Consider the following 144,179-nt stretch of genomic DNA (forward strand, 5'->3'; position numbering starts at 1 on the left):
TATGCACCATATGCTAGCAAACTGTCACTGTGACTATCATTTGTCTTAGGGGATTTTCAGCTGAAATCTTAAACTCTGTAAAAAAGTCAGATAGCCCTATCATGTCAGAGCCACAAATTATTTTTCCTTTAATAATGTTAGTATATAATCATTGTATATTGTAAATGTACATTAAGATAATCCCCAGCAGGAATGGTAGAAATATCTCTAAATACTGGACAGACAACTGTTCAAGACAAAAAAACAGGATGTCTGTCATTTCCTGAAACAGACTTTCAAAAGCAACTACTGATGAATGTGGCTTTACAGGGTTAGGGATTTCTGGGAAGTAATTGCAGAAATCACATTCACCTTATTTAAAAAGCATTGTATATTATAATACATCCATATGTACATTCCAATGAACACATCTCTGCACAAATAGGCTCACATGTGTGAGCCTTCAGAAAGCACAAACCCTTCAGAAAGTAACAAAAAGGGAAGCTACTAAGTTGGGAAGGAAACATTAAATACTAAAATGAAAGACAAGGAAACAGAAGTCAAGAGGAAGAACTCTTAGCATGCCATACAAAATATACCTCTGACCAGGAAGAATTTGACAGCATGCACACAGTGAAATATGCATCTACTCACAAGCAGCTGTTTTGGTGAAATCACATGCAGGAAGTTAACAAACAACCAAAGTGTCTTGGGCAGATCAGCACATTCTTCATGCTCAGTCTTCCATTCAGCCTCACTGAGCCATCCATGTTTCAACTAGATCCTTGCTTAATACTGTATTTTAGTTTTTAGGACAACTTTAAAGCCTTGAGAGGAGTGCCCCAGGTTCCCTTTGCCGAGTGAATACTGGTGCAGCTGCTCGATTACATCATTTTCAGAAATGATCAGCAGGAACTTTCCATGATACTTAAGGGTGTGCTCCTGCTAGTCAGCACTGCAGCCCAGAAATACAATTTCTCAATTTTATGTTAAAGAACATTTCTCTTCAAAGAATGTTTTCACTTTGGCAAGTAAAACACAGAAAAAAAATCACCCTGTTATACCCTAAGTATGTTTTACCATTAGTCTCTATTTCTATTTTAATTTCTTTAAAAGTTAGGCTCCATTTTTGTTTTCTCAGATGTTCCCATACATATCCTTAGCTTGTATCCTCTCAGCTCCCAGACACACAGAACTGTCAGCAAGCAGAATGTTACAGTAAGTGTTCAAACAAGCCTGTCGTGGAGATGTGATTGAAAAGAATGTTTGGAAAAATATCTGACCAAAAGAAGCACGGGATTATCTTAACTCATAAAAAGCATGAGACCAAAGGCTTTGCACCAAGGGACCCAAGGGTGCCTCTGGCGGGAAAACAGACCTGTAAGTAGTGAGGGCAGAACTTTTATAGAGAGAAGTTTGAGTTACTCTAACAGTAAATGAGACAGTATGTAGAAACACAGGAAACCACTTTCCCCAGATTGTATCACATTTGTCTTTCTCTTCACCATCTACACTGTAAAGCCAGATAGCTATAAAAGAAGGAGGAAAAGAGCCCATCTGGAGGAGCAAGACATCAGGGAGTCATCTTGTTAAATGTTAGAAAGTAATGATAAGAGAGCCTATAAAAGGTGAAATTTTAAAGTACTTGAAAAGGGAAAGAAAGAAAGAGGCTGATGCTATCTAAGAAAAATAACCTAGAAATTTATGTAAGAACTGGTTATAAAAACATTGGTAAAAATTCTCTGTTTCTTCTTCCTATTAAACCCAGTGCTAATTACAGCAATATTTACAACCCCAGAACGAGCACAGCCTGCCAAATCTCCCATAAAACACCCAAAGGCTCTTATGAGCAATCTCTCAAATGGAAACACTTCAGAATCAAACTCTGCAGCCTCTGCTTTTTCATCTGATCCTACAGACCAACTTGCTGGCCACTTATCATAGCTCTTGAACCACTGAATCGGAAAGTTTATAAAAACAAAAACCTGGCTAAAAAATTCAATAATAGACTGTAGAACTAGGTATAGGTTTGCAACTTGGTACCATGTTCCAGGATGTACTCCATACAAGTTATAAGAAAGTTTAAAAAAAAACCAAACAAAGTAGTCCTGGCTTTTCACTCTCAGCTTTGTTATTCACATTACTGGTCAAGGAGCCATGGTGAAGAAATGCATTTCCTGCCTGTTTAGACTGGACAGACATATGAGTATCATTTGGTCAAAGTCTCACCACATATCAGCTTGGGAACAAAAGAACAAGATTTAACAGGACAACCCAACAGTTATCCCCTTATCCTGTTATTCCAGCCAACCTTGTAATTGTCTCTTACCTAGATCTCGTTATCAATAATCCTTTTAGTGGGATCAGTTTCACTTTAAACTGCTTATTACATGGATGAAAAAGGAGCAAAAATAACTCAAGAATTATCAGAAAGCAAAAATCATTTCTAAAACCAATGTTCATATATTGATATACAGAGGATGATATTCCTTAAAATCTTCTCACCATGAAGTTAACTTTTTTCTCTAAAAATGAACAGGTTCTAGTGATTTTTTTCAAGAACGTCTTCTATTTACAATGGAAATTCACCCCCTATAGGAAATAAACTGTAACTATCAAGATAGTAGTATTTAAATTGCATCTTCTGAATTACCTGAAAGAGTAACTTGGAGCATCCCAAAGAAGAGTTGTTACAAGGAATTGTTGTTTTACCCATAAATTCGTTGGCACCATAATAACAAAAATATAATTTTGATCTCACACTAAAACTGACAAACAAAAAACTAAGGTCCAATTAAATTATTATCTTTTGTTTTAGTGGTGAGATCTCTCACTGAGTTAAGTTTCCATTTCCAGTTAAGTACCACTGGTGTTTCTTGGTACCCTGAAAAATATTGGGAAGATGTTGGCAGCAACACCTGCCTATGAACCTACCTAAAAAAAGCTCTGTTGCATGCTCCAAATCATTCATCATTAGATAATTTTTCTTCTTGAGTGGGCATTTTATGTTAGGGAAGGTTGCATTTAATAAATTTTAAATTGCTACAATGTTCTTAGTTCACCTGAAGCAAAAATAGAATCCTAACAAACTCTTAATAAGTCCACAAGCATCAGCAGATTTCCTTTCCCACCTCCACTGCCACCCTAAAACACACTCCACTGGTTTCCCTGTCCTGTCTGTCACCACTTTCACATCCTCTGTTTTTTCCCCAGACACATTTTAGTCGGTGCATTGGTGCCTTTCCTGTCAGGAGGCACTGATACACTGACAACATCATTTACATGCTTGCTATATTCTCTAGAAACAATAAAACTATGGGATTTTTTTTATTTTCTAGGAGTTGCTTTGTGTACCAAGTTTCACAACTGTCACCCAAGATTTACTTTCTCATTTAAGGTAAAAGTAAAATTGCCTTCTGAAGGAGTACTCTGCAAACTACTTCTGCTGATACACCCAGGGTGCCCATGCAAGACCTCTCATCTGAAATACTTTGTTAACCCATGCTTTCTGGCAAACAGACAAAGCTTGCAAACTGACAAGTGTCATTTTACCATCAGTCATGGGTCAGCTGATTTTATGGAGCTTGCACCACAAACCAAATGCAGAATTACATCATGTGGGTTGCAGCCCCTCAGAGATTACTCTCCACTCCATCAACTTCATTAAAAATAGACCAGATGTGTGGGATAATTCTATTTATTCTTTCCAACTTGCTATTCCATCAGGCTAAATTAAATGGGCACTGATAGAAAGAACTCTGACCACAAAGAAGAGATGAAACACTGGCTTCATGAAGAGCAGAGGATGGTGGAGCAGGCAGGGAATGAGTCACAGCTCATCCTAGATTTCCTAGATTGCCCTGCCTACTCTACATCTGGATCCCTAAGCTAACCAGAAGGGAACCTGTTCAAAGCTTTGGATCTGTGCTGTGCCCCACAGAGCTAAACAGGGTACAGAAATAAGTGTTTGCTTCTGCAGGAAAGTGGCTCTGGCTGGGATTCACAGGGATATTTCTGCTAACAAAGCGTTTTTGCCTTGCCAATTTTCATCACAGCCACGTGCCAACCTGCAAAAAGGAAAATTAAATCTGACCAATTTAATTGTTCTCCAACTGCATCCTGTTTTGACTGCTTAGATTTTCACGTATTTAGGGTGGAAGCCAGGTCCTTCAATAAATAATGACAGAAACTGCATATTTTTGCTGAGAGTTCCAGGGTCCTTGGCGATCAGCTGTGATGCCGCAATCAACACAGTGTTCATCCAATACTAATTTTTCTGCTGTCATCAAATTTTATTTTATGGCAGTTGCATTTCCCAAATTAAATATTTGGGCCACTTTCAATGCAAAATACCAGATGCACAGAGAAATAGTCTGAACTGATTTAGATGAGGAAACAAAAAAAATTGTTAATTCTATACTTAACAATGAAAACAGCTTTCATACAAAAAACTCCAGCTGCTATTGGAGTGCAGTATCGATACTGGCCAAGTGTAGAAACTACCTGGTCTTTGCAGCCACTCAGTCCTTCCAAGAGGGAAAGTGCTGCTCCTCTCAGCTGCCTTTTCTTGCTCAGCTGATTTCCATTCCAATATTCTCTTTTCCTACAGGAGAGAATTCTTTTCAGTCCCTTTAAAAATGCACTTAGGATTTCTGCTTGTGTTATCACATTATAGCTGCCCAAAGAAAGTGTAATTTAAGGAGATGTTTGCATGAAAGCAGGATTGCTGAGGGAGAGTCAACAGGGAGAGAACTCTCCAGGAACATGTGGCTGCAAGGACGTGATGATGGTCAACATTGATAGGTGATGGTTTGTTATCCAAACTGACAGGATTGCATCTGGAAGGCTGCAATGCTTAAAAACAAACAAACAAAAAAGCTAACTACCAGAAATGTTTGTTTCTTTAAAAAACTGAAAAATAGCTGCCTATGAGAAGCGTAACAACATCAACATATTCAAATGGCAATAGCACATCAATTCTTCAAGGGCCAACTCAGACCAGTTAGCCCATATGATGAAAATGGAAACATTTATTCCCATCAAGTTCAGTGCAGCAACTAATTTTAAATCCAGCTGGGCATATTTATTGAACACTGATACTGAGGCACACTGGTATAGGCAAGGCTGAGTGTGATGCCTTGGCCCAGAAAATTTCAAACTCAATAGCTGAGAGACTGGATTCAGCATTTCAGTGGCAGAAAGATGAAGCTGACACTTGAATGTGGAACCATTTTGGGTTTGACTGTCCTTATTTCAGGCCTTCCTTTTCCTGTTCTGTTAATGACTTTTATGGGAAATAAAGGTGATGAGCTTGAAGGGCTGATAACAGGGGCCTCTGGAGGAGGGGAATAAACACAAAGTCAAGAAATTACCAATCCAAATACTCTGGTACTTTTGGGAATACATAGGAGTAAGATAAACGTGGAATCCATGCTCCATTGCAGTACCAGCCAAAGACAGAGCAGAGAGGAGGGAGGGCAGTGACCCCAGAGCAGCAGCACAGCCCTGCACTGCCCCTTCTCAGCTGCAAGTTTCCTGAACAAGCTCCAGGCACTCCTCTGCCAAAGGAGCCTGATATTGTCAAACACAACAGCTTGATGAGACAAGGCCTAAAACAGACAAGAGGACGCATTTGACTACGTCTACAGAATAAATTGAGGACTTTTGAGAGGTCTTCAAGAAGCTCTCAAAGCCAACCTAGTTTAAGATGTGTTTATAATGAACACTCTATGACTTAGTAGGTACTGAAACCTAGAACCAGAACACTGTGGCCAGCAGGAAAACCATTTGAATCAGGAGAGATGTTAACTAGGAAACCCAACAGCACCACTGACTACAAGAAACCCCTAGAGAGGCAAGGGAAAGATCCTACTTCCTACAGTTGCATTTCACATCTGGGAAATGTGAATCATTACATCAACATTTAGAAAAATCCAGAAATAGCAGAAAGGAAGGAAACTTTGCATTTAAAAAAAAAAGTGAAAGACAGGAGACTGTTTCCATCTTGAACAAATGGAGAGAAAAATGTCAGCACTGTCCGCTGAGGACTGAGGATGAGGATCTGAATTCCCAACTCCAAAAATACTTCCAGGTCCTGTTCAGAAAGGGGGATGCAGGAATTTTGTGGTTGCTTGCTAAAACATCTTCTCTGTTTTGATACTCAAAACCTGCCTCTAGGACCTTCTGCAATAGCTGGGCAACAGCTTTTATTTTTTAAATATCCAAAGAAAATGTTTTCTTCTATTTGTTTTCTAGCAGGCACTTTGCTGCTGGCATTGCAACTGAGAACTGAAATTTATTTTACCATATGTTCATCTGCACTCTCACCTATTGCTTCAAATGGATTTGAGAAAATATTCAATCATTAGGTACACAGTTACCCCAGAAGAAACGGAGTATAAATGTAGGCAAGTACACTGGCAGTCTGTGAACAAAAGTTGAGGAATCCCTGAAGTTTGGTCAAATCTCTTGGTAAGATATGGCAATAATTTTGATGGTATCCCAGTCACTCACAGATTGCACAAGAAACTTGGAGAGCTGGAAAGAAAAAGGTGGCAGATGGGTTCTCTATAATTTACATACCAGTAGGTTAAAAGAACAAATATGTACATTATAAATAAATATCCACAGATGGTCTAGGGCTTCCCATGTTTATTATTTCTGGACAATTATGACAACCCTCTGGTAGCAACTAATGTATTTACCATTCTAAAAGCATTCAAGGACAGTATTCCCCAGAAACTGAATAGATGCTACTGACAATGAGAACAGTTAAAGAAAATAATGTTTAATGGTAAAAGGAGCCCAGATTATTTCCCATGTCTTGTTTTTACATTAGTTTTTAATCCTATCCACTTAAATAGCATTACCCAACTAGCAATTTGATGCAGAATGTAAGCCTGATTCTTAGTGCATATAAGCATGGATGTACATCCTTTACACAGACTAGACATACAACACACATTAAAAAAATACAGTTGCTTCATTTTTCTCTTATTTGCATAATGCTCTGAGACAGCATTCACACCAAAGTCCAGGAAATCATGCTACAATAAAATACCAAAAAAAGAAAAAGACCAACAGTTTTTCGGTGCAAACTGGTAATGTCATCTAAAAGCAAACACGAAAGACTCATCATTTACTGCCTTCTCTCTTCATTATCTCATCAAACAAAACAACAAAAACTGATAAATATGACACATAAACCAAATGAGAATAAAAAATGCTGTTCCTTTTTTTTAAGTCAAGTAAAAGCAGCAAGAATATCTTGATTTGTGGATAGCTTGAGGTTGTCCAACACTGAACTGCAGCTGAGAAACAACTATTCAGTAGCACTTGCATTGTATGCAAAGTAACCAGTAGAGTTTTATTAACTAAGACTAAATTCATCCCAACTCTCAAAATATATTGTTGCATGCCCTCAAGCCAGTTCTACAATTCCCAGCTGCTGCAGGCTCTGGGGAAGAAATCTGCCACAAATTGCTGGCTAATCTTACAAATGAATAGCTCATCTCGCTGCTGAAGAGATTATCTGCTGCCTCAGGGGCCTGCATAGTTTAAACTGCTGCAGAGACCAAGGAGATGGATTTTGATCTTACAGTGTAAGGAAAGGTAAGTGCCTCCTGGCTATACCTGAGTTCTGTGGGCTCCTCTCTTCTGCCACAGTGTGCCAGACAAGTGTCATCTGAGCAGCACCCACCCTCCTGTGCTGAAAAATGCTGCTTCAAAAACAGGAGGATGGGGGACCTGAACACCAAAGATTTCATACTTAAAAGATCACAGCTTTCCCTGCATGCAGTTATATCCAGCATCCTCCAAGCTGCAGAGAGACATGGAGCCAATCCAGGACAAGAGTCTCCACCAGGGTGTCTTCACCCAGAGCAGCTGACTCATTGCCCCACTGGGAACAGCTCTCCCACTTCCCAGCAAGTGCAGAATGCTTCCAGAGAGGAAAACAAAACTATCAGTTCAATAAGCTCCACAGGAAGCACCTTCATTTCCAGTGAAGAAAAACAGAGTGATTAGCTTGGACAGCTTCAGTTTTGGTTTTTAAAAACTGCACCTTTCCAAATGTCTCCATCCCACAGGCTGGGAGCCCACCTCCTGCAGGCAAGCTTAGCTTGCAGTTCTACTACTCACAGTCACATCAATGTGTGCCAATTACCACAGGCAACAATATAGCTCATAAAATAGGTCTTTTGCTCTCATAAGGCTGCTGTAAAGAAAACCCTCTTAGGAAAAAATGGATAAATTTGAGATTTTTATTTCTTTTAATCTGCTTTTTTAAATCTACAGGAGACTCTACAAAAATAATCCAACTGGAGCTGTAGTGACTCACCACAGGACAGAAAAGGTAAGATACTTTTCTTCAATGCCATAAAGTTTCTTGTTTCAGGTTGGAAGGAAAAGGTTATTTTTCTCTGTTGAATAAGGATACTAATAGCATGTAATTTCTCCTTCAAATTCTGTGAACAGGAACCTGTACCATCATCCTCTAAATATGCACTCCTGCTAAATGGACAATGTGCTGTGTTTTCTTACTGGTTACAATAGGATCATGACGAGAAACAAAGTGTGTAAAGCAGGAACAAAAACAAGTCCTAAAACAATGCACAAAAGTATCAGTGCTTTCCAGACTAAAATAAATGGTAGCAGATTATGGAAATCTTACATTAAACTGACTTCTTAGACTCACGATATAAATTAAAACAGTGCTATTTATCTAATTGTTTCTGACGTTTAGAATTTAACAGCAGGTCTACAGTACCTTCAAAAGTATATTTAACAATTTAGGTAAATGTAAAACAGAGTATAGTGCATGCATGTAACAATTATGCTCTCTAGGATTAGAGGCACCCTCTTAGGGGTGGTTTAATCTTCCCTTTTAGAGTTTTGGGCATTCACCTATTCCAGCTAAATATAATCTGTTTAATAAAATTCATACTCTTATGATGCCTAGGTCTATTTTCCAGAAAACAGAGAATATACTCCAAGAGAGAATAGTATAGGGAATGTATCCTTAATTGTACACATGGCTATACATCATGAAAGTGAAATCATTAGGTGAAAACTCAAGAGTTACAACAAAAACAGAGGACCATATCTTCGTGTACACAGCTAACTAACTGCACATGCACAACTGCATTAAGATATCTGAGCTACATTTTTCAGGCAACTGCCATAACCACATGTCATCCTCCCCCTCTGACCACAGTTTGATAAGCAATTATTTCTTTCAGCAGCAGTGATGCCGGCAGAAACAGCCCTTACCTCCGGCCCCCTGCCATGTGTTCCTTCCTTTCAGGCCACCTTCTCAGCCCTTGACACAGCAGCCACGCAGTCAGACAGATCGGGGTAAAAAGTTACGAATAAAAGAGAAGCAAAGGTGCTTTTGAACCCAGATGCAGTTCCCCAGGAGCCCCACACACGGTTGTGCTCATCCAGCTCAGAGGGTGGCAGGGGGCTGCTGACGCAAGCACGGTTCTCTCAGGAAACACATGCCAAATCTCTCCCTCAGGAAGCAATTGTGTTTGCACCAAAGCATCTGAAAAATCTTCCCCCCCTGTGCCCAGTCTGTTGGACCTTGGCCTGGGAATATGGATCCGGAAGGGATCCCTGGGGGTGTCCTCGTCCCCTTCCTCACAGCTGCAGACAAGAACCAGCTCAGCAAATCCCATCAGCAAGGCAGCTGCAGGTGAACGGTGCACAGCTTGAAGCTGAAGTGAATGTGCAAGCTGGGGCAAAAAGAAAGTTCCTGAGTTTTCCCCTGTTTACATATCAGCTGAATCAATTCTGATAAAGCTTTGTAAATTCAAATTACACGCTGTGCTATATTGTTTTGCATCATCACTTTCCACCTTCAGGTGAAGGCAAAAGTTAATGATTGAATTTTAAAGGCATTAATGTGGAAACCCCTTAGGGAAGCCCAGAGAAACCTTCCATTAAAATACAGCTTCTGTTACACTGCTGCAAAAAATGGAAAAGTAAACATTAAACACAATGCAACTGAAAAAAAATATAAAACAAGAACAAATTATGAGCTATGTAGCACTAAAAACAGAAATACAAAAAGACAGTAACAGCTAATGATTTGAGGTGAGCAATAACATGGCCCTAAATGAGGCATAATAGAATCACTCTGAGGAAAATGCAATCCTGTTTCACTTCATTAAGTTTTATGTTATCCTCCAATTTCCCAGCACTAACAGAAACATTTCGTCATTGCCATTGCAGGAGTGGACTTAACCAACAGACTCAGCTATCCCAACCAGCTTGTTAACTTAATGAAATCAATTCAGTCAAAATGCTACCACAAAAACCCAAATTCATCCCAAACACCTAATTAACAACTTACCTAAAACAGAACAGTTTGATACATGAGTGACAAATTATCAGAAAGTTCAAAATAAGGATAATACTCACTGTATCTTTTGGCTTCTTTTTTTCATTGAATAGATTCCCTGAATTTAGTCAGCCTGTGAACACACAATTTCCTACAAGACCACTTAGCCCGAGTCTATTACTGCACACCTGGTTGCCCTACAAGAGACAAAGAATTCTCCTGGGAATACACTATGTTAATACCCCAAAAGTAATATCCAGGCTGTTCAGGATACGGCTCGCTGCGATTAGCTGCTTCCACAGCTAACTGACCCTGCGAAGGCCAGAGGGCAGCCCTGCAGCCTGTGCCTGGGCTTTCGGAGCCCCTTGGGGAGCCGCTCACACACGCACCAACACAAACACACACAGACACACAGGCAGACACACAGACAGACACACAGACAGACACACAGACACAGAGCCGTGCGCGGGCACCCCGGGACAGCCGCGCGTCCGCACGCACGGGGACGGCGACAAGGCACAGCCCTGCCTCTCACACCTGCTCGGAGCAGGTACATTTGTTCTGCTTATGCAACATGAATAAAAGATACCTGAGCTTCCTCATGCCATCTCGCAACTTGAAACGCTGTTTATCCTCAAATGCTGTTTACCTGACCAGCATCTTACCTAACCAACCGCTTATATATGCACATATATCTATATATATGTATATGCATTCCGTCATTAAATAGTGGCGTTTACACTCATTTTTATTGATTTTTCAAGGTTTCCGCAATTCTAAGGCTCCACGACACAGGCAGGGCACGAAAGCGCCTCGGCTGCAGCCGCGCCGCCGGGGAGACGCGCTGCCCGCCCCGCTCCGCGGCCACCCTGTGTCCCCGCTGTGTGCCCGCTGTGTGCCCCGGCTGCTGGCGGGCCCGCAGCCCCCAGACCATACCTGCAGGCTGCAGCCCTCGCTGCAGCTGGGCCCGGAGGAGCCCCCGGCCGCCGTGCGCTGCCCCTGGGGGCGGTGGCTCCGCGGGCCCGGGGGCGGTGAGCCCGCCCCGCCAGCGCGGCCGTGACCGCGGGCCCGGCACGGGAGCAGGGAAGGGTCGGGCTCGGCTCGGCCCCTCCCCGGCGGGGGTGCCCCGTCCCCACCTGGCCGCTGCTTGCCCCTCCCCGCAGCGGGGCCCGGCCGAGCGCTGCCCCTCGCCCGGCTCCGCCAAGCTGTCACCCCAGTCCCTCCTTCGTGGTACCTTCACCAACACGAAAAATGCGTCTCGGCACTGCCACGGGAGCTTTCATCGCATTAGGAGGGATTTTTTTTTTTTTTTTCTTAGCATCGAGGCAAAGTCAGTACTGGTATTTGTGGGTCAGTGCTCTCAGGCTTTTCGTAAGTTATTTTAAACTGTTCCAAAGTCAGGCAACATTCAAGAGTGGAAATAACACCAGAACTTGTGCACATGGATGGTCCTCTGTCACACACACCAGCCCTTCCTGCCCATTAGGAATCATGCTGCTGTTTGGTAGTTTTTAAATTTTCAAATGCAGTTCAAAACCCCAGAGCAGGGGAAGGACTCACGCAGATTTGGACCCTAGACTCTTGGAACAAGTTTCAAATTCCAGCAGCCTTCTGTTTATCCAAGAAAGATAAACTAAGTGGCCTGCTGAATACTGCATGTGTTTTTGGGCAAGATCTGGAAAGCAGCAGGTCTTTGCTCAGAAAGGATATTAAACATCCTGTGACACTTTCCATGAGAACAAAGATCAAATGGGATCTTTTCTTACCCTTCTTGTTGCCAGACAAGAGCTGCTTGGTCTTTGTCTTTCCCCAGGACCTTTCAGTGCTGCTCTGAAGAGCAAGTGCAAAGCTGCCAGGAGAGTGCAAGCAGAGCCCTGGGAGGGTGGCAGGGAGCTGTTTGCTCTGCTGGTCTTCAGGGTAAGTTCAAGCATACATGATTTGGGTAAGCATGGCAGCTTCAGGGCAGATTATTAATTGGAAAAGACTTCCCTTTCTAGGTGACTCTAAAGCTACTCCGTGCCACTCAGCAGCACAAGAGAGCCAGGAGAGACTGATCTTTCCCCTCCTGGTGCACACTGTGGCATGAAGCTGCACACCACCCATGCACATCTTCCCTAGCCCCTGTGGCATGGGGCCCACAGCAGTCCAAGAGAAAAGGGGCAAGGTTTTCCCCACCATGCATGTGGGTGATAAAAACTTGCCCTTGAATAAAAAAAGTGCAGCTCTTACTTTCTTGTTGAGTTTTTGATTTCCCCCTGCCCCCCGCCCATCTTTTTTATGGCTCTTTAATATTTTGGAAAGATTTTTTAATCTTACCTGTGTTAAACTGTGCTTCATTTTGGAAGACTTCCTTTGCCAAAATACCCTGGTAACATAATTGCAGCAGACTTTATTTGAACTGCTTAACACTGGAAGATAAAATTCTGAACAAGAAAGTCTGGGCATTAAGCTGCTGATCAAGAGATTGGGGATCTCAGCATTGCAGTGAGCCTCCTCTGCAGGTCAGGTTGGCAGCACCTCTATGACAACTCCCCATCAGCAGTGGGAGCAACAGTGGTTATCTGTATTGGCTGCTGACATTTTGACATCTGGCTCAACAGCAGGTAATGCTTCTCTGTGCTATAGAAAGGATATTGTCAGAGCACTACACCACACTGTGCATTGGACATGCCAGGGGAACTCAAGCAGAAAAACCACTCACACTCTGCTGACCTGCCCTCAGCGCTACAACAACAACATTAAAACACTTCTGTGCTAATTAATTTTTATATAAATTCATTTTAAGCACTAAGAAGCTAGATATCACCAAATCAAAATGCATGACTTTCTTTGGTTCTTGGATCAAAACTCTGACACTAATAGAAATACCAGGGTTTGGGTTACACGCTTACACATTCATGACAGGCTTTCTTTTGTCACTCATTTTTCTTATGCAAGTTTCAGCTGCTGACACCACACAAATGACCAAGCAACACAAAAGAAGTCATGAATAATCGCCTTAATCCTTCCAAAGTTGCAGGACTATGAATGTTGCTTTCTTTAGAACTGCAATCAAGGTAGGAAAGGAGCACACACCCTCACCTGGAGTGCCTGACCAGGCAAAGAAAACACAACTGGGCAAGGCCTTGTTTTGGTTTGGTTCCTGTGCCAACAAGAGTAATTCCTTTACACTCTTACACACTTTGCCAACCACAAAAATAAAGTATAATACTAAAGAATTCAAGAGGTAAAATAGAAGTTTTTGCAGTTTGGGGAATGGTTAGGTGCCATGGAATAGGGGATGAATGGCCTTCCTACACAATGAATGTTCTTAACTTGAACCTTTATATACAAATACCTGTTGGGAACTGAAAACCTCACTACCCTCCTTCCACTGCCCTCCTCTCCCATCTCCCTGGAGCCAATCAGCCCTGCCCTTGCAGCCAGCCAGCTGTACAGGGACATGCTGCAGCAGCGTGCTCAGAGGAACATTTCCAGATCTGGTCACTAACATTTGGATCTACAACCTTTGGCATTCTATAGCATTCAAAGGAACCCAGCTTCCCTGGCATCTCTAAAAAATTAAGCCAAAGACTGGGAAAACTACAAGTTCCTATGGTTCCTTCAGCCCCCTCTCTGTGTCTATAGTCCAAATTTTGCCACCTCCAAGGCAAGAAGGTAAAGTACCCACCACCTGAGAGCTGTGGCTCCTTTCTGGAAGTGAAGGCAAGCTCTGTTTCTTACGGACACACAAGATTTTAGCAAGGGATCAAAAGACACTGATGCATTCCTAAAAATATGTGGCTGTGTAGGTCATATATGTAGCCTGGGACAGAAAAACGAGGGTATGTAATGTTGTCCTCACTTTTCATGGACACTGCTAATTCTTGGAACATAAGACCATCATTTGGCATCAGACCAAAAGATGCATTTAAAACCAGGCAGTTTCTAATGACACTCTAAACTAGATGAGGTATGTCGTGCTACCTACAGAGTGCATCATCTTCAGAATATTGGGAAATTTTGCCAGAAGCATCCTCTCTCTTGATGTAAGTATAGGCAGATCAATACTGAATATTAGTTGAACAAGAGGATGATTCATCTCCTTTTACTGATTGCAAACTTCCAGATTTCAAATCTTCTGCCTTGTTACTCTTTATCCACATGTCACAAAGTCCTTGCTCCAAGCACACACTGTAAGATTTCTGGACACATTTATATGCACGTATTTTACAAAGCTCTGCATTCCAGCTAGCAAGTGCAGTAATTTTTCACTGGAAAACACAGATTCATCACTAAAAATGTCCTAGGGAAACATAATTTAACAAAATTTGGCTGTAGAAATGCAGGAGCCTTTAAAAAAACCTTTCTATTTCAAATTACTTGCTTTTGGCAGCCTGCTAGGTTTCCTTGCTAGCAGGCTTTATTTTGGTGGAGAAAGTGAAATGAAATGTAGACATTTTGAAATTTCCCATCAGAAGAAAAACTTAATTAGACATTGGAATTTTTTCACAGCATGGGAATAATAAATTTGAATTAGTCTTACTTGGAAGCAAGCCTTTGTACAGCTATTCCAGTTTTTCTTCCATATTCACCTAACTGTGGACCAGAAGCTTGGGCTATTTCAATCCATACAGGAATCTGACACCAAATATAGGCTGTAATGTCTCCAGTCTGAGGAGACCTAATAATTTCCATCGTTCTACAACTTTTCATAGCATTATGGTTTTGTTCTTCTGGGTGGCAAGCATGGCTTGCTGTGCTCTCAGAAGAAATGGTGTTGGCAGCTTGTCCTGCTCATCATCAACACCCTTGCCTGTAGCAGCCCTCAGGGAAATGCACAAGCTAAAGGAGGGTGAATTGGGGATCAAGGCCTGAAGGGTCTTCATCCTGTTCACCAAATCAGCACACAAAACCAAGTAAAAGAAGAGAGTAAACCACCACCAATTCTTCACACCTCCACAGCACAGAAAACGAATCCTTTGGCAAGAATTTTCTGCACCTCAGACAAAAGCTCTGGCTGGCGTTTGCTGCTGCTGGGGCTTTCAGAGAGAGTTCCTACCCAGCCTGGGGTATACTGTGCCTCTGGACAGGTTTTGGCTCTAGCTCACCTGTAAAATACAAAGCTTAACACCTAGCACTATTTTCAATTCAGTTTTTACTACCTATTTGTTGTGTTCACAGGTTGAGGGAGAAGCTTCTTTGGTTTCAACTTTAATACATTACTTTAAATAAAATATTCCCATTGATATTATCTTCAGCAAATATTTACAGAGTTAACAAACACAGAAACTATTGTCATTCCACACAGAAAGTTACAAGCATCAAAGATTTCTGTTTTATTTGGAGTTCCAGGGGCACTTATGCAACACAGAATCCTGCAGATAATTTTTTTCACCTGTGCTTGGTACAACAATTTTTTCCCTAAAATAAACTATCTGCTCTGAGTAGCCCAATATTTTGGTAAATATTACACCATTGATTATCCATGGCCTTGCATTTCAGTATCAGCCACGTGGCTGCTGCCACCCCAGCCCTGGCAGCACAGGGCAGCAGCATTCCACACCACCTCACTGCTCTCCAGCCAGTGCTGCTGACTTTGGAACTGGTGACACAAACTTCAGCCACAGATTTCTGATTCAAGCCTGAATCATATTTTAGTACAGTGTTTTCTTGTTTGTGTTTTAAAACACTTCTCTGCTGTTCTGCCTTTTTGTTTGTGTGTGTGTGTGTGTGTGTGTGTGTCCCAAATTTCCCTTTACTGAGTTGCCAGTCATCCACCACTGCTTTCTAGCACAGCAGGGGAAATGGAATGGTCAGGGACTGAAAGGGAACTGACTCTAAATTACCTTCTCTCCTCCACTGGGTCTGTAAGGCAATAGGCTAGAAAAGGAAGAGCCAGTTCTTACACTTTTGTGAATAAAGATATTTTAATTGCATAACAATCTCCACCATAGGACAAACTTCTACAGTGCCTCATGCCCACAGTCAATGGACTCCAGAGCAGTATCAGGAACAGCTCTTCTGCTCCCAGCCTGATCAGGGGCTTTATAATGCCAGAGTTGGTGTCTTAGAACTTTATAGTACTGCACATAAAACAAAACTTAAGCAAATTCCCATAATGCTGGGAACCAGATGTTCACAAAAACCTCACTTTTATAATTGTCTTTCAGGTAGGAGAGCTAGAACAGAGATATGTTGCATGGCACCTTTAAAAAAATCAAGCTCCAAATTGAGGAGGAAAAGATTAGAAATTGAAAAAAGAAGTCTTCTTGACTAAAACTAAACTGACCTCTATGATTTGTCCAATGAATAAAAGGTGAATTAGTCAGCTGGGTTTGGTGCCTTTTCTGCTTATTTTTTTTTTAATACAATTTCTTATGTGATGAGAGCAAGTAGTGGAGAGAAATTTAGTTCCTGAATGTTTTCTGCCTAGGTGTAAACGAGCAGGTGTGAAGTGTGTTACAGGTCAGCCTGCAGCCACCATCAGGAAGCAGCTTTAGCTTTCCTTGCACTGCTTGTCTCCCTTCTAAGAGGCAAACCAGTGATGCCTGGGGGCTGCTACACTGCACAGGCAAACCTGCTGGAGAGAAGTCTACAAACCTCCTATAACTGAAGAGAACAGCAAATTTATTTTCTAAGCTAAAACAGAAGTGACAAACACTGGGAATTTGGGAGTGTTTTTGGTTTATCTTGTAAATACTTCTAGATTTTTTTGTGCACAGCCTTTTGTAGCCAAGTGCAATATGCTGAAAGCTAGCTGGGTAACAGCATGCTCCATGCTTAGGACATAGGAACAGCATGTTTTTGTTTACTTATTCAAATAGCAGTAGGGGTGAGGTTGCTCAAAAAACAAAACAATTCTACTAAAAGGAACTACTTTTTTTTAAGTACACTCAGCATTTTGTGATTCATTTAGCCAGCCACCTGTGAAAATGCTAATATAATTTATTTAGGGGTTTTTCAATTAATGAGAGTCATTTCACAGTTAATTTTTAAAATATAAAAAGAGTAAGAGCAATTTTCAAAATAAGAGAGTGTTCTCACTGTTCAAATCAATACCAATAGTAAAGTTTTATCTGCAGGTGAAGCCTATCCAATCTTTTCAGAGAAGCCTCTCATAGCTTCAGTTGACTTGCCACATTACACTAGGGCATTTCACAAAACTGATGTTCACAGACCACCTTGGCTGTGCTGCCTCCATTGCTCCTGCTGACAGCCAGCCTGTCAGGGGGGGCAGGTATGGATAACACCACTATCCCAACTCAGCACAACATCTACAGCTTGGTAATGGTTTACTGCCTTACATGAGAATATTTCCATTGCAGTCTCCTAACTGATGCAGCTGTTCTAAAAGCTTGTAGGGAAGCATTTTGGTCAGCATCCTTCCTATGGGCTTGAGATACTCATTTCTTCATCCTTACTGAAACGCAGGTATTTCCACTTCCACCTGACCTAGCATCTGCATTAGAAACTCCTACAAACTGAGACCAGCTGTTTTATTTTTGTGCAATTTGTTAACACATTAATGGAAAACAAATCCCTGACCAAGTCACAGCACACCAGTGGCCACACCATCTTGTTGCTCGAAGCACCACTATGTCTGTGGTGACAAAATGCATTATCAAACCAGTGTCTGCCCATGATGAGACTTTCTTGCTCTAAGCATTGCTCCCTGATGCTTTCAAGGACGCAACAACAAATGTGCATTCCCTTGCAAGGAAAAGTTCATCTCACAAAAGATTTTAAACCCAAAAAAGCATGCCATTTTGGGAAAAAAAAAATCCTAACATATCATATGAGAAAGTGGTAATGTGGTTAGCTGAGACCAGATCTTCATGGATGGGCATAAATGGAAATCTCAGTAACAGGGGTAAACTCTACTCTGTACGTGCACTGCCAAGGCTGCTTTGGTACCTCAGCATTTGCTAAAGGGCAACTTCTGCTTTGTATTAAATGCCCAGATTCACACAAACTTTTAAGCTTGAAAATAAATGAATGGGTCACCCACTCAAAAACCTGGAAGATGACAAAGTTGTCAATTTGGAAAGACGCTTCTGAAGGTGGAAGTGCCCTGATCATCACAGCAAAGTAAGCAAAACCACTTAAAAACAGGGAATGACACATTGTTCTAAGTAAAACACGATGCCATTTCTGCTGTTTACCCACCTTCATCCCAGGTACCAAGACACAAAAGAGACCATGGTGTTTTTCATAGCCTGTGTTTCATTTAATTCCAAATTCAAAGACACCTTGTACTTTAAAAACAGAACCCAGTAGAAATCCTCATCCAACTGGAAACAATCATGGATGTTTATTTTGTCATCAGTTCAACCCCATATGGTTCTCCCATCTCTAAAGTTCTGCTGTGTCCTGCCAAAAATCACTTGCAAGTATCTTGTGACAGTCTAATGGGAACAGAAGTGCTGATAACAGTGAAACACCAGGACAGCTTTGCTGAGGTTGGAATGAACTGCAAGCACCCCACTTGTCCTAGAAGTCAGATTCTTGTACTGCCCCCATGCACCCCATGCTAGCCTTCTTTATCCAATCTGATAAAGTAAATACTCTTAGCTGTTTCTCTCTCTTCATCCAGCACTAGGGATTTTCCCCCAATACTTTAGTACAAAAATCTTACTTTAGGACACAGACCCTTCTTCCTAGGGGATGCAATCAGACTTTTTGTCAAAACCATTTAAAATTGGGCTGTCTTGGTGGTGGTGGGGAGTGAATGAAGAGAGTAGCATGTGATTCAAGAACAAACATTCAAGTGCTAAAGAAGAATAGGCCACGACAATTGAGAGCGATGAGTCTGACTCATTCTGCTCCAACTTACCCAAATAATTACCTTACCATGTTTCAGAAAAAGAAGCTAGATTAACAAAGCTTGGTCTATTTTAATTTATACCAAACCAAGTATTTTCAACATATACTAAATCTGCAGACTTAGGGAACTGCTTCTTCAACTTCACAATTTCCAAAACAAGAGAGACTCCAACAAGAAAATCCAATAATCTGGATATTTCTAGGTTCTCAGTAATACTCTTGGATAGTGCTGGAGTTGAACTTTGCTTGCACAAACTTCCAGTTTGTACCAGTTATAGTTATAAAACTACACAGTTTATCTGTGTAGTTGAGCAAGAATGTTTTCAGCCTCCTTAGATACCTCTGGATGACTGATGAAGTGGGGCACCTTGGGGAACCCCTTCCAACAGGTGACTGTGGACAGCAACTGGATACCAAACACAAGCAGAAAAATTCAAGACAACACCAATGCTCTCAGAAATGCCCCAAAGTACTCCCCTATGGCAAAAATATTGTAACAGTGCCAGAAATCAACCACACTGTCATTTATCCAATACCTTAATTACAGGAGGAGGAAACCAAGAGCTGGGATTAGTGGAGGCAGGCCAAGTCTGAAAGTAAAGAAGCAAGTTACAGCACTAGCAGATTCATATGATGGTACTGATGGGGAAACAGGAAAAAGTAGTCAACTGTAGATTTCAAGGCAACAAAGAAATTAGGCTTTTCTCCCTTAGGAAGGGAAGAATTGAACATACAGTGTCACTTTCCTCTAGTTTTTCCTACTTTGTGACTTTCCACAACTCTCTATTCTAGTTAAGGTTTGCTAATATTTTTCCCAACCAGGAGTACTCATTTATGTAATATAGAATTCAGAGTACTTTTTCTCATTCTTTTAAATACAGAAATTCACCTATTAAACACTTTAAATTTCAAATCAGCATTTTTAAGGTAAAGTTTTATTTTGTGTTTCTTTCTCTTAGAACTGTGATCAACTTACCTGACAGTCCCCTAGAGTCTTAGGGCTAACTTCAGAGCTACCATGATTGTGCTTTTCTTCTTTAACCACACAGCCTCAATTTGTGCATTTAAAGCCCTTACATATTTCTCTGAATGGCTTGCTAGGTTTTTTTTTTTTTCAATGTGTGTGGGTTTTTTGTTTTTGGGGTTTTTTTTGGAGAAGGAGGGGATTTTAATCTTAAAAGAACAGCAGGTTTTTCCTATTTGTTTACTTCACATTATAGTCTTCCTTCACAATTCCCAATGTGAAGAATGCAAGAACACCTAAGTGACAGACATTCCCATGTCAAATTCCTTCAAAAGCAGACAAAGGAGAGAAGGACAGGATCTTTCTCTGAAACCAGCAGTCACACGGCTGATGTCGTGCTTCCCTCTACTGGTTACCGTAAGAAGAACAGTTACCTCTTAACATTCTGAAGTTTTCCTTAAAAAATCAAAACAGTGTACAAGTGAATCTTTATTTGAAGGCAAAACTTAGCCAATAACATTAATCAAAGTTTTCTTTTCTTTATTAAAAAATAGAGGCACTGAGCAGAACCATCTGCACTTATCTCAAGCTCAATATTACAGAAAATACCAACTTCAACATGCTAATATTATCTCATATTTTTGTTTACAGCCCTTTAAAGTCAATTTCAAGCAGGCAAAAGGCTTCGAAGACTAAAGCCTTGTTATGAAGAGTAAAAACATGTCCAGAACCAAACGATTATCATATAAATAAGTAGCCATGTATGTCACAAAAACAAGTGTTATGTATGTCACATCATTGCTTCCAAGAAATGAATTCCACAGATACATTAAAACTGTCAAAACAGTAGTGGTCTTTATTTCCATCACACAAGTTAACACTTCAGTTAATATTACCATCTTTCAACATTTGGGAGATACGCAAGTCAATGACTTAAAAAGTGAAATGCACCCCCTTCCAAAAATATACTGAATTCTATACTGTCTCTCTGATGAGTCATTGACTTTATGTGACATCACATACAGTCCTGCAAGACAAAATAATTTATGAATTGTTTTTCAGCCTCTCATTTGTGAGCCTTCAAGGTGTCTAAGGAAACCAAGTTTATACATGCTCTGCAGCAACATAAGTACATGGATTTCAAAGGGAGCTCAATTCAACTTGGGAAAAAAAGATCTAGAGAGGTCTACAAATCCAAAAAGGTAGAAAATACCGTACTGGAATAAACACCCAAATTTTAGTGTCCTGGAGAGGAAGTTAAGACTAGTTTAAAAGCAGAAAATACTCTAGTCAGTATTTTTTAATTTTAGTAACTGGGCTTTTAATAATGCTGTTATCAGTTGTTTTCAATTAAGAATAAGTTAAAATTTGTAGACTACAGAAAAATAACTGAAGACAATCTCCCTTTACCATCTAATATCAAGTGTGAATAACATCTTTACTACAGAACTCTTCATGTTGATCAGGGGTTTTTCATCAGAAACAGATTTTCATTTTAGTGTCAATTCAATAATTAAGATTTTAGGTCACATCTTCTTTAAAATTTTTTATTATAAAGATGAATCAGCCCTGCAAAACCAGTTGGCAGTCTCTTCTTGTTGCAATTCATGACCACTGAATAATTACAATCTTTAACCCCCTGCTATTATGAAGCTTCCTCACAGTCCTTTGAAGAAATGCATTTAGCCACAAAATGATTTGCAAATTTTTTTTGGGGGGTGGAGTTGGTAGAGAGTGGTTAAAGTATCTCATCTAATGAGGAAAGGAAAGGCAAAAAAATCAATGACTAGTTTTCACAGTAAAATGCATCAGCTTTGTAGTTTCATTTGAAACCAAGAACAAATCATGAAACGTCATGAAAATAAGATAAAAAATCTCCTAGAGTGATTACTAAATGAAGTTAAAATTACCACACTAATCAGTAAACCCCAGAAGAAAAGCAGATGCCTCATATCACAGGTCCTACATTAAACAGTATCCATTTTTTAAAATAAATCCATAAAATCTGTATGTTTGGCCACTTTGCACATTTTTCCCCTATAAAATACAGTGTACAGAAAAAAATCTTGTAATTCCCTGTATGAATTCTGAAATATAAGGTCAAAACCCAGAAATTAAAGATCAGCTAAAAGGATTTTAAATTATTTACAAATCCAGCAGGTAGAACTACCATAATGGCTTCATTTCCATCCTTGTAGTGGCTTTCACTCTTACCCAGCAGCATCTGCAGTAGGAATCTCTTCAGACAGCTTCATCACTGATCATCTGTCATTTTAAGCATTTCTAGAAGAGCCCCAACAGCTCCAAAATAACCCTTTGAACAAAGGCAAAAGAAAATCAAAACCAATCAAATTCCAAAATAAGACATAACATGAACACAAAGTTTTCAGGCTGAAAACTTTCAAGCTGCCTGTTAAGGCAACTAAAAGAATGTCAGCCCTGTCAAATATTTGCTCTATCTAAAATATGATTTAATAAGATCATCCTTAGGCAGAAGAAAGGGCTTGATACTGGGAAAAGTTCTCCAAAATTATATAAAAAAATAAATTACAACACCATAATACTGATGCTGTACTGAGGCAGGGCAGTTTCCATCATGGACCTGTCTGTCCATCTGGGAGTCACCTCAAAATTATGCTTACAAAAATGAATTGTACTTGAGGTTCTCTTATACCAGCCCACACAAAGGAACATTGTTGCTTTCAGGGTCAGAAAGCAAATACAAGCAATGGACAATGTTTAACAACACATATCACAAGATCAGTGATCAAACCAAGGAGGTAACAAGTAGTATTTTCAAATGAATTCATAAACTAAATAATATTTATGCAGAACTTAGCTTGTGCATTCAATTCAAAGCAATGGCATTTCTCCCCTTTCAAGTTCACCAAAAAAAGAACTACAAGAATTTCGTACTTACAAATGGAAGTTCAACACATATTTCCTTACCTCATGTTCCAAAAAGAGAGCTTTTAGCTGTCCCTTGGACCAATAATCCATAGCATATGCTAGCACCTTCATAGAAATCATATTAATTCTGAGAAAGTTGCCAACAAACACCACCTTGTCGATATTCTGTAAAATTGAATTTGAAAAACATACCAGAAAAATTATATTCAGCTACATTATTTGCCTCATTTAACATGTACCTCTGCCTCTACTACAAAGTTAAATGGGAATTTTAGGTTACATTTAAATACTTCAAATTGAAAAGTCAAAAAATATTGCAGTTACTGACCACTAAGTAAGAGACATTGGAAGAGCAGTGAGGTGCAGAGTTTTATTCAAAAGCAAGTGAGAGGCTATTATCATAGATGATCAATATTTGTTTAAAATATCAAATAAATGTCACAACCTTCCCAACATGACTCAGATTATGAGTGTTTTGGTGGTGGTGTTTGGTTTTTTTAATTGTATATGGCTGCACTGAAGACATCTTTCTCCCGTTGCATGTTAAATGAAGCAACTTTCCAGAGATCACTATGATTATTAAATCCAGATGGAGAACCTCTGAAGGGTATCTGAGAAGAATTACATTAGAGATGAGAAGGAGCATCTTTCATTATCTATTATCAGGAGTGTGACTCCATTTTCAAAAAGCAAGCGAAATAGGGACAACATAATAATACTTGATATGTATGGCATTCCTTTGTTTCAAAGCTCATTTGAACTCAGTTTTCACAGGAAATTAAGATTTTTTGAACCATCAGCACTAGGCTGCCAATAAGAAAGCCACAGACCGTCCTTACTTGTATGTACACCACTGCAGAGAGCAGTGGTTCTGTGTGGTGTCTAAACAATGTCCCTATCTATCTTGCCAAGCCCAGTTCTGCCTCTTATGCACAAAATTTCACTTGCATTTTGCATTGGAGTACCAGATGATGTTCACCAGACACTAGAATTGGTCTAGAAGATTCAGTGGGAGACCACATCCTGGAGATAAAAGCTTTTACAGGAGTCCTGAAGAGCCCTAGGAATGTATCTTCAAGAGTCTTCTGCAGAAGTTTGCCAGAAAGGCTGCACAGGGACTAGAATTAGCAAGGGTTACCCCTCTGCATTGATCCAGCTCTGTAAAGCCCAGCACTTGGCTCTGCAGCAATTCCTGTGCTGCAGCCACAGCCGGGCCATGCCCAGGACTGTGCCTGTGTCACAGCCCAGGGGACACCCTCACTGGAGTGGCCTGTGCTGCAGAGCCCAGGGGACACCCTCACTGGAGTGGCCTGTGCTGCAGAGCCCAGGGGACACCCTCACTGGAGTGGCCTGTGTCACAGCCCAGGGGACATCCTCACTGGAGTGGCCTGTGCTGCAGAGCCCAGGGGACATCCTCACTGGAGTGGCCTGTGTCACAGCCCAGGGGACACCCTCACTGGAGTGGCCTGTGTCACAGCCCAGGGGACATCCTCACTGGAGTGGCCTGTGCTGCAGAGCCCAGGGGACACCCTCACTGGAGTGGCCTGTGCCACAGCCCAGGGGACATCCTCACTGGAGTGGCCTGTGTCACAGCCCAGGGGACACCCTCACTGGAGTGGCCTGTGTCACAGCCCAGGGGACACCCTCACTGGAGTGGCCTGTGTCACAGCCCAGGGGACACCCTCACTGGAGTGGCCTGTGCTGCACAGCCCAGGGGACATCCTCACTGGAGTGGCCTGTGTCACAGCCCAGGGGACACCCTCACTGGAGTGGCCTGTGTCACAGCCCAGGGGACACCCTCACTGGAGTGGCCTGTGCTGCACAGCCCATCCCCAGACAGCAGAGCTCCTTCACTGGTGTGCGCTGCCTGAGCGAGGGCCAGCCCTGACTGCCCTCAAACCAAACACAGCAACACAAACTTTACTGAAACCATTCCCCTGCAGTCATCTGTCTCCTCAGACTCTGCAGCCACTTCAGCATGCATTGATACTCAGGAATTTATGAATGAAAAAAAGAACTTCTTAAATTTCAAACTGCTGCTATGGAACATGGTCAAGAGCACCCTGCACCCTTGGCTAAAGCAGTTTTGTCTCTGAAGCAACTTCAGACAAAGGAGGGACAAATACACAACTAATTTCCTGTAATGCCATAGCATAAAACTCATTAGAATCTACATTTCAATTTCACATGCATATGATTTTTTCTGAATATAAAAACAAAGCTACTGCTAGCAGAAGCAATACCTAACACAGAGTATAAAAATTACTGCAAATTTTGAATCTAAAAGTACTAGTCATATCTACTAGAATAACAGTGTAGACCAACATGAAAATTTCAATTTTGTTTCAAATGTTCCTTGAGTTGACAAGGTGAAAAACTGTATTAATAATATAAACTTTCCTAAATTTCTGATCTGAACTAAAAACAAGTTTAGCGTTTTTCAGAAGCTGAAATGCTACTCTTAAGGGAGTTCTGTCAATTTAATTTTCAATTGTCCACTGCTGAAACTTTCAAAGCTGAAAGACAGAAATCTTAAACTGCTGAAGAGATGATGGTGACATGCTAATTTAAGCTAATCAAATTACAGCAGCCTGGAAAAGACATGCACTCTTTCACTCTGTGGGGTCTTGTCAAATTGTTCAACTACCCTGCAGCAGAAAGCTATAGTATAACTTCACTATAGCATATTCAGATTATTTACCAATATAATTGAATAGGGAAATCTATATCAATAACACAATAAAAAACCTGCACATATTTTTGCAAGGCAGCTTGTTCAGATGCAAACTTACATGTTCTGTGAGTAAGGAAAGTATAAACCAGGAGATCAGTTTCCTTTATGCAGCTCTGCTGTGCCTAGGACAGGCCATTTCAAAGGGTCTGTGGCCAAATGGTTCCAGACTATGGAATTTTTCTACCCCATTGCCAACTTTGTGCAAGCAATTCTGCTTTGAAGTTTTGCAGACAGAATATTTCATTTATTCCCCAGCCTCATTTTTCCTGCACATATGCAAGTCATTTTCAACACAATATTAAAGCTGCAATCATTGGGAAAAACTTATCAGAAGTCATGCTTCAGGGCATAAATTGATTCTGTCAACCTAAAAGCGAGCTTTACCATAACCCTAATCTAATACATACCAGCTCCACAAAAGAATATCATATTCAACTATTTATTTAGCTCTTATTTGAGGATTTGATTCATCAGGCTTGCTGTAAGTAAGAGCCATGTCTCCCAAAGGCAATTTAGGTGTCTAGATTATTTAGCAGAGTGATAGCATTAGGTTTTTTTCCCCAAGAGCAAGCTATCTGAAGATTAGCTAACTTGAAATGATACTGCATGTTTTTCTTTTTAATAGTATGTAAAGCAACTAAATGAAGTTTTCATTCTCTGAAACTACAAAATCATTTACTTCAGGTGCTGGAGAAATTCTGCTTTGACACTGTGAAATGAAGAATATTTAACACATCAATTCACATTCCTCCACCAAATTCTATGGATCACATCAGTTTTTAAGAGGCCTGCCCCCAGAACAAAGATGGTAGGAACTTTTTCACAGTGACTCAGAAGCATTAGTTTCATTAGCAGCCTGTCTCCTCCTCTGTGGTTCCCTGCTGCAACTCTCCATGCTTTGATAGCCCTGTACAATGCTGCTTGAACTCCATGCCACAAGGCAACACTGTAAAGAAGCTGAAAGCAAAGAGAACACTGAAAGACTGAGAATCATCCTGACTGAAAGAGTCAAATTGTCAAGAAAAAAAAAAAAGGAAGCCTGTAGCCACTTTTCACAATGAAGGAAGGTTACCAGTGGCATTTGATAGGGGCATACACTGCAACTTGGGCAGTCCTCAGGTCCTCCAGAGAGGAATATGAGCAAAAAACATAACAATGGCATACTAAATCAAAAGAAAACAAAAAATGAACAGCATAGCAGTGCTGAAGATACTTATATCCCATGATTGAGGGAAAAATGGCAGATGAAGTTTAAATTTAAAAAGTGAAATGACACAACTGAAAGGGGGAAAGATGCTTGATTATGCAGACACAATGATAGGGGCTCCTAATTAGCCACTTTTAAGATTATACCATGGAGGGGCTGTTGATGATTTCTTAGAAATGAGTTGCATGCTCACAAAAATTAAATATTATGAACTGTTAGTAAAGGAGGTGTGAACACAAAATTTATCCATATGCCATCACTTAAATTCATTGAGCAACAACACTCTGAATATCATATGAAGATCTGATAATTCAATCTTAAAATTACAACCATAAAAAGATTTAAAAGACAAAATGAAGCATCATATAGAATAGTGTATTCTCTTTTATTAGGTAAGGAGACTTAAGTATTAGGACCTTTTGTCTTGAAAAGACCAAGAGGGAAAAGTATCAAAGGTTGATTGAAAATCAAATCAAACCCCACACCCACAAAAAGCACTAGTAATTAATTATTTACTATTTCTGATAAAGCCATAAGCTAGATGGGACCCAATAAAGTGATTAGATGGCAGTTTGGTGAGTTTCTTGGATTTGTTTTGATCAATTTTTCTGGCTCTGTGTGTAGTTGATTAAAAACATAAAAGGGGCAGCAATTATTTCTACCAACAGAATGCTGTGCAGCTAAAACATCTACATATTTTAAAAAATTCTATAAATTCATTATCTGCTCAGAGCAGATGAAAGGTATTAGTTACCACATAATGGTAAAGGATGAAATCTGCAAATAAAAGCTCAGGCCTGAATGTTTGGGTGGGGTTTGTGTTTGTTTCTGGTTTTTTTTGTAGCTGCTGGAAGATGTAGTGTATGGATGGAACAATCCATCCCTATTTATCATGCCTAATGAAAAGAATCTAATAAGCATCTGATAGGAGTCTCAGAAGGAAAATGAACTGCATTTTTCTTTTTATCTGACACAATGCAATGGAACTTGCATCTATCCAAACATTTAACACAATACACAATTTCAACCCATCCTGCTATGGAAATAATCCAAGCAAAATAGTATTCAAAATAAATTCCATTTTGCTGTAGTAAAACCTGTAAATGACTACAAAGTAACAGAGTAATAATTAGTATTAAAAACATGTTAGTATCTATGTATTACAGCTTGAGAACAAGTGAACACTCCGGGCTGAAACTCAATGCCTCAGAGATCTCTATGGACAATTTTTCTCCCCTCTTCTGTAGCTTTGAAGCTTGAACAGCCTTACACTTTGCACCAAAGCATACATATAACAAGCCACAAGGGTTATGCATATTTACCAAAGCCAGTGACACATCTACTATGTCAGCAATTTGCATTTTTGCATCCTGATAATCTCACTATGTTGTTTCTAAAGATTTCAAGCTCATGGTAAATAACTTACCTCGTTCAGTGCACACATGCGAGCAATAGAACCTATGTTGTTGGTGATGGTGACCAAAGTAGCTCTGGCCAAGTCCTCTTTACTGATGGAATCTCTCTTTTCTTTACTCATCATATGACCAAAGCTGTGTGAGGAAAATCATGTCTTTTAAAATGAGACATACAGGAGTGATCAAAGCCCTTAAAATTTTATCATTTAGCAAGCTTTGCTTGGATTTGAGAACCATTCATTTGTGATTTGAAATGTGAAAAGGGATCTCATTAGAAAGGCAGAACAATGACTAAGGACACTTCTAAAATAACTGTAATTTAAATCGAAGCAAACTGTATGAGGCATTACTTACAGCTGTTTAAAAAAAAAAGAGCAAGAAGTAGGTGAGAGATCAAAGGACAACCCCCATGACCCATGGAGTGACATTTCCACATGGACACAGTGCATAGCCCAGGGATGATGCACTCAGTGTAGCATGCACAGGAAGTTTCCAAGGGCCTGCTTACAAACAGCCCAGTTAACACACACCTGGAGGCTACAGCAGAGCCCTGAAGGCCAAAGCGCTCGTAGTCCCCTCCGTAGATGTCCTTCACCAGCTTGTCCACGTTGGTGCTGTCTCCTTTTGCAGCCATTTCCAGCGCTTCTTCAAACGTCTCGCAGCCAGTGAGCAAACAGCACAGCCCCAGGAATGTTCCTCCTCCAAGGCTGCAAAAGCACAGTCCCTTCAGCCCAGCAGCTTGAACCAGCTTTCACCACAACCCTTCAGAGTGCCATGTGCAATAATGCTGCACACAGGTGCCAGCTGCATCTCACAACCCCTCCCTCAAGGAGGGAACATGGACACTCTGCAATGAGTTCCTATTTAACACAAGTGTGGTCTTAACTGAACTATCTTTGAGTCTTTAATCCTTGAATAGGAGAATTATACTAAAGGGTTAGCTAAGAATAAGGTCCAATCCAACACCTCAGATATCACTTTGCTATTTGTAGCACTCTAACAAGTTTTCTGCACAAGAATAATTAACCAGCAGAGCACTCAAATGACTGAGGAAAGAATGAACAGTGAACAAAGGTAAATCAGTGACGGCTGGCAGCCAAGACAGACCTTGTCCCCCTAGCCAATGGCAGAAAGCATTCTGGTTGGCTTCTTTTCAAAGTAAGCCCAGCATCAGCCCTGACTGTTCTTTCCCTGAAAGAACTCTGAGCAAGGAGCACTCACTTGAATATTTTCTAAAGGCTCAGTACAATATTTACTGACTACATAAAATTAGCAGGGATTATTTAACTGCATAACATGTTGCTAAGCCATTAAAGCTCTACTTTGAACTTTTCAGTCTTACAGACATGAACTTCAACTTAGTAATCTCTACATCCTTCCTCATTCTTTCTTGGCCACTGACAAAGCTTATTTGCAGTGACAGAGACTGCAGCCACTGAAAACAAGGGGATCAGTGAGACACCACACTTTTTTCACCTGCATGAAAAAAGCACATAGGTCACTGTTTAGTCCATGCTCTTGGATTATTGGGTTTTTCAGAACACATCTCACAGAACTGTAGTATACTCAGTATTTGAACAGTAGAAAGCTATGCACACCAGCCACAAGACAGTATTGATTTCATCACCTATAACAAGTCAACCACACACTGCAGTCATGTTTTTCCTTCCACAGTGGAAAGGATTAGAAGCATGTCTACCAAAGATACAAAATTTCTGTGCTTGAAAAAGACCCAGAACTGCAAGAAATCCAATGCCTCCCACTTGTATCCATCCGTACTGCAGATAGAGAAATGGCTCACGGCTACTGTTGTGGCAAGGGTATGGCCTAGGTAAGGCAATAGAAGGTACATAATCACATCATGTGCAGTATACAGGAGAAACTTTCATGTGTATCATGCACCAAAAAACAGAATGCAGGGAAGAGAAGACTCATTTGCTGGGACAGTTTTATTTTGGTAATTCACAGCGAGAGATGGGAAATAGGTAAGAACACCAACAAGAGATTAAGGCAGGTCTAAAGTTGGAAAGATCAATGATTTCCCTGACATAGATTCTCTCTCTGAAGGCATCCTAGGATATCTTCAGCTTTGCTACTGTTAGGCTTTTAAAAGAAATGGGAATACATGCAACATTTGGAGCTGTAGCTACTGAGCACACTCTCTAATTCTACTTCTTCAGTTGTGAAGGAGAAAACAATTTAAAAAAACAAAAGTAAATTTACCTGGATCCTGTAACTCTTTTATAATTGTCCTTAGAATACACAGCTAGGATGCTGACCCCTGAGCCTATGTTAACCAGCAGCATAGGATATGGATTATCAAGGCAGTAAGGCTTTTTCTGGCACTGTTCAGGATCTGTAGGATTTTCAAAATAATAGCACTCTGGTTGGCCATTGAAACCAACAGAATCAACATAAAGGAGGCCCTGGATCAAACAGTCCAATTCATCCAGTTTATAGAGCTGTAGATCAGCCATCTGTAAAAGAATAACAAGAAATTAAGAAACACACATTTCCTAGCATAACACAACACTGAGAAGGACAAAAGCACTTTGTTCACTTTAATAGTAACACATTACGCTATTTAAGCAGTACAAAGTTCTAAGCATGAAGTCTGAAGTAAAAATTCACTATCTGCCTGACAACAGGTACCTCCCAAAACCATGATGTGCTACACCATAATGCCATCTAGTTCCTTGGCCTTGGAGACATTCTGGGCTCTGCAAGCAGGCAGTATTTCTCCTCCTTCGTATTCTGATGCAATAAAAGTCTTCCCCCTCATTCCCAGACCAAGAGGAGCTGTGCTCTGCAGCTTTTGAGCAGTATCAGACATATGCCTACAGCAGCATTCCTCAGGATGCAAAGTGCTTTAGCTCATCATCCAACCACATTTCCCAGCAGTTTAATGAAATTTTCAATAGAATTAAGATGCTCATATTATGTAAATATGCATTAAATATACAGTGGATTTTTTTTTTGTACATATCACTAGTTATTCTGATTAATTTTTAAATTACAATGAGCACTTTAAAATGCCACATGAAAAAGAGAGGCATGACCCCTATGTTTGGTGAAAAAACATATAAAAATCCAAACAAAAAGATTGTCAGGCCCGTGCCCCCAGCAGAATATAACTTAGAGAGAAGGCAGATAACCAGTAACAAAAGCTGACAAAAGACATTCCCTCTGAGATCTCATAGGTCACCATGACTGTACTTCAACAGACATGTCTACTTGCCATAGCATTCTGTTCACTAGAATTATAAATAACATCCCTTTCTCAAAATAGGATACATTGACTGACTGTAGAAACACTCCTTTTCATTGTTAGGCAGAGGAGAAGGCAAAAAAACCCTGCAAAGATGCCCATCCAAATCCTGAGGTCATTTTCACCCTCATGCATGCAAAGCAGGTCATGACTAACTCTACTTTCTAGCAAAAAAAAAAAGAAAAGCAGAAGCAGAGTATAATGGAGTTATACAGTATACAGCTGCTTCTTCAGTATTTGCATACTGCAGGATGTTTTCATAACAGCTAATGGAGAAGATTTACATGGGTAACTATGTGCTATTTTTAATTCTGGAAGCTATACTAAGTCACTATAAACAGGGAAGATATTTCTGTAGAACAGGCATGGTCAATAGGTTACATTCTTTCAAGCTATTTAAATCTCCCCTGTTAAGACTTTGCTCTACTTGTGCACAGCTCTAGCTTGCCCTAAGTGAAAGCCATCCCACTCTTTGGGTCTGTCCTTTTGTTTTACTTGCCACTCCTCAAATTCTGTAACCAGGGAAAAGAAATAAGATCAAAAAGACCCCAAACCAGCAGTTTCAAAGACCTCAATATAGATCCAGTTATTTATAAGACAAGCGAGAGAGGTGGAAATAATTTCCTCTTGTTTCTGTCTTTCCTCCTGCAACTTCTGCAATCCTTTTTTTTTTTTTAGTTACCATATTACTACACAAATTAAAATGATAGCCATGCAGCATAAAAGACTTGAACCATTTAGCTAGCAAATAGAATAAGCATAATTAGTGAGAAAAAGTTTTTCAAGAAATGTTACAAAATTCTTAAGGGTACTTTGCAAATATTTTGGATTTAATCAATTTCTATTAGACCACAAGGAAAAGCTCCAAGATAGATACAAGACAAGGTATGATGCAAGGTATCAACATAATAAACCCTTCATGCACTGTTTATCACAATGAACATTGCATGGAATCCCCTAAGTCATCCCTCCTTACAGGATTTATTCAGTTCAACAAACATTGCACATACCTGGATGACACAAGGAAATATTCTGTACTACCCATGATCTTTCCCTAGGTTCTGTGCTGTACAGTGTCAGTTTCCTCACCTTGGTGTGTAAGTTGGATGCAGCATGAGCATACATGATCTCACACATGCACAAATGTGCAGTGAACCAGGAGCTGTGGTACAGACAAGTCATTTGCACGTTTATGGCCCCTACTGTCCAAACCCCTACTCTAATGTAACCCAAATACCCAGCCATAAGCAGCTTTTGTCTGATCCATGCTACACTTTTGCAAACAGGTAAGCACTAGCCAGAGACCTGGCAAGACACAAACAAGTAATACAAATCAGAGAAGAACACTTCTGATACCAGTACAAAATCACAGATAAATCCCTCAATTCTACACTCTCCAGTCACCTCACCAACTCAGTAAGAACAGAACAAGAGAAACTAATCAGGTTCTTTCTCAAGCACTACACATAAAGCTTTTATTAGGTCCAGCCCTCCATGTATAAAAGACACACTAAAATTTGTTCTGCTTTTTATAGCTCTGTGCTATATTTAACAGTTGATATACTGTAAGCAGAGAAGTACTATTACTGCTTTCTTTTATGTATGATATTCATAGCAGACTGAAAAACTATTTTCCTGTGTCATTGCAACAGTCTGGTTTTGATTTTTGGAATAATCAGCACAGCCATCAGTATTCTATGTCAATCCACCTTTCTTCAGAGAACCAAAAGCTCTGCAGCCCCCAGACACCCAAGGCTCCAAATAGCTTACTAAGCCAACACTGTTCTTATTTCTAAACAGAAATTAGGGCAAAGTTTCAAGAAATGTAGTAACCCAGTCTTGTACAAGAAGGCACAATTGAGCCATGGTCACAATTCTGTCCCGTTCTCTGCATACACAGCTGTGTATTTGCTCACAATGTCTCAAAGCACCAAAACTGCACTCAGAATAGAGGACCTGTAACCATTGTAACTAATTTACAAGTAGGCAAATATTTCTTCCTGCTGCCATAACCTGACCTACCACACTCTACTCACACTCAACTTTCAGCTGTTCAAACCTCTTCTCCTTAGAGGAACCAAAGTTTATGTGCAAATATGCATAACTAAAATGGAAGCTGTGTCTAGACGCACATTTTAATCGGACGTTTTTCCTACAACATTTACAAAATGCATTTGCAGGTATTTTCCAGCCCTTTACAATTCCTAACGTGAAGGCAGACAGCAAAATGGTCAACTTACCCTACTCTGCACTCCTGTAACTATATTTAGCACAGTGCCTCTCTAGAGGTTATGTTAGAAAGTTGTGCTATGAGAAGAACAACTGCAGAACAAAGTAGTATACAGGACCCTGGAGGGAAAATTTATGATGATTACAGAGGAACCACATGGACCACATTTTTTGAAGAATAATTTTTCTGCATTATAGCTAGAGTGTAGCTATTCCTCTTTTTTTTTTTTTTAAGACTGCTTTTTAAATACTGAAGAAGGGAAAAAAACACTTTAGACCTCAAGAAACTCTTCAGGACCATCAAAAAGAGTGACTTTGGACTTCAACCATGCTTGCAAGCAGGTGCAACACACCAAGAGAAAATAGCCAACATTTCCCCTTATGACCTTAGCATCACACTCCTGAAACACAGCTGATTTAAGGATACAAAAAGTCTGTTGCTACTGTGTACAGATGCTATTGCAAGAAAAATCAAAGACCATCTCTTGAACTCTTGCAAGAAGTGCTGAGAAACTGTGTTACCTGATGAAATTTAAATTTGGATTTCTTTGTTGTTTGCCTTGTTTTTTAAATAGTGTAATAGCATAACATTAAAAAAAAAAGTCTGTATTTAAGTACCAAGCAGTATAAAAAGAAAAAACATGGTACCAGCTTGTCTGTGCTTTCAAGTATGGAAGCACATATGTCAAAGACTTGGGTCCCATTTGTTTCTTATTATAGGTGAGAAAATACATCCACTTCAGCAAGGAGAACATGAAACAGCCCAGTCCTCTATAACTGAGCTGAGGGCAGCCATGACATACATGCTCTGGGGTTGAAGTCTAATGTATCACCATTGGTGTGAAGACATATTTTCAATGAAGCTCCAGCTCATGAAACATTTCACCCACTTTTACTGTATTCTGGCGAACACAGCAAAGTCTGAACCCAGATGCAGTTGCAAGTTCATTTTTCGCTTAGACTTTCAATGAGAAATATGATTTTTTTTCCCTGTAAAAAACCTGTTAGGAACATAGCATCTGGCAAGTTTTTAATTATCAATTACAACAGCCTCATTTACTATGTCATTCACTGTGGCTTTTAGGTCTGCTGGGCATTGCTCCAGTTTTTATTTCTTAGAATAGCTTACAATCTAGCTTTTCCTTCCATCTCTTCTACTTTCATAAGACTTTGCTTTCTTCATATTTTGATTATATTCACTTCAAACCCCAACCATGCTACTTTATGGAGCTGAAAATAACTACTCACATTCAAACAAAACAAAGTCTAATGCAAAAAAACTGCAATTCCAACATTCACTGAGGCAGAAGATTCACTCTCTATCAGCTTTGGGCAAAAAAAGCACTCATCAGGAATCCTCTGCAGAGCTCTGCCCCCTGGCACAGGAGCCCTAAGGATCTCTCCTCTCTCTTGGCAGGGAAGAGATGCACATTGTTTCTCCCATTCCCTCTGAAGAGGTTACTTTAGCCCATTCTCTGAATGCCTCTTTCAACTCCAGCCCAGCCCCTACAGCCTGAGCAGCTGCCTCCACCCTCCTCGGCAAGAAGATTTCTGAGTCTCACACTAACTGTGAAAGAGTTACACAGCTTACTCATCCTACAACACAGGACAGCGAGTTTATTTGTTTTAAGTCTATAAGTCATCCTCAGGCATTCAGCTCATAGCACAAAGTCAAACCTTAGAATTAGCTAATAACTGGCACAAGAAAATCACTATCCAACAGCCAGACTCACTTTTAAATAATTTTCCTTCATGGGAAGTTCAAGGTCTGAGTTTGAGTCTGTGCTGGTAAAGAGATTTCCTTCTTCCCCTGTCCCAAATGTTCTTGATTAAGTGATTGGGTGTTTTTAGCACAGATGCTACTCCCACTGAAGACAGCAATAAGAATTTCTATTAAGACAAGTCAGGTTCTGCAGGTGTCTGTTCAGGAAAGGAATACAGAGATTCCACCTTTGAGCTACTGCAATCAACAGAAATTTTATAACAGAGCAGGTTTTAATCAAAAGTCTGAATAGTCCTTCCTCCCATCATCCTGCCCATCCTTTACATCGAGTTGCTCTACAAAACTGAGTGGCAGCCTAGAAATTTATTCCTCATTACATTAACAGCAAACTTCTGTGCAAGTCATGTGCCTGTGCTATCATGGAGGAGCCACAGAGCACAGAGAGAGTCATCTCACAAACAAGTAAGCCTAAGTACTCCTTACTTTCACAGAAGTGGTTACTTGAGCATTTACAGAATACGTGAAGGGACATAGCTGGGGAAAGGAGGAAGGATTATCAGAATTAGGCTGCAGATTCATCCATGCCTTAACACCACTGTTACCTGAAAATAAAGACTGCCAGCTATAAAGACCATTCAGAGTCATTCAGAGAGGAGGTAAAAAAAGAACAAAAATGCAAGAAAAAACCCCCTAGGCTGGAAACAGTTCTTTTGGTGAATTACTTACTGATGCTCTCTTCAATGAACATTAAGTATAACCATATGGATGGTAAAATTATTTCTGTGGTCTCGTTTAATGAATAGAGTCAATTTTCCTACTTCTAGGGTGAGCACTCAGATGTTCAGAATGAGTCACATGATTTGCCAAGCTACTGACTGACAAAAGATCCAACATACTGCCAGCAATCAGCAAGCAGACCACGGAGACTTCCTCAGGTATCCACCTCTCCAACACTGCAGATCATATGAGGGAGGTGAAATAGCTAAACCTAGGTAACTTTGTAGATTTAGTTGCCTTCTTATAGAAAAGTAAACAGTCTTAAGGTAAAAGGAGTATGTCTCACCATTGTATGTCATTTTTTAATACACAAAAGCAACAGAGATGTCTAGATCAAACCTATTTAACTCATTTAGGGATTCAGAACCAGACAAAGGAACAGAGACAAGTAATAACAGGGTATTTGCCTCTCTATTTTAAGGAGAAAAATCTTCTGTGAATCTTAGAAGGCTTCCTTCCTTGGGATTTGAATGTTGTTTTGCAATGTATTGGATCTTTTTCCTAAATCTATGCAATCTTACAGTCACATTGAGAAATACTGTGAAAAGACAAGTAACTTAAAAGCATATACAAAGGAAAATAAAGGGCCAGAACAAAAGCATGTTAGCTAGATCAAATGGATTTACTAACATTTAGCTGTATTTTTAAATTAAAATAACAACATTCACAAACATACCTTAGTTTTTCCACACTGCTTCTAAGTAGCAAATAGCATATAAGGTATTTTACAACACTGAAACCTGCAGTAGCAAGATTTAGACTTGGCACATATTCTCTACTTCTAGAGGTGAATTAGTGGTCAAATACTTGAAACAGGTATTTCAGAACTTTGACAGAGCAGTCCTGAAGCTGTTGTCCAGTGTCAATTTATGCACAGCAGAATACCCTGATAGCCAGCTGCTGTTACCATCGCTAATGAAGTGTGACAATTTAAGTGCCAGTACCCAGAACACACTGCCCTTTGAGAGAGATTAAGCAAACAAACCTCCATGTAATGGATAATATTCTGCTTCTGTAATTCTCCAAGGATATTACAGTTTGAGCCAAGAAACACTTGCTATAAAGGAAGCTATGGAACTGGATAGCTGTAAGAGGTGTCCAAAGCACTCACTTTAGTGGAAGTGCACTTCACTGATAGCTTTATGCCAGAAAACTCCCAAGCCAGCCTTTATAGGGTTTGTTTTAAACTACCTACAAGTGTTGTAGCACACAGGATGTTAACAACGCTGCAGAGGTGTGGAATTTCATGCCTAAGTCAACCAGTTATTTGCTATGTGGCCTCGTATTTATGTTCAATAGTTGGCAAAACAGCCCCAACTCCTCCAGCCATGGCTTCCCCTGCTAGACTGACTATATTGCAGCTGAGATGAGACTGATCCCTCGCTGTGGATTGCACACTTACAGTCTGTAAGGCCAAAGCTACAGAGAGAAATGTTCAGCTCTGAGAGCCACCAGGTAACGTTCAGTTCTACAGCTGTGGGAGCGAGGGACATGAACTTCCTTATTAAGCAACTGTAGGTGTTATTAAACGATGCAGGAAGAATAAATTTGGAGAGACTGACCATTCCAAGGGGATAGTCAGCCTCTTCAGAAAGTCCTGAGGTGACCCTCCCATTGTCCCCAAAGAATGTGAACCACTCCCAGGATATAAGATACTCAAAAACACCTCAACTGAGGCCACACTGACTAGAACTAAGACTCACCTCCTACTCTGGTGCCAACATCCTTAAACAACACAAGGCAAACAAGTTTTTGAGGACTTAATCCTCAGTAGACTCTAACTTGTAAGGGACTTGCAGTCAGCCTAAACAGCAAGGAATCTTGCACTAGTAGCGGACTACTACACCAATTCAAAACTTGATAATCCTTCTTTGGGCATGGAAACAGTCTAATATTCACTGAAAGTGAGTGCAAAACAGCCTAACAGTTGGAATTCATATTGAGCTCTTACAGCATTCTTTATCCCCCTTAGAATCCTGGTCATATGGTATGTGAGGATATTGATGATGGGAGGGTATTTACAGAGAAAAAACCCTCTTGTACAGCAGGAATGGATGCCTGGGAGGTCAAAAGGAAGCACACAGAGCCAAGGACTGCAGTCAACAGCAGTTGGTGATTCAGTATGAGAGCTCCCTGGACAGAAGCAGAGACAGAAAAGCAGCTGTAAACTGCCATACCCAGTAGCCATCCCTCTCCCTCAAGATAAGGTCAAAAGTTAGGGACAGAAGTTCCAGACCCACCAGTCAAGTAAATCATTCACATTAGTCTTGGTGACTCTGTTCTGGGACAATCAGATTAGTATCTTTTTCACAGAAAATAAATGAAAATATGTCCCAATACAGACAGATGCGCAACAGACAACTGCCTCCTGAATGCTTTTTCTCTTCAACATGGTTTGTACAACAGCTCTTTGATGCTTCTGCACCACAACCAATTTTTGAAGAGTACTTTGGTGCAAAACTTCACATTTACATCAGATTCTGGAGTTCCCTGCAAAGGCTATTTTTAAATCTTTGGGGATCTGAGACCTACTCATCTCATGAATTGCCTTTCTTTAAATGGCACACTCACAGAGTTGAAATCAAAAGCTTGCTGGTATTAATATGTTCCCACACATTGTCTCTCCCCCATGCTCCAAGAGTCTTCCAGACTCTTGACTTCAGTCTGTTTGAAGGTTAATACAAAGGGAAGGGAACCTGAATCAAATCTCCAGCCTGTATGGTTTCATATTTGGTTTCCAAGAGATAACCAGTTTGCAAGTACCTGTAGTGTCAGGCTTCTAGGTTGTCATAACATACCCTCAGTTGATTATGAGCATCTGATCATCACAGCATCCGATCATTGTAGTCTAAAAAAACTCCACCTTTACTAAAAACATCCTGCACAGCAATACTTCAGTAGAATACCCAGCAAGTATAATACCCTTCTCTCCCCCCTCCATGTTCTCAGCAATGTCACCAATTAACAAATGTGAATTGATTCTGTTGCTCCTAATCAGTTAGGATGGACTAAAAAAAAGTTATTTTCCCAGCAAGTTTTAGTAGATGGGCTGTCATGATGTTTTTCCAAAGTACCTCCCACTGAACCCATTTGAACTGCTCACGTACCGTTCTAAAGTCTTCCTCAAACTTGTAAGCTCCACCTCCCGTGGCACAGAGTGTAGTGTGCAAGCTGGAGAAGTTCTTTTCACTGCCCATCTGTATGAACCTGTGCATGGCACAGCTGGGGAAGCGGATGAAGTGCAGGTTTCCTTTGCGTCCACACATAGTCAAATTTTTCAGTTCCAGGTGCACATCACGAATGCCAGTTTTACCATAGGCTGTATTGGAGGTCAAGTATTTCCTAATGCTTTTCAGGTTTTCCACCTCCTCCTGCTCCTCCTCTGCAGTAATGTCCTTAGGTTCAAAGTAGACCAGTTTAACCAACGTTCCACCAATATCCATTCCAAACCATGGGAATGCTAAGAACAAGGGGTTAGGGAGGAAAAAAAGAGAACGTCACTATAAATAGACAGGGTAGACAAATCACTTAAATCATTTGCTGAATGACAATTCAGTGCAGTCACAGTAGCAGTAACTATTCCTGAGAACTGGGAGTCATACCCAACTCATATGCTTTAAACACATCTCTAGGTTAAGCCTTCATAAACCCTCAGTTAAGAAAGAGAATAAGGAAAATCTCAAAATATTCTTGTCTGAAGAAGGAGGCTTTAATAATATCTTTTTACTCTTCAGTCACCACCACTTGACAGAGCACATTTACTACATTTCACCCAATCAGCACCAATGGGTGAGAAATGAAATTGTATTTCACCCAATTGGCTCCAATTCTGCTAAGACTTAAGGGGACGAGGAGGAAGAAGAAACAACAAAACAAACAGGAGAAGGAGATTTCTCAAGTCATATTCCCACTGTGTAACATCTACAATTGCCTTTCCAAGCTCAGTCAGAATTTCCACCGTCACAAGGCCATGTCTGAAGAGGAGCAATACAGAGCTCCCATTATGCTGGAGGCCTCCAGACTCCAACACACCAGAACCAGCAGCTCTGTTGGACTGCAACACTTGTATATAGCAGCCAAAAGTGAGCTGGCTTATGTTCAGTGTTTACCACTGACAGACCTGTCCTTTGAGTGCACTCTCCCTTTGCTGGTATATGTGTTCGTCTATCACATAATCATATAAGAAATGCCACTATTTGCTTCTCAGCTTGCCACAGCTGGCCTCAGTCCTCCAAAATCTTTGTTTTGGTAATAGCAGGAGAAAATTACTATGGAGAACACCCAGCAGAAGACAGTAACTGAATCAAGCTGGTCTACCTGTTCCACTTATATATCTATATATGCATACATTTGAAATAGTAAGCCAGGTAGCTTTATTAAAAGAGTAAGAATTGAGAATACAAAATCTATACACAGGTACTGCAGATGGAGGGAGCTAGCAATGTTTCTTAGAAAAATTAAATTAAGAGTACTGAGGATATGATTAACATCTAAGACACACTTCTAAAATAGCAGTCACACAGTCACCTTCCTGCTTTTCAGGGAGAATCAGGCGGACTTGCTAGAAAAATGATTCTACCAACTAGGGCATCCCAACTTAGTGTTGTTACAAACTTGAAACCATAAATACCACAGGCATAGCTAATTTTTCTGCCAGTGAACCTAAAAATAAACAACTTGGGGCAAACACTTTAATAGGCATAGGAAGTACTTCTCACACTGTCCTTCCTCATGTGATCACAGATCACAATTAAGTTACTCATCTTCAGGCTGAAAGAGGATTAGTCTTTTTTTCTTACCCTGTCTCAGCATCAGCTGGCTGAATAATTTGAAAGTCTAAATTCTCCAATTTTTAATATGCTCTCCCTGCCCAAACCAATCCTTAAATGTCAGACATTTAAAACAGTTATTTCACTTCATTGCTGTATGCCAAGAAATTGAATCAGCAGTTTCTCCTCCCAGTTCCCCATGGACAAGGCACGCATAATGCATAAACTCCAATGAAGTAGCTGTTATCTGTTGTAAGGTCTAATTTTTTCCCATGCTATGCAAGCTGCACAAAGACAGTGAAATTAAGCCTAATTTGAGGTTTATCATGCTATGCAGATACATGAGAGTTCCCTGAAATGGGAAGAATTCAAAACAAGTGTGTTTAAAACAGGCTTTATTTAAAGAAGGTAAATATGTTATGGACTAACCTGCAACTCAAACACTTGGGAAAGTACAAGGTAAATATTTATGTGAAAGCTGTCTCATCCACACTGCACAACATTGCAATGCAGTGGAGCTCAGGCTGCCAATCCCATTAGTGATTTACACAAATCTTTAATAAAGCTACTGAGAACTTTAATTACCTGTCCCACCGGAACAGTAAGTCTCCTCCTCAGATGTATCTTAACTATGCAGGCAGGAAGCTTCATTTTAAAAGCAGCATGGTTGGACTATGCAATACAGAACCAGCCTGTAGCTAAGTATAAGCCATTTTCCACTATTTTGCACTAAGGGCATAAAACCTGCTCCACTCTACCTGCACCAACATTTGTTTGAAAGCCATAGAGTAGATTTCATCTTTAAAAGAGGCAAGAAGTGTTCCATCCTCCTATCAAACACAAGCCCAGCAATAAAAGTGTTAAAGTAAGCACTAACAGCTGAGAGTTATTCATAAATGACTGCCAAGACATTTCACTTTACATCCTAACATTTTAAAGAGTTTTAACCAAGTAATTCAAAAGAATAAGTACTGTAGAAAACAACTATGAAGTTTCTTCAACTCTGCATAATTCTTGGGATAGCTACACATAATGCTTGCATTTATAAAGCGAGCAGAAATACCAGGACACTTTTTTTTAGTTGATTTTCTCTGTGAATCTAACTTCCTTTCATTTTGTTGTGAGCCAAATGGACTGCTGCAGAAAGAAAGGAACTTTGCTTTTAGAACACCAGCAGTTTTCTTCAGCACAAATAAAGAGCCCAAGATCAGACAACAAACCCAGATATTTCAGTTATGCAGAAAAACAGCTTAGTTTTCTTCTCAACTTCTAACACCAGCTCTCTGTTGGAATTACTTGCAATAATTCAACAACCATCTTGACTGGTTGACCAATCAGAAATTAAACTAAGTCTCAAAGTTTCTAACAAGTCACACTGAAATTCATATAACTTTTGCACAACTGGAGTGAGAGTAGAAACACTTCTGTATTCCAGTGATTAATTTAAAATGTATCCATTGTATCTTTTGTTACTATCAGTATGTTCCAAATCAAATGCACCACTAACCCACCATCAGTTCTTTTCCATATCTACATGAAATTCATCTCAACTGGTACCTATACCAGTTGAGATGAATTCTCAACTGGTATAGGTACCAGTTCAACCTTCAACTTTCCTGGTGCCACTGAATGTGGGGCTAATGGAAGTGTGCACACAGACTGAAGGTGCTCCTGGGGTTTGCTGCCTCTGTGAATACAGAGTAATATGATTCAGAGGCCACCAAAATTAACAGAGCCTGCCCAGGACTACAGCCAGGGGATATGAAAGAAAAGTGTTAGTGTAGATAAGTTTTCCACAGACTTGAGGGAAAATGGGGAGAAAATTGTGGAGGCTGGGTTTTTGGTTTTTTTGCTTGGTAGGTTTTTTTTGTTTGGGGGGGGGGGGTTTGGTGGTTTTTTTTGTTGGGTTTTTTTCTGGGGGGGAGGGGTGGAGTGAAGCAGTTTGAGGTTTTCCATTGATTTGTTTTAAACTGGAAGTTCAGCATTTCCTTGATGACCTGAATAAGTGTCCCTGAATTACGAAAAGACAGGAAAGCAAGGAGGGGAAAGTAAAATCCATCCCACCCACATCTCAGGCTGACCACAGTTAGTCAAAACTGTGTAATTTACTAGGAGCAGTAAAGACACCAGATATGTTGCAGAAATGTTCTTACAATGTAAAAAAATGCACTTCTAAATTAAAATTGTCTGATAAGGCGAATGAGCTGATTTCTCTTTCCAGTAGGTATGCAACATACCTATTGGATCAGTTGAATCTATAACTGTGGCAAAACCAGAACTATTCTACTGCATTGCTCCACAGCAGTAAGTCAAAAATAACACTGTAGAATCTAGTTTTAGGTCCCACAGAACCAATACAGAAAGCATTAAGATGCATCACGTGTTCTTAAAAGTCCAGCGTAAAACAAAGACTCTACTTAATATTTAAAAAATTAATTCTCTTTATGTTAATAAACTGTGCCAACTACTTAGTGGTTTGTTATCATGAGAAAAATCTGTACTAGTCCAAAATTTAGCTGCAGAAGCACGTGACAATGCAAACAGAAGGTATCTACAGCATTGCATAAGTAGGTAATCTGATGCACACCAACAGCTGTGTATCTGGGGCAAAGGTTCACTCACGAGAAATGCCGTGATACATTTTACCTAGTTTCTGCATTAACTCTGCACTATCAGGCTCTTCCTACAAGGCATTATTATATTCTGATTCCAACACCTTGTATTTTTAAAAATCTTACGCTTAACACACAATATAATGAAGGCACGTGGAAAGTAAATATCAAATCACAACATTCTCCTACAGACAAGAGCTCAGGAGAAGCAAGAATGAGAGGGAACTCCTGGGTCATCAAGTAACATTTACCCCCATTAAAGAAGATAACCAAGAGTAATCCTTTTCATACATTTAACCAACCATCACATAAGGTGAGCTGAATCTTTCTGCTCCTCAACATTCAGAAAGAGATTGTGCTTGAATCCTGCTGGTTAGAACATTCTTCTCTCTACCTGAGCCCTGGATTTATTCCTGACCAGTTTGCAGCAGTTTCTTCTCTTGCCAAAACTGTTTCAACTTACAATACCTGTATTTCCTCAAAGACAGACACAGTATTTCAATTTTTTTATCAATAATTTGAATGGTGGTATCAATACTCTGCTATCTTAGTCACAAGTATCTCAGATGAAATATCTTAGTTTCAGCTGCTTTTCTTTCTGAACACACATATGTTGAAATCCTATTATTTAATTTACATTTCATTTGCATTGTTTGACACTTTGATGATCTACGAAGTTCCTGTGTTAATTTGGTCCAGAAGACGTGAGAGAGCAAAAAACAGTAACAGGTGAAAAAAATCAAAACAACACACACATAACATAGTATTCTTACAGCTTCTGAAAGCTGATTTTTATTAAAAAAATAAAGCTATAATAGCTTACACAAATTTTTCAATTACTTCTTCCTGTTTTACACAGCTATAAAAAATAAAATGGAAGCATCTTTTTTTCCTTGAATGAAACGAGAATATGTAGCTCAAAAAATGTATTATATCTGCTTACTAATTAAAGTTTCCTCAAACCTTAAAAAGCTAGAGCTAAATCATGCACACATATCAGGTGAAGCCTTCCAGATCATCCTCAGTAGCAGAGGCATATTGAATGCCTTCCTCCTCCACCAGAAGAATGAACAGACAAAACCCAAGTTAGAACTAACCCCACAAACAGCTCAAACCCAAAAGCAGAGAGCTTTTTGTTAAAAAGGTGTGACCATCCACACAAATGGTTTATATTACCACAAACTGATTTGAAAAAGAAAACTGACACAAGCCTAATATCCCTGACAACCCATCTAGTTAAATGAAGGAAAAAAGAAAGCCAAGGCAGGATTCCCAGCAGAGGCTGTACCAGGAGTCCTCTCTCACTGCAGGCTTATCAGCAAAGCACACTGGAATCATGAGGAATCTTAGCTTCTGAGAGGGGAAAAAGACCTGTGAGCATAGAATTCTACCTCACTTTGTCAGAAAGTAAAAACAATGAAGAAAATAAGGGTTTAAAGGAATAACTGCTGCAAAAAGATAGGTTTCATTTGTTGAAATATTGGGAAATTACAATTATCTCATTAACTTCACCACCACACAAAGCAAACCCTGCAATCAATACTGTTCTCACATGCCATGTGGCAACTGCACTTCATTTTGCAATCTGTCCTTAAGAAAAGAACAAACATCTGCAAAGGTCAGGATTAAAAGCACCAAACAAACCCATAAAAATGGTACTGTGTAGTATTCACTAGAGGAGGATGCAGTGGAAAGGAATGCAGTACCAGGACAATTTGAATAATAATGTAATGAATTTTTTAAGATGGTGACAATGTGCTATCATTATTGCCTGTATGACTAATACTAAATTTCAAACCTTTTCTTGTACAAAACAAACCATATATATTAAAAAGCATATCAGCAAGCATTAATGTATTTTAATCAGCAAATAGATTGCCCACAAAATAGTTCTACAAAGCACTTCCCTCAGCTGCTGTTTTCATTAAAGTCTCATTTCACTAGAACTCCACACCTGAAGATTCAGTTGTCATACATCTTGGACAATATAGTCAGTCACCTATGCTTTTTACTTTGATGGGCACTTTTTTCCCCTCAAGATAGGATGGAAATTCCAAAGCCCTCATTCTTTCTTAATGAAGTGATTACATGAATCCCTAAAAGCTTTACTCTTTGCTTCAAAATAGTTTTTACTATTATGGAGAGCTTGATATGCAAGTGCTGACTCTCCTTAGTTACACCAAATCAAAATGCAAGCCAGTCCAAGTTCTGCAGGTTTTGTTCATGAAGAAAAAGTGAAGCAGGACAAAGACTACAAAACCAGTTTGTGACAGAGAATGACTTGGTCATTGATAGGTTGAATTTGATAGAGGACCAAATTAACTATCAACAGGTACTGTAAGCACTACACAATTAATCAATCAGAGAACATTCTAAGGGAAAGTGGCATGAGTAGCTCACCAAAAGCATTGTAAAAGTCAGAAAAGGCACTGGCTAATACACAGTCCTGTGAAAGGTGCAGCTCTTTAAGGCTGTTTCTCAATATTTTGTTCTGTTTAACTAGAAAAGTTTTGGTTTTTTTAAATACTTACTTCAAAATAAAGGAAAATTCCCAAAGCCCAGAGTAGCTGAATGGACACTACTTCCTACTGAGTAGATACATCTTTAAATTTTGGCAGCAGGCAGCTATGATCCTGACTATCCCTATTATCCTTTTGGAACATGCTGAACTTGCAACAAAGAACCAAACATTTGTGGGTTTATGTGAAGGGCTAGCAAAGTGAGAGTGAAAAGAAACTTTTTCCCTTAGATTGTTTAACTTGAAGGGTTTACCATGGAATTATTCAATACCTCCAAGTAAGCAAGACTACTAATCAATAAACCATAGAGAATTAAGGAAATATAGAATTAACAAATAGGACGTTTGAGCCTCAGCCTTGAAACCAAACCTGAAATAGACAAGCAGTTCACGAACACTTCCCAAATGAGAAGCACATTACAAATTTCAGCTGTTTACAAATATTTTTCCCCGCCAGTCAGAATAACTTGCGCCGGGTTCCCAGATTCACTTTTTCCTTCATTCTAACAACGTTTGGGAAAGGAGCATACAGCAAGCCCGCGGAGCCTTCCCACGCTCCAGAGCGCCCCGGCGTTACTCACAGTGTTTCTTGGGCACTATGAGCTTCATGTGTGCGGCGGGAGGCGGCGAGCGGGCAGGACCCTGGGCACCGCCCGACGCGCTGCTCGGCACGGAGCGGCCGCCCGCCGCCCGCCCGCGTTTGTGCCGGGCCGCTGCTCCCCGCCCGCCGCCGCCCCATTGGCGCAGGGCGGGCCCGGCCCACGCGGGAGCGGGGCCGTGCCCGGGCGGCGCCGCCGCATTGGCCGGCACGGGGCCCTCGCTCCGCCCGCCCGGCAGCCGGCGCTGGGGGGCGGAACGCCCGCGGCGCGGAGCCGGGCGGCCGTCAGCCCCGGCCGGGCGGCGCTCCGCAGGGAGGGAGGCGGCGCGGGACCCGCGGCCGCCTGACACCGGGCCGGGCTGCGGCAGCGCCGCGCGGCGGGGGCCGGGCCGGCGCCGCTCCCCAGAGCCGCCGCGGTCATCACTTACGTGGCCTGTGCCGCCGGCCCGAGTCCACCCTCCGGCGCAGCCTGCATTTCTTGGCCGGGGAGCCGTGGCTGAGCGGCGGCAGCTCCGGGCGTAGCAGCAGCGGGTGCGGCGGCTCCCCGCAGCCGCCGTTGCTGAGCGGCGGGCCCGAGGGGTGGAAGCCGTTCTGCAGCAGCCCGCCGAGCAGCGAGCAGGAGGCGGCGGCGGGCGGCGGCGGCGGCCCCGCCGAGGCGGCGGGCTGGGCGCGGAGCTGCTCGCCCATGGCGGCAGCTTCTCCCCTTTGTCTCCCGGCTCAGGTCCGGCTGGGCGCGGCGAAGCCTCCGCTCATGCCGGCGCCCGCAGCTCCGAGCGCTGGGATGCGGCGCCCGCCCCCCCGCACGGCGCAGGCGTCCTGCCCGCAGCGCGCTGCAGAGGGGCGGCCGCCGCCCTCGCCGGAGACGCGGCGACCCCCCCGCCCGGGCAACGTGCGCGCTCCCGGCGCCGCGCCCCGCACCTGCGGGCTCCGCCGGCGGCCCCGGGAGCGCGCCCGAGCGGGCGGCGGGGCACGGGCACCGCCAGCTGCCCCCGGTGCCACTGCGGCGTGGCCCCGCTCCCGCGACCCTGCTCGCTGGGGCACACTGAGCAGGCTGCCCCTGGCACCGGCTGCCAGGTCAGGCTCGCCTCGGCGCACCATGGCGCACACTCAGTGACTCAGGTATCTGTGTCTCGGAGGCCTCCGTGTGTGCGCGCCCAGGTACGCCTTGCACCTCACACAAAGTTACTTATGCATCGGGAAGAAGGTTCAAGTTTTTGTCTACGAACGTTCAACTTTTTGCCTACACTGTCACGTGTCACTCAGCAGGTTAGAGCGACTAGTGTGACCTTGAATGTGTTTGACCTCATGCTTTTTTAGTATCTTGGCTTTCCCTACACAGCACCGATAATCTTGTGACTGTGATTTATTCTCTGACTGCTCAGATATCCAAGTGCAAAAATGCATTTTCTAAATGGAATATATCAACTATCTGGTTGGAATGGAAACTGGGTGAACTGTGCTCTGGTGTCATGTGTAGGCTTGAAAAGAAACACTAATTGAATTTTGCTCTGCACATGAAGGTCATTTCTTTACACAAACTGCCAGTCACGATATACATGGTTGTCCTTAAAGAAAAAATGCGTCTCATAGTGGCTCCTTCTTACACCTAGAATTAGCACAGGACATGGGGCCTCTATGGTAAAACATGTGCCAAGAATTCAGAACTATTATAGCTGCCTCCAGAAAGGAACACTGCATTAAGAAACAGCTTCATGAGAGGTAATCTGGCATTCTCTCCACCTCTTGGCTGGGACCAGAACATTTTGTTTAGGTAACTGGAAAGCAACAGAAAAACATGCACACCAAGTTGGGAAAATGAAGAAAGAGTGTTTGAGAACAAAGTAAAATTTTCTTCCTAAAAACCTGCAAGTAATATTCTGAAGGTGATTTAAATGCTTACAGTTTTCTTAATATTCTTATGCATAAGCACTGGTAATTACCAGCCCAAAAGTGATTGCCCTGAAGAGGGTAAGAAGGAAGACAGGCTACAAACATTTACTGCTACATGGGGGCTTAGTGCTTCCTAAACTGTGGAATTTCTTGAGAATTCCCTAACTTACCTGATTATGTTTAAACTACAAAGCAAAGCCTGCTGCCTGGACTGGCAGAGACCTTCATGCCATTTTTTCAGCAGATCTAGGCAGCTGGCTGGGTACACTTTATGAAATTGTCAAGTCTAACGTCTTAGGACATGAGGAATCCTTGCTGCTACTGTCCCCAGCTGGTAACAGTTGTCCCTTCTCGCAGAAAATGACTGTGCATACAGCCAGCCCCATATGGAACAGGAGATCAAACCTGATGATTGCCTCTGCATTTGCTGGGAGCAGACACACCAGCAGTTACTGTATCTCAGCAGAAAGGTGGCAACTTTTTACCTTACTCCAACAAAAGCACGTGTAAATTTCCTTCTGCTAGCAGAAGAGTCTTTCCACTGACTCACTGGAATACTGTACTCAAGTACTGTGTCCAGTTTTAGGCTTCTAAAAAACTTTTGGAATAACAGAATGAAATGAAAACATCAAGTTTTAGTCTGTGAAATGAAAGATTTGAAGGGGTATTCATTCTGGAACAGGTAGCAGCAAAGGAAATCATCACAGTTGTTGACAAATAAGAAAATTCCTAAGTCGCAACTCCAGGAAGGGAAATTTACTTTCCACCGGAGGCAGATATTTCCTAGCATGAACTTAGACAAGGATTAGACTGAACCAGAAGACTTGATTGTTTATTGCTGGTTTTAGGAGAAACTAAGTATTTGTGGACAAATGGTTTATGTAGAACTGATCTAGACTTCAAGCAAGGAGAAGAACTTTTCTGAAGTTCCTTCCAATCCTTTATTTCCAACTAAGTATTTCCCTAACATTTTGCTGTTAATTTTGCACAATTATGCCACAGACAGAAATGGACTGGAATGTATAAAATCTGTCAATGAAGTCATGGCATGCATTACAAGTGAAATTTCTAAAACCTTGGTGCAACTAAAGTAAATTTTTCCTCTTCCTTTTACCCTATTCCTCTAAACAAACCCTGTTTGCCAGTTCAGTTTTCAGTTAAACTTGCAAGACAATCTAAATAGAATCTAGGTGCAATATTGACAAACAAAGTCAAGGATGACTTCAGTTCTTGCACAATTAACATTTACTCCACACTTCAGTCTTTCTTCTTCAACTGAAGCAGGTGGAAGGTCCTAGTTTATATTTTAAAATATTTTCTGTATATCTCGCTGTAAGTTAGCAATCTGGTAGGAAAAGGACTACAAATACATTGTATGCTGAACAATCCAAGATACAAATGACCTTAGATCACCGAACAAGTCTGCTACACTGATTCACTAAATATTACACAATTGCACTTCACAAACACTTAATGGATTATTCCATACCTGCCTGTGCTTCAGACACTCAGCTTTCTCTCACCTCTTTTTATTTGTTTATAAACACAGAGGGCAAGTCTGTAATTCTCTAACTCTGTCAGCTTCAGCAAACTACTGACTCCCTTGCAGTGAGGATACTTTGCCATAGATCAGAAGTGCTGTCCAGGTGTGACAGTTTGAAAACCAATGGAACTGGAAAAAACAAACTAACTAACTAACAAAATACACCACACTTTCAGGTACATTATCATCAGGCAACCTGGCTTGAAATTTTTTAGGAACTTCTGAGGGTTCTATCTCCCTCCTTCATTCCATGGGACTCCTATATCCGGGCCCTAAGGCTAAGCTAAATAAGTATCAAACAGGTGCAGTCCACATGTAAATCTGTTATCCAAAAACAACAACAAAAAAATCTTACAGAGCACCAGTGGTGTTATTCTAATTCAAAGCTAACCAGCTATAAAAGTTTGGTCATATTTTGGAGAGAAGTGGTAATGAGACACATGAACATAGCTTCTCAAACTACACAGACTATTTTATGCAATGTAAAGAATGTAAGGAAAGACTTCTGCTATAGCTGCCTGAGGATTTATATTCAAGCAGTTGCTGGCACTCTGCCACTCCTGTTTATATTTTAATCAAATTATTTCCATGTTTATCCTATCTATACTGCAGGCCAGTTGTACTAGTTCTTACTCAATTTATCCTCTTTGAAATAAAGCAAATGCAGCAAAGAATAAATTAACTATTTAGAATATTCCTCACCAAAAAAAAAAAAAAAGATACAGTTGATTTGTTTTAGGTATATTCACATGTTGCACACATCAAATACAAAGTGCCAAGAGTCTGGTATTTCTTCTCAATTTCTCTTCAGTACTGGAAAAATCCCATACTGTTTTGGTGCATATACCTTTGGTAGACATGTTTTTTTCAAATTCTTTTTTTCATAAATTGCAGGGCTAGAAGACCAACAGTCAAACGTAAGTATATAATGAAAAGTGATAGATGTGTAAATTAAATGGGACAGAACAGCTCTAAAACTGTGTAAAATTCTTATCTGGAAAGTGCAACATCAGAGTATTTAAAATGAACATAAGGACCTCTGGAATTATGGTGTGACTCAGGAAAGCTAAGGTAGTCTTACTATCACAACAGCTAGCTCACATGAGAATTCTGCTTCCCCCAAACAAAAAATGCATCTGAGAGGGGAAACTGACTGCAGATGACAGAGGAAATGAATAGCATAAATTTAGTCATATGCCTAAATCTTTGTCAGATTGAGGCCAAGAGAGATGATATTGAGACCATCAGTTCCTTCCCTTTTCACTCAACTATTAGTACAGTACAGGCTTCTTTCAATTATGCCTTCTGTGGCACTTAAAGAAAACCTGTTGATGTTATGAAGAAAAGCCCTGCACAGAGGGGAAGCTCATCTCCCCCTCACTTTCATCTGGGGAGAGAAACATGGAAAAAGGCACCCTGCCTAAGCTGGAGCATTGCTTTGGCAGCCTGAACAGCCCTGAGGAGGAATGTTCTTTCTCTTTGTTGATGACAAATAGGGCATAGATAGATCTCCTAGCCCAAGTGCCAAGCTCAGTGGCCAGGCAAGGCAGCATGAATGCTACCGGGAATGCTGTCAGGACTAGGACATAAAATTGTTTGGGGTGGAAGGGACCTTAACTACCATTTAGTTCCAAATCCCTGCCACACAGAGGGGTACCACCCACCAGACCAGGCTGCTCAGGGCCCCATCCAATCTGGTTTGAATGTTTCCAGGAATGGGGCACACACAACTTGTTTGGACAACCTTTTCCAGTGCTCCACTATCCTCTGAGTAGAGAATTTCTTCCTAACAACATCTAATGTAACTCTCTCCTCTGTCCCCCCTTCTCCAATCACTGTGTGCCTGTGTAATAGATGACTTACACATCTAACAACAGCCAAACTAGGGAATAAGGGTCAGAAGGGGACATAGATGTAGGCTGGTCTTACCATCTTGCCCATCCCTGCAGCCAGACTTTGCAGCAGTCCAAGTGGTTTCTACAGTTCTCCTCTGGCAGTTCTGAGATGAGGTTAGGGATTGTGGTTGCTGTCTTTCATCCCAACTGAAAAAAAGCATGCTGCAGTCACAAAGCAGTGATAACCTTCTCTCTAAAGCCCTCCCTGCCAGTACCTCTGTTTCTATGTCTGACTAGACAATTATAACTTAGTTCACACTTACCCTCTCCAACTTTAACTGATCCCTGGCAGTTAAAGAGCTGTTGGGTTCTTCTTTTACAGGAAACAGAAAATGTAAGTGCCTTAGTTCAGACATTTCAAATAAAATCCCCCATGTTAGTAGCATTTAGGGTCCTTGGCTGCTTCTTACTAGTACCAGACAGTGAAGATAAAGCAGCTGTTGGAGGTGAATAATCTTTTTTTTCCCATGCCACAGTTTCTATTCTGCAGAGAACTTTTTAAAAAAGAAAACAAACAGGTAATGGATCCAAACTCTTAGGTATGTAAAATGCTAAAAAACTCATTTCCAGTGCACTCTCCTTTGCCCCATAAAGTCTACCTTGTACGCAAGTATTTGGCTCAGTGTACTGCTGCTTATCTTAAACTATCAAACTTAAATATACAAAATGTGATTGGAAAACATGCAAGTTCACAACCCACTGATTGAGAAATAATGTTCATCATCATAAAAAAATAAATTATTGCAACAAGTGACAGAGCACTTAGTAGGGAAACCAATGGCCTTTGCTCCTGACTGCTCCCCCACAGATAATTACCCTCATGTATGTATACAAACTGGTTTTGTTCAGCTTAATGTCTTCACTTACTTTTCAACTCAGCATTTTCATATGGTCCTTCACAATGCAACCAGGAGGTAAGTGATAGTTTCAAAACAAGCACTTTGAAAGAATGAATGGCTGCCAAGTACAAAAGACTACCTCATCCTTATTCAGCACTGCCACATCTAAAGAGGAAGAGAAACCGGTTCTCCTACCAACAGTCAGCTGCACAAGAGACTTTTTACTTGCATTGGTCTCTACTCCCAAAGCTTAAATGCTGAAAATCCATGAAATTTCATGATATGAATCATGAAATCCATGATATGAATGAAAATGAATCTGGTAACAACAGGGAATCTGACTTCCTATGCCTATGTTTGGAAGAGATAAAAAAGGCATCTCTTTAAACTATTCTAGCTGCACACACATACCTCCAATGCAGACAAAACTGGCTTACTCCTCTAACTCAGGAGGGAACACACAGTGTCCATCAGAGCCTAGAAAGGACACAGAGGTTTAATTTTCCTTCTTCTTAACTAGCCCAGGGATGGGAATTAGTGTAAAATGGAAACACACCACACCTGTCAGTATTTCTCCAGTAGCAAGGAAGCATTATGTCTGAAAGAACATTTAAGCACAGGGTTTAAGTCCAAATACTACAACTCACCTGGAGCTAAAAATTTAGTAGAATATGTGCTTTCAGACAGATAAACCAAAGATCTGTTTAGGCTAAAAAAACATTTAGTATGTCCTTGTGAGTTTAAGTTGAAATCACAGACACTAATACACAAATGCTGTTATTTTTAAAAATACCTTTGTAATCCATGTTTGCAAAGAATTAGTCTTGTGTAGGAAGGAGTTATGCTACAAATGACAAATTTGCCCTTAAATGCTCAAACTACCTGGTAACAAAAAAGGGAAAGAACCGTATGCTAGCATTGGATGGGACTGCTATAGTTTTATCTTCTGAATATTTCTGGAACTACTGACTTTACCTTAAAGTATGTTCTGTGCTATGCATTTTATTATGTTCAAGAGGCCAGTTTAGAGCTTTCAGGCTTTCACAAGGTCAATATAAACTATGGATACACCTAAAAAAAAATTACACTGTAATTATAGACTTCTGTTTTTTCATTAGATATATTGTGAAAAAAACCCTACCATTCAAAGCAACTTTCAGGGTCTCTCCTGCATAGGAGGCGATTTGTATTTCACTGCAGGGATCTTAGTGTCACCAAAATATTTGTTTTCTTGTAATAAAACATATCTAATACAAACACATGCTTGGTCTAATGGGAATTTAAGACTCAAAGATACCATATGGGTGATCAAAACAAGTTCTTTGGATCAATTATTAACATGGAAGTGTCTAAGAAACATATGCCAAGTACCATGGAGCACAAAAGATTTTGTATCTCATAAGATACAGTGTAACACCCTGGGACATTACTCTGACACTCACTCACACTGAAAGTTCTGATTATACACATTTATTGTTCTTTTGAACCCCAAATGGTAAATCAGACTCCTTGATCTCATGAACACTGCTAACCAAATTTATTGCATTTATCCTTCATTTTGACATGGATGTCAAATAAAGAAGCTACCGTTTATTTGGTGCCAGTGATCTCACACATGGAACGAGAAAACAAAAGCCTTGTGTATCTCCTGTAAGACAGGAGACAAAGATACTTTTACTTCAGTTTACAAAACCTTTGTATATCCACTGAAAACAGAACTGATACAGCAAAGACATCTATCTCTCATCCTTTTTTCTTGACTGCTCTAAAAAGTAGTAAGCACCAACTGATTTGCTTTATCTAAGTTTATAAAATTTAATTAATATATCAGAGGGGACATGTATGTTATCTTCATTCCATTTCCTCTTAGAAGGAAAGGGGGAATCAAACCAAAAACCAAAACCAATCAAACAAAAATCAACCAACCAAAAAACCCAAAACACACACACACACACACAAAAAAAAAAAAAAAAAGATTAAAAGATTGAGAAAAAGCAGACCAAGCAGACAGATCAGGAAAGAAGGTACACATACCACAACAGATAAAAGTATAAGAAAAATACTGATGCAGTGGTTACGAGGCATCAGTGGTCATGGACTTCACATAAGATAATGCCCACAAATATGACATTGGTCTTCATTCACAGGCACAACTGCAACCTGATACAAGCTGAAATCAATATGTGTGACCTAAAATCCTAAACGAAAAAAAATGTTGTCTGATTTATCACCTCCTAATCATCAACAATTTTCAGACCTTAGATACTCCCAGAACATATACAGACATACATAGACAAAGTCATTTTTAGAACAGATTCATTCCCATATTTTGAAGCAAATGCAAAAAGCACCAGTGATGGACTCATCATGACTCTTTTCATAGGAACGGCAAAGACAAACAATTAATGAAAACATTAAGAACAAAACCCATATCTTTCCTGCAGAGAGAAATCAGGATGGAACCCTAATTTCAGTGAACTAGAAAGTCTGTGATTAAAACAAAAATTCCCAAAGTCACCACCCCTAATCACGAACCAAGTTTAAATTTGATTATAAGCAGATTGACTTCAGTCACAGCATAGATTGACATAAGGAAAAACGGAAGAAGACAAAACATAGTTCTGAATTTAAATAATTTTCACCTACATAGTGCTTTGTGCACACAGATCTTCAAACCCTTTACAAACTGTGAATAACTGCTCTTCTCACCTTCCATTTAAAGAAAAAAAAAGCAATAGTGCTAAAATAAAAAGTAGCAAGAGAGCTGAGAAAGAACTTGCAGAAAGGTCTCACTTCCAAAATGAAAGCTATATTTGGATCAGTTTGACCCAAACCAGAAATTTTAATTTCCATGCCCCTCAGCTGAAAAATTTAGTAGCAGAATTCCAGAGTCATTCTCAGATTTTTAACTCATTTGCCTTGGCAGGGTCAGTGCTGAAATGGAAATCTGAAAGACTTCTATTTGAAAAACATCAGAATAGCTTAATTTTCTTTAAAAAAAAAAAGAAAACAGCTTCAGCTCCCCAGAAGCTGAATTCTCAGGAAAATGGGCTATTAATCTAGCAGTGCATTAGGCAGGCTGATTAGCAGTCACACTTACATTTCATCAGGCAGAGAACACGCTGTCTTCCATTTGGCATGGCAGGGCCCTGGAAATACTCCCCCTTCATGCTGCTTATTGGAAACAGGATCCATTTAAGTTTAAATACCAAACAAACAAACCCCCTTGCTTGCAATTTCAGCAAATTAATTCATCAGTATTAGCTTCCTTTGTTGAAGTTCCTTGAGCATATTAGAAACACACGTTTTCACTTCACTGACATTTCTTGTTCTGCTTGAAAATTCAGTGAAAAGCTGCCTATTTATTTTTGCATGTACATCCACCCAAGTTTTGTCATGTGGCCATTTACCAGCGTGATCAAAGTTCCAGGCACACAGGTAATTGACCCCAAAGCATGGTGTTTGAAGTCCCTGTTTGACATGATTTGTGTTATTCTCTGCGTCAATACTTATTTCATCTGTTGTCCACTATAGTTACAACCAAATAAGAGAAAGAGAATGCAAACTACTATTCAGTGCAGCTTGCTTAAGACATTCTCCTGTCTCACTACAGGAATAATTTCAGGTATTCTAAAAAATAGCCTACTTTCTTGAGAATAAGGCTGTATAGGTATCTGCAATAATTATGATAAATTTCTAATGTTACTATCAACTTAAATTCTCAATTCAAAAATCATAGTTGAGAACCATGAACTTTTCACTAAAATATGCCTGACTTTCCTTTTCACTGCTTCAGCTGAAAATCATTCAGAACTATTAAAACAAATTTGTTTTCTATTTTTGTTGCAGGATGAACACCTACCATGGAGGTAACATGTGACTTCTTTAGACTGTATGTACACCCAAATGAACCTGGGTTCCCAGGAAACAGTAACACTGAACTTCAATGTGAGTTAATAATGCAGAGGAAGAACAGAAACAACGGGAACCTACGGTGGGGAAGGGGAAAGACAAGCAACAGACTTGCCTATTCAGTGGCCAGAAATCCCAAGTTTATAGTCTGGGTTCTCTTCCCATCAGAGGCAGGCAGTGGCATTAGTTGTGGTTTCATGAGATCAGACCTGCACTGTGCCAGTACTTTACAGACTGCAGCCAAGGAGGAGCAGGGAGGGCATGGAAAGAAAAAGAAACAAAACAGAGAGAGGATTACAGCTAACAGCTTGGTACTATATTCATCCCAAGCAAATAGGGCATGAATCTTACCATCATCTCCAGATCAATATTGTCAATAATATCCATCAAACTATTTATTAAGAATCTGAAGTGAAAAGTTAAATCAGAGAAATGCTCCTGTGATGAGGCTTTACCCATTCCTAGATGGAAAGAAATACATACCAGGTTAGATTTTTCTTGTCCAAATACACTCCTGAGATTCTTGGTGTCCGTGGCTGCTTCAGACACCCAGAAGCTAGCTACACATCCTACCTCAAAAGGGAAAAAATACATCAGATTGAAGCAATCTGCATGCATAATATGCCCTCAACCAGCACTGTGGCATAACTTGCAGGATATAGCTACATTTTAGATACCAAAATCACGCCTCATGTTTAGTTGTAACAGCAATAGCCATAAAACTATAGCATCTATTCCTGAGTCACTCGTCTTGGATAATTAGTTTGCTAAGAGGATGAGTCACCAAGTTAGACATTAGTTAGAGTATGACTCATTTTTAATTTTATACTAATATTATCCTTAAAAATAAAAGGGACTCCTCTCTTCCCCCCAGATCTTTAAATGTTTTGGTTCTTTTTATAATGCCAAAATGTGCTTTACATAGAATATCTGGATGAAATGTTGAAATAATTATCTCATTTTTATAATGCCTTTCACGCAGAAGGATCTCATAGTAATTTTTAAATGTATGTGTGTTCTTCAGTGGTCCACATAGACAATGTAGTGAGGCAGTATGACAGTACTTGGCAACACTGTACAAAGCACCTGACTGAAATTGAAGTCAGATCCTATAATTTGTTTAAACAAGACAGGAAAATTCAGATGCACAAAACTGAATTAGCAACAATGGAATTTCACCATTTACCTCTCCATTTTTGTAAACCAGGGTTTATTCTGATTACTGATGGTCAGATCAGCCAGTACTTGGTAGCACTCAACCTTTCAGTTTCTTCAGATTTCAGCTGTGAGTGAAGTTTCAGTAAGGAAGCCTGACTCATTTCAAAACTCTGCTTATCCTTGGCTGCAGCATGTTGTGACAACATCAGGCAGGGCAGCATCAAATTGAGAACAAGATACTAAACTACCTTTGGGAACACTCTCTAACTCTGCAAGTCTGGATATGCTCAAAGGCTGCAATCCAGGCAGGCACCTGCATATTCGAGTCCTTGCTGAAGAATTGCCAAACATGCAACTTTACAAACAGTTTAGCCTTGCCAAGACTGCCTAACACAAGAGAAGCAGCCCTGCCCTCCTGTCCCACCAGCATTTCTGCCTGCTCTTCTGCTGCCCCAGTATCTGTTTGGCCTCACAGATGTACTGGCTGATTTGGCTAAAAAGAATGGCATAAGAATGTGCCAAAAAAAAAAAGGTTAGCTGCCCATTAATCCACCCTTTGAGAAGAACTGAGACTTCATGAGTTTTCATAGCCTTTCATCTGCTGGTCCACTTTGAGTGAAGAAGACTGTGTTTCTCTTCAAGGAGCACTGTAGTCCACTTGCATGGTACAAATGCAGGCTGTTTATTCAGGATTGTGATTTTGTTCTATGCAGGGCAGATGTCTAGCATGTATTATTCTCTGCCTTCTGTTTGTTTTTCCTCCAGGATGGCCAATGCCCAGCTGGTAATACAGTAAAATGTGAGCCCTGGCCATTTTCTATTGTCAAAGAATCGTTATTTTCCAGTCCTTTCAAGGTAGGAATCATTATTTTCCAGTCCTTGTCACTGGTTAAGAAATTGGTTTTTCTCAATGTTCATTCCTTTCCCTTTTGTCATGCTGTAGGATAACCATGTTCCCAAAAATTAGACATTAAGTTTGATGGCTAAGCTAAGAGGCTTGTGAAGAAAGCAAGGCTCCTCCAAAGGGTAATTTGGCTTACAATTACATAGCTTAGCTGTATCATGTAGTTTAGGTGAAGAAGAATTTAACCTAGGCTTGAATCCATTCTGAGTGTCTCTCAGCACAGGCTGTACAGGAAGCCCAAGTTAAAATAGGTCAGTGGTGTGACTTTCCCACTCCAATCACATCTTCACGTGAGTTAGAGCAGAAGTCCTGAGTGCCCAAAGCCAGGGTGACATTCCAAGGAAAGGTACATAATGTCAGGGAATGGCACTAATTCCTGAGATCAAGGCAGATGGTTGACATTTGGCAAGAAGAAAAGAAACTGTCTTGGATGTCAGAGCCAGCAAGATGAATAATACACTATAACATAGCTTGCTCCTTGGATTTAGTCCATGTTATTTGAGCAGTAAACTCCTTGCTCTTGATCCACTTCTTTTAGAGGCACCTTATATTTCTGAGACACAGAATTGTCCAGTTCTCTGGCTTCTATAGAGAACTTACAGATGTTTGTATGCATTCCTTTACTGGAATTCTTTCAGTTTCTTCACCCAAAAGCTATACATCTGATATATATTTAGTGGTATCTTGGCCAGTTTTCCTATTTCAGAATTGCATTACTCTAGATAAGTATTGAATTCATGTTCCGATTTATTTATCTTGTTAAGCTTTTAGTAAGATGATAGAGTAACAATTGAGAATGTAACTTTTAACAGAATGTCTTTGGTAAAGTTTTCTGGGCTTTTCTGAAGGTTCTGGGACCATTAGACAGCTATTTAGAGCCTGCATCTTACATAGCACTACAAAAAAAAAGCCTAGCAATATTCTTCAAAAAGTAATACTAGGGATTAAAGCTTGAAGAATGCCATGAAGAATTTCCACAAGCAGCTTGGAATTGAAGTAAAATTTCTGAAACTTCAATTGAAATAAAACTCAAACATATGTTTCATTTTAGGGAAAGGCAACCCTAAGATTTTACCTTCAAATTACAGTTACCCTTGTTGGTATTTATACAGCTCAGCAGATGATTGAAAAAGAATCAATAACACATGGGGAGAAATAAGGTTTTATTAATAAGATTTGGAATGCACCTCCATCCCTTAACCTGGAGCTAGCACACAGTCTGCAAATAAAATAGTTAACATCATGTATACAAATAAGTGGCAACATACCTGGGCTCAGACCTGGACCTGGAAGGTAAAAATACATTGTGCAAATCTTTGCAGAACTTAGGCACAGCTTTAGAAAAAAAAAAAAAATTAAAAAAAAAGAAAGAAAGAAAGAAAAAAAAGCAGGAGGCATTTCAAGAAACCAAAGAAAAGTTGGACGCACATTTCAAATACTCTTCATGAAATATAAGCAACATACATAAAAATAAATTTCCTCAAGTAGTCAGTGTTTCTGGACTATATCTTCTGTATCAACAATGCAACCCAATTTTTATGACAAAAGGTTATAAGAACTTGAAATCCACAGGAAAACTAAGATGCAAGATCCAGACTATGGGAAAACAGTGCCAAAGCTCATCTTGATTTACTGTAAGTGCAATATTCAATTTACTATTCCACCTGTAGAGCCATTTCTAAGAGTATGTCCTGAGGTACTAGTATAATGCTGATTAGGAGGAAAGAATATTAATCAACTATTCAATACCAGCCATCAGTTTTCCTGCTTGTAGATTCTCTGTCAAGATTTCCAATGATCTGATTACCAGTAACTCAAACATGCCTCGTTTACAGGACTCAGCATGATGACAACCCAGCTAGCTGGGCTGGTACTCATTTATTGGGGCACAACAAATGCTACATTTAGCTATGGAAAGGCCATCTATGCACACTTGCTCCTAAAAATCACACAGCACACAATTTAAGAGTAGTCATCTTTTCTCATTAAAAAAACTCCAGAATTTCACAGAATAAAGTTTTAGACAGTATATTTTATTAATTATATTCTTATTTATTATTCTATTACATATTATTATATTAAAAATAGTTTTACTATTGAATGCACATATCTTAAACCCCTAAAAACTAACTACACCATTTCACCATATGACTATTAGTCAGAAAAAGCAGCTGATACATTTACAGGACAAATACCTGTGTCACAGTGTGAAAACAGTTCTTACCATTTATGAGAGGTAGAAGGTTCTGATTTCAAAATGCAAGATCTGACCTTCAAAGCAGTGATTATTTGTATTAAAGCATTACAGAGAATAACTGAAAGTTTTTGGCTTAATTACAATTTAAAGGTTGGTTACAGCTGAGACGATCTCTTTAGTTCATCAGAGAATTATGCAATAATTCAAAGGGATGGAAGGAATTCCAGAAGGTGGGGGGACAAACAGGAAGGCACAGCAATAGCTTTTCTTGTCTCAACTGCACTCTTTCCAAAGACAGTCTTGAATTATGCAAAGTGAAAGAAATACATCTCAGAAAATATATTTCAAATCTCCTCCTGTCTAAGACAACGCAGCTCTTGCTGGAGGAGTAATCGTCTGTTTGCCATGCACAGATTTTCATGTGAAGCTCTGAAGATTTAAAAATGGTATGTTGAGCACATGTAGCACATTTTCATTACATAAAACACCAGCATGAGACCAGGTGGCCTCTCTGCATCTGTGAGAAGCACAAGCATGGCAGTGTCCAGAGGACAAGCATTAAGCCTAAGTCCAGCAGCAGGTGTTACAGGTGCCTCCAGCTGCCCATCAGTGACCCTTCCTTCCTTCCTTTCCAGGCTCTTGACTGGCTCTCTATGTTTGAATACACCCCTGAAGGCCCATTTTTGCAGTGAGCCTATGATTAATTTTCCAGACAGTATTTTGTATTCCTAGAGCACCTCAAAGGAATAGCCTCATAACCATCTGTGAGCTCTTTCCAGAAGGTTTCCTCCTGCCCTCCCTGAAACCCCACAATTACTCAGCTGTAACATTGGCTATCAAACAGCAGCAGTATTTGCAGACTGAGGACAGAAAGCTCCTGCCTCCCCCAGGGAGGGGCCTGATGCCTCAGCCAACTGCTCCTCTTGGTCCAGCACCAGAGAGCTCTGTCCCAGTGCCACCCGTCCCCCGGGGCAAAGCCTTCCATGAGAATGAAGAAGTAGCTCATTGCTTAAAACAGATGATAAAGGGAAACATACCTACATTGCTAAAGAAAAAAATGTGAATCAACATCCTGCAATGTTATGAGTTCATAAAATCAGCTGTATGTGCACTAGAAGCCTGAAGGCAACTGATGAGAGTGGGGCAATGAGGGTACAGGATCAAATGGAAGTGTGCAATGCATGCACCAGACTGTGCCAGGAACAGGATAAATGACATGTACTGCTCTGAAAGACAGGAATTCAAAAGGGCTGGCAGACTCCCAGGAGGATTACATAGTGCACCACTTTCCTCCAAGGTACCTCAGTGACAAGGAACAGGAGTGCTCTTGCAGTCAGCCCCAAATGACCCCTGCAGAAGGAGCTGGCCTGCACCCAGGATGAGAGGCAGCACTGTCAGGGCATGGGGAAGCGCAGCAGAACCAAGAGTGATGAGAGAAAACTCAAGCACTTGGTAATTCCCTGGGGAAGATGAGTTGAAGAAAAAGAAACTGAAGCCACCTCTAGTTCGGCTGCTACTCAGATATGCTGAAGGATGCTGGGGAGTGTTGACTGTGTCTCTAATTACTTCTGACAGCAATGTAAAAGCAAGCTGAGATGTGCTGTCTCATAGGGCATCGTCTCACTGTCATGACTAGACTATCCACAACTTTTGAATCTTGTCTCAAATACAAGGAACATAAGTTTCTAACAAGTCCTTTATGAAAATCTTTTCCTCTTGTGAGTGCCAAACGTGCTACACAAGTTGTAAAGAATTTGAAAAGAAACATAATCAAATTTCAGGGGTGAATGAGTTACTGAATGCTGCTTTAGCAGCAGATATTTTTGTTGCAACTGGTGTTCTTGCACAAACCATTTTAAGAAGAATATTTTGGTAGAAAGCCATAAAGCTTATTTACATAGATGGAGTTTCACCATCTCCCACTCCAAAGCAGGCTGGATTGGTTACACTGACCTAATGTTTTCTTTACCATGGCTGGCGTGAGGCTGGGAACACATGTCAGGTTGTGGTTTAGTCTGCCCTTTCAGTATCCTGATGGGAGTCCTTTGAGATTCTAGTTTAACTTATGCAGTGCATGCAGTATCATAAAAACAGTTTCAGAAATCCAAAATTCAAACAAAATCAAAATATTGCTTGTACAAGGAGCCTTGTGATGCTCCAACTTAGCAAGAATAATGTTCTGCAGGTCATAGACCCAATGTTTTTAGGAATATACCTTGCAAAATATTCCCAGATCTTCGGTTTTCCTTTCCAACAAGTGGAATACAGCAACTTTCATATTTTCTCCCATATTTTCTTTCAGAGGCATTCTAAGTCCTCTCCTGGTATGAAAAAGGTGTTTTGGCATTAGGTAAGTTCAGTAGTTTGTATTCTATTTAAGACAGAAAACAACATTATTTTTAAAACCTTACCTGGACTTTTACAGTATGATTTCAAGAACTTTTCAGTTTTGCTAGCAAACAATTTCAAATTCAACATTGCATCATTTTCTGCTGTTAAAACAAACCGTTACAATGTGGCCTACAACCGAACTGAAATCCTTTAGTATACCATTTTTACTGATATGACACAGCCTCTGTTTAAAGAAAGATAGGATTTAGTGTTACAGACAACCTCTTGAAAGCAGCTGATACAAAATCTGTGTAGAATTATTCCTTTATAGAATTACTTGCTTTTGCTGGCAGTCTTTTCTTCAAATGAAAAACAAACATTTAATTTTGGCAGATACTGACTACTTTCAAGTTACTTGTCCTTTTATTTCAATTCAAAACTGGCAGACATTTCTTATTAAAGTTCAAAGAATTTCTGTCTGATTCTAAAGAGAAACTCATGTTGATTTTTGTTACCAAATTCTGTACATTTCCATACCCTGACATTCCAGAAACTGATGATCTCACATGCATTACAACATTGTTTCGAAAATAAAGCCAAAGAATTCCTCTCATTGCTGATTAAGAAATGAAATGCCCATCATGCAAGCCTGGCACCCAACACCAATTTCTGCCTGGGGAAGCTTTTAAACAAAGGTACCACGCTAAGTGTCTTCCACAGCTGTCCTTTGCCAGGACTGGAACCCAGGGCAAAGCACCAGCACATCCTGACCTTAAACCGGGAGTTTCCCAATTCGGCTGATCCCTGCTCTGGTACAAAGCATCGAGCAGGTCACTGGCCTCTTCCCTCTCGCCACCTGCAAAGAATGATTATCCTGTTTATAAACAGCCAGCAGAAAGGCTGGAATCACCCGGAGCCCCGGCAAGCTCCAACTTACACTCGTCCTTCTGCCGCGCCTGACACAGGCCAAGGCCGGGCGCTGCAAGCAGGCGAGGGCAGGCCCGGCGGGGCCAGGGCGCCTTCCCGCGGCAGCCGAGGGCCCGCTGGCGCTGCGGGGCCGGGCGCTGGCGGCCCCGTGTGGCCGCGGCCTCCGCACAGACGCCCCGGGCGCTGCGACCCAGCGGGGCGCAGCCGCCGCCCGAGGGCAAACCGGGACAAGCGGCCCCCCCCCCCCGGGACTACACTTCCCATCGAGCCCTGCGCCGCGGCAGCGCCGTACGCCCAGGAGGCCGCGCGGCGCCGTGCGCTGCCATTGGCCGGATTCGAAAAGAAGCCGCGGCCGGAGCGGAGCGCGAGTTCAGCAGCGGCCGGGGCCGGGCGGGTGAGCGGGGCAGGGACCGGGCCGGGGCCATCGCCATCGCGGGCAGAGGGGTCGCGGTGCTCGGGATTCGGGGGTCGTGGGGCCATGAAACAGCGTGGGTGGTCTCTGTGGCGGGGGCCGTTCCCCCAGCTCGCCCCGGTGCCATCCCGGTTACAGCGGGAGGGGCTGTGGCGTGTGGGCAGTTTTCGGTAGGGCCTGGGTAACTCCCGCCGGGCTGCTGCCAAAGCCGCGCTGGTTGTGTCCCGTAAGAACAGGCAAATAGCGCAAAGCCTGCAAGTGAAAGGCTTTGATACGTAAAGAGAAGAAAGTCTCCTTTATTTTATTTTATTTGGGTGCTAGGGCAGTTGCTTTAGCTTTTAGGTAAGCTGCCAGCCTCACTGTGTTTGGAGCTCGTTCTGCCTTTTGTTGTGCTTGCAGCACCACGGGCTGTGTGTGAGCTGTCTGCTTTGCTGTGTGGGCCTCTGGGGATCCCCTTCTTTGAGGCGGTCTTCTACAGCTCTAAATTCTATTACCACGGTTAGCAGGCTTGCAATAACACATCCTGAGACACGAGTACCTTTTAGTGCCTGCAGCTGGGCAGTACAGTTGTTCACATGTAAATACCTGCAGTATTTACAGGGCTGTGTGACTCAACGAGGAATTCTGCACCTTGGGCTGGGCACCCTGTAAGGGCTTGAACCTCGCTCTTCTGACCGCTGGGCTGTGTGAACGCTTACAGTTCTGGCCTTGTGTACACAGCTTAATGTTTGTCTTGGACTTCTTAAGGAAAAAGATTTAGAATGAGAGCATAATCTTGACAAATCGCACTTTAAGCTTAGATTTAAAGCAATTAAGATGCCAGTCATCTAATAAGTATGTTTCCTGTAAAGGACTGATAAGAGTTTTGCAGTGTGGCTTTGTGTAGCTGCTGAATAAGACCTCCAGATTGTGACAGCACAGGTATGTTTCTTTCCAACTGTGGCTTATTCACAGGTCACTCTTTGTTCAAGCCATGATGAAATTTCAGGCCAAGTTTTTGCTGGTTTTGATACATATGCTAAGCCAAAAATAAATTATGTTAGAAGAAACTTTCATTTAGAAAGTAAACATTGGTGCTTGGTTTATGTATAGCTTTATCTCATTTGCAGCCTGGTGGCATTTGTCTAACTGCTTAAAGTTGTGTCTGGCTTTTACATAGGAAAACTGAGCTCTTAAGTGTTTTGACACTGAAATGCAGACACATCTCAGCTTTTATGCTGGGGGAAATTGAAATGGGACTGCATTATAGGCCAACACTTTTCCTGAGCAAAAGAGTTTTGAACCAATCCTACTCTGCCCATTCCTTTAATGAACACTGCATGTTCTCTATTAGTATTTAGTAAAACAATTTATATGCTTTGCTGTAGCCTAGGCATGGCAATGTATATTTTATATATATAAAGTATATTATATGTTATATTATCAGAGAGCACAAAATAGTTTTACATTATTTTGCAGAATGGACCCGGTTTTGGATAATGGGAAGTTCTACAGACCATCCTATATTGCCAGCATTGAGCCATCTCCAAGAGCAGGACCAGTAAGTGTGGAAGATATTAAAACAGATCTCTCCTCTGAATTTTCTTTGGTTTCTTCAGGCTCAGACACAAGCCAGGTAAGAAAACTTTACTGTTTGGATATTTATTTTTTAAATCCTCAGTTTAATCCTTTCATAGATAGGAATAGTCAGAATTTTACTGAGAAGATTAAAAGCTTCTTTGTTATTTTTTAGTTTGAAAGAGATGCTTAGGATTTAGATTGTGTGGCAGTGCATTGATGCCCTATTGGGCACATCAGTTTTCTGTGAATGAGGCTGATTGCCAGTTTATAGAATGTTTTTGTTGGTCTGAATGCAGTGTTTACATAAATGTGCTGCAAGATTAACTTACCACATCAAGCTTCTGCAGGGGCTGAAGCACTTGTCAAAGCTGATCTAGTGAAGTCGTTTTGATTCCCATGTTCTCAAATAAGTCTGTTAAAAACATCTGGATTCAATAAAACTGGTTTCATGTGCTAATTATCAAGAAAATAACCAAATTTCTAACTGTTTTTTTCTGGTGTTTTCTTTTAAGAGGAGCAGTTTGGATTCTAAGGGACACATACAAGTTTGCCTTCGTATCAGGCCATTTACATCATTGGAAAAAGAAAATGGATCACAGGTGTGACATTTATTTAGTTTAAAAATACTTAAAATTTGTTTTGTGGGGTTTTTGTGTTTGTTTTTCCTGTAAGCTGAGCGCTTTATAGTCTCTTCATGCCTGTATTGCTTGTTTCCTTTTAATAGGACTGTGTTTCACTTGAAGACTCAACAAATATTGTACTGAAGCCCCCCCAACATTATTTGAGTCGACTGAGTGAAAAAACTTCAGGACCAACGTTACAGAAGTTCACTTTTTCACAAGTAAATAAGTTGCCTTTAAATGTTTGTAAATTCTTTCTAGTACAGATTGTTTTAACTTACAATATTGAATACCAAGCAAACTGTATTTTTTAACTTTATAGTCTTCAAGATTATAAACTAACAGAATTTAAAAGATTCTTTAAAAGTCTCCGATAATTGCTCAAAATATAAGTATTTCTTGGTAATACTCAGGTGTTTGGACCTGAAACAACCCAAGAAGAATTCTTTGAAGGTACCATGAAGCAACCAGTGCAAGATTTCCTAGATGGATATAATCGTCTAGTTTTTACATATGGTGTAACAAATGCTGGGAAAACTTACACTTTCCAAGGTAAAAGTAGATAATGCAAAAAAATAGCAAGTCTTTATCAAATGTATGTTGGCCATGGGTGGTTTTTTTTTTGTTTTGTTTTCCCTTAAGGCTAAGCTTGTGCAAAATACTCCAGTAGTTTTTCTTTTATGTTATACCCATTACTGATATAGAGCATGAACTGTTCCTGAAAGCCAAATACTTTTCAAAACTCTCTAATGATATTTCTGTTACCTTGAGAATAAAAAGTAAACTCCACTGCTTCATGCTGTATGTTGTCTTCAAACTCTTTGTGTATGCCTTGAGATTTATATTATCTTTCTATCCTCATTTATCTGTATACCTTGTAATAACTGGATTTTTCTTTTGTATGTTCTTTCAGGGACAGAAGATGATGGTGGTATTCTGCCAAGGACTATGGATATGTTGTTTAAAAGCATTCAAGGAAAGCTGTACACAGCAATGGATCTCAAACCCTATCGGTGTAGAGATTATATAAAGCTGACTGAAAACCAAGTGAGAGAAGAAACTGCTATTAAAAATTCATTACTTCGTCTAATAAAAGAGGTAGAGGAGCCCTTCTTTCTATATTGATGGGTGCATGCATCTTTAGATAGCTCCATGTTCTTCATTTGCAGTGGGAAGAGAATACTGGCTGTATTTAACCATGGATGTGTCTATTTTCTGGCAGCCAACCATTCAGACTAGCAGTAAAGTGAGCAGTAGAGCTGCTGGCCCCTGTTCCTGGGGACTTTTGTCTTGTGGCTCAGTATTTCATGGGCATGTAAACTAAGTGCCTCTTTTTTTTTCCTGTACCTTGGGCACTTGATAATTTATCCTCTGGGATTACTGGTCCTTAATAAATAAGGGACTGTTTTCATTCACTTATATCTGTGGGAATGCTAGTAGGTCTGATCCTTTAAAGAACATAGGGTCTTTCAGGATACTTGGAAGAAATTAATAATTTTGTGGTTGTTGCCCTTTCAGTTGGACAAATATCCTTAAAGGAAGCAAAAATCTGTTTGAAGCACCAGAGAGATAAGGCTGGTGGACTTAACAGTTTGAATTAAAGATGGGTTTCTGCTGGGCTTTTTTCTTAGTTCACTGTTGAGCAGTCCAGAAATACACTCCAGTTTTAAAAGCTAACTGAAATTCTAAAGCTGTTAAGTCCAGTTACAGTTATGGGGAATTTTTACTTTTTATAACCATACCTTTTTCTTGATGTCCTCTAATCCTGAAATGAGTGGAATGATGTAAAATAAAACTCAGCAGCATATATGGGAATTTGGCACTAGAAAAGTACTTTTTTTTTTTTCTTTACAAAAAGAATTAAGCATTTCCCTTGTGGTATGCTAAGTTATAATAGCTAGTGTTGAAAGGAAAAAAGAATGTGTGTATTTGTTGCCTTGGTTTTTATCCATTGGGCTCCAGTCTGGAAGGTAGGTGGCAGCAAAATTCTGTGACTTCACTTCAGAAGCACAGGAGTAAGTTAAATCTAGCTCTGTCAGCCTTCAGAAGGGACTTAAGAAAAACTTTTTGTGTGTGTTTGAATGCACCTTCTAGTTTCTGAATCTGTTCATAAGAGCAGCACTTAAACCTACAGATTTGCTGGCAAAGTTTTCATCTGCTGCAACAGAGGTTTGTGTGGGTGTTTTATATGTGTAAAACCTAATACCTAAAATCTTTATTTGAAAAATTTATTATGAAATATACCCTTGACAGAGCACTAAAGAAACCTGAACCAAACCATACCAGTTTTTTATTTTGTGTTAGGTCTGTTAAGCATACTTATTTCAGTAGATGAAGTGCCTAAAGAAATGAAATCCAATTTGCGGTTCTGTGTCTAAAAAAGACCTAACTAACCAAAACCAAGACTGGGAAGGGAGTGTATGTATGAAGCTCCAAAGCTATGGCTATAGTTATTTGGTTTACTTTTTTAATAGCAAAAGAAAATTGTCTTTTTCTTAGTAAACCTGGGCTTTATTTCAACTCTGTCATTTATTTCGAACATGTATCATGAAGCAGTGAGTTGCTCATTTCAGTTTTTAAGTGAATTAGTGTTCTACATTTACTTCTTACTTCTAAGGGTTAGCCAAGTAAGCCCAAAAAATATGAAATCCAATATTAGCAAAATTCCATTAGTAAAATATATTTCAGGTCCAAGGTTAAGACTAATGTTTAAACTGCAACTGGAGTCCTGAAATTATCCTCTTGAATCACCCTGTTTATGTGAGGAGTTCTTACCCCTCTTGTTTTCTGTGGCTAGAGTGTTTCCAAGTCAGCAAGCTGAACTGCTATATACTGATGTAAGGGAAGAGGCAGGGCTGGATGTGAGGTCAGAGCAGCCCTGTCAATAGCAGTGTGCAGGTGCACTAGACCTGGTGTGTAACCAGGGCCTTGCCATTGGCATACTGCACCCAAGCTGTATTCCCATCTAGTAATACTACAGAGCTGTTAGAAATAACTTTCCTGTCAAAGTTAGTGTATTTCAAAGTTTGTTTTCTTTTGCAGGTAGACCACCAGATTAAGACTAGGGACAAAGCACCTATGGATTCTAAGGGTATGTTTTATATAAAAATTTTGCAGTTGAAGCTGGCAAATAAGCCTTCTTAAAGTCAATAACTGACTTCTGGCATATGCTAATAAAATGACTTCTTGTCAATTTTATATGCCTGTGAATTGGATAGCGACCAAATAATCTGGACAGAAAACAAGGATAAAATGGTTAGAAGAGTATCTGAACAGGCATTAAATGAGCTGAAGTTCTAGCAAAGAAATGTAGTGCCACTTATGCTGTGGGTCCTAGTGGTATCCTGACAGGCTTTTGGAGGACCTCTATGTAATTGCATAAACTTAATTCTAGCATTTAAAAAAACTACCTAAATACCACGTTTACTTTAAAAAGTCAAAATAAAGTGTCTTGCCAGTTTAGTTTAGTTTAAAGATGTTGAAGAGATTTGACTAATTCTAACCAAGTTTTACGTGGTTGATAGAATTTAAAAGTGGAAAAGGAAGCAGTAGAGTAGGTGTCTCTTGAAAATATGTAAGTTAAGCATATGAGTTCCAGATATTTAAGAAATGGGGTAGGAACTTAAATGGATTTTTTGAATGAATTTTAGATTTTGACTGGTTCTTAGAAGGTTTGTTATATCAGTTTTTACTGATTAATTTTTTAATGAAGCTCACTAGGTTTATATGGGTTTGTAATATTTTGTACTTGGCAGATTTGGAAGATATCTCACAAGACTTGGAACAATCTATCGCAACTGCAAGAAACTACATCAAGTTTTCTGTCTGGGTGTCATTTTTTGAGATTTACAATGAATGTTTTTATGATCTACTGATTCCTATGTCAAATGACAAGAAAAGAAAAACGCTACGCCTTGCTCAAGACATCAAGGGATGTTCTTTTGTAAAAGGTGAATAGAATACCTTGCAAATTGCCAAATGTAATTTGAAAAGTTGGTCTACATGTAATGATCTTTAGATTAGAAAACTCAATAACAAAATTATTACAATCTACTTACAGAGAAGTATCCCTGCTTTCAATACTATTTTATCTTTTCTCTTGACTAAAACTGTTAAAAGGCTCTGCACTTCACTGCCTTGATATTTCTTTGAAATGGGAGAAATATTAGAAACAAACGGCGAATTTTTAGGGGTTTGCTCATTTCCATTTTCTTAAAAAAAGAGGTCAGTAGTTCTTAACAGTATTTATAATTGGCTCAAACGTTTTTTAGATTTCTGTTTCTGGGATTTTTTTCAGTATTCGCTGGTAGAGAAACAGACTTTAGACATATGGTCATCATATTGCAGGCAAAATGCTTTTGATTTTTTTCAGTTTAGTTGATGGTCCTGAAAGATATCCATATGACTTCCCCTTCCTCCCTTTCCCCCCCCTCAACTGTGGTATAAATTGAAGAGGCTGTTCTTTATTTTAAGATTTAGAAGGTAGAATTCTGCCTTGCTGAATATGACTATAGGGCTTTCTACTCATATTAGACCTTACTTTTTTGACTTCTCTGTGCTCAGGCTAAGGTTGCTCACTTAATTTGAATGGAACGTATTTAACATGCTAATAGAATGATGAAATTATGTGATGTACTTGCCCTTCCTTTCCTATGAGAGGAGGCATTTTGATCTGATTTGTCATCACATAACTTCTGTCTGAAGCAGATGCAGTAAAATGTTTCTATGCCTCAAGTAAATGTCTCGTTGCTGTGCATACATTATCCACATAATACTTATTTTGGTAATGTTATCTAAAAAATTGTCATATATGTTCTTCCTGAAGATCTCCAGTGGGTTCAGATTTCTGACTCTAAAGAAGCTTTTAAACTTCTAAAACTGGGGTTGAAACACCAGAGTATTGCAAGCACGAAACTAAATAATTCCTCCAGCAGAAGGTAAGAAACATTTTGAATAGCACTGGGCACAGGATGATGGGTGGGAGGAAGGAGAAACTAAAACATGGCTTATGGTTTCTAGGAAAGAAGAGGCTTTAACAAGGTCTAGATTTCTAGCCTCAGGTTTGGTGTTCTTTAGAGTAGTGTGTGGCACAATGGCTTAAGCTAAAGGAATTAAATTCTTAAGTAGGGTGAATGTGTACTCAAGCTCACACTATTTTATCAAATATTATACGAAAGCACTTATCTAAATATCTGAGGAAAAATCAAAATACATGCTACATAAACATCTCTTTAAAAGTTTGTATCTGGTTGTGTATGCTTAGATGTATTGACAGATCAAATAACATTTTGAACAGAAGTTGTGGAGGCTAAAAATACTTTGAAAGTATTGATCTACTTTATCACTTCTCTGCTGATTTCAATTTCTCCTTTTAGTCACAGCATATTCACAGTTAAGCTACTGAAAATTGAAGATTCAGGAATACCAAGGGTGACCCGAGTCAATGAGTAAGTTCAGTCTGTCTCTCATGGTGCAGTTGTCAGTTACTCCGTGTTGGTGTGTTGGTGCTGCACCCAGTGCTCACTGGCAGAGCCTCCTGCATGCTGCTCAGCACAAGGTTCTGCCAGACTGCTCAGACTCCTGAACTCATGCAAGTCCCCAGAAGGAAGAGGAGGAAGAGGTGGTTGGTGGGGTGGAATAGGAAGCATGTTAGGCAAATATTTAGTGGAAAATAGTGGGAAGTTTTTTTAGGGAAGCAAACTTGAGAGGGATAAGGAAAAGTGATCATTTTTACAAGTGAATAATTAGTGCATCTTTAAGGTAAATACAGTGATTTTTCCTTGTCTGCTTTCAGATTGTCATTGTGTGATCTTGCTGGTTCTGAAAGATATACCAAGACCCGCAATGAGGGTGACAGATTGAAGGAGAGTGGAAATATAAATACCTCTCTCCTGACTCTGGGCAAGTGTATTAATGCACTCAAGAACTGTCAGCAGTCAAAGTAAGTCCTTATGAATTGCCAATTGGTTGTGTTTTTTAGGTGTTACCTGCATTGTTTAAAAGCTATTGTTTAAAATATACAATAGTAACACTTAAATTTTTGGTAGAAAAAAAGTATAGATTTCTGACGTCTATACTGTAGTCTTGTTGATATACAAAAGTTATCTTTAAACTTGCCTTGTTTTGCTTTTTAATTAAATCACTTAAATTATAACATCCTTTAAACATGCTACCATAGAGGTTAGGGATTTTACTTACTTGTTCTGAGCTTGGCTTATCAAAGAAACTTTGGAATAAATATAAATTTAAAATTTATATTTAAAACACCTTTGTCACTAGTGCCATAGTAAGAGTGAAACTTTGAAGTCTTCAGGCTGGATAGTGCTTACACTGACTGGAATTTACTCAATTTCTGATCACCTGTTCTTTTGTCTTCCAAAGGTTGCAGCAGCACATACCCTTTCGGGAAAGTAAGTTAACTCATTTCCTTCAAGGATTTTTCAGTGGAAAGGGGAAGGTGTACATGATAGTAAACATCAGCAAATGTGCATCAGCATACGAGGAAACACTCAATGTGCTGAAGTTTTCAGCCATAGCACAAAAAGTAAGTGTGTTGTAGTCTATCTTGTTGATCAGTAACTTTGATTTGCTTTAAAAAGCAAGTTCTCTCCCCTTTAGGAATATAAATTTAGTTATGAGATTTGTCTCATACTGCAGTCGTATTTCTAATTACACTGGATTGAGCTTTATCTCCAACAGCTTTCAAAAAGACTATTGGGACTTGGTTTTCCTTTGGAGTATGGGAGTGGAAGCATCTACTGAAAATTTGTAACTCCTATGAAACATCCAGCCTAATAACAAACTTATTATATTTGGAAGAATTTTCCTGAGATCTGGGTACATTTCTCCTGTACATACAACATGCTCTTACTTCTAGCTGTCCTATATACTACTGCTATCTTAACTTGGAATATTGCTCATCTGAAGTACTGATAAAATAGATTGAGCACCGAAGTGTGAAAGGTCATCTTTATGTTCAGAGACTTCAGTGGGAAGGTGGAAGCAGAGTCAGTAGGAGTAAGTGCAGTGATGTAACTCTGGCAAAGTTGGAAGGTGTAAGTGTGGAGGATCAGTATTGTAGCTTTAAAGGAAGCCGTGGAAGAATCTTGTTGGCAGTCAAGTCCATGCCTTGGAATTTGGGCAGGTTAAGTACAATACTAGAAGGAGCAGACTGTAGTGTTTATAGAGCTGTGAAAGAAAATAGATTTTGTGGGATGGTGTTCATGTAATGCAACTGGAAACTCAAAATACAGGAAATGAACAATCTGTTGCTGCCTCTTGTAGGTTATCCAGTGAGTGAGACTTGGTGTTCCTGGGATCCAAAGAAGAGTTAGGCTATAATGTGACAACTTTGTACTCTAGCTGGAAACTGGTCTAAGAGTGACTCTGAACAGAGGATAGATAAGCTGGGAGAGTGCTCTGCTCAGGAAACCTTTAGGAGAGTGCAGCAGGTCTTCACAGTGCTAATGGAGCTTTAAAAAATACCAATAACTTTTTGTTCTTGATTTTTCTGGGTAGGTTTTAGTTATGGACACATCTGTTCTTCCCCAAGATCAGTCATTTGGCCAGAAATTGGCAGGAGAATCATCACTGCTTAATGTCACTAGAATGCCAATCCCAAGGAAAAGAGCTACAATCCTATGGGACAGAACCTTGGAAGATGTGCTTGAAGATGATGATGATGAGATGGAGGAACAGCTCAGTGTGTCAAGAGAAGAAGCAGTGCAGGAAAGTGAAGGAAATGAAGTTGTTATTGCGAAAGAAAAATACATGGTATGTGCCAGGGCTACTTTAAGAATAATTATAGCATGGAGCCTTGAGGCAGTGTATTCTTCTGGTTTCTTCCATCTCACCCTTATTTTTTTTCTTCCCCCCTCATTACCTAATTCTACCTAAATCCAGTGTTAGGAACTACAGATGAGATTGCTTGGTGCTTATTGTGGGGAAAATATGAAATTTTTCAAAGTGCAAACTGAGCAGTAAGAATTGCAGATTTGGCTTTCTCTTCTTTTGGTATCCTGTGGTCAATACACAGAAGATATTACCTATTTTTGAGCAACACAAGATTGTTCCTTTGTTACTTTATACACAAGAAAACTCCAGACACTCTTCTTCAAGAAACAGCAATTTTAGTCACTTCTGGGCAAGACAAGGAGCAGGGGAAGAGAGGACTAGATACCATTTTGTGGAGGTTTCATTTCACCCAAAAAGGGGCATCTGGAAAAATGAAGGCCAGGTTGCGTGGATCTTAAGTCTATCTTTAAAGATAACTTGAAGAATTTTTGTTATAAACTTGGCATTCTTTGGAAATACCCCCACTGTGCTAACCTAAATTGCTGTGTTAGTACCAAACAGGTAGTGCAATCTACTCATAAATCCTTCTGTTTATGGATAAGCTAATGAATGAACCACAAAAACTATTCCCAGCTGCAGAGTAAAGTGTTGTAATGTTTGAGGAATGGGGAAAATCTCACTTGTGGTAAAGGATTTCTTTATGAAAAGCATAATGCTACTTGTAATTCTAGATGCTGGTGAATCTGGTAGAAGAGCTGAGGAACAGACTTATTACTGAAAAGAAAAATAAGTTACTGCTGGAAATAAAAATTCGTGAAGAAGTAGTACAAGAATTTACAGATTATTTTGCTCAACGGGAAATAAATTTCAAGTAAGCTGGCTTTAAGTGGTTTTAAAGTTACTTGTTAACAAAGTGAAAGTAAATTTACTTATTTCATAAATCTCTTCTTTGTAAGACACCACAATCTTCTGCTAGATCTGATCTTCTACTGCATCAGTTAGTGTGTTGGTTTCTGTTTGGATTATGAGCTCAGGAAAAATGCTCTTTAGAAAAGGCTTTGATTTTTCTTTGGGATGAGTAGGAATGTGTTTGTGTATAATTTTTAAATAGTAGTTTTTTTCCTGTAGAACTCTTTCTAAGGGAAGAGCTGCTTTGGTAAGTTGTAGAAAGAGTGGCATTTACAAATTCTTTGGTTCCTTTTTGTTTTAGTGATACTCCAAACATGGCTGTCTCAAGCAGCTTAGAAAAAATGCTTTTTGTTTAGTGCTATCCATAATCTGTGTACTTGTATCCCTCTTAGTCTTCTGGTGTATGTGAAAAATACTTCTGGTTTAGGGTAGCAGCATTATTTTGTGTATTGTTTTGTTGTGCCAAAATAAAGAAGAAAGCATCTCTGTTAGTAGGCAACTGTGCTAATAACTTTGTAGCCTCTCTCATGGCTAGATTTCAGCTGACTTTGTTTTTTCTCTGCTCTAGTAAGTGCCTTTCTAATGAACGAGAGCAGCTTGAAGAAAATGCTGAAAAACGCCTGGAAATCTTCAAGGAACTTGTAAATAGTTGTGCTAAAAATGCAGATGAAAAATGTGAATTACAAGATTGGCCTTGCAGTGAGCAAGCTGGACCTCTGGTATTTTTATCTGTCTGCCCCAAATGTCCCTTTTACTAACTACCTGTTATGGTCATGGTATTTCTCAAGAAATACCAGGGATGGTTTCAAGGAATTGCACACAATATGACTGTGTCCTCAGCAAGATATATTTATCTTACTTAATATAGATGAGACTGCTGAGCCTTGGGATTCAGGAATTTTTGGGGTTTTCTGTATTTCTCCAGCACAAAAGTGACAATTACTCTATACAAAGAAATTGGGAGAAAAGCTGCAAATTTTTTATGCCATAAAATCCGTTTCATTTAGTGCCTATTTAAAATCTTTGAGGCTGACTTTAGGCCCCACATAATGGACTATGCTGGAGTAGCCACAGAGGCTTCTCTCTTAGGACAGTAGTAGCTACAACTGGAGCAATGAGAATTTTTCATCCACCTAAGCCATATCGAGACTCTTAACTTGAGTCTGTCTCTTGAGACTTTGAAACCCTTTTAAAAAAACAGAGGCAAGATGTAAAGTCAGTCTTTTGGGTATAACTTACTATGATAAGTTACCACAGACTTACTTGACCTCACAAACTTTTCCTGCCATATGAAAATTTCAGATATATTCCTTCTAAAACAGTTTGCTTGCTCTGTTCATTCAATGTTCTCATTGGTTTAAAATGTGCTAACTTTTATAGTAAACTTGGAGGGGATATTTATGTGGAAATACAAGGGAAAATGTAATGGTAGGTAATTAAATGTTATGAAAATCAAGCAGCTCTAGCTTGATACTGGAAACTGGTGTGTGAAGGTAGACAAACTGGCAGTCAGTGCATATGAACCCACAAGATGGTTTTGAAGTCAGAATTATAACTGTACTTGTATATTAGAGTGCCTAACAATGTTCCATATTTTCTGTAGAAATAATGGCTTTTGTATAATCCTTTGCCATTTGTAAATGAATCTAAATTCTTTCAGAATGAAGAAAACAGCACAGGCACAGATGCCTGCATTGATTTTGGGGGTGTTATTGATTCTCTGCAAAATGATATCACAGATATCAAAAATCAGGCAGAAGCAGCACACCAGTACATTGTGTCCTTAGAAGACCCACAGGAAACAATTGGCTGTCTTGAGAAACAGCTGGCAAAAATAAGTGCTGAACTAGTTGAGGCCAAGGAAGAGCTGGAAAAGAAAACCAAAGGTAAGCTGGGTCTAAGTGTGATACGAAAGACACAAAAAAAGAAATTAAGTACTGTAAAATAGAAATATTAATCTCATTGTATGGGATTGTGTAACCAAATGATATGTATAATGGTGGTAACCCACTGTTTTGTGTATGTCCAGGTTGAATAATTCTATAGGCCTTGCTTATTTCATTTTTAAGTTGAAACTTAAAATTGTCAACTGCAGCCTTAAGAATTGTGGGGTAAAACATTAAGGTTATTGATCTCCTTGTTGTATTGTAATCCCTGTACTTCATGTTTTGCTGATGCAGTGTACTCAGGCATCATGTGCAACTTTGGAGGAAAAAGTAGCAGCACCTCATAATGATCTCAGCAGAGATCTTGTGATGTGATCTGTATTTGAATGGGTTGCAAGTCTCAGTTCTCCAGTTCAGAAAATGTAAAGAACTTTTGAAATGTCCTAGTAGAAGTCAACTTGAAAATAAGTGTATTCAAAAACTACTGAAGTACCACAAAGACATGGATTACTGAGTAAACTGTGATGGCTGATTAGGTTATGCAGGCTTTTTTCCTGTTACAGGTTTTGAAACACAGAGGATTAAGTTGGATGAGTCTGCTGAGCAACTTAAAGAAGCAACTGAGGTAACTTTCTCAAAAAAAACTTGTGCAGAATTGTTTGCTTTAATACAAAATTCAAATGACTTAAAATGCTATTAGACTATGCTTCTAGCCCTTTTTTATATCAAGCATAGTTTAACTAATCTTGCTTCTAAAAAGCATGATAGAGTTCAATGTAACACTGAACTTTCTTTCTTTTTCAAGAAAATGAATATGCAAAATGAAAGAATTCAAGAACTGATTGACATTGTGAAGCAAAAAGATGAAATGATTATGAAGCTACAAGGTCAGATAGCCCGTTCAGAAGAAACCATAAAAGACTATGTAAGTCTTAGACATCTTAATTGTATTGATACAAAAAAATCTTAATATGTGTTTATAATGGACTTGACTTTGGAAAATTGGCATTTCTTTCAATAATTGCTATTTACTTCAAGTGATAGCAGGTCAGTTGGCATTAAAACTAAAGCCACAGCAAAATGTTAGCAAGGGTGTGTGTAAATAATGAGACTTTCAGAAGTACTGATCTGAATTTATTATTGGAGGACTCCAGATAAGACTCTGAAGAGCCATTAAAAAATAAAAAGACCTCAAACTGTGAGGACATAAAATAGTGGGAATAGAGGAAGTGCATCACTGTCTGAATAAGAGGAAGAAAATGAGGTTTTGGTACAACAAAAGGTCAATTTTAGTTTAAGTTAGAATTTAATAATGTAACAAAAGACAATAATTATGTAAATTGGGGGGGGGAAAATCAGTGCATTCCACCCACCCCCAACATGCTTGCACACTTTCAAGGGAAGTGTGTTAATGTGAATATTTTGAGCAGAATGTGAATTAAGATGGTATGACATGGTTATCTCTGTTTTTGATGTGATTAATAAAACTTGAAATTGTATGGTCTAATGATATCTGCTGAATGCTGGAAGCTAGCTTGGCTGAATGTATACAGGTAAAAAAAGTCAAAACACACAGTAAGAGGTTTTTTTGGGATTTTTTTATTTGAGCCTGATGTCAGTAACCTGAAGTAGTTTTGAGAATGTTTGAAGTGAAACTTACTCAGCACTCTGATTCATTTCTCTTACACTGTGAACTCAAAGCTTTGACCATAGTTTATCTTGTGTTCTGTCTGCCTCACAGCTGTTTAACTCATCAATAGTATGGAATGCCCCAAGAGTGAGTGGAGTGTGATGACTAACTATTACTGCTCCTTCCAAGAGCAAGGCTTTCTTAACTATCCAGTGGTTCCAGGAGACTGTTTGGCATGAAATTTTAAACATGACCATAAACCTCAACTCTATAGTCTATTGTAGATTTTTAATGAAGCACTTATAGATGATTAATTGGTCCTTCACAACCACATGGCTTGTCACTTGTCATCTTGCAAGTAACCAACTTTTTTCTTAGTCAAATAAATATCAGAAGTATGTATAGCAGAACTGACTAGGCTTTCAAATTACATCAAACATGTCATGACAAAAATGATTTTTGGCTTTGCTGAAGGCTGTTAAAGCTCTCAACTCTGACCATGATCAGAATGTGATGAATTTGTAGAACAGACTGTATGCCCTTTTAAAAAATTGGAAATTTCATCAACTCTTTTAACACTGGAAATAGTTTTTGGATGATAAATTAAGTCCTCTTAATGCAAGTTGTGCATTTTGTAGTTCTCTAGTCTCTTGCTCTGATTCCTGTACAATGCAAAGTACTGTTTCTTAGTATCTGAAGTTGCAGGAGCTCTTGGTTTAACTTACTGATCTCTCAGTCAGACTCTTCCTCTGACACCCCCTATGCCCCTTACCCGTAAAGGTTTTGTAAAAATATTTGTATAGAAAAAGCTCCTAAGCCTTTTAAGTGTCCAATTCGTACAACTTCTAAGCAATTGATCATATTTTAACACAGGAGAACACTTTGACTACCAGTAAGAGAAAATTAGCAGAAAAGAACTCTAACCAAGTGATTGAAAGCAGCCAGTTCAAGGATTGTGAGGAAACTGTATTGGAAGTGGGAAGAAAGCGTTGCTTGGAAAATAAGCCTACTGCAGAAGAAGAACCACCTACAAAGAAAGGTACAATTTCTACCATCACTCAACAGGGGGTCTTCCAAAAAAGCTTGGTTACTATTCCAGAACAGAAGAAAAAAGCTGGGAGGTGTAAACATTATGCTTTGAGGAGATCTGCTATGTTACACTGTAAAAGGAAGTAATTGTTCTCTAAATGTAATCCCTTTTGCAGAGGGCTGGCTCTATATCATTTACTCCTAAATGATTGAAATAAAATTTTAGCTTTTAGACTCTTTCCTTTCTGCTGCCTTTCCTTATCTGTGTATCTACCTGCATACCCAGCTGTAGTTCTTAGGCAATTGCTTAGCAGTTACAGTACTAAATTTTCTGTTGCTGGACTTCTGAGAAGGGTAACATCTCCTGCTCAAGTGTTTGAAAATTTCCTAAGCAACCATCAAAGGTGTCAATGACTTACTGATTGTTCAGTCATACAGTATGTGCTGTGAACCTTGACATTTTGCTCTGTGTGTGTGCTGTGAACACACCAGCTCTGCTCAAGGTGACGGTGCTGGCAAAGGAGAAAAATTAATTTTACTCCCATTCAAGTGGAAAGCTGAAGTCCACAAATGGTGTATTTTGTACAGTTCTCATGCTTGCACTTTCAGTCTTTTTGCTCTTCTTGCTTTATCTGTGAGCTTATCAGGTGAATAAAATATTAATAAGTGAGACTGAGCTATATGGGACTTGTGCAAAATGGTATTTGTAAGAGCTCTCTGCCTCTAACTTGACTTCAGGACCCAGCTTAGCTTTAATTTCTCATAGAACTATGGAAAACATGCAAAAGGAAGGTGAGAGGCATTTCCTTTCTGTTAAAGGAGAATTATCAAATTCACATGATCACAGAAAAATAGGATACAGTGAATAAACTGAATATTAAACTATCATTCATTACATAGTGCAGTTAAAGAACAAGGCAGCATTCACTGGGGTAGATCAGTTTTAAGTTTATGGTGCAAAGAGTTTTAGTAAATGGGGTAACATTAGGCTTGCATTGAGACACTGCTGTTGGGGCTCCCCAGAGCTCCATAATGGGCCCAGTTCTCTTCAACATCTTCATAAATAACTTTGATGCAGGACACAAAACTATCCTAAGTTTGCCAGTGATAGCTGTTGACTCCCTCAAAGGGTGGGAAGCCCTGCAGAGAGATCTAGACAAATCACAGAGCTGGGCAATCACCAACCCCCTGAAGTTAACAAAGACAGGTGCCTGACTCTGCACCTGGGGCAGGAAACCCTGGCTCTAAGTACAGATTAGAGAGTGAGAGGCTGGAGAGCAACCCTGCTCTTGATGGTCCTTGAGGGTCCCTTTGAACTCAGATCTACTATGATTCCATGAACAAGCCACTTCATGAAGAGAATATTGAACTTCTGCTGTTTGCTGCCCTAGAAGTTGGGAGAGGCACAGGTATTCGAATTCTCAGATGGCAGACAGAGGTAGATCAGCTAACAGCCAACAGGTGCATATATGGATACTGAAAGACTTCAGCAGGGCTTCACTGTCTCAATTCTTCAATGTCAAGAAAGGTCTATAAAAAATGGCTTGGCCTGCCAGTAGTAGCAAAAAGAGGTGAAAGTATTAGGCTAGGTCAGCTGAGGCTGTGTCATCCAGTAGGGCATTTCTGGTTTTGTAAAACTTCAAGTGTCATTTGAAACCAAGACTAGGCACTTGGACAAACCCTGTGTTAAGATACCTCAGCCCATCTTGCTTTTAGTGAAGCTTGCAAAACTCCAGTCCAGGGAGAGTAATGTGTTGTATTTTGTCTGATAAGTTTTCTTAGGACTACACAACTGGGCTTTCAGTGAAAACCATTTCCAAATACTAAGTTTTTAATCTTGTAGGATTTACAAATAAGACCTTATATGCTACAGTAAGGCTGCTGTTGTGGTTGAGCTAGCAGAAGCACTTGATGTATCTTATAATAGGAAAACAATGGACAAGCAGGAGAAAAGTGTCCTGTTGATTTTCAAAAACCAAAACACTATTGACTGTACAACTTGTTGGCATTGTTCAGAGGATGTTTCCATGCAGTACACCTGTGCTTAATGGTTCAGTGTGAGACTGCCTAACTCTACCTTACTGTAGGTGCAGTACTCATCAGAATCCATATTATCTCCCTGCAGTACATAGTTGAGATAATCTAATCCTTAGAGATAGTCAGACTTGATTTAATAATAAAATATAGCATGCATGTTACTATGAAACCCAATTGGATTCAAAAACACTTGTGTGAAATACAGATGGAGTCAGTTTTGAAAGTGATGAAATCCATGTGATTTTAGTTAAAATGGCTCATTAATTCAGGAAAAGAGTCTTATGTTAATAAAACATGGAAATTTTGGGTTGGAATGACATGTTGTAAATCTTTCTTGGAGGACTTTACATGTAACATATTAGGTATGGGCATTAATGAATCCTTTTATCAAGTTTAGAAATGTATTGAATACAGAAGAGAGGAAAGTTCCAGACACGAAGCAAAAAAAAAAAACAAAACCAAAAATTTGTGCTGGACTTTTAGCTTTGTTTTAAAAGTAAGGTGAGATAGAGCATGCATGAAACTTCTCAGAAAGGTGTATGACACCATTGCTCTCCTAAATGGAGGATGGCTAATTGCTGGCTGTATTTAAAGGGGTTGTTAAATCAGTGGAGATGGAAACTGGTTATCTCTGTGAATGTTACCTAGCTTATAGGTGTTGCAAGTACTAGTGAAATTAGCTAGATTTTTCTCCTAGTGGGGCAGAATAGAAGGTTGGAATAGAACTATAGCAAACTTTTTTTTAAGTCTTATGAACACCTCTTTCTGCAAATTATGCCTAGAAGCCCAAGAGGCATTTTAATGCATATAAAACATCTCAGAGGGTTCTAACAACTTGAAGGCTCTAAAATGCTATGAAAGTGTGGCTTTCAGGTGGTGCTAATTTTCCTTACAGCAATTACAGCTTGGTGTTGCTAGTGACTTGTTGATTTCAATTAACCTGAGCTGTATGGGGATTTATTTGTTCTTGATGTTGTTTTGGTTTTGTTTTTAGGAGATAAGAGAGAGAGTTGGGAAAACTACTGTCTTGATCAAAAGAGAACTAGTAATTCTGAGACCTACATGGAAATATTGGCACTAAAGCAAAGAACTGAAACCTTGGAAGGTCAGATAGCTGTGCTTGAAGAACAGTGCCAAAGAGAAAAAACTGAGAAAGAAGAGTTAAATCAGCAGATAGCAAACTTGCATCTGAAACTCTCTGCTTCTGAAGAAAAGGCTTCTGGCTTAAGTGGAGAACTTCAACAATGTCAAGCTGAATATCAGGAGGCTCTTTCTGAATTGGACAAACAGAAAACTATAAATAAGGAGCAAGAAGTAAAGATTATTCAACTAAATAACGAAGTAACAGATGCTAAACAAAATATAATTAACAAAGTGTCACAAATTAAAACAATGCAGTCCCAGGTAGATGAAATGTATGAATGTCACTCAGAATCTTATGCTGTGGATATTGAGTTGGTTAATGTAAAGGATTCCTTAGACCCTCCAAAAGATGAACCAGAGACAGCTCAAAGGAGTCCTCTGTCCATGCAGTTCCAAACTGCTTCTTCAGCAGATCTGAGACAGGAGAGCTCCTTTCACCACAGCATTGAAAGCATTTGGGAAGAATGCAAAATTATGATTAAGGCTTCCTCACAAAAAAGTCATCAGATCCAACAACTACGTCAGCAAGTTGAAGACTTAGAGAAGAGACTTCATGATAGTGACAATTACAATAATCAACTAAAAATAAAATTAAATGAAATTACAAATCAAGAGCGTCAGTCTGTAAAGGAAAAAGATCTGAATCAGTTACAAGAGCAAATCCAGAAGAAAACCCAGGATTTTGAAAAACAGGCTGCAGAAAATCAGAGAGTAATTGCACAGTTTCAGGAGAAAGTTGCCAGCTATGAGGGAGAAATAAGAGATCTTAAATGCCTGTTGGAGGCTTCTAGGACTAAAGATGACAGGATGAAAGAGTTAGAAGAAGAACTAAAAGAAAAAGAATCGACTATTTTAAATCTAGAAAGTAATACAGTAGCTCTGCAAGAGAAATGTGCCAGTGTAGACAAAAAACTGAAAGAACTCAGTGATCGAGAAGCAAATTTGAAGGATGAAGCTGTGCAGTTGATGAACAGTTTGGAGACCATGAAACGCGTTCTTCAGGAAAAGGAGAAAAATGAGTGTGAGCAAATACAGTCTATGGAACTGTAAGTAAATAATGAGATTATTCCTAAGCCTTTAAGAATAAAATTAAGTTAAAACTCCCTTATATGAACATCAGTTTGATATACCACATTTGCATGTTTATAAACTTGTTAACCAAACTGCTTCTTTGTGGAATTTTTATACGCTGCTCGAATTTTACATTTGCATATTCTGCAGTCTATGTTTTCCTCACCTGTTTGTATACTCTTTCAAAAATATACATCTAAATCATGTGGAACTATTGTGCAGGGAAATAGGAGCATACAATAAAATCAATTATTTGGGGATTTCTAATAATTTTGTTGCAGACCCTTTCTGAAAGAAATTGGATAATGTAATATTATACGCTGTAACTTGTATAAAAGTAGGGCATGTTTTCTTTGGAAAGGACTAAATGGTAAAAGGAAAGGAGGAAAGGGGAGGGGGGAAAAGCCTAGGGAGTAAACAGATGGTTTTGATAACAGCTATTCTAGGTGTACAGTCTACTGTAAGACTTAAGGAAATAATGGGTGTAGAGGGTAGAACTTTGCTCACCACCCTCTACTTTTTAAACCTGTAAGAAATAGGAGACTATGTACATCTGAAGGATGATATTTGCAATATGGGAAGGAAATTGCAATTATGTCAGGATAGCTTTAAGATGTTATGTAGCCCTTCACCTGAGTATGGTTTCTTTAGTGCTGTATCTGTGGGTACTGCACATACTCCAAAGTACAGTTTAGCATGAAGGTCTGATGGTCCCCAACCCTGTGCTGGTGAAGCTTTGAAAGATTTCTCTTTGTGAAGCCTTGTATTGTATTGTCATTTATAGGACCTGAAAAACCTTCCTTTAGTTAGTTTAAAAGTCCAAGATGTCCTACTGGAAACTCCTTGAAATAAATGTGATCACTTAAAAATAAACCCATCAAACTTATTCTTTACTTTGCAGAACTTGTGATGGCAGGATTTATTGCAGTGTTACTGGAGTTTTTTCCACTTTTTATTCATCTTTATACTTACAAGAACTGGGATGTAGTTATCAACTTTAAACTTACTTGCTTTTAACCTTGCGCTTTTCTAATTTTTAAGGTCACCTAATGATAAAAAATATTGCTCTACTGTGCTTAAAAAGATAATATTTTTGAAAATTGAGTGTTCAGAAGTGAATCTGATCAGTTTGTTACTTCAGGCTCATATAGTAAGACATTGAAATCCAAATGTAAATTCTAAAGCTTGTCATTCATCTGACAGAGCTGAGATTCTATTTGCTAATAAAACCAGCTAAGAGCCTGAGCTAGCATTTAAAACTGATGTTATTTATGTCTCTTAATTTCTAACCCAAGGCTACGTAAAGATCTGTCTGAAAGCTCTGCCCTTGTACAAAGTTTGAAAAAAGATTTGCAGAGGAAAGAGGAAGAATACACAGATTTGAAAGAGAAGTTTTCTGATGCCAAGAAACAAATTCAGCAAGTACAAAAAGAGGTTAGTAACCATAGGCAAAATGTTTCTTCTGCAAGTTTGGGCTTCTGTTATTAAAACATGTTTTCACAAACCTCAGTCTATGGATGTTAAAAGAGATTCATAATAAGGCTATTTTGAGTGATATATTTTAAGTATCTTCCCTTGTGCACTACCAGCCCCTGAAATTTAATGAAGATGCTTGCAAAAATTTAAGTAGTTGATTATCTAGATAACTTACAGAGATTGTAAAAGGCTTATAACTAAATGTAAGTTTTGCTGGCTCTCTTGTTGCAGGTGTGTACAATGCAAATTCAAGAGAAATCCCTGAGGAAACAAGTTGATGAACTTGAGAAAATTAAAAAGCAGTTTAGTGATGAATTAGAGTTCAAACAGCGCACAATCTTGCAACTTAAAAAGGTATTTTTTAAATAAAATTTTACTTGCTCTTAATTTTTTAACTAATCTACTAATGAGACAAGTTATTGAAGCAGCTGGAGAAAGCTTACAAAAGCTGGGGTAAAAATAGGAGTAGCCAGCTGAAATGAGTTTTAACAGATAAATGAAAAATGTTTAAAGAAATTCTCATGCAGGACTTATTTAAAACAATTTGAGAATTAGTCTAGTAAATAAATACTTAATACCTGCAGAGTTTCTGATTAGTTCCACTTAGATATATTAGTAGTAATGTCTCTTTTTCTTTTTAAACAGCTGGAATGCTTCTTTATACTATGTGAAGAACTTATTTGTTGGGACTATTTGTCTTAAATGCCTTATTTATTATTTATTACATTCAAAATGAAAAGCTATTAATTTCTAGCATATGTATTTGCTTCTTTCAGCATGTTCTAATTTCTTTAATTTCCTTTTAATGTGATATTTAGGACCAGTTGGATAAAATAAAGCTGGAAGAAATCTCCAAACAGTATGAGAAAACACATAAAGGTCAGAAAGAACTATAATTGTTCAAATTTTTTTGTGTGTGTGCAATGGCAACATAATGAGTGATCATGTTAATAACAAATTTGAAAAGTCTTGTGTATTTATATTTTAGAGACACTCCAACCTGGGTGTTGGAATCTCACAGTCAGAAAGTAATTTTTATAGAATTGTTACTAGATATATTTGTAAGGAATAAACAGTCTCAGATTAAGAAATGTAAGCAGAGAAAATCTTAGTGTTCATTTAGTCAATACTGGCGTTTATTTGGTTTTATTTGAGTTGTCCATTTTAGCGAAAGCATGAACCAGCACCCTATTGTGTACGGTAGCACAAAGTTTCTGCAGATTTGATAAATGTCTAGGGGTTGAACAGTAGTTAATTTCTCATAGCCACACAAGCCATATTTTGATGTTTTAACACCAAAACACACATCTAAGGTCCGCTGGTGATAATAGAATCACTTAAGAATTTGGGATCTGGAAAGTTCTGTATAGATGTTCTATTTCTTTGTAATAGAGCTTTTGATCTCAGGGAGTGGAGAAATGACTTGTAACTAAGGCAGTTTGGGAGAATGGTGGGAACTAGGAGGAGGCTCATCTGTAAATTAATTTTCATATTTTCAGATCTGTGTGCAAAGGAGAAAATAATTGAAGATATGCGGATGACATTAGAAGAACAAGAACAGACTCAGACTGAACAAGATAAAGTGCTTGAAGCCAAATTAGAAGAGACCAACAGATTGGTTTTGGGTAATCTCTCCATGGAGAGGGAACAGGGAAGGGAAATTGTTTTGAATGTGTATTATGATAGCTGCTTTACATTTCTGGTTTTACTTATCAATTGCTATTTAGGTGTTACTTTTACATAACAAATAGCAATTTCCTAAAAGGCTTCTGTTGTCTGTGATCATAGCTGGTAAATCCAAGCAACTTTAGTAAGAGGATGGGAACATGTTCAAATACATGTTTAAAATAATGCATTATGTAAACTCATTTTATGTTCTTCCTAGAACTGGAAGCATGGAAGCAGAAATATAGAGAGCTGAATAACCAGTGCAATAGTGACTGGCAGCAAAAGATGAGCAAAAATGAGGAGAAAACCATAAATGAAGATGAGGAATTAATAAAGCTGCAAAAAGAACTGGAGGTAAAACACAATGATATAATTCATACTTAAATCTAAGGGCACAACACCCATTTAAGGAGTATTAGGTATTTTTTGTGTCACTGTCTTCAAGAGGCTAGGGCATGATATGGTAAAGAAAACCTCCTTGGAAGCATCTTTTCCATACAGCATCACTGTTGCCCTGTAATGGAGTGCACCCTGCCCTACGTTTTGCTGCTGCTATGCACAGGGCTCTGTAGCTGCTTTCCCCTTACAGCTGCCTTAATCCAACACCTGATATCAGTTCCAGGGATCTCTCCTGTCAGTTGCTAAATCAAACTCTCTCTCAAGATCTTGTGCTTGCTGCATGGCCTGTAAGCCCTTCCTGTGAAGCTAAGGACTTTCCTCTAACTCTCCTTGGATTAGAAAGTAGACTTATTTTCTAAGCAACTTTTCAGGTGCTTCCTGCCTTATGCGGTAAAATGTCTGACAAGAGGTTTGATTGTGATAGAAAAGGAGACGAAGTTGCTGTGGATTGAAGTGACATTCTTAGGCACATGCTGTCTCTGCCTACCATTCAAACTGTCCTGCATTGTTTCCCTTTCAGTCTTGAAGCAGAGATTCGTTTTCTAATGTGTCCTGTAAGGCAGCATAAAAGCTTGGGGATTTGTAAGGTAGAAGTGTCTGTTTACCATTACTTTTGACATACGTATCTGTGATTGACCCAGAATGCTTTGAGGAAAAAAATTCTATTCCATGAAGATGTGCCAGTCTGAATAAGAAATGCTGAAAATTGATAATTTTTGCAATACAGAAGAACAAGTATTCCACAATGAGTAAAATACTTGTACCTGGGAGTATGCTAGAGTAAAACTGTGCTACTGTTTCTGTTATGTTTTTGAAATTATCCATGCAATGATATTCTGAATTTTAAGTCTTTTTTCTCTCTACTTATGGTTTTATTTCTGGTTTCATCCAATTAGGAAAATGAGGCAAAGTATCAAACTGATAGGAAAAAGTGGCTTGAGGAAAAAATGGGACTCATAAATCAAGTAAGAGAAGCTGAGAACCATCGCAACAGGGAAATGAGAAAGTTTGTGGAGGATAGAGAACATCATGTGAAGCAACAAGCAGAAATTGTAAGTGACTTTGTCTCAGCATTGTCCTGTAGTGTCTTTTGTGCAGATAAATCACATAGCAAGTGTTGAACAGTGGGGGCACTTGAGAGTAGCTGGCCTTTGTCAGTTCCCTTACTTTCTCACATGATGAAACCTGGATGAGATGTTCTCAATAAGAAAAAGGAAGACTAGGAGGCTCATAAAATGAAAAAACTTTACACATAATGGAAATTACCATGCCTGTTCCTTCCTGTTCCATTACATTATGAAGTCTTCAAAGTTCATACTATGTGTAAAACACCAATAAATAACCCACACTTAAATGAATTGCTCCTTAAAAGCTTAGAAAGCTTACTTTGGAAAATACTTAGTCAGTATGCTGTGGTAGTATGTGCTAGTGCTGGGGAGACTGATAGTTACTAACTAAGGCACCTTGTTCACTGGACTGCAGCAAGGTTGCAATTTTTTAATCAGATGAAATTATTATATGAACTTCTGCAATCTAAAACTACATTTGCATCTAGAAGTAGTTAGCAATGCCTTTGTGGACCTGCAATCAGTACAGGAGTATGTTAGGAGTTTACAAATAATTTTACTTTATCTGTGACATTTCTTGACTGAGAACTGTAATTAATAAAATCTTCAAGCGAGCAAACAGGAGCTGTGGTTCTCAAAAAGAAAATTCTCTTCACAAAGAGTATAAATACAGATTTTCTAGTTGAAACATGGCTTACTTTTGCATATTTGTACTGAAACTAGTTCTGTGTGGGCTTTAATAAGATCTGTGTAGGCTCTTAAGCTATTAAAGTTATAAAATAGTACTAACTGTGCAAAACATAACTAGCAGAAGAGTTCAGATACTGTGTAGAAGTGATGTTCTATTCTAACCTACCTTTTTTAATGTTTAGGAAAGACTTGCTGCACAGCTCATAGAGAAGGACAACAATCTTCAAAAGTGGCGTGAGGAAAGAGATGAGCTAGTAGAGGCTTTGGAAGTACAGCTCAAGACTTTGGCTTCTAGTACCATAGAAAAAGATAAAGAAATAGAAAGGCTAAAACAGGCTGCAGTAATGGCTTCAGAAAAGGTCAGTTTTCTCTTTTTCCTGTGTGAATTTTTGAGAGTTTTTTGTTACCCATTGATTCTGCAAAATATTATAGTTGCTCTTTGCATTCTGGCTCTATCTTTTGTTCTTAAACACCATCGTATTGAAACCATTTGCAGCTAATTTAACAAGAAAAGCTTTGCTTGTTTGCAACTGAATTTTTAATGTTAATTAGAGCTTGAAAATATTTAGTAGTTCAAGTAAACACTCTTGTGAATTTGGACTGGATATCTGAAACTCTCACATTTTTTGTCTTTTTCACAGCACCAAGAACTTCATGAGCAAATGGGAGGTGAACTTAGAATTCTAAAAAAGCATAGTAAAATAGAAAGTTTTGTGTTAGGTTTACTCAGACTCTTACAAGGCTTTTCTTCACTTTACATAAAGGCATTAAATTATTGTCTGTGTATTGGATACCTGACTGGTTTAGCAGTTTTAAAACTGTCATGACCAAGTAATCATAATGATGCTCGTGATATATTACTTTCTGTTTACAGTCCTGAGATTTGTGGCAATTTTTGCTATGTTTATTAGGATAAGGAAACTGACATAGAAGATCTAAAAAAACAGCTGGCAGAGAAAGATGACTTTATAAAGGAAATGAAACAGCAGATTAACCATGAAAATCCTCAGTCCTTGGCAGAAGTACCTTTACCCGAAGAAGGACAAGATAAAATCGATCAGTCTGTAAACAAAGAGGTATGTTTGTTTATGTATCAATGATATGTTAATAATTCTGTTGATTTTTTAGTATATATTAATGTATATAGTTCTGAAAATTCCTGGGAATGCATTGCTGCTGGGATTCTGGGTGGGATTCCCTCTCAGAATCCCAGCAGAGCCTGTTGGAGACCTACCTTCTGGCTTTCCATGAGCTTTTATCATTTTCTTTTTTAAGAGGAAGGAGTTTTCACCTTCAGGGTGAAGGAATGTAAGAAGGAACAGCTGGAATTCTCTAGCAGGGAAAGAAAGCTCCTTAAGATACAGAAATATTATACTTTTCTTACAAAAGCTGCTATTACTGTCTAGTTCCTAAGGAGCAGCAGAGTTAAGACTGAGACAATCACTAAGGGCTTGAAAAAGTGAAAAAATACTTGGCAACAAAGTATCAGGCTGAGGAAAATTTCTGTGATCATAGATACAAAAAAGTTCAAAATTTAACAAAAAAGATTTTAGATTATAAGGCCTAAACTCTGCTATAGTTGTTTCTTCACTTCTGTTGTAAATGTTCTGAAAGCTAACAGCTGGAAAATAGAACACCTACTTTGCAATCCACTGGGAGGTGGGGGGTGTTACGTATTATTTAGTATTTAACTCATAGTTTAAATCTTGTTTTCATACATTTTCCACATACCTGCAGGACCATTCTGAAATTGTCCTTGATTCTACTGAAGTGTCCACAGAGGATGGAAAAACGAGTCGGTTCCCAGAACCAGAGATGGAAATCCAGTTCACACCTCTGCAACCCCATAAGATGGAGGTGAAGCACCAGGGCAGCACCTCACCAGTTACAGTTAAAGTGCTCAAGCCAAGAAGGAAAAGAAAAAGTGTAGAGATGAATGAGGTGTGAACTTGACCAACTGACAAAATCTGTTGTGCAGCCTTTCAGTTTATTACTTTGATCATTTATTAAAACTCTAACTTCTTATTTTCTGCTGAGATCCCAGGGATATACATAGGGTATTATTTCAACCCCATGTCTCCCAGGTCCCGGATCTCTGGCCTGTGTTGAATAAGACTTCAGCTGATCCAGACACTGTCTCCTCCTGATTTTCACTTTCTCTTTACCTTTTACATTTCTCTCTCCCAGATAGTACTATTTCTTGCTGTCTCCAGCTCTGATCTATGAGATTACAGATCAGTTCTATAAAATAGTTTCTTTTGGTTTAGGTGGTCATTGATAGCAATTATAATTTCTTCTAATTTTCTTTAGGATTTTGTGAAGAGTGAGAACAAGAGAAATGCAAAACCTCCTATGGCTGACTCACCTTCTTCAAGCAACAAAAAAATGGTTTGATTTTGTTCCATTTTTGAAGTCAGTTTAGCCTTTTCTGTAATGGTAGACTTGTGAAGAGCAAATATTCTTATGCCAAAGTATCTTATTCTTACCGATGTATTTCAACAGGATTCTTCAACATTTATGGTGTCTTTCTACTAAACTCTATAAGCTAAAGGGTCTGTATTTGCCAAGAATGTGTATTGTCCCAGCTGCAGTTTGCAGTGATTCAAAGGGGAAGGATGTTGCATATTGAATAGTTAAAAAGACTAGTTTGAGCATGTTATTAAAGCGTGATGTTATAGGCAATGCTTTTGAAGTAAAACTAAAGTTTATCCACATATATGGCAACTATAAAAAGATTCTTTTAGGCCATAGTAGTCACCTGGGCAGGTTCAGAAGGCGAGGCATTTATTTGCCCCATCAGATTCTTTTATTTCTAATTAATACAATAGAATTATAATTAGCTTGTCAAGTAAAATACAAGTTTTAATCTGCCTTTAAAAAAAAGAAAACTCCTCTGTTTACTGTATGACTCATGCTCTTAAGTGTATTCTGTGAAACTTTGGTGATTTTCTTTGTTCTTGATGTAAAATGAGGTTGTCTACATTACTTGCTGTAGTGATATCATTACTAAATTGAACAAAGGTGTTAGTAGCAAAGCTCAATGTGTCAGCTGGAAAATAACATTGAAGTAAAATGAAATGAAAATTGAGGATTAAGTCAATTTTCAGCTTAAACAATGATCCTGTATTTCTGTACAGATGTCTACTGCACAATCTCTTAGAAAAGAATACTCCTTAAGAAGGCAAGAATCTACTCTAAATAAAAAGTCATCTAAGAAGAAAGATGGGACACTACAGAAAATTGGTGATTTTTTCCAAAGTTCTCCTACTATTATTCATTCTAAAGGTTTGTACAGTAGAAATAAGGCTTATTTCCTATTCTCTGGCTGCTGTAGAATGGCAGGGAAGAAAAGATTGTCTTGGTTGTGAGGACCACATAATTCTAAAACTTAGGTTAAGTGTGAAATATAAACCAGGTGGAATGAAAGATGCAGTGTGAAATACATGCATATTTATCATCAAATCAGTGATAACTTTTGGGCCCAAAATCTTGTAGTTACTCTGTACTTATTTACATGTAAAGGCAGTTTTAGAAACTTGCCCAGCTGCTTTGAAAAAATCAAGGATTAAATCCAAACTCCAAATCTTACCTCGTTCTATAAGCAGTCTCTTGTTGCTATGAAAACTTTATTAATGTTTTTTGATGTATGTTAATTTTATGAAATCTGAAAGCCAGTGACTCATGAAAATATTTGGAAGATTTCATTAAACTGAATATAGAGCAATTAATGGATTTTGTTAAGTTTAGGTATAGCCTTGGGAAGATGAATTGCTTGGACTTTCCGTTGAAGGATATGTTTTTACTCTTTCCTACAGTAAGAATGATCTCTGGGTCACTGTGCTTTTAAAAAAGATTAAAATTAGCAGGGACCACAGGGAATCACCAGTGTTTAATTCTAAACTACACTATTATTTATTTAAAACAAGGTTGGCCATTTTTTAATGTGGACAGTTAAAATAAACTCCTGTACCAACCTGAAAGCTTGTCCTGCTACAGAGTACATCTTAAATTATCTGACATAATACCGTCTAGATAATAACTGTGTGAAATTTTTTAAAATTTCTGTTTGTCGTATTGGTTCCAGGAGCACAGTATGTGTTATTATAAATGGAAGCCAAACTCAGACTAATAAACATTTCATCCTTAATTTGAATACTCAATTTGAGCAAATGAGTTCTGTTTTGTAACCTTTACTATCGTGTCCTGTATGGTTTCCCTCTTTTTATAACAGTATTGCATATTTCTTATTTTTCTCTTTTTTCCTAGTACATATACCCCTCTCTTTATAGAGCTAGTACTTGTTTGATTAAACTATTAAAAGGTATAGAAGAAATTGACTGTGCACTGTGGCTTGTGTCAGCAAAAAAGTTAAGCCTGTTTTTCAACTTAGTAGTCTTAAAGTGAGATCTGAATCCTAATTGATTTTTAATGTGCTATTTAAGTGTGTCCTTTAAGCTTTTGCACCTGAAGCTACAGAAAATTGCTTCCAGCTACAGAAAACTGGTAGTCAAATACCAGTTCTGAATTTTTATACTTGAACTTTGGTCTACACTGGTTTAATTTTTAAACTGTTTTAATAAAGCCTACTTTATTCATTAATTTTGAGGCTCACAAAACCATGACATGTATTTATGATAAAATTTGTCTTCTAGCAAAGAAGCTTATTGAGACAATAAGCTCTCCCAAGTCTGCAGAACAAGAACATGTCAAAGAAAATGAGCTCAAGCCAAAACGAGCTAAGAGAAAGCTGTATACAACTGACATTTCTTGCCCTCTGGATATCCCTAGTACTTCAGTAAGTGATTAAGATTCCTGTTTTCCCCACTGTAGTGTTTTTCTGTAATCTTAAATTAAAATTAACTATTAGGAGAAAAAGACAAATCTGAAGAGTCTAATCAAGTTGCAGAAGACGTTTGAAAATACCAACTTAGATATTTTTTTCTACCTAACCATTCCTTTTGGTCTTTTATTTCTGCTGTTTTACTAATTTTTTTCTGTTTTCTCACCTTTCTTTGACTGCTGACTGATTGTATAGGTGATACAGCAATCATAGAGATATCTGTGAATTACAGCAGTGAAGTCTTAATTTGTTTTCCAGTAGTTACAGTTCATCTAAGTGTGCAATAAAATATACATATGTATTATTTTATATATATATATATATATAAGTAAGTAAGTAGCATAGAGGGAGAATAGAAATAGAGAGCAGGAAGGCATCCACAGGTTTGGAATGACATGATTGAAGCACAGTAGTTGTCTGCATGTACAATTAACTTCAGGTGAGCACCAAAGGTATTTTTCAATTCCGTTTATGCCCAGGTGTTATTTGGGTATAGCATGTGGATACATCCATGCTTTTCAAAGCACAGTCTAAATAGCCTTCTGATGTTTTTTAATTTTGTGGCTCTGTCTAAACCAGTCTAAGAGCCTTGAAGGCCAGAGTTTGATGTGTTGTTTCAGAAATCCAACTTTATGGTTTAGACAGTAACTGTAGTGCTGGGCATTCTTCTGCTCTGCTGGAAGTACATCTCTTCATTCTGTTCCATCCTTTCTTCTCTATGCTATGGTAAGCATTTGCCCATACTGATTTTTCTGTAAATTGTATGAAAGGATGCAGCAGAACCCACAATGCTGTCCATAGGAGGAAGAAGAAAATGTCAGAAGTGCTGAGCAAAATGAGCTAAGAAGTTTGCAAGTGAAAGAAAAAGTGCAAGACTGAATCCTGGGGGAGTCAGAGAAAGCTAGAGAAATTTAAGCTTAAAATTTTAGCTTTCTGGACACTTCCTGTATCAGAAAATGAATATTTACCCAGCACTGCTGGGTTAACTCCACAAAACCATATTCCCAAGGTCTACAGCCACACAATTTTTGAACACTTCCAGGAATGGTGTTTACACCACTTCCCTGGCCAGCCTGTTCTACTGACTGACCTCCCTCTCAGTGAATGGGTAAATTTCACCAGAGTGACAGGCAAAACTCTGGAAAGAAATTCTGGGAAAAACTATTCTGTTGGGCACACAAGTCTAAAAGGTGAATGTCATTTGTCTCTGAAGAAATGCTGAATAACCATCATTTAATCCATCTTTTTCAGATCCTTGTAGAACAAAAAGAGAAGGAAAGTGATCATCTAATCATCAAGCGACGGCTGCGATCAAGAATAGCAAAATAACCTTGCAAAAGTGTGTTTATATTTCTTAGCTAGGGTCTGTTCCCATTGTATTATTCCAGCTTGTTCTATGTAGGAAGAAATAGATACTTAGTCATGCTTAATCTGTATATAATTGTATAGAATTGTTCTGACTCCATTAAAATTATGAAGTCCAAAACACCTTGTGTGTGAAACTTTTTTTGTTTACTTGAAACAGCATCTTTGGAAGTGTTCATAACTTACTCATAATGCAGTAAGAGCTGTGCCTGTGTGGAATGGTGTAAATTGCTTTTTTTAAGGCAGCCTATCTACCTTGGCTTTGAGTAGAAAGAAATGAGTACACATTGATACTTGTATAGCCTTAAATTCTTCTAAAATATTGAAAAAATTACTTATCTCCACTTCAGCTCCTTTTTGGTGAACTTTTTTTGTCATCCTTATGGCACTCCAGTTACAGGCAAAGTAAAGGCTTCTGGAAGGAAAATGTGAGGACACTACTTCGTAGAGGTCAAGCCTTTATCTTTGGCTAAAGAAAACAAGGAGGAACAGTGGCACCATTTGATCGGAGAGCTGATGAAGAGGGTGTGACTTTCTTGAGTTAAAGTGTGAAAGAGGGAGCTGAATATTTTTGGGATGATCGTTCACTAATAGGACAGCTTTCCGTAGATAATGCAAGAGTTTGAACATGGTTGACAGCTGCTTGGTGCTGTGGGAGAGGAAGCACTGAAGCGCGGGCTCGGTGCCCGGGAGGTGGCGCCGGGGCACCGCGCACGGGCAGCGGGGCTGCCTTTGCTTGCGCTCGCCCCTCCGCTCCCACGCAGCCGAGCTTCGCTAAAGAAACTCCGGAGCGGGCCTTGCAGGACTATATTCTCTTAGCCCAGCCCTCGCCCTGCTCATCTTTTTCCCTGCTCTGCCGGCTGTTGTGCCTCAAAGCAGCAGAAACGATTGCACGGGCTCTGTGCAAAACACCAAACACTGATCCTCCTCCCCTCGGCGACCTTGAACGCTTTGGCTGTGTCAGATGAGCCAGTTAAAAGGTTCTTGGCTGGCAACGTGTCCCTGTGCAGTCTCCTACAGTTTCAATTTCTTAAAGAATAGAAGCATGGAAGTAAGCTGACATGAGTGAGTTCCTTGAGAGTGTCTGACAGGAGCCCTAAAAGCAGCCACAAATAGAGTATGGTTTTATTTTCTGAAGAAAAGAGAATCACGCTTGCTGTGCAAATTAGTTTTTCCTTGCTTGTAGACTTGTGATATCGAGGTTTGTGTTCCAAGGAAAAAGGATTGGTGAAGAAAAAGAGAAGTTATAAATTTATATTTAAATACCTCATTAAGTTTAACTGCTTGGTGTTAATCAGATACTTCTGCATGCAGATGCCAATGTGGAAGTTAGTACTGATCTCAAGAGGGATCATAGAATCATGTTCCAAGGAGAGACAGGCAGCTACTACACAAGTACTAAAGCAAGGAATTTATAGAAGTAGATGCATTTGAAATTAGCCATACTGGCGGTTTTTTAAACCTGTTCCACATATAACAGTTACAATATAACACTGTTTGAACTTTGTGAGAAACAGATTTCAGAAGTCTGAATACAGTAAGAGGATGCATCAATGTTTTATTCCACTGTGAAAAGTGTGTGCTGCATCTATCCTATATTACTTATTTTGATTTGGGTTTTAGGACAGCGCTGAAAAGGGGGGAAAATACTAACATGGGAGGCAAAAGTACCTAGAAAAAAATAATCTGATCACATAAAAGCTGCTCTCTCCTTCCAGAGTAAATGAGACCTGGATGAGTGCTTCTAGGAGACAGCAGTGTGACTCAGGACCAGATTGCAAAATCAAACACTGCAACTTGAAGTGATCACAAGGCCATTGAAACTGACTCTGATTAACTGCATTCTGTGAATTACTTAAGCTGATTTTTCCATTGCAGAAATCTGAAAGTTATTGACTATGTGACATTGGAGGCAGGGGCATAGTAGTGAACAATCTAGAACAAGATATGCAAGTTGGGTTTCACCTATATCTAATATTTATATGTGATTTTATCACAGAAGAGCTTTTTTTTTTTTTTTTGTAACCCCATTTTCATCATGAGAACAGCCTAATTACTCTTTTCCACTGTGTAACACCTCTCCTTCCCCCCAGAGTGTATTTACTAATGCTCTGGAGCTACAAAATTGACCTTTTAAAAAGGTCAGTGTTTGGTGATTATCAGACTTATTGTGTGCATTTTCATAATGCACAACCGACAGGGAAGATAAGTTCCTTCACTTAAAAGAGTAATTGAACATTTAACACAGGAGTTTTATCAGTCTGACACCCTCTGACTCTTAACTGCTGTGACAATAGGGTATCATCCAAAGTTATTGGCAATTTTGGGAGACAAAATTGTGTTCAGTGAGTTCCATTGAGGCTGATTATTTGTGAGGTGATGAGAGCAAGAGACATTATCATTAGACAAATTCATTTCAGCACTGCTCTTTTGGTAGCAGAAGTCCCTAGCAAACAACAGGGCTGGCTCCTCTCTCCCTCCCTATTCCTCTGGGCTGCTGCAGTGCTCTCAGCCAGAGCCAGGCTGTGGGCACTGCAGAGCAGCTGGCCAAGGAGCAGACAAACTGGCTGGCTTGTCATTTCTACAAAGCATCTGAGCTCTCTATTGCCTTATGATAAGTGGAATAAAATTGCCCACATTTATTCCCAGATACATCAGCCTTTTAACATTTAACATGATGTACCTTTTCAGGTTTTGATGAATTATTTAGACCATGATTTCATTGGAATTGAGATTTTGCATCTAAATGCAAGAAGTGTTTGGAGGTCTCAGGCTTTGCTCAACAAATATGAGGTCCCAGCTTCTTTCTCTGAAAGAAATATTACAATCACAGTCCAAGTATTTCCTTATTGGAAGAAACTTTTTATGATCATCTGTGGGAAATGAGGTTTCAGTGATTGTTGAGATGCTGCTGCACAGGTTGACATTCTCCCTTCCTACTCCAAGAGGCTCTGGCTTTATCACGATGATGATTTGCACATGTTTTATCTTTATCTTTGTATCTGGGATTTAAGATCTTCATGAGGAAGAGATAAAAAGGACCATGCCTTTACTCTCTACAGAAGGAGCATGCTACTTGTGTGATAGGGAAGTCTTTGAAAAGTGGCTTTGAAGGAATCTTATGGTTTGAGCATTTCTGGGTTTTGAAATAGAGGCAGTGACTGAATTCCTGAGGAAAGTGGTTGTACAGAGACACCTCTGTGCTCACAGGTATTTGAAAAAGTCACTTATTCCTCTTTTGGCAGGAAAGAATGTCACTAGGCCTGATCTGATAGCATTAAATGTGATGCTCATGTGGGTACTTGAATAAGATGTGTTCCTCTTTGGAAAAGCACATAGCTGTGCCTGTTGGATGTCCCAGGAAATGCTTCACTTGTTAAAATGTTCCTGTCTTTCCTTAGTTGTGCTGAGAGGTCAAGAGAAAGACTCTCTCTTTTAGTCACCTATTTAAGACTTCCTGTTCTGAAGTGTGAATCACCCAGGACTCAGATTGCAGAGCACTGGGCTTTCTGCAGCTACCAAGAAACAGTCTGGGGCTGCTTGCTTTGGGTGGTTCAAAGAAGAATTTTGAAATTAGGGAAATGAAGGCTTGGTGGAAACTCTGTGAACAAGATGTTCTGGATGTCTTTCTTTACAAGTGGTTTGTCTAGCTAAAACCTATTACCCAAATAATAAATTTGAATGATCCTTGCTTTCCAAACAACAATTTTAACTGTTTTGAAAAAAAAAAAAAAGGAGATTATGCTTTGAGCTTAATTTATTTCATATTTTTAAGCATATAATGTCCATGTGTGAAATACCACATGGTATTTATTTCCACTAGCATCTCTTGGTAATGTCAAGATGATCAGATAGATGTTCTCATCACTAATATTGACTGTTAAAATTCTTGCTTATGAAAAAACACCCAGTGAAATGCTGACTCCTGCAGACACTGCTAATGCAAAGCTAGAACACTGATTTCCCAGCAGGAAATCACTCGGACAGTCTCACAAAAAGTGAGTTTTCTCTTCCTTGTAGATTAAATTTCATAGTCAGACTCTAGTGATGCAAATAAGTAATAAAAAATTAAATAGAAAGTACAGTCAGTCTCTTTGATTCTCATGACAGCTTTTGAAAGAAAAGTTCTGGAGTTGAGTTTCCCTTAAGGAGTAACTCTTGTTTACTAATGCAGTAAACATAACTGATGAAAGAAATATCTGTTATACAGATATTGCCAAAATACGAAGTTCTTCGTAACTTAAACATTTCAGTCTTGTGGGAGGTAGAAATCTCTGTTCCAGTAAAAGATAGGCAAACCATACTTCATGGAAGCTGTATTTGCTTATCATTTGCAATTTACAGGCATTAAATGTCCTGCTTGATTCAAACACAATCATAATATTTAATCCTCAAAGATTGTCACCCTGATTTTTTAAGTTTTTCTAAGCCTTCTGATGTTTGCATTCTTGTAATGAACGTTCTCACACACTTTTATGTAAATAAATTATTGTTTTGCATTCTTTTATGGAGGAGGAGAAATTTAATGGACTGTTGGTTTGTCCTGTGTCATTGGAGAGGTGGCACTTTCACCCTCTAATCCACTGTCATTTTTGGAAATCTATAAATGTTGGAGTCAGAAAAATAAAGGTCTCTTTTTTACCTTGGAGATTCCAGTGTCTGCGTCATTTTATTTTGTGTTCTAGAGTGACAAAAGATGTTGGAATTTCATGTTTAGTTACAAAGAAATTTTCAAAAACCTGATTAAATGACCTTTCTCACCTCTTCATTGCTTATCATAACTACTAGGGAAAGTGTAAATTAAATCTGCTACAGCATGGTCAGCAGCTGACATTTTGCCAGGTGAACCTTTGGTTTGTGAGATCACAGGGCTGATTTTGGGGCATCAGAGGGGCCAGTCCCCATTCAGCCAGGCTATGGCTGCACTGCTGAGCTGAGCCTCTGAGCAGTTCTGCTGTCTGCTCTGGGGGGCAGCAGCTCCTGGAGCCCTGAGCCTGGCTGGTCAGAATAACAGAATAACAGAATAACACCATGGCTGAGCTGAGCTGAGCTGAGCTGTCCCGGGCTCAGGTGCAGGTGTGTCACCAACACAGACCCCAGCCTGGGCTGGTGTTTCCTGACGCACCTGAAACTGCTGCAGAGGCTGGCTCACTCCTGGCTGAGTTCTCCTGCTCTTGTAGGTGCCTGTAAAGGGCTGAAGTGGTGCCATCCTCAGAGCACACAAGTCACAGTGCACATCTTCTCTACCCTTCCTTCTTCTCCTCTCTTGCTCGTTTTCTGTCACAGGCATTTGAAATAGAGGCAGGGTTATTCTGCTGTTTATCTGTTCTCTTAGGATGATTTATATTCTTTATCAGTATTTTGGTTTTACAGCTCAATAAAGTATCATCTACAGTAAAACAGCACTTGAGGGTCCATTTTACTCCAGTTGGAATGGGCCTGAATATTCTCAGTTCCCTTTTGATCTAACATTATTTCACTTCACTCCTTTTCTCCCAGCCTACGTGCAGAATCACAGCATCAATCTTGGTTTTGTTTTTAACTTTACTGAGAGAGATTTTATTGCTAAAGCATAATAACACCTCTCACTTTTTTTTTAAACATTTAATGTTTGAGATTTTGAAGATTCTGTTAGTTAACAAAATTATCTTATTGTTTAATTCAAAAACTGGGTTCCAGATCCAATGAGCCCTTAAATAGTATTTTTAATGTCAACACACAAATGACTGAAAGCTGATTAATTTATTGCCACATGCACAGCACTGAATTGAATTAAAAGAGTAGGCAGAGAACTTCAAAACTACCTTTTACTTTTTCTTTCTTTAGACATATTTTTCTCTTGGTTGCTGTCAGGTGGTTTTTTTGCATTAACTAAAGGCACAGGAAATACTAAAACTAAGCACAAATGGTTGGGAACAGATCATGATACATGCAGTGTTGGACAACCCACTAAAACTACATTCAGAAATGAGATTCTGGAGACCACCAGTTATGACAGAATCACAGAATGGATCAGGTTGGAAAGGAGCACAGAGGGCCACCCCCTGTGTCCAAGCAGGGTCATTCCAGAGCACACAGCACAGGATTGTGTCCAGATGGTTCTTGAACATCTCCAGGGAGGGAGACTCCACACCCTCTCTGGGCAATCTGTCACCTGCACAGTAAAAAAGTTCTTTTTCCTATTCAGGTGGAACAGCCTGAGCATCAGTTTCTGCCTGTTGCCTCTTGTTCTGTGCACTTGGATACCCCAGGTACTTGGATGTTAGCCAAGCACCCTGGGTAGGCAGAGAATACTGATATGAGAATTTAGCAATTGTAAAACTTTAGATAAAGGAATCATTCTTTCATACTCACAACTTTGCTTTCCACTGCTGCCATTCACGTTTGCACACACTAAGGACTAAAGCAGAAAGAGGAGACCACATCATTGTGTTGGAAACATACATCCCTTCTTGTTAGAAAATCCTATCCCAGCCTGGAAACTGATTTAATTTGTAAATCAAATTGGAACAATTTGCCTGTGTGGTAAATAAAATGTCTGTTTTAGCTGCTGCATTATTCCAGCTGTCCTGACTGACTTTTCACAGTGTGCCAAAATCTGTCCTTCAGTGTGAGTTTATGTGGTTGAGTTGGCTTCCATGGACATTTGCCTGCAAGCAGAATTTATCCCTGTGGTTTGATGAGGGATTGTAGTAAGAAGAAAATACTTTAGGAGACACAGCCTATGAGTTCTGAATGAAAAGTAAAAAATGTGTGGCTTGGATTATGCCAAAATAACAAAAAGTTACAGTTTCATGGATGCTGATCAAAAAAAGACTCCTGAAGTACTGAATTACTTGCTGTTGTTATCAGAGATTCATTGGCAGGCAAGTGCTGACAAAGTGATTTTACTTCAACAGGGAGCTGGAGAAGCTGTTGGCAGCTGGTGTGAAGAGCAGAGCCTCAAACCAGCAGAAGCACAAGGCTTAGACTATCTCTGATATTTTAAATAGCTTTTCATTGATGATGCTTAGTCTCTTCAGTACTTCTTTGTAGAACTCCAAACAATGATGAAAACCAAATAAATTAATCTAAACTGCCACATTTCCAGCCTTCTGCCCTTAGTGAACACCACAAACCTTTGACAAAAAGCAGTTCTGTAAGTCTGTCTCCACAATTTAGCATCAACCTTCTCTTGCATACAGTTATGGTGTCAGTGCCTTTAGGAGCAGAGAAACCTCACAGAGCTCCATCAGTAGCCAGTGAGAACAAAAACCATCATGGCAGAAATCTGAATTTCCACTTCTCCCCAGTTTGATCTGTATTCTGTCAAAAACATTCCCTGAAAGCTGTGAATTTATCCATGAATCTAGAAAAGATAAAAATGTGAGGCTATACATCTGAGATGGTATTTATCTAAGTTGCCCATCAGCAAAAAGACTTTCTAGAGTCAGTGATGTAATTCTCCTGTAATAGAGATTAGCAGTGTCTGCAGGATGTCAGGTGCTGTCTCTGGTAGAGGGGTACAACAAAAGCAGGAAATAATAACATATCTCTGGAAAGGATAGAGCTAATTCTTAATTTCAACAGTAGCTGCAGTCAACTTTTGTGGGAAACAATCCTCAGAAAATGCCCTACATTGCATATCCCTGTGAGATTTATTTTTCCCTTTTAAATGATATAAACTTCAGAAAATATCCAGGCATAAGCATTTCACATTTGTTTTGATCTTGCTGGCTTCAAATGCCTTTTATGTACTTTTTTAAATTTATTTTGACTGTTTCAGTAAGATTTGCAACCAAAAATTAAGGGGGAAATAGGGTGGATTGCATCCACAAAAAGTTAGGGAAAGGATTAGTGAGTGGAATCAAGATGTCTTGAATAAAGGAAAAAAAAAAAGTTATAGGAATAAAAGACTGCAATAGAGTTGGATCAGATGGGTTTTTCATGAATCAGGTCTGCACCCATAGCAGACAATAGCCCAATTTGGTACCAAAGCCTTTCAAAGCTGGAGCCCAGACCCTTCTGGAAATCTAGCCCAAGAACTCTTTACCCTCAGGTTTCCCTGCCCTCTGGATCTCTTTGCTGCAATATCAGTTCATTAGTCCTTGTTCTGTCCTCCCAGGATACAACCCCTTTGTAACCTTACTTCAGTGCGTTTAAAGATCATCTTTTGCACTCTGTGATGTTCAGGCTTTCTTGAAGGGCCACATCTTGAAAGGCCACATATCCTACGTGTCTGCTCATTCCCTGCTCTCTCCTTTTGTTGTCCCCGTTGTGGGGGGGTTCTCCTGGTCACCCTCCTGCCTCACCAGCTGCTGCCTGGCTCTGGCTGGAGGCTGATTTGGAGGTGGCTGCCAGCAGGTTTCTGCCCAGGGAACTGAATCCCTGTGTAACCCTGACATGCTGGGCTAGAAGGGGTCAGGAGGGTGAGGAGGGCCAGGGTCTATGGCCCTGGGGCTGTCACTGTCCTGCCCTGTGCTGCAGCAGGGGCACTGCCCAAGCCTGGAGGCATGAGAAGAATTGGCCACTTCACAGGGGACTGGGTAGATGTCATTCAGCTTAGATGTCATTTTGGCTCTGTGTAGCTTCTTGCTTTAGTGGAGCTTTTATAATCTCAGGGGAAGTTTAAATCTGTTTTCTCTAGAGACAAATATTTGCTATATGTAATGAGATTTATGTGCTTGTAAGGAAAAAGCTAACAAAGTAATTTTCATCTGCTTTTAACTATGAGGCTTCAGGCTCTCCAGGGATAAATAACAGTAAATAAAATACATAAATGAACATAAAAATTCTCTCTGTCAAGAGATGGATTATTACTTTGTGTAAACTGGATCATAATTTTGCTCTGTAGAGAGAATAAACAAGAATTGTTGCAAGATGTGCTCCACCTGTAGTTTTCCCGTGTTGGCACATAAAACGTAAGGTAAATTTTTTCATCAGAAAAAAAGATCAATTGTCAAGAAATGCTGTCATCAGACTCCTCTAGGACAGAGCAAGGTTATTCTGTTAATTATAGTTCCAGTCACTTGTCTTACTAATGTCAGTCTTTATCCACAATATTCCACCTCAATGAACAGCTGAAGACAAGTGGTGGAACAGCATTACAAGGTTCTTGTTTCTGCTTTCAAAGACAGAGTGAGCACTATGAAGGTGTCTCAGAAGCTGCAGGGTGTCCTCCAGAGCCAATCCTGGTTTGTGCTGAGATTCAGGAGGTTTCATCTCAGGGTGCTGTGGGCACTGCTGCAGGAGGCAGATCCTGCTGAGTTAGGGAGGAGGCTCAGGTGGTGCAGGGCCCCCAGGTGATTTGAGAACACAGGGACACAAGGGTGGGTGCAGGGATGGATGGATGGATGGATGGATAGGGGATGGATGGATGGATGGATGAGGGATGGATGGATGGATGGATGGATGGATGGATGGATGGATGGATGGATGGATGAGGGATGGATGGATGGATGAGGGATGGATGGATGGATGGATGGATGGATGGATGGATGGATGGATGGATGGATGAGGGATGGATGGATGGATGGATGGATGGATGGATGGGATGGATGGATGAGGGATGGATGGATGGATGGATGGATGGATGGATGGATGGATGGATGAGGGATGGATGGATGGATGGATGGATGGATGGATGGATGGATGGATGGATGAGGGAGGGATGGATGGATGGATGGATGGATGGATGGATGGATGGATGGATGGATGGATGGATGGGGGATGGATGGATGGATGGATGGATGGATGGATGGATGGATGGATGGATGGACGGATGGATGAGGGATGGATGGATGGATGGATGGATGGATGGATGGATGGATGGATGGATGGATGAGGGATGGATGGATGGATGGATGGATGAATGTCTTCTAGTGCCTGGTAGTTATGTGCTCTGCTTTTTGAACAAGGCTGGCATTTCACAGAGACCACAACAGTCAGAGGCACATCCAGCCAAATTCATCCAATCCGTTGGGGGAGCAAGTGGTGTGAAATGCAAAGAGGATGAAAAAGCCAGAGGTGAGGAGGAATGTAGGGATCACCCTGTACCAGTCATGTTTTCAGTAAAAACTAACATGCCCCTCTAGTATGGCCAGACTTTCTTAGTATGATGTATCAAACATAGTGGGAGGAATATTGCTCTGAAAAGCTATTACAAGGCTGTCCCATTATGCCTGCCTTTTCACCTTTTGTTTAGCTTGATTTAAATTCCTGGATTTATTTTTCTCTCTGTATGTCTCTATCTCGATATCTGAATTGACTCACACTAGAATTTCAGTACCAGTTTCACATAAAAAAGGCAATAAAATTTTTTGCTCTTAATTTCTTGGTGGTAGATGGCTAGTTGTGCCCTTGGCACCTCAGGTGTTATGGAATGAATCCTAACAGGATGTTAAAGTGCAGAAATGGTTAATAAATTAATGTTTCTGAAGAGCTAATATGCTTGTGGCATACTTGGAACTGTAATGCTCTTTTGGAGGTGGAGGTACACAACAGCATGTGTACTCATAATCTTCAGGTAAATACTGATATATTAATAAGTTTATAGAAACACCAGAAACATTGGAATGTAATTATGAAACAATGAGAACTAGGTTTGTGGTAAAGAATACCTCTGAATAGCTTCAGACAGTTTATTATGTGAGTACAGCATTTGTACTGTCCTTTATAACTCTGTTTTGGGGAGAAGTCTCACAGAATTTTTGAACCTGTGGTTTGCTCAGTTCCTGCAGCATGCTGGAATCTCAGAAATCACACAGCTTGAGCTTCTGTCCCTCTTGGCCTCCCTATGGAGATAATCTGAGCAGTTCTGTGAAAACACAGCAAGCAGCCAGCAGCTGACAGTCTCTGAGTATTTATCAGTGCTGAAGGCACATTCTTGTCTCCAGGGTAAGTGAGAACTGCTGATCTCCCAGAGCTTAACAAACTCTTCTGGGGCTCCCAGACAAATCAGTTTCTGTGCAGCCCATCATTGGTCCCTTCATAGATTTACACTGGCCATAAATCAAGAGTTTCTCTTGTGCTTCCTTCACCACAGCAACGTAAAAAGAGGGAGAAATTGCACTAAATTCTGCAATGAAAAGTCTTTCCTTCAAATGCAGTTTTTGCTTTAGAAGAAGTATCTACAAAGCAAGGAAACTCTTGCTGATGCTGCCTGATAACTCTGGGCTGAGGGGTTGCTTTCTTGCAGTGTTTGGGGATGGGATAGGTACCCCTTTTTCCTCCTTTTGCTTCTCCTTGGTTGCACCAGCTGCTGGCTGGGGCTGTGGAAAGGACGATTGAAGAGCCTGTGTGGCCCTGCTCAGAGGTCCCCTCTGCCCAGCCATTGATGGCTGCTGGTTTGCTCAGGCTGAGGACTGGAAAAAATACCTTAGTGCCTGTGGAGCAGTGTTGACTACAGAAAATCATATAAAGTTGAAAAAGTCCCTTTCATGTCACAAATTTCTAGGGGGAAATATAAGAGCTAGGGTCTACTACTACTTGTTGACTCTCAGCAGAATTATTTATTGAGGTAAATTGATTCAAGGTGTGAGAGCTCACAGGGATCTCTGCAGGGGTAATTTGCTGCCTGAGGGGTTGTTCAGACATTGGTGATCATGAGATGTATTAAGGACAGCTGGAGGGAAGGGATGTGAGCTGAGGGAGTACGTGGCACTGGAGGGTAGAAAAGGAGGACTTTGAGGAGCAGGTGCTGGTTTGCTCCACTGAGCACAGGTTTGGAGCTCTGCCTGCTGAAGACATGGAGCAAAATCCTGTAGCGTCAGTTCTCTGACAGGTAGGAGCTGGATGTTTATGTTCTTCTTTCCATCTTTTATCAAATCTAAAGAGGTTAATACTTTTCCTGGCCTGCAAAGTGTTTCTGCTGTTTGAGAGGTTATTGAAGAAGACTTCTGATGTTGACTTTATCTTCTGTGGTGCAGAAAGAGATAAAAATATTGAAGGTGTTTCAGATTCTCTGATCTTGATTTAGCCTGTGTTTTGTAATACTTTATTTCACTTCAAAGAGTGCTGTTGTGCTTACATAAGAACTGAAGTAAATGTTTTAAAGAACAGTTATTTCTGAGCAGTTGAAAAGATCGTGCTTTTTCTGGTGTGTTGGGCTGTGTGCTCAGTGCTGGGGAAGTGAATACTTGACTAAGAATTCCATTAAGTTTGTGATAGTCTTTGGGCTTTCAAAAGTGCACTGTGTTGGTTTTTTCTGTATTTTAGCTAGCAGATTTTTAAATAAATGTGTAGGTAACTGTTATGGTGCTGTTAAGGCATAAAGCATTTGAATGTAACTAAATATTAAACAGAGGTGTTTGTTTTGCTTTTTGTCACGTAATTGTGAGTGGAAACCCTGAGTTTTGCTGACCAACCTTGTGGTGAGTTTGAGCAGACAAATCACTTCATGTCTTTACTTGTATGAAGACTGCCTCAGAAAAACAAATTGTAGTAACACACCTGAAGCAACTTCTCTCCTAAAGAAGCAGGCTGGAAACAACTGCATGATGTTTAAATGATTTGGGGGTTTGAGGTTTCATAGCTGACTTTGAATGTGGTTTTCTGTTAAGAGCTCTGTCAAACCTGCTTGATTTTGTAATTCCTTCGACTCTCATTGTAAGTAGCCCAGGCTGGAAGTAACAACAGGCTCTCTTGGAATGTGACAATACCAGGTTGTTTGCCAGAATGTGGAGAGTTTTCATGAAGAGTATGATTCCTCTCACAATTCTTCATTAATTGTCATAAGAACTTAATTGTAAAAGAATAAATAGCAAAGAACTGGAATCAAAGCCTTTGGTGGGTGGGGAATAAAGGACAACTCCACTGAAGTCAGCTGTGTTCAATAAGCCATGATTGCTTTCTACAGGTCTGGTTTGTGTCAGTTTGGGCCCTGCCAATACAAAATCAGGAGTTTCTATTTGGATTCTGATCTGTGTCAGCTGTGTTTCATTTGTGACACCTGTGGATGGTACTTTCAGTGGGTGGCTAAAGCAAAACCTATCTGAAATGTTAAGTGGTACCAAGAGGAGGAACTACAGCCAGGAGCAGTAGCATTTTTCCTGAAATCCCTGATTCCCTGTGAAGGGACAGAACTGACTCTGGGTGTTTTTGCCTGCAAGTTGTTTCTATCTACAGGTTGGTACAAAAGGCTCTGTTGTTTGCTTAGATCCATTTTAATTCTGTCATTAGATGCAGTAATGGTTTGGTAAAAGCTTAAATTTATTCACAATACTGGTTTCAGCAAGAACCAAACATCTGAAAATGCAAACATATACAGGGATTTGCACAACTTTACCTACACTCTGAAGGTGGTGGTAGCCAAAGAGGATGGCTGCAAGTCATTCTGGGTGCATTGGGTGTAACTGTGCTGTCAGATTAGTTGGGGCTGTGTGGAAGAGCTGTGAGACTTGCAGAAAATGAGGAGCCTTAGGGTCTCAGCTTACTGGGTTTGTGCTACTGTGCTTTGCACCTGAGGAGACCCAGCTGGCTTTGCTGGAGCACCAGCTGCAGTTCCTCTCTGCAGGGATGTGGAGGTGAGCCTCCTGGAGATCTTCCTCAGGTGGGGAAGTGGGGATCAGTGGGACTCCAGAGGTAATGACAGGTAATTGCTGCAAAGTGGGCTGATGGCACTGTGGGAACCAACAGAACCTGGAAGCTTTTTTGTACAGAGGCTTATTGCTGTGGGTGGGGGACGTGGGCACTAGAAATGTCAGATGTTGCTTGAAGAGACCAGAGTTCAGAGAGGGAAATGTAGTTTTTCTACTCACATACTGCTCACCTTGCCATCCTGGAGCAATACTAAAAATAATTTGGCACTCTTAATTTTTAGTTAGTAAAGCTGTTTAGATACCTTTTAAAGTACTTTTTTTTTCCCCTTGAAAAGTGTAAGATCTTAAGCTCTTCTAAGAAAATACATCCAGTAAATCATTGCCCTGTGTGAGTTTAAAATGCAAAGGTTAGAATGTGGGTTTTATGTGATTCATAAATATCCCACCTTGCTCACACACATTGTCCTCTCTAACTGCAGAGACTGACACCATCTCCCCTCTGTGGTGACAATTGCTCAGTTTTATTTAATGGCTACACTGCAATGTGAACTGTGCCTGCTGGTCCTGAGGGCTGCCTGCTTTATTCTCAAGGGCCAAAGAATTTTCTGTGTAAGCACAAAGCATTTGAGATGCAGCTGCAATTTGAGAGCTGCTGTTTGGTCTGTATAGACATAATTTGTGTCTCTGAAATGTTAACAATTTTCCCAAGTTGGAGCACTGAGTTTTCTGTGGAAATCACCATGGAGGCTGTCATGACAGAACTTTTGAAGGCTGGGGAACAAAGCAGAGTAGCAAGGAGGGTTAGGAAAGGCACCAAGTGTCTGTCTTTAGTCACAGCTGTGCTTGGGAGGGGTGGTTGTGCTGTCAGCTCTGACACCTTCACCACCTGGCTCAGCTTTCCTTGTACACAGGATTTTGGTCACTTGGGAGAATTGTCCCTCTCCACCTCCACTCTCCAGTCCACTGTTAAAGCCACCAGTTCCTTCTCATACAGAACTCACTGCTGTGGCTAGGAGTGACAGCATTGCCAGAGGGAAATTCTTAACAAAAGGTCCCAGTTTAAAAAACAGACCTGGTGAGAAAAGGCTACCCAAGCACTCCCAAAAAAAGGCAACAGGAAAAATCATTCAATGTTCAGCAAACTGGAACAGGACTCCTGGAAAATGCTTACAAGCTGGTTTCAAAGCTATAATGTGCATTTGGGTAGTAACAAACTAGGTAGCTTCTGAAAGAGTTAAAAAGGATAGGTGTGTCCTCCCTTTGTAATGGCAAAATAAAACCAAATCACAGTGATTGGGTGAAGATTTTAATAGGCTTTAATTTGAATGTTCTAAATAACTAAGGTTTAGGCAGAGAGCCAGACAATGAAATTGATTATCTGGGATTTAGCTTAAATGCAATGATCATTCAAATAAATTGATATGACCAGGCTCATACCAAGCATGACCAATGGGTATGAGACAAGTTTTTATCCATTTTTAGTATCAGTGGAATTATCTGCTTCCATTTTCCACATAATTAGGGAGACTTTTCTAGAAAGTTTAAGTGGTCAAACCTTTCTCTCACCTGGCTCCAAAAGCCTATACACTGTCCTATTAACATTCTCCTCAGGGTCACAAGGTGTTGCTTCAGACCAGATTGAAGGTAAAAAAGGCAGAATTAACAGGTGACAAAAACCTTGTGATTTTTATTTTCATTGCTTGTCCATGGCAAGCAATGCTGTCCTTACTGAGCCTCACTGACTAACTCACCAAACTTAGTGAAGAATTATGTCCTCAGTGTGTTACATGATCCAATTAGCTCAGTCACTCTCTTTTCTTGAGAAAATGATAGTCTGACTAATTCCTTTGTTTTTCTTGTGATTTTTACAAGTAATTTAACATCTTGTAAAGATGAATGTCTCAGAAATGTCATTTTGTTCTGTTCTCCAATCTGATGACTTCTACTTTCATTTTGCAGTAAGAACAAATTAGTGAATTTCAGTTAATACAGCAATTTGTCTTCCTGGATACAGATTTGCCTTTGAGGATTTTCTTTATAGGTTGAAGGATTTTAACAATAGTAAATATTAGTGTTGAAGGAATCCAAATTCAATCATATTATTTCTCTGCCTGGAATACTCCATTAGTACTCCACAAGTTGCAAGAGGTGATTGATTTAACTCTTCCATTAACTCTGAAATATTTCAGTGCACACTCCATTGGATTTTTAAGATGAATAGTCCCCATCAATTTGACAAGCTCCTCAATGCTCTTAACAGGTTTTCACGCTGTGGGAATTTTATTTCTTGTTTTGAGTTTTCTTTGTTTTCAGAGAAATATAAAATGCTGACATGAATAAAACTCATTCACCAACTGGCTTTAGGCATACAAGATATAAATCATTCAAATGTTATTCACTGTATTGAAATAATTGTGATGCCTATTTTGGCCCAAGCCTTAATTTCAGGTGCCTTAAACATTTTGTCATTCTTAATACATGAAATATTGTTTGAGGTTTTTTAAATCATATTTTCATGTGTAAAATCTGACATTTGCCCCTTAAGACAACACCTTACTCACAGGCATGTAGTCACAATTATATTATGGCTTTAATTAAAGGGACCTGAATAATTTCTGAAAACTCTCATTTGTTTTTCCTGTCCTTGTACATGGATGAAATCCTAAATAGAAGAAGCAGCAGATGTTGCCTTGGTAACTGCAGAACTCACAGCTCTGAGTCTAAAGGATACTTGACCTTACAGTTACTACTTAACTCTAGGAACCAATGAGAAGTATAAATGATAATGTTTCTGGTTTGGCCTTGGGTTTGGATTTTTTTTTTTAACATTGCAGTTTGCCTGAGCTCTCTGCCTATGTCCTTTCCTCTTCACCTGGATACCCATATGCATCTAAATGTGGGTGACAGGAGTGCTAAAATGACTGATGGGCTAAAGAAAGGTGTCTTCAAGTGTGCTGGTGGGGTGGAAGACAGAACTTTAACTTTCTGGTTGTCACAATGTATGTATTTAATGTAGGTATGGTTTTGCTGGGGATTTGTAGTGAGAATTAAGCAGGTGCACTTTAAAAATATTACTACTAAACACAAAATTAATCTAATTAAGTTTAGGAAATGGAATCATATTGATTGCATTTCCTCTTGGGATGGAGTTGCTCACATCCATATCAGTAACCCCTCTCTTGCCTCTTTCTGTCCTCAAATTAGTACTGTGTAAGAGCACTCATTTTTCATCACTAGCACCATTTGCAATAAAACTGGAGAAAAAGCGACAAAGTTTGTCAGCTGTGTGAGGTACAGGGAGCCAGAATGCCAAGCAGCTGGTAGTGGCCAGGTAGTAAAAATCTAAAATGGAGCAAGTCTGAAACTTTCCAAATGAGGAGGAGCAATGCAGAGGGGAAGAGGGGGTCGCTTTGTTTCTCCTGCTCATGAATTGCCATAATCTCCTGGTCCTCTCAACGTCAAAGATGACTGCATATGTGCATTAGTCTGTGGAAGAACTTGTAGGTGTTCCACCACTGTGATTCTGCCCCTGCTCCTCCTGCACCTTTCTACTGAGAGCCTTGGTCTGCCAGCTTTTGAGGTGTACAGCTCTGTACTGCCCTGGAAACTTCCTCATTGGGCATTCCTTCTTCCCCTGAAATTTAACTCTCAAAACTGAGTTTTATCAGCTTGATATATTTCTGGCCTAGAGGTCAGGAAATAACTACAGTTGTTTTTTTGTGTTCTCTTCCTCCTAAGTAATGTTATGTTCCCTAATGGATCTGGTGTAAGCAACACAGCTGGTCTTCATTTACATTAATAAAATGTAATATAAAATAAAATTATGCACAATATATAATCATTTAACTGGTTATGAAAAAATAATAATTTGGGGTGTGCTATGAAAACTGCTGAAGTAAAAAATAAAAGCTCCCAATGAAATTTGGAGCATAGCTGGCAGTTTTGCACAAGAGTAGTTTATGCAATGAATACTCTAGCATTAAACTCAATCACCACAGATTTTCAGCTGGGTCTTACTTGATTAATTTTTTATTAATTTTTATTAAACAGAGTGGAATTTTGGTCTTATTAAAGTGAGTGATGAAATAAGATAGTTCCTTTTTGTTTGATGCCAGGAATAGCTTTACTCCATATCCTTAGGGACTTCTGCTGAAGATCCTGCGCAAATCAGGAGACAGTGATGGGGTGGTGAAAAGGGAAGAAGCTGAAGGGCTGAGGCTGTAGAGTTTGGTAAAATGATGACCCCCATGTCCCCTGCCAGTGTCCAGACCTCACTTCCTTGGAAGTTTATCTCACCAACATTCTGCTCTGCTGTTTCCAGGCATTCTTAAACTTAGGACCCCTGCATGTGTGAGGAAGTGCTGCTTTGCTGCCAGTACCACGTCCTTTCTTATAACCCTTGGGCTCCAGACATGTCCTGCTAAGGGAGTCTGCAGTGATATTCATCTCCCCTTCCTGTGAAGGGTGCTCTGTATAATTGTGTAACATATTAACTTGACTCATGTCAAGCTTTCAATTAAGTAATTTCCTATCATAGCTCTGGATTTTAGCCCTGCTGAGTAAGAGCAGCTCTGTCAGCCAAGTAATACCAATTTATAACACGGTGGTTCAATTTTCTTTTGGCCTGGAATTTCTATTCCGTCTTCCCCAATTTATACTGAGTCTTTGCTGTATTGAACATTACTCACAATCCTGTGCTTATCAGTCTGAAATTCACCTTTAAATCCATTGCTCCAATGCCATGGCAAGGGTGGGAATGTTAGCCCCAGTCAGGAGACTGTAAATAATGAGCTATTACTACTATATGTAAATTTTATGCTATTCAGATAGCAAATGCAACAATTTGCACCACTAGTAAGATGAAGCACTGGAGAGTCCTGTTTGGTTTCTTTTTCCTTAGCCCTGTAATGACTTGTGCCTTTGTCATGCCAATAAAATTATTGCTGTTTACTTTACTCTGCAAGACCCACAAGCTGGAAAAGTAACACTGCAAACACAGTTCTGACTCAGCCTGGCTTTGTGGCCATTTCCAGCAGGCTGGTAGGTTTGTACATTTCTTGCCGAGCTTTGTTTTCAACATCTCTGGGAAAGAAAAGAACAAGGGGGGGAAAAAAACAGCCTAAAAATCTCCTTTTCAAAGCTCTTTTACCTCAGAGTAATTTGATCCACCACATTGCCCCACTTGAATGGGGCATGCTGCTCCTGTGCTGCCAATGCCCTGTCAAGAGACTGTGGGGATGTGACGTTGTTGGCACCAAGATGTGACACTCAGCATGCAGAAATTTCAACATTTTGCCACTTTGTCAATGTTTTCCATTCTTAACCTTAACAGAAATTTCCACCACCTCTGCTTCATCTTTGTGTAGGAGATAATAGCACAAAGAGCCAACTTGCATAATTACCATTAAATGTGAATACTCATTTATTTTGTTCTTTCAGCGTGTTCTGAAGCAGTTATTAGAGGGGCTCTGTGACTCAATAAATAAGTCATAAAATCATAACCCAAAAACTTCCATTTTTGTATGTACCTATAAAAAGTAAAAATGAAAATAAGTTGTTGTGTTACCTATTTTTAATAATTTTAAAGTATCAATTGCACTAAGATGTTCTAAAGCATTTGTCATATTGCTGTTCCAGACTCCCTTTTTTTCAGCTCCCTCCTACACATCTCATTATTTTAAGTCTTAAATGCTGGCAGTGACAGTTAACTCTTTGGTACAGCTCTATCACTTCAAGGACAAACAGACCACATCCATGAAAATGGGAAAATGAGTGCAAAATAATTAGGTAGGAGAATACTATCAAAGATGAGTAAAGTAATAGGGCCAAAACTTGTGTGAGTAATCACTTTGAGATAATAGGAAGCTACTACAGAATTTTTTTCTGCTGTAGACAAGTCCAGAGCCAGCTGGCTCTGTCTGGTAGAATTGTAATGTAAATAGGTATGAACCAGAATACTAATAGTAACAGGGGAAAAAAGCTTTCTGGTGTAGTGGTCAAACCTCTAGCTCTGATTCCCCTGAGAAATTAAAGGGAATGGTACCTCTCTGTGGTGCTTGAGTTCAGGGAAGTAATGTCTCTGTTGTGGGGAAAATGGACCCTTTTTCCCAGGCACATGACACAGATATTAGGGCTGAGCTTTTATTAAGTTTTCTAGTTACAGAGACTATTTTTTAAAAAAATCACATGATGAATGGAAAAGTTAAACATGAGAAAGAAAACATTCAACCAATGGAGCTCCATATACAACAGGCAGTATTGGATGCCTCCGTATTCCATCTTAAAATAGAGAGTCTGCTCATGTTCTCCTGCCTGCCTTCAGCAAATTTGTGGAGCTCCAGTAAGGTGGAAATGGCCATACAATTGCCATTTGGGATCAGTCTTATTGTTTCACCTCTGTGCTAGCCCTATTTTTCACATTATGTCATTGTCTTTGCCTTCTCAGTTGTTGGGTTCTGTCATCTGTTCTTCCACCTCTCTCCTGTTCTCCTCCCTTTGTCTCTTGGTGAGGCTTGTCTCCTACCCAGAATATTCTGTGATTCTATGAAACAAGCTACTTTTATTTTTTGCCATTGCTAACTCTCCCTTGCTGCATTTTGGTAGGTCTGAGTGAGACACTATTTACCTGGACAGTTAGTTTTATGTTTCCTTGGAAACAATAGCTGAAAGCACAGAAGAATGTGACAAATGTACTAGTTTCACTTTTTCAGTATTTATATTTAAAGTAGGCCTGGAAATACACCTTTTCAGGAGGCAGTGAAATTAAAATTATTTTTGCTCTAATCTCCTGATTTTGGTTGGCTGTTTTAAGAACTCAATAACAGGACCTTTCCAAGAGAACCTCCTCAGAGTGAGGGTTAAAACCTAAAAGTTTAAGCCTTGCTTTGCATCTTTCTGCCTTCATCCTCTGTGAACAATGTAATAAGAGATCAAAGGTCTCTGAAGTTATTGTTCATTAAAAATATAGAGAGGGTTGTGACTGCTGTTGTAGGTTGCCTACAATGAACTTCTCTTTTAAGAACAATGAAAAAAGGAAATCTTTCTGCCTGGCTTGTGGTGGTGTGAGGTTTTTGTGGTGAATTTTGGTTTAGCTTTTTTACTGTTGGCTTTCTCTTCCATCAGTCATTCAGGAACAGAGTGTGATGCCATCTGTATTCCATGGGGTACAGCAAACTGGACCTGCTGTCAGATAGGGCTGGTGTCTGTAGTTTATAGTCTACAGGCGAGATGTCAGTCGTTCTGAGGTCTCTGGGCAGTGAATAAATGTGTGCACTGCTGTGGATGGCAGCTGTGAAGTCACCTCTGAGTTCTTACCTCCTTCACAGTGGAACCTATGGCTGCTGGAGAGCAGGCTCTCAGTGCTGTAAGGGAAAACTTATGAATATAGAAAATTGTAACCTATTGCCCACTGAAATAATTTTCAAAGCTACTTTGATGTTATCCTGCTTTTTATGGCTGTTTTGATATAGGTATCTCTTTTGTCTTTAACTCTGAATTTTCAAACAATATGTGCAGAAATATTATGTCACATTTACCTCAGATAGTGTCAGATTACTGCAGTCACCTGGACAGTGTTAGGATGTACCCTCTGATTATTTAAACTTGATGGCTCAGAATGTTTTAGCAAATGAAGTTTTTCCTTTGGAAGTAAGTGGGAAATACACTTAAGATTTTAATAATCTGTGATATTGGATGAAAGCTTAATGCTCAAGAGTTGAGAGGTGGGAAAAGGTCATGCTATGCCTGTCATCTTCTTGACAAATATTCTTTGCCAAACACTTCCCAGCCTCTTATCTGGAGGTATGAAGACAAACACAGAATATTTCTGTTGCTGAAAATGAATGAAATACAATAGATTTGCACACAGCTGAGCTGAACAAATGGTTTCACAATTATATCCTTTCCAACAATGCAGGAGAAAGTGCTTTGGAAACACATTGGGAAAATTAGTCAAATCTATATAAAGAATTTGAAGAAATGAAAAATAAGGGGGATTATAACCTATGGACTATTTTTTTCTGGCACCTGATTCACTGATGAACACAAATCTTAGTTCCATGCAAGGGTGTATTTTCTACCTTTGAATGTGAAGACTAATTATGTGTTCATCCTGTGTAGACATTTTACAGTCAGTTTTGGAATGATTTTGTTGGCTTTTCTGGTCAGTGTGTGTGTTTTCGTGTGGTGGTTTTATTTTGCTTCACTTTGTTTTTATTTAACAAAAAAGCAGTCTGCAATTGTGCTTCTTGATGTAAATGAAAAGACTTTGTGGGGCTGGATGTGGCCTTTGCTTTTCCCCTGTTTGAGGACAAAAGCTGCCCATGTATATAAGGGTTTGCAAATTGCAAAATGAGTATATAAAAAGTAATAGCAGATGTTCATCAAGAAGAAATTATTTTAAAGAAAGCTTTGGGTTGAACACCAGAGCATCTAAAAATAGATATAATCAGTAGTAATACTGTTTAAAAAACAAACAAAACAATTAATTTGAATTCATTATATCATAATTATTATATATTATAATTGTAGAATATTATCAACTTTTAAACATTTTCTAAGTAATTGTTCTGTGGCAAGGCAAGAGTATGACAAACTCTAAAATGGCTGACTTGAAACTTGCATAAAATCATCAAAACAAAACTCAAAAAATATTACAAAACTGAAAAATAGAATGAGAAGTTTTAACTTCATAATCAGCATTTTCAGTCATACGGTCCGGGAAAAATCTGACATGAAGTATTTCACCCTGGTTTATAATAAGCCTTTCATTTGTTCAAGTGAAAAATCATAAATTATGATGGATTATCAATTCATGGAGCAGAAGGAGAAAGGTTCTTGGGGGATTAATTAGTAGTTAACCTGTGTTGCCTGAATAAGATTCACTTAGAATAAGTTATTTTCTGCTCTATTGGAATTGTCTCTGAGGAGATGGGATTGCAACAGCAAATATCACTTGCTATCATGCCTGGCTGTCTGGTCAGGAAATGCACTATTCTACACAACTCACTGGAAAATTATTCTTCTTCTGGTTCAAGTTTTCTACTGAGTCTCATGGTGAAATTAATTGATAATCTCAAACTCTATTACATAGGGCTATTACTGAGTGAGTTTTTTGATTAAGTCAGATTCAGCTGAGGCATTTGGAACACCATTTGTTCACGCTTTTGATTGTGAAGAAATTGACTTTTTGTAGGTTGTAGTCTTAGAGGACATCAACATGGATATATATCTTTGGTATTTTAATGACACATAAATAATGCATATGTGAAAACAACAGCAGAAATAAAACCTAAACAACAAACAAAACAACCCAATACCAAAGCCAACTGCAAGACAGTAACTCTGAAGGCTTCAGCTGAGTTTGTGCACCTTAGTAAGGTAAACCTGGGTGAGTCTAGTTTGTTAAAAGCAAGAGAAACAAGCTTCAGAGCTAGCTGTTGCAAATCTGGTCTTTCAAATTATTTCTTTGGTTCAAAAAGTAGCTTGTTGCTTTGCTTTCTCTTTTGCTTCCTTGATTTATGTTCCAGCTTTAGTGTGTTCTGCATGAGAACGATCTGGCCTTTTCCTCTTACTCATTTTTGTGCACGTGTGTGAAAAGCAGTTAACCCTGATAAGTTACAAAACTTCCCTCCTTTAAAGGTGGACAGGAACTTCATGTAGATGGCACCAAACAGAATAATTTATGTACCAAGTAGGCAGAGCAAAACTCATGTCCTTGGATGACTTTTTCCTGCCTTGTCTGATAACTGTTACTTCTGAGGAAAGGCTAATGCAGGCAAGCAGGTCTTGCTCACAGATGTGAAACCAGTTGGATTATTCCAGTCCCTCCACCGGGAGCTGTAGAATAGCAGGTTGATTGCAGGAAGAATTTTTTACCATTCTCATTCAAGCTTTAAAATTGGCGTAGAAAATACTTTAATCACTACTTCCATTCTCTAGCTCTTGTGCGTGTGTAGGGTTTTTAATTTTCATTCTCGATTTTATTTTGTATCTTTCTCAGCAAAGACAGCAAAACAATGTTTGGGGTTTCAGAATTTAGGCACAAATGAGTCTTTGTCTCTATTTAGTACTATAGGCTATAACCTGTTTACTGTTCCACAGCTGTAACACTGGGAGGCCAGCAGTTCACTTCAGATAACAAAACAGTCTTCATAAGGGAAAAATCTGTGGAAGCTCTAACAAAAATAATTGCTAGATTGCTGTTTAAATTGGTTCTCAAAGAGTTATAGTTTGAACAAATTTACCAAGCAGTCACAGATGCTGTGAATAAACACAGCAGTGGACTCTCAGTGGCAGCTCAGCAGAGGTGGGCTCACATAGATGTGGAGTGAGATGAGATTGATGTGAACTCTGGATCAACTGAGATTTAGCTTCTGTATGCAATCAAGTTTTATAGCCACTATTTGAGTTTTACAGCCTGTATGTTTATGAGCTGAAGAGCTGCCAGGAGTTGAACATCTCACCTTGACTTCACTTTGTGCTTCCCTGGATCCCCATTTCCACCCAGCTGTATTCATTTCCCATGACTTTTACACCTATCAGCCACATCTAGCCCCTAGCAAACTCCAGTCTTGCCTGTGTCATTTTTCATTGTATTTGTTGCTCTGAGCTCCTTTCCTTCCATCCTATTCCTCCCAAATGCTTGTACTGAGAGCACTTAAATATTACCTGCTGCTCTGTCTGTGATGCCTTGCACAATGGAGTTCTGTTTGGAGTTGATGCCTTGCCCCTCTTGGAGTAGAAATGAAAAGTAGCAGTAAGAGGCAGCAAAAATGTAGTTGGACTTGAATAGAAGTTTACCTTTAAAGAGAGCTACAGAGACAATGTAGTTAAGTGGACGTGAGAGGGGAAAAATGAGATAAAATGTGTATTTTTACTGTGCTGACCCCAATCATGCCCTTTCCCTCTAAACAAGATACACCAGACTCTTCCAAAATACTTTCTCGTCTCTTAGTTCTAAATTTTTAAACTACTTTTCATAGCTATGCTTTATCACATAAATGTTCTCTCATGAGCTTTTCAGATTTCTAATGTTTTTGTTACTTTTCTGAGGATGTATTTTGTATGGTAGTGTTCAAATACTTCTGTTGAGACTGCAAAAATAAAGTCTATCTCTTGCTGCTTTTCCATTTTGAACTTTGGCCTGACATAACTGCAGATTATTTCTACTTTTGTTTCTGGGAGATTTTTCTGTTTTCCTACCCCAACTGCACAGTGCTTCAGACCTCTCCAAGGCTGCAGCTCCTAAAATGTGTAGGTTCAACCTGGAGAAAATTTTACAAGAGCAAGAGCAGCCTTAGGTGTGAACAAAACAAATGGGCACACAAAATCAGCGAGATGCTCAAGCATTTATGTGCACTTTGCCTGTGTTTCTCTCTGCTTTAAGCAGCAGTGGCCCCAGTTACTCAGGGCACTGTTTGCTGGGTGGGTGTTGGTCTGTTCCAGTCACACTGATCTCAATTTTTTTGTAATTCACTGCTTTGAAGGGAAGCAAAGGCAAGATTTTTGGGGGTTTTTTTGTCCCCCTCTGTGAAGGGGAACTGCAAAGGGAAGCATGACAATAGGCAAGGGAGATTGCCAGCTGGCTTTCACCAGTGCCCCAGACAAATTCAGCCTGGCCTTGAAGCCTGAAATACCCTGCCTGCCTACTGCCACTGGACTGGAACGTGAATATTTGTATTAAAGTAGGTCAAGACCTCAGTGAGGACACAAAAGAAGCTCTGCTGGCTCTGTAAATCTATTAAGTAGGCTTATATTTCTGCTTAAATAATTTTGAAATTCTAAATTATTCATGGATATTCTGAGATTTGTTGATGCAATTTTGCCTTCCTGCTCTTGCTGTTTCTGACACCAGTTCTGGAATCCCAGATGAGTGTCTGGACCCTTTTCTGGGAGCAGACATGGGAGCTGCAGACAAGTTGTGACAGAGCTGATGACTCCTCACACAGGTGACATTCCCCAAGGGCCATTTCAATATGCTTTGTTTGACTCTGTGATTACAGCTCAGGATTTCCAGCCTAGACAGATGAACCCCAAATTTCTACTACTCTTTTCTCTTCACCTGCCTTTTCAGGGCTCAGATTCATTTACTGTGGAACCTTTGCTTGCTTGGTCCATCCCTTGGTTTTGCCTGGAGATTCTGCCATAAATTGTTATGGTCCAGAAGGTGGGCTCTTCTTACCTCCTTGGCTGCAATGCTTTGAGCCTGTGCCCAGCAGAGTCCCCATCACTGACCATGGTGCATTTTAGGACAGATTTAGGCTGTGATAGAATGGGAATCATGCACTGGAAAATGTGTGAACATATTTGCTGGATTAAAGAGAAAATAAAATTTAAAAGTGTATCTCCTTTATCATGCTAAACCAGTTCCAATGCTGAATAAACCTTCTTGGTCATTATTCTGGAGCAGTCATTTTGGTTTCAATCAAAGCTGTTATTCTGGGGTAACTATTCTGATAAGGTTCCAAGGGTAGACAAGTGTTAATAAATACAAGTCTGTCATTTTGTTCACACAAGTTACACTTCCACAATCAGTGTTCTGTTTGCCTTCTTGGCTGCTTTGTTCCATTATTGGTGTCATCCAAAAAGGCTTTTTCTACTTAATTTGCCATGGTCTTTTGCAGACCTGTTGTGTAAATGTTATGAAAACTTGCCTCAATTTTTGGAAGGGAAAAGACTTAAATGTTAATAGTGAAACTAAAAGCAAATGAAAAAAGCAAAAACCCAAACACAAACAAGTTCAGAGACATCTTCATTCCTGATGGAATCCAGATATTCTGTCAAAATTAAAGTACCATCTAGAATTTAGCAAAACTATTCTGCAAGTGTTTTCTACAGCTCAAGTGATCACATGGTGTCAACAGATGGTTGAGATGGTTTTAAAAGCTCTTTTGAAACAAAAAATGTAATTTTAATTCTGTGACTAATTTTTTCAGTGTCATGTGTAATATTTAAAATTGCTGAGATTGGACCATTTTTCTATTTTTCCCAGTTTTTCCTTAATTGATCTTTCCTTACATGTGTGTATTTTCCCCTTTTGAATTGTCTCCTAGAATGTGACTTTCAAACTGCTGTCTTTGTACCTCAAGTGTGGTGTGGCTGTGGTGCAGAAAATGAAGAATTTATAATGGGACTTTAAACAGGGAGAATTGATCTGAGTATATATATATATATATTTGATAATGATCCACATTTTTTATATATTTGCCTGTGTTTTTCAGTATTTCCCACAAAAAAGGAAGCAGGGGGGAACCCTGAAATTTCTGCCTTGTTAGCTTTGCCTGCTTTTCAAGAAGGAGAGAAAGTAATTTGAAAACTAACAGTTCTTCTAGATTAACACTTTTTTTCCTTCTGGGAAGAGCTGAGCCAAAAAGCCTCAGCTGAGCTTCAGAATCAGGCTCTGAGCAGAAGCAAGCATGGAGTGAAAATTTACTCTTCTTAAATAAAATCTTTCAGATGCTTTCCAAACTGTGAATGTGTTGCAGGAGTTGTCAGTCTCAATATGACCATGTTTCTTTTTAAACACAATCACATAAAAGTTTTACTGATCTTGGACAACATTTGGGTTTTTTTTAAACTGAGTTTAAAGGAAGAAAATCACAGCAATCACGACAAAAGAAAAAGCTCCAGTGTCTTTGTTAATGAAGATAAATGTATAGATTTGCTAAAATAGGGGAGGTTGGCAAAGCTGAATTCCAATCAAGGCAGTAATCATGGCATATAGAGGGCTCTTTTTCAGGAAGCTGATTAGTCAATCAAAATGCAAGTAATTTGCAATCTGCATAATATTTGGAAGTATTCAGTTTATGGATACTTCTATCAAAGTTCCCCTAAAACATTCACTGTTTGCATTTGAAAGCTTGTGGTTTGTAAAAGGATTAGTGAACCAAAGCAGTGTGATGTGGTTTGTCTGGTAGAGGGCAAGTGTTTCTGTGAGCCTTTGTGTAGCCTCTCTGTGGACAGAAATTTTTAGCTCACAGGCTTGTCCCTGTTCTTTCACATAAAATTGTATTCACTGTGCTTGGAGTCCTTGGCTCACAGCACTCCTGTGAGACCTCAGCAGACCCAGCTGGGAAATCTCTGCAGATCCCGTGAGCACATCCATGGGAATAAATTAATTTATTTTCCAATCCTATCACCACCCCTAGGTCTGTTGTGGGGTGAAGAAAAAGGAATCAAAGGCAGTCACCCGAAATAGATTTTAATCAATCTATGCATGTGTCCAGAGCTGGTGAGGAAAACACGTTTTATAGCATGTGGGACAATTTATGTTGTTGCATTTGCAAGAAAAGACAATTAAAATCTGTGTTTGCTATGCTGGAGGAACAGGCTGCTCTGTTTTATAACTATCTGGTAGTGAAGGTGACTACCTGACAAGTGGGACATTTGAGATCGTGTTCTTCCTCTGCCTGGGAGGATGCCCTTCCTTCCTGTTAGTCCTGTCCTATCTTGTACCAGAAAAATTAAACATGCAATCAGCTGGAAGAAGAAAAGAAGAGTTTACCAGCCTGCTGGCAAGGATGTGCTCTTCAGCTAGGACACACAGCTTTCATTCTCTGCTCCAGTAATTTTATTACTTATTCCATTCTTTCTCTATAGACCTTGGCTTGTGTACAGGAGAAGCATTTCTCAATAAACTATATTGTGTATGTTTGGAGAAGGTAAGCAAGCATAAAGGCAAAGCATTGATACTGAAAGGATTCTTTGCCAGGACACCTCACTGCGTTCCTGCATTCAGGGCTTGCTAGGATAAGCAAGGTGTGGGACAAAATCCAGCCAAATGCAGGATTTTAGAGCTTGTACCTCTATCAATAGTGCATGACTGCCTCACTCAGTGGACCTCCATGTACCTGGGGGATAGCACTGTTCCTGGTGTCCTCTGTGGAAAAAGCAGCCCCATGTGTTTGGGGCTTGCCCCTGGCAGTGATCAGTGCAGGATTATGGTGAGCAAGGGCTGCCTGCTCAAAACTGACCACTGCCTACTTCAAAATGACTTCAAAATATTTGTCTGTGGAGTAAATGAATTTCTCATACAACTGTAACAGTGCCAGTATAACCCCTTGTGTGTTTTTCTCTGCTTGCTTTACCTCACTGAATCAGGTGCACTTTGTCCCCCAGTTCTCCAGCAAGGGGAGTGCCTGTGTGCAATGGGCACTTCCCTGCTGCTGCAGGGCTTTCTCCCAGTGCCTGAGTCAGGGCTGCCAGCAGAGCCCATTTGTTTGTCTCTTGTTCTGGGAACCTGCTTCGTGCATCTCTGCAGAGCCTTGTGGCAGGAGATGAAGTTAAACAAGCAACACTGACTGGATCAAGGCCTTATTTACCTGTGAAGGCTTTGTGCTGGTTTTTTTTTTTTAATATTTAAACTGGAGTTTAACTTTTTTAGCATGTCAGTAGTTGTAATGCACAAGATAAGTTATCTCATGTGCATTTTGTGGTTTGAAGCACATAAGCTGCAAGCTAATAAAGGGTATAAGTTGCCAGTTTAACAGGATGGACACCAAACAAGCCAGCCAGTCTCTGAGGAGCACCAGCTCTCTTGAATGCTCTCCCAAATCCTGTGTGTAGGCACCAAATGCTCTCCTTTATATCAGCTGTATTACTCACTGGGCAATAATTGAAATGATGCATAAGTGCATATGTATATAAAACAGAAGCAAAGCATGAAAAATAATAGAAAATCCTTCTTCAAAAATACTTCTGACATGAGCTAACTTCAGCCCTTTCAGAAGTGCCAGCTTTTCTTTATTCCATCCCATTGTATAGATCACTGCTTGAAGGCTTTTGAAAAGTGACTCTGGTGGTCCATTCATCCTGTTGTTTCTCTCTTACTAACAATCAGTTCCCATAATGCTGGGAATCACTGCCAGTAAAGGACCTGAAACCCTTGCCTACTTCTGCTGGAAAGAGAACATGCTAGCATTCCCCTATGCTGTGGGCAATATCAATAATTTCCTTGCTCTGCATAATATAATTATTTATTTGTGTTAGTATGGTGGGGAGAGGCACTAAAAGAAGCCAGAGTTTGAGGAAATTTATATAATCCCACTAATGAATGCTGGCATCATGAGTCAAACCCCACATTTTCCTGAGTCACCTGGGAATTTTGCCATTGAGTTCCGTCAGGCTGGGATTTCTGTCAATACTTGAAATTAGAGAAAATTTGTTTGAGGCTTTATTTTAGCAAAAGATCTCTTTTACAAAAAGCTAACCCTATTTTAAATTCTTCTTGTAAAGATTGGCAATTGTTATTCTAAATATAACTAATTGCTTAAATAGAAAACTCAGTCTAATGAGCAGATAAATGAGCATGAACAGAACAGTTTATTTGGACAGTGCCATCTAGTTGTTGTAAAATGTAGCGTGTTTTTCTTTAAAATTTAATTACTATTGCAAATCACAGCTCTATAAAAAAACCTTCAGTGTAATTTAAGGCTGTTCTCATCCATTATCCACGTGCTTATTTATCTGAAAAAGGGCTACTAATGTACTTATTAATGACTGCCTTAATTAATGGAATTTGTGGACCTGGCAGTAATGTGATTTTCCTGTGATACTCTGTATTGGAAAGACTTTATTTACAATGTAAAAGGTAATCTATGAAAAGATCTAATAGCTTCCTGGTTTTTTCAGAGCATCTCCCCACTTCTTTCTAAATCTCCCCAGTAATCTCTCCTCACCACAGTTGTCAGTGATAAAAATTGACCAAACCTAACTTATGTGGATATTCTTAATCTATCTGTGTCCAGACCAGTCAAGGTCAATAACAAATTTAGATTTTTTCAGTTACTCTTTTCAGTAAGAGGCCAGATATCAATGAATTCTAAGGAATTTTTTTTAAACTTCATTGGTATTTCATGCTTCTTTGACACTTGCCTTGTCATATCATATTCTTGATGTGAATATTGAGCAAATGTTCATATAGTGATTACTTGCTGCCAAAGACTGCAGTCTTCTCTGTTTATAATAACTGAGCACTCTTGTTTGTCTGAATATGGTGCCAGAGAAAGATTAGGAACACAACAGCTATTTATGGGGAAAGTAAGCCCTGTGCTGGTGGAACAAATATTATGGAAAATGTCAATATTAGCGAATATATTGGAAGACTGAGGTCTCTAAATTTATACTCGCTGTTTCTTTCCTATCACACTGCAACTGAGTGCTTTCTGAACATTGCCTTGAGACTCTTGGTAATACACAGAGCAAGGCTGCAATCTAGAGGTTGGTATTTGGCATCATTACATCACCTTTACATTCCCCAATTTCTAAAGTATCCATCTCACATTTCTATAAACCCCTTAATAAAAAAAAGGCAAAAATAATCACCATCTATTCATCCATTACAGTGGTCCTTTTCCCCCCCTACATTATAGATTGAACAATTTTTCTTGGAGTGAAAACTTCAGGTTAAAAAGTTTCAGCTAGCACCTCCAGTATGCAAGTGAGTCATTGAGCAGAAAGATTTCTGGGATAATAACTGCTAAAATGAAAACTTCTTGCTCTTAAAATAAGCTCTTGGTGTACCTCTGTGGGCTTGGAGCAGAGGAGCCTGCAGTTCCCTAAGGCTGCTCCCAGGAGCAATCAGCCATGGATGTGTCAGGCAGAACATACTGCAGTCATCAGCTTGCTTCCAGCAGGTTATAGAAGTTATTATTTGAATATATGATAGAAGGCAGACTGAAAAATGGGACTGGTGGTGAGATGAGTCCAATCCTGAGTTGGAAGGAGCAGCAAAGATCGTAGAAGTCCAGCTCCTGGCCCTGCATAGGACAGCCCCCAGAATTACACCACACACCTGAGTGTTCTCCAAAAGCTCCTTCAGCTCTGGCAGACTTGGTGCTGCTCTTCCCTGTGTGTCCAACCACCCTCTGGGAAAAGAAATTTGTTATAGCATCTAATCTAAACCTCCCTTGACACAGCTCACTGCTTTTATATAATGTGGGTTTGTTTGTTTGTTTGGAATTTTTGGGGGTGGCGCTTTTTTGTTGGGTTTTTTAAGGAACTTGAATCACAGTATTGTGCTGGGAAAGGAAATCCATATGCTAAGAAGTTAAGTCATTTTGCAGCAACTTTATTCACACAGCTTTGTAAAGGTTGAAATATTCTTCCTTTAAAACAGTGCAAGCTCTGTTTTGCAGGGCTGTTGTGTATAAGAGATACAGGTTCCATCTCTTGCTTGGCCTTGGGGTCTTAGAGCTCAGGGCTGAAAAAGTTCTTAGGACATCTCATTGAGACTCAGAAGGGAGTGCAAGAGGTCAGGCATCCTTACATGAAACTGCTGCTGTGAGTTCTGCAGCAACAGCTATCCCTTCAGCCAAGAGAGCTATCTGCACATGTGAATGACACTGGGAGAGCAATGATGCTCTAATCTTGAATTTCTGCTCCCTAGGGGAAACACTGCATCATGAGCAATATTGTCGTGCTCACAGAACTCCCAATGAAGCTGCAAGTATGCAGACAAAACTGTTATTACCATAGCTTGGCTTCTTCTTGGTGGTTTATTTTTACTAAGCAAGCCTCTGCCACTTCCTTTATATTCCCTTCAATTTAATATTGCACTATTCCTGTCCCAGTATAGAACTCTCTGTAATGTAATTCCAACCTTCCTGGTTCTGAAATATTGCTTTTACAAGCACTTAATTTGTAGTGATAGTTCCTGGTATTTGTTTAAGTTGCATAGTCAGAATTGAGAAGTTTTGCAGGCTTTTAGAAGAGCCCAGAACTTACTGGGATGAATAAAATAATTAGTCTGCAGTAAAGCTTGAAAAGTAAGAGTAGTTTTACTGATGTTAATCAGTTGGAAGAAGTCTGGGACAAAGAATCATTGTGCATAACTATTTTAAAAGTACAAAGAGTACTTCTACAGTACAGATAGAAATTGTAAAGGTATAGGAGCAGTTATGGTTTGAACTAAGTCACGTTGGTGGCTCCATGATGAATTTATTACAGTATTCAGTCTTCAGTGTTTAAGAAGGTGATTGTTCCTATGCTGTAATAGCTTTTAGATAAAGCATCAATCTCCAGTGGCATTGCCCAAGAGTGTCATAACAGCTTTCTCGGCTTGCTCTGATGAGATGCAGTCATAGCATCATTTTTAAAAAATCTGAAGTATAAATTTTGTTGTGAACTAGGGGCAACCTAAGGTTGAACAATGTTTTCTTCACACATCAGAGAATTTGCTAGCTGAAAGCTATTCACAGTGTAATTTTTTTTAGTCTTATGCAGAACTTGTATAGGAGGACATAAAAAAGAAGCCATGTTGTCAGCTGAAGCATATGCAGAGAAATCTAGTAGCTTTACCAGAACATGCATAATAACAGCTGATGCTGCAGAGTGTGGGTTCCACAGAGGCATCAGTTGATAAATTCTGAATCTGATTTTGTATTTTTAGTTACTAATTGATTTATCCTACTGGGAAGTAGCTATGATGATAATTTTTCTTGCGGTTATTAAAAAATACAGAAATGTCAAACTATCTTACAGCAGGATTCAAAACTTCTCAGTACATTAATTTTTGGTTATTGACATGAAAATTGCCAAGTTGGGGAGGGATTCAAGGTAGGGCATAACTTTTTTGATGCATTAATCTTTCCCAGAACTGTTTTTGACAAGGAACATAATAACCCAGAGTATATAATTGTTCCAGGCTCTGTGCGCCTATTTCAATTTCATATGTGGTTTCTGTTCCTAAATCATGCAGGTAATTTCAAAAAATCTTATTTTCCGTGAGGAATAACAAAAGAATAATTCCATACAAGGCCGTGTTTCACTTGGGAGTTGAGGCTGCTTCTAACCATTCGAGATGAGAAGGGACTGGAAAAAGTGTCTGGAAAAAGGAATGTTCGAAGCATGAATAATTCATTTCTTGTTTTAAATGAATGAGCATTCATCGTTCTATTTTAATTGACAAAATTAGTTTTCAATGCAAGGCACTAAGAAAGGCTTGGCAGGATCTGTTGTTGGTTTCTCGGTGCGGCGAGCCACGCGGCCGGTCCCAGGTGACCCGGCCGGTCCCAGGTGACCCTGCCGGTCCCAGGTGACCCTGCCGGTCCCAGGTGACCCTGCTGTCAGCTGGCCCTGCAGATGGCATGGGGCTCCAGATGATGACAGGCTGCCCTGTGAAGTGGAAAGTGTAATTGCTGCGTTAACAATGCATAATGTTGGATTTACTGATGGTACTGAAGCAAGGGAAATGGAATTATGCTTGGCTAAAATCTCTCTCAAGGAAAGGCAAGTTTTTAATGCAGGGAGAATGGCTTCACTGCCATCCTTAAAAACTTTCAAGGGTTTCCAAAAGTGTATTTTCTTCTGACTTCCTATCCATCAGCATGAGCAGTCATGCCCAATGAACAGAAGCAGATTCTCATCCATTCTCCAACCTTTTTATTACCGGTTTTAAGTGTCAGTTTTGCACACAGCCATCTGAATGGCTGCTGAAGGAATAAAGGCAGAGGAATGTGAAACATGATTCCAACTGAGACACATCCAAAACCACTTTAAACCATTCTGAGGTACTGACAGAATGACCTAAGGCTGCAAAGGTGACCTATGACTGCTAATAGCTTAGATCACCCAAGGAATTTCTGAATTCTTTTCTAATCTCCTCAGCAATTTTTTAAGTCTTTGCATGTTATGAAGCAATGCATTGCTAAGATAGTGCAGTATTTTATAACTATTTAATTTATATATAATAAAAATATGAACTACATAACTTATTTATTACTGTAATTTCTATCTTATATGTGTATGATGAACACACATATATAAATACATATAAATTTCAAGATCTCATTGACCAGTTTAATAAAAAACCTAAGTGTTCTGCTGAGACAGTTTTCAAATCATTCTGTGTTATTAAGAGTATCCTCACTGGAAAAGTTTAGGAAGATTTCTGAAAGTATGAACTACCTTTAGAATGCTTGGATTTTAAAGTCTTAAAAAATTTTAATGAAGTGCATATTGTGCATATGGAAAAACAAATGTATTTGGGGAAGCCTCTTGGTTTGACATCATGTCTACATATTTTGATATTTAGGGCCTAAATAGGATAAATTTTGAAAATAATAATTGTCTGTCTAAGGCAGCAGTGACTATAGCTTAGTGAATATTGGCCAGAACCTCGGATGGCAACATCTCCTCAGTGCTAATGGAAATATGTAGCCCAAGCTATTCTTGGTTATAAATTTGCTACCACTTGTTGCCTATTAGAACAGCTGAATGCATTTTTATATTCCTCCTCTCCAGAAAAAGGCAGGCAGGTGCCTTTGAATTTACTGAAGTAGAAGGAAGATGGGCAGTAATTTAAATTTCATCTAGGTACTGAAACCTCTTAACTAATGCAAATGTATGCTAAGTTAATATGGCATGTTTACTACATTGATAATGACTGTGATGATGAACATGGTTATGGAGATGGGTTTCAATAGTCAGGACTCAGCCCAGCTCATGTCTTCATATCTGCATTTGCTTGTTTTTCTGCACAAAATAATGAGATGTGGCTGCACAGCTGGAAACAGGGCCAGTTGTGTACCTACAGGTGTGTGCAGGACTGATGCCTGAGAGCCAGCCCCAAACTGTGTTATCACTGAAGTTACACTTCCAAATATATGGTGCTTTTGCAAACTTTGTGGGCTTGTTTCTTCCAAGTCATGGTCCTTCTTGGACTACCTGTCCTGGAGTCCAGAAGACACAGATTTTGAAAATGACTGAACCATATGGATAACCAGGGTCCAAGGGATGCATCTCTTGTTTTGCCTTCAGGTAGTTGAAATTGGCTGCACTTTTTTGTTCCTAAAATACTACTTGGTGTAAATTAGAAGTAATGAATCTTTGCCATGGCTGTGTTTTCAAGTACATAAATTCCTTACACTGACTTATGGGAACTATTCCTCTCATGGTTATGAACCTGTCTTCAAGTAGACCTTGTTGGTCAGACACGTTTATCTTTTAGTGTGTCATGTGTGCTTGTGGTGAAATGGAGAGCAGAAAGCTGCCCATTTTCAGAATTATCCTTAAGATTCTCTTCTTACAATTCTTCAATTTTATTGATTTGTGTTTGCTGTCTGAATTTTTTCTCACTGCAGCACCTTCCAAAACTGTCACTATTCAGTGTGCAGGGTAAACTGAATGGACAGAAGTAAAATTCTGGGCAGGAGTTGATGAGCACAATTGACCTTTAGCTCATTTTTACAGCACTTTACTTTTTTATGTGGGTTTTGGAAATGCTTTTGGACACTATTTTCAAGTTGAAATGGCAGAATAAGAAAAACCATAAAACAATTCTGAACATTTTATGTCTGGTAGAGTTTTGTTGCCAATTTTGAGCAGTAGCTGCTCAGTGCCAGGAGTTCTATGCCTCTGCATATTGTCTATTATCTGAACTTACCACTGCCTGTAGATGCATAAAAAATAGTGAGCTGTAAAGCAACCCAGCAGATATTCATGGATCATTAACAATGTGTGTATGAAGAGGATACTTCTTTAAAATTATTATTTTGAAATGCAATGAGTGTGAACTTGGCACATCTGGGGTAATCGAATATGGGCAGCCTGATGCATCCCTGTTGGGGAAACACTGATTAGTTTAAACTTTGAACATTCTTGGTATGTGAAAACATTTCCTCCTTTTGTTATTACTCTCTTCTTCCTCCTAGTGACCTTTCAAATAGACCATAATCTTGAATACATCAGAAAAAAACCCTAAAAATAGAGAATTTGCATAAAAGTTTTTTAAGTAACTACCATGGAGTATCTAAGCTTTGGTATGAAAGGACTAGTTTATGTTGCAGAAAAAATATCAATAATCATGGAAATATTTAATAACCAATGTGGTTAAAAACACTTTTTAATCCTTTTTATTTGATCAAACAGATAAGTTTGAATTATCTACATAAAACTTTTTTCCCTTTTTCTTCTCTTGGAAGAAAAAGTATCAGGGGCTGCACTGAGGAGGTTTGAAGAAAGAAGACATGCTTGTGCTTTAAGTAGGAAATGAATTGCATTTTCAAGCTAGGCTATAAATCTTGAAACCTCAATATAAAAGCATTTATGGTGTATCTATGGGGCAGAACAGATGTTGCCTTCTGAAGCATGTATTGAATATCTCAGGCAGTGGCAGCATCACTGCGGCAAATGCTGCATAGCCTCAGGAGTTAATAACTACTGTCAGTGCAAAGCTGAAACCCTGTACAAAGGGGGGTTTAACTTTTACCTAATTTTCAGCAGTTTCTAGCACAATAGGAGAATGCAAAGGATGAAGTGCAAATCCTGGCTCACTGATATGTATCTCTGGGTAATTCAGTGTTTGACTAAACAAAAGGCTACAGGCATGAGTGATTTTCCTCTTGCTCTTCTCTCCTCTGGGTGACATCTGACAGGCTTGGGCATCATTTGCTCTTAACATAGCTTCTGCAGTTGACTGAAAAACAAAATTGAAAAGAATGCCTGTGCTAGTTAGTGCAATACATTTAAACCGTGCTGTGTTTCCTTAGCTCTACTACACTTGACCACATTCATTTGGGATGCTTGTTTGTCAAGATCTATCCTGACTGTGTGCCTAAAAAATAGGAATAAAAAAAGATCACTGTTTTCTTTGGCCAGAAAAATAATCTCTTTAAAATGTTTCTCCCTTATGTCCTTGAGTTCTATGTGTTAAGATCTGCAAAAATAATTGTTGCATTTTGCTTAATTATACTGGGATACTTCTGTAGACTCAGCTCAATACATTTAATTCAATATTTTCAGTATTTCTAATTTCCACAAAACTCCTATTCAGATCAGTTCAACAGAAACTCCTGCTGATCAGTTCAATACAAATCAGCATTTCCTTACTCATGAGAGAACCACCTATTTTTTATTTGGAATTGAATATTGGTGTGTTTACGTATATGCATTTTCCCCCAGCTGCTGCTTTGCTACTAAATCCTCTGATTTATGACAGTCTCATAATGGCTCTGTTTTCCCTACATAAAACAGAAAATGCTGTTTACTTTCATCCTTGATGACTCTTATTGAAATAAACACATATAGACATTGCCAGAGACAAGGGAAAATGATGTTCTGCAAACAGCAGTGACCCCAATAATTGCCATAGTAGCTGACAGGCAGGCACAGTATGCAGGGAGCAGAATGTGCCCTTGAATGTAATAATAACTTATACTGCTAACATATTTTGAGGTCTAGTTCAAAGAGCCAGTCAACCTCCAACTTTCCCTGTCAGGCTCCCATGCTGACTAGAACAGTGCAGTCAAAACAGTGCAAATGCAATAATATTCCATGTCCTCTTTGTAGAAAAGGTCCTGTTCCACCTTGCATATTTGGGGAGTTCAATCATGACAGAATGTGAACTTAGTGAGAAGCAGACTTCCATCAGATGCTGATGCAAGATGTGGAGTTTCAGAGAAAGCTGAATGTGCACTCCCTTTCAAAGGCTCAGAAGGGCATCAACTGTAAAAGTGCAGACTTAAAGCTCCAGAAAACTCTGTTCTTTTTCCAAGGCCTGCAAAGGACAAAACTTTCCATCTTGAAGTAGTTAAAGATTCTTTTTTTTTCTCAACCAGTGAATTTACCATTAAGCTGGGTTTTCATGTGAAAATACTAAGAAATTGTTGATTTCAATAACACAGAGCACAGATATGCTCTTAGAAACTGTTTTTCCTCAGACTTAATGGAAAATATGATTCAGTGTGCTGTCAGATGAGAAGTAAAAAATGTTTTTTTCCAGGCTGCATCTTCTAGAAATGCTTGTTGGCCAAACTTATTTAGAGTTAGGTTTTTCCAGATGCTTAATGTCTGTTAGAACTGTGTGTGCATACTCTTTTCCAAGATCTTCATTATTTAGCATTTTATAAGGAAGCAGAGTTCTCTGGATTTCAGATCTGGTTCACTTCTAAACTGATCTGTAAACTTCTCCATGCATTCTTGACAAGTTGCTTCATCCCACTCTTTTGATTGTGGAGAAGGAAGTGATACATGTTTCATTTAGAAAAGTCTAGATGCCCATGACAGATGTTGGCAGAGAAGTTGCAATTGTATTTTTATTCCACGGGTCAAATCATCTTGTAGTCAGGGACTCTGAAGATTTCTGTCTCTCTAATTAATATCAACAAGTGCATCACCCTTTAATCTGTTTCTGAACTCATACTAACAACATGCATTTTCAAAAAAAAAATTGTTTATTACTACATGTTCTGTTCTAAGGCAAAATATCTCAATGCTTTCTGTTTTTCATTTCAATATTGTTGACTTTTATGGTGTGTGTACAAAGTGTACTGTATATTGCTGAGAACACCCACCTGTCTTTGCAGTCTGTAGATGTGTCCTTTGACTACCCCATACCACTGATTCCTTCAAATGAAGCTGTGTCTCCTGGAGAAGGCTGTGTACAGACTGTCTAAGCAGAGCTGTTCTAAGAGCAGGGTCAGGAGAGGTCACCAAATATGCTGCAGAAATCCATACGTGTGTGTCTGTTTTGACAGGGAAGTGATTTCATAAATTGTTCTGCTCAGCCTCTTGAGTTCCACTTCCCTCAGTTGAAGCAGGGGATATCTGGTTGATGGGACTTGTGCAGAGGGACAGATTTACAGTGCATGAAGGGCTGAAGAGGAACCTACAATGTTGTGCTGTTGAGAAAGGAAAAGGCTACAGAGAACTTCTAAATGTCTTATAAAGAAATGCTGTAGGAATTGATACCTAATTTGTCCAGAGACAAAAAGACAATTTTGGTCTATGGCACTGCAGTTTTCAGACAAGTGAAAGGTAAGAAGGGATTAAACCTCTCTCTCTGTGTACAAATAACGAGCAGGTGCTTGAATTAAAACAGGAGTAATTTTATTAGGCCCTGAGAAAAGCTGTAAGGAACAAAAGGAAAGTGCTTTATTTACCAGCCGAGGGGGACTGTTAAATCATGATGTCTGACACGTTCTTGAAGATCATCATCATGCATCCATCTGGAATGGCATGGTGCTATTGGTTTCTGCTTTATGACAGAGAGACACTTATCTTCTGTCTCCTATGGAGGTGGAAAAACTAGGCAGGTTAAAATTTCAAAGTGCAAATAGATGCAGCATGGTGAAAGTGGAAGAAAGCAGTCATGAGGAAATGGGCAAATCTGCAAATGTGTGATGTGCTAAATCAGTAAGCACTTGTAGCATCTGTTCTTTGTAAACCATGCACCAGATCTGATATTGAGGCAACAGAGCAGTGAGCAGAGTATTCCATGCACAATGAAACCAGGTCCAAGTCCCCCAGATGTTGCAGTTACAGTAAGAATGGCACACACCCTGGATTTGTATTACAGAAAAAACCCTGCAGAGTTCCATCAGATGCCTGAAAACTGGAAAGCTGAAAAGGTAGCAGCTTGATAATCTGGTGCAGAAAGGCATTAATTAGTGTCTTAGCACCAGAGCTTTGGGGGGACAGAGGCTCAGACAGCTGGACCCTGGTGCAGCAGTGAGAGAGGAGCTGGCTGAGGACGGCCACCAAGCGTCGGTCTGATGGTGACTGCAGCACGCTGGGCAAGACAGCGCCTCTGTGCTGAGAATCCAAACTGCCCAGGGGGCTGGGCCACTCACTGTGTGCTACGTTCACTGCTACAACGATGGACATTAACAAGGATATCCTCTGCATGCAGGCTCTTCCCTAAATATGAAAGGAAACCAGCCCCATTTTCAGGATTTCATTCCACTATTATTCAAAAAGCAAATGAATTCTCAACTTTCAATGGCTAAATTCTTCTAAGAAAGATCAACTGCTTTGGCAAAAATGGACCTTAAAATTGGCTCAGATTTTAGTGTTCTCCCCATTGATTAAATCCTGCATATGCTGTTGAAAAGGGACTTCCATAGCATAACTCTTTAGCAACATATATTTGCTGCATCTTGAGATAAAGACAGAATCTATTTATCTATATAATAGTACAGGATGATATCAAAAAAGAATCTTTTTCTCAATCCTCTGCTCAAAATGCTGAACAGGTTTAAACATTCTAACAAGGATTTCATGCTGGCAATAACAAGATCAAGAGATTTAGATTTTGGATAAGGACATCCTTTCATAAGGGAACCTACTTGGTGCTGGAGCTGTATCTGGAATTGGTGGGGAAGAACTGAGCAGCACAGTCTGCCAAATTTCAGATATTAAAAGGCCAAAATACAGATTAGGCTGAGAAAGCTGCTAATGATTTTACTTTGCTCCAGGTGAGATTTGATCTGTGAAGATTTGCAACACGGTTGTTTCTCTGGAATTATTGTACTTTTGTGCAAGTATTGTGCAAGCTAAACATACAATGTTCACAAGACAGAATTAAGAATGTCCCAAAGAATCTTTAAGTCCTTACTTAAAACAGACAGTGAACAATGGTACATCTCTATAGTTGCCATCATTAGTAGTTAATTTTTTTCACACTTTCACAACTCATTTCCTATGATAAATCAGGAGGAAATGCACTCAAGTAACCCCCTGATGTTAATAATTGCAATGCCAGTGACAAGTTTTTATATTTGGAAAAAATTGCTGCAAGAAGAAAATGGTAATTACTGCAGAAAATCCAGAAATGCTTATACTTGATGGGCACTCCGATTTGTGAGATAACTAATTTGCTAACCACACACAATACAGCTACAGCAACTTTCTAAAATTGTTTTGTCATTGTAATTATACCTCGTGCCAGCAGTTCTAAGCAAAACTTGCTATTAACTTAATTGAGGAAAGAAATGAAGTGAAAAAATATCTGATTTAGTGGTCCAAAAGCTGCTGCAGGTGCACAGCAAACCCAGGAAATGCGTCCCTGGAGAATACAGGTGTCAAGTCTTGATCCTGGAGCACTAAAGATAAATACTGCCAATTACTCCAAAGGTGCTTCAAGAATGGATGTACTCAATGGGTTTGCCTACTTTTGAAGCAGTGGAGTGAATTCAGCTCTGCATTATGTCACTGAATCTTTTACCAACTGTGAGTCCTTGTGCTGGCTTAGCTGGGAGCTGTTAAGTGCATTTGCTTTCTTGCCTAGCAGAAGAGCAGGACTGAAGCCCTGAGGAGCTGAATGAGGAGCCCATGAAGCACAGGAGGCCAGGGCTGTGGGCTGAGCTCGTGTCTGTAGAGCACACTCTGGCAAGCTTCCCTCCTAACCCTGCCAGTCAGAGCTGGAGTTTGCTGGCAGAGAACAGCAGTGCTGATGAGAACCTACTCCTTTCTTTCCATCCTGAATCCCTCCTGCAGGAAAGGCCAGTACCTGAATTTGGTGGCATTATTCCTAACAGGGTAGCTGCTGTCACACAGAATGTGACTGGACCATACTGGCTTTATAGAGCACAAGAAATGGAAAAAGATTTTTTTTTTTTGAGTGTAAGATCTGGACAATGAGCAGAACCACATGATTTTACAGCAGTGCCTTCTGCATGAAATATTTCTGTCAGACTCTGCCAGCAGAATCTTCTAAAGCAGCACAGTTACAGAGCTGAAGGTCCCTCTTGTGAGCAATGCTGCCTTCTCAGCAAGGCTTGTCTGGTTTGCTTTTGGCAAAAATAATTCCTGCCCTTTATTTAGTATTATTTATAAATTGGGGTGGGGGCAAAAGAGACTCTGCTTTATTTTAACAGCATAACCTTTGGGGCTTTTATTTCATTATTTTGCTGCTTATTCTTTAGTGTCTAGGGTAAAGCTGATTCTCTTGGCTTCCAATCTGCCTGTTTATCTACTCTCACTTTAAGAAAATTAATGGGAGGTATCTTTGAAGCTGTGTGAAGTGATCTGAGAGTCAGCAACTCAAATCCAAAATATTTGCTTCATCTTGAGAGCCATTAATTTCTCCTAGAATGCTGTCAGGATTTTTAAGCTAGTGAAAGATGTTCTACTGTCCTGGTAAATACTGTTTTGTGTATTGAGGGAAGGAAGTGGTGATTTTTTCCCCAATTTGATTGGTTTTTGTTATTAATTTACACTGTTAATCAGTTTTATTAGAAAGCTACAGAATAAAAGGTGAACGTCCATACAGGATGAGACCTTCATATCACCGGGAAATGCTCAGATGCATCTGCAGTTCTTGTTCCAGGAATTTATCAGCAGTTATCAAAATATAAAGTATGTAAAACCTTATATATGCCTGAGGGAAAGTAATTTAATCATAAACATGCGGATTTAAGCTTAGCCCTGCTGATGTCTGTGACCAGGTTAAAATTAATGGTGTAATCTGGCCTCAGGTAATCTGCATTTTAAATAGCTTGCTGAAACAAAATCTCCAGGGTCAAAGATGTAATGCCAGTTTCACTCACATGATTTGTCATTACAGTGCTACTAGAGTGATGCTTAAAATGCTTATTAACAATCATCATTCAGGGTGTTTCATAAGTTAGCCATGAGTGTGATCACCATTTGTAGCTGTAGTATAAATGTACTAATATTTATATTTACAGACAGTTTTGGCTATCACTCCCAGTGGCTCTCAGAAAGCAATGTCTCCTATTTTACTTGGTGGTAATAGCAAGGACCATTTCTAATAAAATGCTTTTCCTTCCCAAAGTTTTAGCCATTGTGACTTTGAGGGACTTAAATCCTTAAAAGAACTTATTTTTAACTAGGGAAACACCATCTCTTCTTACCTTTTAGTTTGAAAGCTGATGTTAAAATTATGCCAGAAGTAATATTTTGGGTCAAACCATGGCCTACTCCTTGCATGAAATTGAAGAGTTTTTATCAAGAGCAGCCCTTGGAAAGTCCAAGGGAATAGTTAACTCAGAAGAGTGGTTCTACCTGATTGTTAAGGATTATAGGATATGGTTCTTTCTGGGCCAAACTGATAGCCTTGCCCCTTACTGATGTGTGGCATTGCTCAAGCAAAAGCAGATGTGTAAGTAACTGAACATACTGAAATACTCATAGTCTTATTCCATTAGGCATTAAGGATATAAAACAGAAACTTTGTCTTGGTTGTTTTTTTTCTTTAAGAAAGTCTTAGTAATTAAATATGCTATTTTAATAAATATTAAATACTGTCATGCATATAGAAATCTTCTACTACAGCTTAGCAATGAGGGATTCCGCATACTCAGATTTGGGCTGACCAATGCTGAAGGCATGAAAACACTGGATTTTACTTTTTTTAAATATCATTACTAAAATAGACTACTATCTACTGCTTTATCTATCTGAAATACCTTTTGAGATAATTTATTGATCTCTTTTCATCATTGACATGCTAGGATAAGGATTTTTTCATGCTGTGTGACTCAGCAAAATAATTTTGTTTCTTCTGGAGATCAAAACTTAAAATAACTTAGATTTACAATGGTGCAGAGCTCATTCCATCTTGAAATTTTCAGGATTTATAGTGTCATTGTTTGGTTGGATTTTGTTGTTTTTTTTTTTTTAACTGATTGCTGAAAGGAGTACATGCTTAGTTTGAAACCTTTAAAAAAAATTTTAAGATTAAGTTGAATTAAGCAGCATCTTTAAAAAAGGGTATCTCTTAGCTTTTTAAAGCAGCTGTAGCTATAAAAGCATCCTGAAGGTCCTGGGAATCTGTTTTGAAGCAAAGCTGTTCTCTGCACAGCCATGAAAGCTCTGAAATTTGAAAATATTTATAAAGTCTCACTCAAGCTCTGAATGATAAATCTATTTCTAATTGTACTTCTTCTGCTATAAAGACACTAAATTCTTCTTTGCTTTATTATGCATATTTATAAGCCTTGTTTAAAAAAGAAATCATAAATCAGGGATAAAGCTGCCTTTAGAATAAGAGGACAAGTGGATTAAATCTTCCACAGATGTTCAGTATATTAATAACTCTTCAATATGAGTTTCTCCAAAAAATAAATATATGGCCACTAGTGATATTCTTTTCAATTTCAGTGTGTACCTGGGTCCTACATCTTATCCAGACTGTTTCCATGCTGTGAATATACAGAGCAGTGGCATGAAAGCCAAAGATCAAGAAGTAAGATCTACCTATACCAGTAAACTTAAAATAGTGTGAAATCCCCTGAAACTGGTGAATAAATGAGTATTGGTCTAGGATAAAGCATCCTAACTAATAGGAATTTTCTTTTTTGTATGCTCATTTTAGTAAGCAGTCATTTTCCGAAAGCTGTTTAATGTTCTGTTTAAGAAGAATGACACAATTTCATCTTGAAAATGAGGTGGTTAAATGGATGGCAACAAATTGATTAAATTCAATTAACAGATGAAATGTGGAAAGTTAAATGGGCAGTATTTGGACTTGCAGATATGCAAGTCTTACCTTAATTATCTGACAAGGGATGCAAGGCATTAATTTCCTATTTTTTATTTTTTGGATGACCAATAAAAGATATACACACACACACATTAATAATTGCATACAGTACATAAAAGTATGGTTGATTTAGCTTTGAGTTTTGCTTGTTTGCTTTGGTGAGAGCCACAAAACTAAGAAGGAAATCTCAAGCAGATATTTATTTGTTAACAAGAATATCTCTTTTACTCTCTGTAGAGGTTTTTTCTAGCAATGTTAAAGAGGAAATTTTCTCTGCCATGCCAGTGACATTTCTACTGAAGGCCTTGACTTAATGCAAAGTTAATATCTACTTAATATCTCTTTTTAGACTTTGTAAATAAAGGTGCAAATTGAATAGTCTGTATAAGCAGTTTAATTTAGTTAAACAATTGAAGTTGAGGTATAGTAGAATCAGCAAAACATTTACTAAAATTGACCCCACTTTTATAATTGTTTTTTAGTGATTATGTTTTCTAGTGTTAGATTTTTCCTGATATTTTCCCAGTAGCCTTCCATCTGGGTATAATACATTATGCAAAGCCTAGTATTTTATGTGAATTCTTCTGTAATAATAGTTTTCAGCATACTGGTCTAGATCTTCCTGTTTTGATGCCAGTGGAAGGGTTCCATTAACTTAACTAAGATAAAATATGCCCATTTAGAAAGCAACAATGTGCTGGCTTTTGAAAGGTTTGATGCAAAATTTTATAAAAAAAGAAAGTTAAAAATTACTCCATAACCAATAATACATCACCACAATTCTCATATTTTTGTGGCATTAAGAATTGAACGGCCAGAACAGCTGAGCCAATTCTTTTTATTTTAGCTAATCTCCCACTTTCCCTTTTATCTTGGGGCATGTGTTGGCAGTGGTGGTGTGGGTGTTGGGATATTGTTTATTAAATCATTATCAGTTATGTTTATGTTGGTCACAGGCTATATATTTCCATCTGGGCATTTTAAAGAGTTTTTTATAAGTATTTTGAAATGGTGATCAGAGTTGCTAGCAGCATTGGTTATCCATGTTTACAAACTGCAAAGGAGCTGTGTATTAGGCAGCTTAAATGTTTGCCAGCCCAGCATGTCCAGGTGTGCACCTGGCAGCTCAGGACAAGTGGAGCACCTCATGCTTTTGCCCTCCACGGCAGAGATGGATGAGAAAGGAGCTGAGCCTTTGGAACCCCACACTGTTCCTAGCCCTGAGCAGTGTCACCTCTCAGCTACTGCTCAAAATAGAGCTTTCAAACCCTGGCCATTTTGGTGGTGGGTCATTGTCCTAGGGTGACGTTATGATGCTTGTATCCCCATTCATGTGTTCTGTTCATGCTGGATGTTACGTTCTGTGCCTTCAAGCCTGGCTCTGAAGAGGGAAAGTTTTGTTTGGGTTTCTTATCAGCTGCTCCCCCATGGCTGGTGGGACACACAGAGGTGGGGCAGTACATGGTGCTGCTTTTGCTCTTTTGCTTTTGCTTTGCTCTTGCTTCTGCTCATTAGCTGGTTTAGCTAAACAGTCCAAATTTCTTCCTGGACTGTTTCTCCTTTCCCTTTTTTTGGACATCCTCGAGCCTGCTCTGGTCTGGGACCTGGGAACACCGAGAGTTTGCACCTTGTGGCTGCAGCAGCTGCCCCAGTACCAGAGGGACTGAGAACAGAGCAACCACCCCCAAGAGAGACTTTCTGAATTTGTCATCTTTTTCAGAGCAGTGACAGAGTGGTGTCACCTGGTATAGCTCATTCTGTGTGCTGGGGGTGCTGTGCCTGTTAAATAAACAGGCTCTTTGCACTTCTCTCTGAGGAATCCTTCCTGACCCAGCTGGGGGCAGGAGTTGTGTGGGTTTGCTTACTGGAGGGGGCCCCCTTTTGGAGATTCTCTCCCAAATTTGCCCCAAACCAGGACAGACATCCCCTGCAGCCTGGAGATCTGCCAAGAAAATGTCTGTTTTGCTTTGAGCAAAACAGTTGATAACTTCTGGTGAAAATATAAAGTATTTACCTTTTCCTTTAAAAATTTAATTGGTGTTTGAGAACATGCAGCTTTGTATCTGCTAGTGGTACTTGCTGATGTTTCCAGCTTTCATGAACAGTCTTATAGAATTAGAACAGATTTGATAAAACCTTTAAATGGAATATAAATTGCATTCCATTGGAATCTAATTGCCCAGAATAGGAAACAAAATGATGAAATCCTTTGCTTCTGATCTGGCTGAATATCTGTGTAAAAATAGACATAATACTCTGTTGGAGATGCACACACATGCAAGGACATACACTATTTATATAAAATCTGTACATGCATACATGGTCTGTATGTGTTTGTCTATTTAGGTGTGCATACACACTCACTTTTTTGCCAGTATCCTTACACCTTCAAGGTGCCATTATAATTTTATTTGTATTGATGAACACAGATATGATGACAAGCTTATTTGCAAATTAGCTTAGGCTTTTATAAGTTTATTGAATTTATTCAAATACTGTGTAAAAAATATTTCCAGTGCATGATAAACAATCATTATTCTTATCTCCCCATAACACATAACAATCCAGGCATTGCTGGATTTTTGATTGATGAGAAAACTTAATCCTTACTAAAATTCCTATCAGAAGGCATACTGAGTGTATAGTATAATTGTGTGTGGGATTAATGTGTAGTTGTGTAATATATGTTATTACATAGCTAAAATTCAAGTTTCTCTGTGTGAACCCACTAGTTGTGAGTTTGAGTCAATGTATGTGTCTCCTATGCATGGCAAATATTTGAAGAGTGCTGGCAGGGGGAGTAAGCACAATAATCAAATTACACCATTTCAGCTTTGTTACTCCATAAAATCAGATTTTATGCTATGCACTGGATGTTGTAAATGTCTCCCGGTGGCTTCCTCCTCTTCCCCTCATTTACTGATCCCCTTTTGCCTCTGGATGTTGTGAAACTGCCCAAGTAAGGCCTCAGAATTTTCTGGAGGGGGAAACCTTGGTCCCTGCAGTGTGCAGCTGGAGAAGCTGCAGAGCATGGCAGGTTCCTGCTGCTGTGGCAGGGACAGGACCTGGACCACCCTGACCTGACCCAAACTGAGAAACTGCCTCAGCTCCATCTGCACTCTGTCCACTGCTAAATAACAACAGAAATGACAGTTTTCTCTATGCTCGGCAGTAGAAGGGTTCAGCAGAAATACTCTAAACTTACATTTTTAGAAGTAGATTTGCCTCTAACACAGTCTAATAATGACTTTTTCATTCTTCAGCAGAAAACAATATTTTTCAGTGGAAAAATAACTGAGTGCTTCAGCACAGATAACTTGTTCAACCTATGGTAGTAGACAGCCAATTTTCACCTTAGGTTGAAAATCTACCAATCTTGCTGAAGAACTGAGCTGTAG

At 39.3% G+C, this 144,179-nt stretch overlaps 2 protein-coding genes across 8 annotated transcripts; one reads left to right on the plus strand and one right to left on the minus strand.

Moving 5' to 3' along the window:
* Positions 1-20,613: 20,613 nt before the first annotated feature.
* PANK1 (pantothenate kinase 1) lies at positions 20,614-56,151 on the minus strand. 7 transcript variants are annotated; one of them, XM_036385416.2, is made up of 9 exons: positions 56,118-56,151; positions 53,429-53,494; positions 52,213-52,325; positions 39,461-39,813; positions 30,580-30,833; positions 28,887-29,063; positions 28,368-28,491; positions 23,040-23,165; positions 20,614-22,404 (listed from the first exon to the last, which is right to left on the minus strand). In XM_036385416.2, the coding sequence occupies exons 4-9, from the start codon at positions 39,794-39,796 to the stop codon at positions 22,345-22,347; spliced, it is 1,077 nt and encodes a 358-aa protein (XP_036241309.1). In that variant the 5' UTR covers positions 39,797-39,813; positions 52,213-52,325; positions 53,429-53,494; positions 56,118-56,151; the 3' UTR covers positions 20,614-22,344. The 7 variants fall into 7 exon arrangements, with proteins under 7 accessions (XP_036241309.1, XP_036241308.1, XP_036241306.1 ...); XM_036385415.2 differs by lacking the exon at positions 56,118-56,151 and having other exon boundaries at positions 52,442-54,931; XM_036385413.2 differs by lacking the exon at positions 56,118-56,151 and having other exon boundaries at positions 52,213-52,672.
* An 8,659-nt stretch (positions 56,152-64,810) lies between these two features.
* Positions 64,811-96,163, plus strand: KIF20B (kinesin family member 20B). Its single transcript, XM_036385194.1, has 33 exons — positions 64,811-64,840; positions 66,317-66,473; positions 66,931-67,017; positions 67,143-67,259; positions 67,452-67,590; positions 67,952-68,136; positions 70,081-70,129; positions 70,794-70,988; positions 71,864-71,975; positions 72,414-72,485; positions 72,833-72,979; positions 73,420-73,582; positions 74,557-74,811; positions 75,564-75,703; positions 76,310-76,460; positions 77,402-77,627; positions 78,191-78,252; positions 78,433-78,552; positions 80,131-80,296; positions 83,318-84,512; positions 85,833-85,971; positions 86,245-86,367; positions 86,832-86,892; positions 87,513-87,638; positions 87,899-88,035; positions 88,977-89,132; positions 90,020-90,196; positions 90,749-90,913; positions 91,575-91,778; positions 92,148-92,225; positions 92,975-93,122; positions 94,490-94,632; positions 95,929-96,163. Exons 2-33 carry the CDS (start codon positions 66,318-66,320, stop codon positions 96,004-96,006), a joined length of 5,472 nt encoding a protein of 1,823 aa, XP_036241087.1. The 5' UTR covers positions 64,811-64,840; position 66,317; the 3' UTR covers positions 96,007-96,163.
* The last annotated feature ends 48,016 nt before the right edge of the window (positions 96,164-144,179 follow it).

The sequence above is a fragment of the Molothrus ater genome, chromosome 8 (assembly GCF_012460135.2).
Source record: "Molothrus ater isolate BHLD 08-10-18 breed brown headed cowbird chromosome 8, BPBGC_Mater_1.1, whole genome shotgun sequence".
NCBI classification, from domain to species: Eukaryota; Metazoa; Chordata; class Aves; order Passeriformes; family Icteridae; genus Molothrus; species Molothrus ater.

Coding starts and splice junctions, on each gene's coding strand:
- PANK1 (XM_054515552.1), bottom strand. CDS start 47,537: ATGGGCGAGCAGCTCCGCGCCCAGCCCGCCGCCTCGGCGGGGCCGCCG. Junction 30,834..39,460: donor TTGAGGAAGACTTTAGAACG/GTACGTGAGCAG, acceptor ATTCTTTTACAG/ATGGCTGATCTACAGCTCTA. Junction 29,064..30,579: donor AAAAGAGTTACAGGATCCAG/GTAAATTTACTT, acceptor GTGCTTTTGCAG/CCTTGGAGGAGGAACATTCC.
- KIF20B (XM_036385194.1), top strand. CDS start 66,318: ATGGACCCGGTTTTGGATAATGGGAAGTTCTACAGACCATCCTATATT. Junction 75,704..76,309: donor CAACGGGAAATAAATTTCAA/GTAAGCTGGCTT, acceptor TCTCTGCTCTAG/TAAGTGCCTTTCTAATGAAC. Junction 93,123..94,489: donor TACTATTATTCATTCTAAAG/GTTTGTACAGTA, acceptor TTTGTCTTCTAG/CAAAGAAGCTTATTGAGACA.